The sequence below is a fragment of the Ursus americanus genome, chromosome X, assembly GCF_024610735.1.
Source record: "Ursus americanus isolate L20-20 chromosome X, mUrsAme1.1.p, whole genome shotgun sequence".
In the NCBI taxonomy this organism is placed as follows: domain Eukaryota; kingdom Metazoa; phylum Chordata; class Mammalia; order Carnivora; family Ursidae; genus Ursus; species Ursus americanus.
The window spans coordinates 77,077,250-77,221,428 of NC_142164.1; the positions used below are offsets into that span (position 1 = coordinate 77,077,250).

Here is a 144,179-nt window from a genome sequence, read left to right on the forward strand (position 1 = left end):
TGGCAGAGCACAGGATCTCTGCATATTCTTCACGAATATATGAGCTCAGAATTAAGGGCTCCCTGTTTAGGCAGATGGCTCAGGTGAGGCAAAAAGAATTTTTAAAACTTAGAGATGGCAAGAAAGTGCGAGGGAACATGAGAGTATCAGAGCTGCAGGAAGTGTGAGACCCCCATGAGTGTGAGAGACCAGTTACTGGCCAGTGGTTCACTTTCCAAAAGGACTGGTTAAGAGTGGGCTATAACTTGATGCAATTAAGAATGGATTCATTTTGGGGTGCCTGTGTGACTCAGCAGGTTAAGCATCTGCCTACAGCTCAGGTCATGATCCCAGGGTCCTGGGATGGAGCCCTGTGTTGGGCTCCCTGCTCAGTGGGGAGTCTGCTTCTCCCTCCGCCTCTCCTTCTGTTTCTCCCTCTACCCTTACCCCCCGCCCCTGCTCCTGTGCTCATTCTCTCTCTCTCTCTCTCTCTCTCTCTCTCAAATAAATATAATCTTAAAAAAAAAGGAATGTGTTCATTTGGAGTTTCATCCGATTTATACGGTTCCAGGTCTCCAACACTTAGAGGAAGCACATGTGTCTCCTATGCTGTGAAGTCTTGTGTCCCTATACATCATTCTGTCCGTGTTCACTTGTCCTCACTGATCTCTAGGGAAAAACAGATGAGCAACTTGCAGAAACCAGATTACTGGCCAGACCTGTCTGACTCCAGAGCCCATACTCTTTCCATTCCCCCGGCCCCCTCACCTGCACGTCTCCAGTGATGCCCTCCATGACTACATTGTGCTGGACTACAAAGTGGGCCATGATGCCCGAGCTGGAGAAGGCAGGCTGGTCTTGCAGCGTTGGGCAGCGTTCAGACACAGGTCTCTCCCCTCTCAGTCCTGGTGGATGGGGGCGAGTCAGCCTCACCTGTATGGGTGGGGAGAGTTGAGGTGGGTGGCATGGAGGGCTCACCAGGCAGACATCCAGGAAAGGGGATGTCAAAAGGAGCAATATCTGAGCATGGGGAAAAGCAAACCCTGCACCACTTGCTGCTCCTGCTGTTTACAGCACCCTTCCACTTGCCCCAATGCTATAATCCCCTCCAAATCCCACAACCAGCTCCTCCTGCTGTGCCTCTTCCAGCAGGCCCAGGCTGACAGACCCAGCCCTCCCCACAGCTCCCAGGCTCTGGAAGTCTGACCCTCACCCACAACCTCGCCCTGGCTCACTTGCCATCCATCCCTGGGCCCAGTCTCCGGAGGAGTGTCATGTCCCCTGGTAGACCAGGGGCCTGGGTCTCCTCCCACAGAGGCTGTGTGGTGTGTGCTGTGGAGAGAGACAAACACAGAAACAAGGCCTAGGCCCCTCCCATGCCCCTTACTGCTGTGGGAAATTGCAGTCTAGCAAGGTTCCCCTCTGGGATAGAATTTCATGTGTTTTCTTCCCCCTCTGCCTTCTAACTCTCAGAATCACGTGTGTGAATAAGGCTTTTAGCGCCTCATGAATTCACAGATGATTTTCTGGTCCCGGATGTTTGCCGAGCAGGCCACAAGATCAACTCTTCTGGAATTTCAGCCCAAGACGAATGTCCATTTAGACATGTCTCTGTGCCTCCTTTTTTCCAGAAAATGGAACCTTGGGAATTCTGCTTCCCCCCTCCTTCCGGCTACAGCTGTCAGGAAGCTTAGGGGCAAACTGAGCCCCCATACTCTCTGAGGCGCCTGCTTACATACATTCCCTTGGCTTCCTTCCTTTCAGAGGTCTTTGTTCTGTTTTTTCCCCACAGGATTGGCTCTACCCTCTGTTTTAACCTTTAAGGAGAAGGGGGAGGGAGCTGCCATTTATAGCTTAGGGCTTAAGAGTGCAGGCTGCAAGGACTCAGATGCTGCCTGTGGGCCCCTGGACAAGTTATTCACACTCTCTAAGCCTCAGTCTCCTCATCCATAGCACAGGAATGATAATAGCTCCTATCTCGTAGACAGTTTGTCTGTGGGGATTAAATGAGACCATTAATGTAAAGCATTTGGAACCATACTTGGTTCTTAGTAAGTGCTCAATAACGCCAACAATTACAGTTATCATCACATCTTCATGAGACTCTGCACCAGTGATTTGTAAGAAAGAATTTTCTCAAATTCTCACAATGGTCCTGGGCTGTAGATGGCATCTCCCCATTGTACTGGTGGGAAAAGTGAAGCGGAGCAATTGAGTGATTTGCCTGTGGTCCCACCTTAGGAAAAGGTCAAAGCTGGGATTTGAACCCAGGGTTGTGTCTGTCTCTCTCCTTTATGCATGTACACCACCCTGCCTCTCTGGGTCAGCAGGCTCAAATGAGGCAAGACCTCCAAGCTACACAGCTTGGTGTGGGTGGCCACATGGCATGAGTGATTTCTCTGTGCCTGTCCCTTCATCTCTCAGAGGAGGTGGGTAGGCCAACTCAGTGGTTCTGCAATCTGGCTGGATATCAAATTCACCTGCGAATGGGTTAAAAACCATAGATTCCCGGGCCCCTCCCCAACCTACTGAAGCAGAATCCAGAAGGCTGGGGTCCAGGAATCTGTATTTTTTTTTTTAGGATTTTATTTATTTATTTATTTATTTATTTATTTATTTATTTATTTGACAGAGGGAGAGGCAGTAAGAGAGGGAACACAAGCAGGAGAACCGGGAGAGGGAGAAGCAGGCTTCCCACTGAGCAGGGGCTCAATCCCAGGACCCTGGGACCAAGACCTAACAACTGACCCACCCAGGTGCCTGGAATCTGTATTTCTAACAGCTCACACAGTGATTCTGATGTAGCCAGTCTGGCCTTCAAACATCTATAGATGAAATTTAAAGCGAGGCTGGCAGCCAGGACAGCTCTCTGGCCTGCAGAGCCTGAGATGGTATCCTCAAGGGCAGCCTGCACTTCACTCTGTCTTCCCATTGCCCTTGCATTCTCAGTGGTCATGTGAAGAAAGCAACTGTGGCTTCCCCCATCCTTGGTGGAAAAAAATACAGAAGTTTATAGATCAACCTACTCTGTCATTCCCTCATTCACAGTTACTGATACATTCATGCATTTATTCACATTACATTAATCTACTCCATCCTTTACTCACACATTCGTACATTCCATTTTTCATTCACATTCTCTCTGTGTCAATCAGAATGATGTCAAAAACAGATGGCACACTCAATGGGTAACTGCAGATAAATTAGTGAAGACATAATTGTCAGATATGGGCAGGGATAGGGAACTCACAAGGGATGGTCAGCTACCCAAGGACTAATTAGCTGAAAGCCATTTCCACTCCAAAAATTGAAGGATCAAAGGAATAGGTTATAAGAAAGTGCTGAGATTTATAAATGGAACCAAGTACAGTTCCAAATATTTACATTAATGGTCTCATTTAATCCCCCCAATGTGTTGCCCACAGGAGTTTATGTCCATGGTTAGGGAACTCAGACAAGGCCAAAAGACAACTCAGTAGATACGACTACATGGGAATAAATACCTTAAACTCTCTGATCATGTCCATTTCATGCCAGTGTGTCTTGTTTGCAGAACAAGGGAGCCCAGAGGATGCAATCAAGAAAAGTCATTATCTTGGGGCACAGAATGGGATAGACATGACTCAAGCGGAGCAAATGGGGAATGATGAAGAGAGCCCAGCACGATCATCTCTTGAGCTACTTTTTTTCCTGCTTGGGGAGTCCCAGTCATCTGTCCTACCTCAAGATTTTCAATGTAGGCACACATCACCTGGTGAACTGGGTGCAGGACCACATCCAGTGCCACAGTCTACTATCTTAGGAACATCCAAGTTACACCGACTCCATCACTTATGCCAGCATGGTAAGAGAGAAGTCAACCTCAGAGGCTGCATCGGAGGTGACTCTGGCTTCTCAGCTCAGGGCAAGCAGGTAGGAAGGGCCCCATGCACTCCAAGGCATTGGCTGAGCTGGCCCAGGTGGGCTGTGGGTGGGTGGTACAACCACTGCCTGGGTCCTGAGGATGAGGGGACTCAGTGAAAGGGTAAAAGCAGGTTCTGGTCATACCCACTCTTCCACCCAATCAGCCACTCAGTCTTGACCCATCCTCGAATGGCTTCCATGTGTTAACAGCACCTACACGTCGGTTAGCTTAGTCTTGGCACTTCAGGCCTGCCCAGATCTGGCTGCTTCTCCAGCCCCATTATAGTGAGCACCCTTCGCCCCTGCCTGCCTGGTTCCCCTCCTCTCTCTCACAACTCTGTGCCTTTGCTTGTACAGTTTTTCCCACCTAGGCCTCTCTCCTCTGTCAGCTGGTGACCATCACATGCCCTGACAGCTGCCCTGATGTGCCCCATCCTTGAATTTATTTTCTCCCTTACTCAGGGCTGATGTCACAGCCCCTCACCTCCACCTCAGGCCATCCCGCTGTCAGCATTTGTCCCCCACCAGTTACTGCTCTTTCCTGCCCTCTCTCCCCCACCCCTTTCCAGGGCCCAGCTCCTGCTCCATGGTTTGGTCTAGGAAGCCCTCCCCTGTCCTCTCCTACCCTCCTAGGCAGGTCACCATGCCCTGGGCTCTACCTCTCCCGGTTCTGGCCCATCTCTGACTGTGGCATTATTCTCTTCTCTCTAGCCAAGCATAGTAACCTGCATATTACAGGTATAAAATAAAATAAAGATACACATTTCCCTGTGTGTTTGGCCCTGTGCCTGGGCTTGTTAACACAGGTATTGTTCTTGCTGGGAGGATGGCTTGGGTAGAACAAATGGAAAGTGGCGTGCAGGAGGGAGGAAGTGCTCTCTTTTATTAGGCACCTGTGCACAGTCACAGCACCATCTGCTTCCACATGTGTGGCCTCATTCAATCTTCACAACAGCTCTGTGGGGTGGACATTACCATTAACAGTTAATGAAACCTGAGGAAGCTGAGACTCAGGGAAAAGAAAAGAACAGCCCTAGGCCATTCAGCCAGTAAAAAGAGCCAGGATTAAGAACCAAGCTTTCCTGTCTGCCCCTCAGCATCCCCACTGTAGAGGTGGTAGTGTCCTAGGCAAGGCATTGCACTGGAAGGCCCAGTCCTCTTGGCTCCCTTTCTGTTACCTTCAGACTGGCAGGCTCCCCTTAAGGTGGACACAGACCCTTGACTTCCACCCATCTTACTCCTCAGAGCAGAGTAGAGGGTATTGGTGGCATCACTCCTGCCCCACGGCACCACCTGCAGCCAGGGGTCTCTTGGTTGGGGCCAGGTATGGCCCTCCCCACACAGTTCAATGCCCAGTTTGGACACATGGCTATCTCCACAATGCACACTGCCCTCACACACAAACATGTGTGCATGTACATGTAAATGCCCGGCACCTACCTTCATGCTTATGGGCACAGTACACCATGCAGTTTACAAAGCACTTTCCCATCGACTGTCACCTATAATCAATCACAGAGGACGTCACCTACTGTGTATCAGGGAGCACTCTGGGTGCTTCTCATCCACTATCTAATGTGATGCTCACAAAGGGCTGTGTGAGGGGCGCCTGGGTGGCACAGCGGTTAAGCGTCTGCCTTTGGCTCAGGGCGTGATCCTGGCGTTGTGGGATCGAGCCCCACATCAGGCTCCTCTGCTATGAGCCTGCTTCTTCCTCTCCCACTCCCCCTGCTTGTGTTCCCTCTCTCGCTGGCTGTCTCTATCTCTGTCAAATAAATAAATAAAATCTTTAAAAAAAAAAAAAACAAAGGGCTGTGTGAGCTAATGCTGTTCACATCTTACAGACAGGAGATACAAAGCCAGATAGAAGTGGGGTTGTGTCCCAGTTCACACAGGGACCATTTAAAGAAGGGGGAATGAACCATGAGAGACTATGGACTCTGGGAAACAAACTGAGGGCTTCAGAGGGGAAGGGGGTAGGGGATTGGGATAGGCTGGTGATGGGTATTAAGGAGGGCACGTATTGCATGGTGCACTGGGTGTTATACGCAAGTAATGAATCATGGAACTTTACATCAAAAACTTGGGATGTACTGTATGGTGACTAACATAATATAATAAAAATATTATTATAAAAAAATTAAAAAATAAAGAAGCTAGGGGAGTTTAAACCCTGTTGCCTACCTTCCAATCTAGGGCTCTTTCCACCAGAGCACACTGACTGCTGACTCATAATCCATTACTAGAATGTGTGTACACAATGCCTATATTTAGACATATATGTGTGTGCTTGTGTCTATGCATTTGTGCAGATGTCCATTACACACCATCTGCGACTAATAACATGCCTTTGCAAAAGAAGAGTGAATCACTTGTTCATTTGGGCTCTCACAGCTCTTTATGGTTCCTCTTGGTGCTGTCATTGTTTCCCTCACTGGACTGGTTGTGTCTTGAGAACAGGACTCTCTGGGACCATGAATACCATGAATACTGTAGTTTCTAATGCATGTTTGTTTAATAAACAAGTAAATGTCTGAGTGAGTTGAGTGAGTGTCTGTGACAGATTGGAATGCTGTATGGAGCCTCTGATAAGCCCCAACTGGAGAATCAAAACACAAGCCTCTGAAGTTTTGAAGCAAAAGTCATGCACTTTGTCAAATAACTACTCTCCTTTTAAGAAACACCTCCTGGCACCTGATGACTAATTTAACAAAGTTAAATTACTGGCCGTGGTAGAGTTTGAATACCTAACCATGGGATTTCAAGTGACCATGCAAACTGAGCAGCCCATCCTGGGCTTGGTGCCAACTGATCCACCAAGCCAAAAAGTTGGGCAGGCAATAACAACATTCCAACACCAAAGGACAGTGGTATAAACAAAACCGGTCTGGAGAAGGTCTTGAAAGAAAAAATGAGTTAAAGGAGGCTCACACTCCCATTAACACCTACCCCTGCCACACTGCTTGCTCTCTGTTATTTCAGACCTAGATCTCTGTAGGTAGTTCCCAATAACCAGCTTACTGAAGAAGAAAAAACCCAGGAGCATGGTTTGCAGGTGCTGCTACTTGATAAGGTGGAACTAGGTGGAAGTTGACAGCTGTGGTGTTAATAGCCCCACTCAGGTGTGACCCCGATGGGAAGTAAGGAAGCAAAATTCTCTTAGAAGGCAAAACTCAGGGCCATACATCTGGTTGATCTCTTTACCCAGAAAGTGACCTGACCAGGCACACAATCAATATCAACTAATACTCTGGCCAGATGGTCCAAGACTGGGAAGGAACAAGACTGTAGAACTGATAGCAATAACAATAATGCAACAAAATACTTAGTGCTGAACCTAGGCTAGTTTCAGTAACAAAGACTGTTACCATCCTCCTTATTTCCTTCTTTGCTCTGTGTGTGTGTGTATGTGTGTGTGTTTAGTTTATTTCCATCCTCTTCATCTTTGCCCCATTGTAGAATATAGCGTGTGCATGGTGGCTCAACATACAATTTAGTTCGTAGCTTGTAGCATATCTAGAAAGGGTTGCAAGGTAACTAGAATAGGAAAGGCTATCACCCAAAATTACTGGGCTTGGAGCTGGAAATAGTGGGTAAGATTTGCTGTAATCTTTTGGAGAAGGGGTGAGTGGTAGTTATACATGGATTAGTAGCATTATGTTGAACCAAGGCATTTTTGAAAGTGTAAGTCTGGGGAGAAGTTCGCTATCCATTTTGTTTTCACAAATGCTTGATCTCTAGTAGATATTTCTTGTTCTCTCTCTCTCTCTCTCTCTCTCTCTCTCTCTCTCCCCTCACCCCTCTTTCTTGGGTATCCAGCATTCATTCTACCTTGTTTTATTCATTCCAAAGGAAATATTATTCGAGGGCTTGCATTTTCAACGTGGGGGTGTTGGTGGATGGGGTGGTGGGTAATCACCCCCAAAGGGGTGAAAATTGGCTCTTGGGGAGGCAAAAATAATCAGCAATTATGCTAGTTTGTGGCCCTCTAAGGCTCAAGCCTACCTGATAAAAATCTTATTCCTTAGTTTTTAATTTCTCTTACTGGGTTTTCTTGGCTATCACATGAGCAGCAATGCTGAGGTCACAGAAGATACACCAAATGTATGCAAGGTCAGTGTTACAAAATCTTGGAGAATAGATGGCTGTGACTGGAGGACTTTCAATCCATTGCTCCACTGCAGTCATATAGTGAGAACTGGCCTGCATGTGCCTGTTGCTGACTGCCATTGACTGCCTTTGATCCTCAGTGCCTTCGTGTTATTTGGGCTTTGAGAATTAAATTAAAATAGTTTCTATTTAATTCTACAGAAGTTATTCATTCCATCATTACTTATGTCAAGTACTGAAAAGAAAAACTGCTAATACCTGAATGAATATCTAGCAGCTACTTATTTTATCATATTAAGAAACACTTAAAAGTGAACAAAATTAAGTTCACTAAAAATAGTTTTAAATTAATTTAAATTTCCAATTGTTTTACTTTTTCTTGAAAAATGTGAATAACTTTTTAAAAAATGTATTACACTGCTATCATATCTGTTATAAAAATGGCTGAAAAAATAAAAATGGCTAATTTCCAGGGGCATCTGGCTGGCTATGTTGGTAGAATATGTGACTCTTGATCTCAGGGTCATGAGTTCAAACCTCACATTGGGTGTGGAGACTACTTAAAATAAATGGTTAATTTTCATATGTAATTTGATACATTACAATGTAAATTACATTATAATGTGAATAAATTGCATTTAAAGTTTTCAGCAAATAGGGATGCTTGGGTGGCTCAGTTAAGCATCTGCCTTAGGCTCAGGTCATGATCCCAGGGTCCTGGGATCGAATCCCGCATTGGGCTCCTTACTCAGCAGGGAGCCTGCTTCTCCCTCTCCCTCTGTCTGCTGCTCCCCCTGCTTGTGTACACTCTCTCTCGTTCTGACAAATAAATAAATAAAAATCTTTAAAAAAATGTTTTAAAAAGTTGTTCAAATAGTTATCAAGTTAAATATTAATAGCTTTAATGATTTTTAAACTAACTTTTAACTTAAACATTTTAGTCATCACTAACCCAGTATTTAATAAAAATATATATATGTATAAAGCACAAATATACAGTTATTAAATACATATACAGTATATCTGTGGTATTGAAATTTCATGGGTTGGAGCAATAGCAATTAGGACGGAAAAGGCTTCTAAAGGAGTGATAATGAAAAATAGGTGGAGAACAATAGCTAAATTGTGGAAGGAGCCAAGATGCCCTTCAACAGATGACTGGATAAAGAATATGTGGCCCATATATACAATGGAATATTACTCAGCCATCAGAAAGAACGATTACCCAACATTTGCAGCAACACAGACGGGACTGGAGGAGAAAGGACCTAGAGAGAAAGACAATTATCATATGGTTTCACTCATTTATGGAACATAAGAAATAGCAGGGAGATCAGTAGGAGAAGGAAGGGAAGAATGAAGAGGGGGTAAACAGAAGAGGGAATGAACCATGAGAAACTATGGACTCTTGGAAACAAACTGAGGGCTTCACAGGGGAGGGGGTTGGGGGATTGGGATAGGCCGGTGATGGGTATTAAGGAGGACACGTATTGCATGGTGCACTGGTTGTTATATGCAAGTAATGAATCATGGAACTTTACATCAAAAACTTGGGATGTACTGTATGGTGACTAACATAACATTACAAAAAATTAAAAAAAAAATAGGTGGAGTAACTGCTCTAGGAGCTCTTCCATCTCCTAGTCAAGGGGAAGACATACAGTATAATCTAAAATTATTTGGAATTTAATATATACTTAAAGAAAGAATGAAAATTGTGGGGAATCACTCATTGTAGTAATGGCCTCCAAGCTGACAATTGGCAAAAACATGAACTGGAGTCTATCGCCATTTTCTCTTCCCAGTTCTGGCCATTACCCACTTGCCTGGAACCAGACTTCATTTCTTCCTCCCCTGTCCTACATGCCTTCAGTCCTTATATTTGAGGAGGAATAAGCCAACCCCTTGTCCTCTCAAATTCTAGGCCTTGCATGAAGGGAGAAGAGGTAGAGACCCCTGCAAGCCAAGTGGTCTGCAGAGGGAAGTGGAAAGGGCAGAGTTCTCCCATGACTATTATACACTCTTATCTCTATCAAGCACTTTTAACTCAATTATTAGAATTACAATCCCCAAATTCCTTGCCAGCCCCCATCACCTGCCCATTCCATTTTCAGATGGACATCGTCTGAGAATCTGAGGAGGGCCCTGGACACAGTACCCATCCACTAAAGAGCCCTTCCTAAGCCTAAGCTGTCCCTGACCTTGTCTACCTCTTCCAGGTACTACCCAGCCCCTGAGGAAACCATACTTTATGCAATCAATGGAAGAACCTCTGCTTCCAGTGAAGAGCACCTCCACAGCAAAAGCAAGTCTCAATTCATGGCCATAGGCAAGAAGCTGCCTTGCTTTAAATGGAAGTTGGTTTTTGGTTTTTTGGGGTTTTTTTTTTTTTTGAGATTGTTCTTTTATTGCTTAGTCTACAGGAGGGAAGAGGCAGCCATTACTAGGTCCTTCATAAGATTCTGTCCCAGTGATTAGGGGTCTGAGGTATTGGGTGATTAGATGGCGGGGGCTTCCTGGAGAGAAAGGTCCAGGGAAATACTCCCCCAAATTGGGTGAAGGTGGATCTCTGATTGCCTGAGGGCCCTATGCCTTGGTGGGGAGTGTAGCTGAAAGGACACCTTCAGTCACACAAGTGTACTTTGGCACCTGGTTCCAAATGTTCCTCTCTACCCCAACTCCTGGCACCATCCCTGGTGATTTCACTGTCCACATGGATAACCCAACCAATACCCTGGTACCCCAGGCTATTGACCCCTCATCTCCAGAAAATGCCATCTTCTCTCCCCTTCAAGCACCCAATCCTCGGACCTTACATCAGAGTTCTCTCTGCTCTGTCTTCTTAAATACAATCATCCCACTGTCTGACCATATGACTAGTCCCCTAGATCATCTCTCCAGTTCTCTCAATACCCTTCCCAGATACCTAGAACACTGCCATAGAGCAGGTACTTAGTATATTTACTTAACATTCTGCCCTGTTCACAGACTTCAGAGACTCCTGCCCATAAACTCCTACACTGTCTTCCGGTTCATCACACAATTTCCTCATCTGCTTCCCCAAGCCTGCCTGGGTCCCATGATCCATCTCTTCCACCATTCTGTGTATCTACCAGGTCAGACACTATTCACACAGTAATGAAGACAAAGACCCACATACTCACTGCCCTTGATCTTATGTCCTTATTCCAGAACCAAAACCTTGGGATAAATTAACTCATCTTGATTCTAAGATTGCTGAGCACCTTGCCATGGGGAAAGGTCTCCCAAAAATCATGAGCTCCATCCTCTATTGGAGCCTCCCCTCTGCCTGACATCTTCCACAATCCCCTTTCCAAGTCCTTTCTGGACAGTCCCTTCTCTCAGGCCTTACCCTCCCACCTCCTCAGGGCTATATGGGTCAGTCTTTAACATCTTCCTCTTTATTGGCTTCTGCCTGCTCAAGCCTCTCTCTCCTTTCCCAAGAAAATCCTCACTTATTCCCGTATCTCCCTTTACCTACCTCTTTCTCCTCCCTTTCTCATCCAAATTTCTCAAAAAGAGAGCCTATATTTGATGTCATGTCCTCTACCTCTGCTTTCTGCTTGACTTGCCTACCTCAGGGCTCTTCTTCAAAGTGTAGTCCTCTGTGCTTAGAATCTTCATGACTCCCCACCCCACCGCAATCCTGCCTACACTGCAGACTAGAGATGCAGCTCAAGCTATCCCAGAGAGATGCTAACCTTGCTCCCCTGAATCCAGTAAACACAGATTGAGGTGGAAACTCTCCCAATTTATTTTTAAATGTGATACCAAAATATGACAGCCCACCAAAAAAAAGAGCAATAAACTCAGAAATGGCAAATAGATTTAATGTAGAATATCAACTTCAATTGATTGATAGTGGCTGCCTAGAGTGCTGTGTTGAGTACGTTTCTGAAGATGCACCCCGGCTTGAAGAGAAAGACTGCTGAGATTAGGAATATCTGAAAACACAAAACAAAAGAAATGCAAAAAGTCAACTGATAGCCACCAAAAGGGAAGGAATAAAATGCCAATAGCAGGGTTTTCCCACATGCTCCACATGGTCCTGCAACCTTGGCCTTCCTATAACCAGCCAGCTCCTCATCCCAACCCCACACGCCCTGGCTGTCCCAGCCCAGTCTAAGTAGATACCTGAATTCTCACTTATAGGAGAAACCACAGGCACCAGAGCTGCCACTGGTGCTGGCACCAGCTCCACTGAGGCCCGCGAAGAGCCCAAACGTGAGAGTGGCAGTCAGGCTGGCACTGGCACCGAAGCCACCACTGGCACTGGCACTAGCACCGGAGCTAGCACCACCACTCTCTTGGGCTTTGGCTTTAGCTTCAGCTCCCGCCTGGATCCGAGCTTTGGCCCAGGGTCCAATATCAGCTTCGTCCCAGTTGCAGGGCCCAGCAGCATTTTCAGAGCCAAGCCCAATGCCCATTCGAGCTCTGATCTCAGCTCTCGCCTTGGCTTCAGCTGCAGCCTCAGCAGCAGCCTTCATATCTGCTTCCATTGCTTCTCGGTACTGAGCTGCCCATTCCTTGGGATCCTTCTTTTGTACCTGAAACAGAAATTACCACCATCAGAAGGATCAGAATCCAAGCCCTGAGCCCCTAACTGTATGATTCTTGTTGAGTATGCTAGGCACCATGCTGCATGCTCTACACAATAATAACCATATAATAAATACTACTAGTAGTTATGTACTTAACGTTCCATCCCTGCTTTGACACCTACTAGCTCTGGGACCTTGGACATGTCACCTAACAACCTCTCTCAGCCTGATTTTTCTAATCTGGTATAGGGTAATGACGTGTCAGTTGTACAAATTAAACGATTCAGATAAACATCTGGCACAGTAACAGGGGCTTCAAAATCTTCACATATGAACTGCAGGCTGCTGCTCTACACACAGCCTACCCTAGCCAGCAGCACCCTATGCTTTTGATATGCCAAGCTTGGACAGCTATCCAATTACCTTGCAGGCAAACTTGAGGACTTTCATCTTGCTGGTCTCATAGTAGGAGCGCAGGCCCCAGAAGAACTCATACTCAGGGGGATTGCTATTAGGCACTCTGGCATAGTCCAAGTACCTTGAAAAGAGAAGATAAAAGCCTTTATGTCTAAGACAACCACAGCCCACCCATGTATGGACTGGACAGGTTGTAAGTGGCAACCTCCCCTACTAAGCAAGATAGCTTTTCTTCCAGTATTGAGTTCTGTCCCAGCATGTGTCTGTGTGTGTGTGTGGGTGGGTGTGTTCGTGCATGCACATGTGCTCTCTAAGGATAAAGGGTATGGTGGGCCCTGTCCAGAAAGTCAGGGAGGCTCCATGACCAAATCGGCCCCTTACCAGCCGGGGCTACAGTCAGACTTCCACTCTGAGACCCAGGTCCCTCAACTGAAAATGGGGGTGGGATGGCAGCACCTATTCTTCAGGGTAGTTACAAAAATGAAATGAGATGCACAAGTCAAGTCCCCAGCACAGTACCTGCTACCTAAAGCTATCATTCTATAGCATTTCTTTATGGAGATTAATTTTTATAAAGCCCTGGTTAGCACAGTAAAAAGAACCTAGGCATTGGGGTCAGGATCTAAATAGGACTCTCCCATTTGCTACCTGTGTAGCAATTTACTTGAGAAATTACTTCACTTCTCTGAACCTCAGTTTACTCACATGTACAATGCTGGTGATGACAATCCCTACCTTGAAGAACTGTCCTGAAAGGATACGTGAAAGTACATGTAGGTCAGGAAATGTGTCATCCTGTTCCCTCTCACTACCTCAGGAATAAGCTACCTACCACACACACACACACACACACACACACACACACACACACTATAGGTTAATTACTCAGCTCTGAAACAAGCAAAACACATAGAACACACCATCATCAGACACACACTTACTTCTGCTTCACAAACTCATCAGTAATAAGCTTCTTCACGTCCCCAAAAAGTGAGTGATGGATCCTGATGGCAAAGAAAAAAAAAATCCATCAATAAATCAATTAATCAATCGACCAGATATGGCACTTCCCAGACGTATGCAGAGACATTTTCAACATGGAAAAGAGGTTACTAGCACAAGAGAAAAACTCCATAGAAGCCCAAGAAATAGTGAGACAGGGGGCAGAGTTTGGGATCACTTCCCCATCCATCCAGGGCAGAACCCTGGACCCTTTACCAGCACCCCCGCCCACTCCACCAGACACCACCAAACTGATGCAATCCTGGGACTATCCTCTCTTTCCAAATGACAACATGGACAGCAAGCACTGAGAGAGCCCAATCATACCCAGGGCGCAGCCCCAGCTTGCGCAGCACCTCCCAGATGACAGCTGTAAGGGGAAGCAAGAAGAGATAGGGACAGAAAATGAGCACGTGGAATTCCAACTGTGGCCACCCATTCAGCTGCATGCCCAGCCACTCACCCTCACTAGACCGATTTCCATTCATAAAGATGATGCTAAGAAGCACCATGAGGAGACCTAGCTTGGGTGAATCCTTAGTCCTAGGGGAATAAAAGGGTAGAGAGAAGGTTTATATCCAGTGGCCATCTGCAAAAAACACACCAGCCAGCTCACTAGGCTATCCTCTACCAGATTCCTCAGACACGACAAATTCTTCCCAGTCTATGCTTCAAGCTCTATGCAACCCTGAGCAAGGCACTTGAGTCTCAGTCTCCTATTGAGTAGAATGGAAAATCCAATCCTCCCCTGCCCCAGGTTGCCAAGAGGAGAGAAGAATTCCTGTCAACCTGGGACAACCCAGGCACCCAACCAATGTGAGTCCCTTCTTTCTCTCTCAGGTCTCTCTGCCCCAAAAGAATTCTAGGCACAGCCCCAGTGATGCTCCTGTCCTTCAAGCATCATGATTCACCCACACCAGGAAGCCCTCCCTTGAGAACCAGTCTACCAAAGCCATCAGGAAGAGACAAGCAATGACAGGTCTGCTTTCCTGGGATGCTTCCTGAGAAACAGAAAACCTGACAGGAGGAATGCACAGCTCCAGGCTTCTACAACCTTCAGTCCCCTTCAGTCAATCATAATCAGCACCACTACCATGTGCAGGGCTCCAGCTATGTGGAGGAACTGGAACAGGGGCTTTTTAGGTCCTGTCTTCCTGCTTCTCCAAGGAATTGTGGGGAGAGACGACAGGGATGGGGTAGTGCCATAGACAAAGTAGAGCCTCCCTCCCACCCCAGCCCTTTCCCTGCTTACGTTCCCAGTATGCCTGCATCAGTGGGTTCTAAGGTGCTGAGAAGAATGTACAAGTGGTCATTCTTATCAATTTCCTTCAACTGAATCCCAAATACCTATGGATGGGGAAAACAGCTTGTAAGATCACAATTCAGCTTCCTGAGCATCCCACAGCTCCCATGTACCTAGGTGTGTGGGGGTCCATGGATGTGGGTGTGTATGTGCATGTGTGTGGTGTGGGGGGAGGGAAGAGTGAGATAATGTATGTAAACCTAAGTGGTTGGTACACAGCAAACAGGTAAGAAATCTACTATTGTTCTCAGCATTATCTCTGTGATTAGTGGAAATCTAGGGAGACAGAGAATGGGGAATGGAAGGAAGACGTGAGCATGTGAAATACATTACAGGACATCTCCAGCAGCAGACAGAAGCCAGGACTAAGTTGGGAGGCTTGTGTCCTAGCTGTGCTTTTATGAGACTTGCTGTGTGACCCTGGGCTAGTCTATGCTCCTCATTAGGCACTCTGGATATGGGAAGGCCCCTTCCTATCTATCCATTCACACAGTGATAGGGCTGAATTAGTGAGTCTCTGTGTTCCCACCCCAGAACAGACATGTACACTTGTTCAATTAAATGCTTCCCACTGCAATCCATCCCCCATGGCTGCCCCTTCACCTTCTCCAAGGAATAGCCTGCTCGTTCAATGATTTCAGGGTACACATCAGTGTATTCTTTGATGATGTCCTTCAGCATGTCTGCAAGGGGAGAGTGTTGCGAGCACCTGAGCTGAAGTGAAGCCAGGTGGCCCCAAATCCAAGCTTAAGACCCTTTGCCAACCCTGCTGTGGGTGGCACAAACAGGTTCTGAAGTAATGAATAGAGATGCTAGCACTGCCAAATTAGAACTCTGGGAGTACAAAGGTAGGAGCATAAGGGCAAGAAATGTCCTCAGCACATGGAAAAGAGGGCAATGGAGGGCATAGCTTAAGGGATAGAGGATTAGCAGGACTCTACCTGAGCGTTTGATGGGAATCTTTGTCTGGTCTTTAACCAAGAGGTACTTCACCAAATCATTTGCCTGGGAAAGGGAAAAAAAAGTAGAAAGATCAAAATATGTTTGCAGAAGATTTGAGAGGAAGGCAGAAAAGACAGGCAAGGCAGAAGATAAGGCAGAGTGGAGAGGACAGAGTTCTTACCCTCCCCTGCAAAAGGGCCACATCTCGAGGTGGTGGTGCTTCAGGCTCTTGGGATGACTGGAGCTTGGCAGCTCGACGGCGAGCCTTGCCCCTACGGGCTTTAGGTGACCTCAGGGAGAGCAAAGCTCTCCGGGCCCAAGCAGCCAACCGAGTCCTTGATGCCCTGCGGGCCCAAAAGGCTATGGGGCCTCTTGAAGCCCTGCGGGCCATTGAGGCCATTAGGGCCTTTGAGACCCTTCGGCCAGCTGTGGTTCCAGAAGCCTGACTCTGATCACTGTTGCCATCTTCTTCACCGTTCAGATGCTTTACCTGCATTAACAGAGAGGAAGCACAATATTGTCAGATGAAGTAGGTGGTCCTTTTCCCTCATTCTATCTCTTCTGGAAGGCCCCTCTAATCACAACCCTAGAGTAACAGCCTGACTAGTCACTGGCCATGTTGACTCTTGGGTTTGTTCTTCACTGACTCCCATTCAGGAGTTTCATCTCTCCACCAGGCCAGGAGCAACCTAAGGGTGGGGCCTGAGGCTTCTCCTCTTCCTATGTCCAACACTGGCTCTGCTTGTACCACCCTGCACAAGTCACCCCACCTCTCCGGGACTCAGCTTCCTTCTCTATAAAACTGGATTACTTTCAGGATTTAATGAAATAACCTGTATGAATATGCCTAGCTCAAGGTCTAACACGTGGTAGCTACTGTGTAAATACAAACTGCTTTATATTCGCATTGCAGCTACGTGTACTATCTCAGTTCTCCATGAGTCTGTGAAAACTCTGCAGAGAGAAATTATATCACATTCCTCTTATTGTCCCCCACAGCCTTGATGAGCACAGGGAACTTTCTAAATATTTGCAGAACAAATGAACCAACTGAGAGAAGTGGAAAGGGAAGACTGGTGATCACAGAGCTCTTACCTTTCTGGCTTTCTTGGCCTTGACCTTGGGCCGAGTATCTTGATTCTCCTGAGCCTGAGCAGCTGCACCCTCAGGCTTAGCTTCATCTGCCAAAGCCTGAGAGGCAGAAGCCTCAGTCTCCAGGGCCTTTGTATTGACCTTCGAATCAGCCACACAGCTGATCTTTTTGGTTTCAGTGGCAGGCATTGTCACAGGCTGAGGGTCAGCACTCTGCATCTTGGTGTCAGCTGCTGGATTCTTCTTTTCAACTGCCAGAACCTGGGTATCAGTCAGCTTAGTGGTAGGTGAGGCCTGAGTAGCAGCTGCCTCCTGAGCTTCTGGGGCCTTTGAGACCCCTGTGGCCTTTGAGACTCCTGCAGCATTTGACACCTTCATGGCTTCTGAGACCTCTGGTGCCTTTGAGGTCTTTGGTGTCTCTGAGACCTCCAAGTTCTGGGTCACTGTCAATAGGGTCTGTATCTTCAAGCCACTGTCCTTCACTGAAGTTTCAGCCTGCAAGAGGAAGCAGGGAAGCTCACAGATCTCCCCACCCCCAACTAGACAAATGACTCCAAAATTCCAGGGCCTCACTCCTCTGACCTATACTAACTCCTCCTCGCCGTGTGCTCTGCCCACCTAACCCCAACAAGGCCTCTCCTTCCTCTGAGCGGGAAGTGATGGCAGAAGAAGGGCAGGCCTACCCTCCCTCCCTCCTACCTTCCTCCATCCTTCATTCCTTCATTCTTTTCTCCCTCACTCTACTGGTGGGGGGTGCACCCAGGCAGGAAGGTGGGTAAAGAAGGACAAGGATGGGAGGAGTGGTGCCAAGGGAACTGAGGGAGCAACAGGGGCTGGAGAAGAAAAGTAGCAAGGGAGAGGACAGAAAGAGGCCTTACCTGGAAGCGGGTTGGACCCGTACCTCTCTTGCTTGTGTCAGACATGTCTCAAGTTGGCCTGGCAAGAGCTGAGCCTGAGGAGAGAAGGCCTGTGTCAAAGGGGGAGCCTCCTGAACGTCCTCTCTCCTGTTCTGCCTGGAAGCTGATCCTCACTTTCCCTAGGGCCCCAATCCCAAACCCCTCCCCCACCCCAATGACTCCGTTCTCAGATTCAGTAATCCAAAGCTTCTAGATCTCAATTCTCTGCAGCCGCGCCCTCCCCTTCTCCAGGAAGATGTGCCAGCGCGGCAGCTGAGGACCCCGCCCCTTTTCCCAGTGCACCCCCCCACCCAGCCGCAGGCCAAAAATGCGCATGCGCGTTCTCTGAAGGGCCCACCTCAGCCCCGCCCGCTTTCCCAGCACAAGCTCTTTCTTTGATGTCCACCGTGCACATGCGCATTCGGCAACTGCCCTGTCTCCGTGCTGGCTTTTCTCTACACGCCCCTTCCACAGTGCGCATGCGCAATGGTCCGGACTTAGTCCACCACCCCTTCCCAAAACACGCCCTCCTCCAGGTCCACCGTACCATTCGGTCCCGCCCCCTCCCGTACAAGCCTCCCTCTAAAATTGTCGCAGTGTCTGGTGGTCCTGGCCCCTCCGCTACTCACACCCACCCAAAGTCCACATTACAGCCCGGTCCCGCCCTTTTTCGCAGCATGCCTCCTCCAACCTGGGGCAAAACGCATCTTGGTTCCACCCCTTCCTTAATACACCCCCTCCTCAAATCAGAATGGAGCCAGTGATTCCATCTTGGGCCCCGCCAAACCGGGTCCAGTCCCCTCCCTTCCCATCCGGATGGATCCGGTACGATCCGGTCCCTACAACAGGTTTTCTCCAGATCCCAGAGGGTGGGGCCGATCCCTACTGGGCTGTGATCCAGAGCCGAGCCCCGCAGCTCACCTCCTTCTCCTTAAATTCCAGAGTGCGTCCACTCGCTAAGCCCCTCCAAAACTCCTAGACTGCCCTCCCCTCTCCAGGCCGGAAGTGGTCCCGCCCCTTTCCGCCTCCCTAGGGGGCCTCCGTCGGAGCCAGTCTGCCCTTCCCCCCCCAGGCTCCTCATTCCTTATCACCCCCCTGTATTCCCTCTGCCTAGCTCCCTGTTCCCTATTACCCATCGCATTTCCTATTTTACCCCACAGAATTACTTATTCCCATTCCTTACATCCTCCTCCCGTGTTACCTATGCAACCCTTCCTTAGTACTCCTTAACCCTTCTCTGCATTCTCTATTTTCTCTTCTGGATTTTCACTTTCTCTCAGTGTTCCCCTCCCCCTCCCAGTCCGCCACCCAACAAACCCGGTTCCCCTCCTCCCCCACTAGTTTCTGATCCCCAGTCCTTCTGCCTACTACCCTCAATAGTCCTTGTTGCCTACATCCCGCTCCAGGTCATCTCTCCCTCAGCTGCAGTGGTGCAGTTAAGGATTGCCCACTTGCCTGGCTATAGGTTCGAGGGGACTGAAATCACTGTCTGGCTGCAAGGAAACCCAAATCTCAACGCCCCTCACCTTGTCCTCGAGCAAGTCCGGGACGAGTCTGCCCTCTCTCAGTCCCTCTCGAAGTCTCAGCCTCCTGAACTAGAGCTGCAGCCAGCGCAGCCCAGCCCCTTTCCGCAGCCCCCTGCCACCCCCCCCCTCCTTCCTTGGGGGTGGGGCAATGGGGCCCCGCTCAGGGATGTCTGACGCCAAAGCCCGTGTTTATGCCATTGTACCAGGCTCATTCTGCAGACCTTTCAACTAAAATCACCCCCTCAAAGCGATTCATTTATTGAATGTATTTATTTTTATATCTTTATTTTTTTTATTACAAAGGTAATGTGTTGTGAAAATTCAAATAATGCAGAAATATGTAAATACCAAAGAAAGGCCACCCTTATCTCATTTCCCAGAAACAACCATCAAAATAACATTTTGATATACATCCCTCCCGATTTTTTTCTATTCATATACTAATTATTTGGGTTTTCTCTCCACAAATGGTATCCTACACCTATTGTTCTGTGACCTGTTTTTTTCCCGTTATATATGCTAAACAGCTTTCCATAGTGCGCATTTTTCTTAACAGCTGCATAGTCTTTTCTTGTATAGATGGCCCATAATTTATTTAACCAGTCCAGGATACATGGGTATGGACTTTTAGATTGTTTCTCTCTGCTTCATGCTTAAAGATGCTTTCCACATTCCTATATTATAACAGCCCCTGTTTTTTTTCCAAACACTTTTATGGCTTCAGTGTTTACATTTAAATATGAGATTATTCCAAAATCTGTTTTGTAAAAGGATTCAGCTTAATAACTTTCCAAAAGCACAGTCTCTTATCCCTACACCATGTGCGAATTAATCCATCTTTTTTTCCCACTGATTTGAAATGACACCTTTATCACATAATAAATTCACATAAGAAATTGGGTCTATTCAAGAGAACAAAATATGATGTATAAATACTGGAAAGTAGACAAAATTATCATTAATTACTGAGTTTATGAATGCAGACCTGGACAACCCAAGAACATCAACTAAAAAGTTATTAGAAACCATAATAAGGGGCGCCTGGGTGGCTCAGTTGTTAAGCGTCTGCCTTCGGCTCAGGGCATGATCCCAGAGTCCTGGGATGGAGCCCCACATCAGGCTCCTCCACTGGGAGCCTGCTTCTTCCTCTCCCACTCCCCCTGCTTGTGTTCCCTCTCTCGCTGGCTGTCTCTCTCTGTCAAATAAATAAATAAATAATCTTTTTAAAAAAAAGAAGCCATAATAAAATTCAGCATAGTGGTCAGTTACAGAAATAATATTCAATACCTTTCTTACACTCAAAAGTAATTCAAATGGCCATATGTCTTCTGATTTATGAGGTCACCCTTTCCTTTACTAAACTAATAGAACATCAATCCTTACATTCTATGGATAATTCACACACACACACACACACACACACACACACGCACGCACACACACACCCCACACATTCAAAATGGACCTCTGTTCTCCTGACTCCTCTTTTTCTCTGAATTGTTGCTTCCTCCAAGTTTATAACAGTTTACTCCTTTTTTGCCTCCTAGGTTCTCTACCCCATCCACAGGGCTTTATTTCACACTAGACACAGCTCCTCCTTGTCTTCCAGTTCTAGTACCCAAATTCCCATTGCTTTCAAATCATAGCAAGCCTTGAATGACAAGATAAGGACTTTGGTCTTGATCTTGAGAGCACTGAGAGGTTTTTGAAGGGTTTTAGGTTTTGATACAATACAAATTTGTGTTTTAGAGAGAACACCCTAGCTGCCTGATCCATAAGGAGTATAGATTAGATGTACACCTGTGAAGAGGGTGAGTAGTCATCTAGGTAAACAATGACTGTGGTTTGGCCTAGAATGGTAGCAATAGAGGTAGTGAGAAACGGTTGAATTCAGAATATATTAAAGAAGTAAAAATCAACAAGACAATGAATAACTGGGTGTGAGGAAAGGGGTGAGGAGGAGGGAAGTAGCAAAGGGAACTCTTGGGGATCTGATTTGAGAGATCAAATGTGTCAATGGTAACTCGTTTCACTGAGATATGGAATACTAACAGAGGGGAACTGAGCATGGGTATTGAGATACCTGTGGGACATCCAAGAAGAAATAGTCCAGAGGCAGTTGAATATACACATCTGAAGCTAAGAAAGATGTCTGGACTGAAGTTACAGGTCTAGAAGTCATCAGTATATAAATGGTTCTTTAATCTATGGAAAGGGCAAAAGCACCTGAGAAGAATGTGCAACCTTAGAAGAGGTGGGGCCTAGGGAAGAACCCTGGAGACCAACAGTGACTATGGTATAGGTGGAGAAAAAGGAAAACATGAGAGAGATGGATAGGTAGTGACCAAAGAGATAAGGAGAAAAGCAGGAGACAGTAGTGTCACAAAGCCAAGGGAAGAGATTGTTTCAAAAAGAGGAAGGAGTCAATAGTGTTGAAGCTATCAAGAGGTCAAGAAAAGTCCTGAAAAAATGTCTAGGGATTATAACAATCAGGTTGTGGTCTGGTCTCTGGTGACCTTGGAGAGGATAATTTCAGTACACACATTTGTGGCATAGATTGCTAATTGCTTACTCCAATATGCATTCTTTTTCCTTAGTAATAAAACATCTTGAGTTTTAGCTGGACACAGCCTCCTGGAATAAAGGCTATGAAGACAAGGTTTAAATCCTAAGGATAGTGGAGCAGTAAACTAAAAAGAACCTGGATTTTTTAACAACAATTTCACAGTGCCACCATATCATCTTTGGACTGCCTAATCTCTAGATTTCTTTTGGGTGAGATAAATACATGTATGTCTTATTTAAGCCCTTGTTACTTGGGAGTCCATGCCATGCAGTAGCTTCATGGTTGCAGTGAGTTGAGATGTGAATGGTAGATGAGGTATACATGACAATGAATATAGACTACTCTTTCAAGAAACACCTGAGCCTGATTTGAAGGTTCTCCCAAAATCTAGCCCTAACTAGTTTTTCAGCCCTTTTCTTGCTGTTTTTCTGAACACTGCCTATATTCCAACCAAAACAAAACACTTACTATTACCAGATAAGCCCTGCCTTCTTTTGCTTAGGAGTCTTTGTTTGTACAATTTCTTCCCCATGAAACATCCTCTTGTTACATATCCTCTGTTACAACCTCCACCATTTTAAATTCCACAACATTTTAAGTCCCAACTGTGGCCTTTGGGATCCTGGAGCAACTTTAAAGGAATACAGAGTCAGAAGCTTAGGAGATACTGGATTCAAGGGACTCAAGCAAAATCTCAGTCCAAGTCCATCAGCAAGGCATTCCCAAAGATTTCTGAAGCCAAACTTCCCCAGTGTCCTCTCAATACCACCATCTTCCTTAACATAATACCATAGCCACCCTTATCTTATGACCTGGGCAATCAGAAGACAGGAAGAAACCTTATCAGATGAAAAAAGACAAATTCATTCACAATCTTCACCCTTGGACTAGAGAGATTTCTTTCCACCTTCTCCTTGTGAACGCTTGGAATCTTTTGATCTTTAGCACCTACTCATAAAACCTGAAGAACCTAGGTCACTGAGTCCCAGACAAGTTTCCAGCATCCATCCATCAGTAGGCAAATACCTGAGATCATATAGGTTCTACATATCAACTAAGGACAAAGATGAAAAGCTGAGCTATCACCAGGTAGCTCTGTTCAGGAGATAAGGAAAGGCAGGCTAAAGATTGCTTAGTGCAGAATGTCGGGGTATGAAACTGCCTAATCCCAGAACATCTGTGATTTCAGATCCCTGGGGCTTAAATCAGAAACCCAGAATATCCTTAACCACCAACCCTCTCCTAACATGTTTCCCTTTCCCCAAACTATACAAAATAAGTATCTCTGAATTTTCCAAAATTTTGGAAAATTTAGAGATAAGTCTGGAAGTGCGTGGCAAAGGTTTCTTTCCAAGGATACCTATCACACGTTTTTAGTCATCTAAGTCTGCATATCATGGCTATCAGCTTAAAATTGGACATCAGACTTTTCTGTTCTTCACATTTTTTCAGCTATTCCCATCACTAGGAAAGACCTACTAACTATCTCTTCTCCTGGGTTCCACTCCTCATTGCTGTTGGGCCTTTTCTGTCCTTCAACATCTGGAGGGGGGAACTCCTCTATTTCCAATTTTCAGATTTCTTTGTCCTCTGTCATGAACTTCTGGTGGAATCTTTCTTTCTTTCTTTCTTTCTTTCTTTCTTTCTTTCTTTCTTTCTTTCTTTCTTTCCTTCTTTCTTTCTCTCTTCCTTTCTTTCTTTCTTTCTTTCTTTCTTTCTTTCTTTCTTTCTTTCTTTCTTTCTTTCTTTCTTTCTTTCTTTTTTCCTTTTAGGTGCAGCGCAATTTAATTATTCTGTAATACTCTAAGCCCAGAAAGGTATCTTTCCACAATCAAAATGACTTCATTTGGTTAAACCAAAGGCAAATTTCCCATAGATGAGGAAACTGGCTACCACTTTTGGACTAACACTCTTTCTCCCCTGCTTTTTGCATGTTGAGTCCTTTCTCAGTACAAGTCTGTGAAGCAGATTCAGGCCATTCAACAGTCACTGAGCACCGACTATGTATTAAGCACCTCTATAGAGGTAGTCCTTGCTCTTGAGGGGCTTTCATTTCTACTGTATGAGCATTAGGCCCATTTTACAGTGGAAAAAATTGGTGGTAAGGGAAGTACCTTGCCCATGGCAAAGCAACTAACAACTAGTGAATGGCAAAGAGAGGACTTGAACCCAAGTCGGTACAATGCCAAATACCAGAGCCTTCACCACTGTGCTATACTACTTCCAATGTTTTAAGTCTGAGAATATCCTTTCCAACCCTCTTCATAAACATATGTGTGTCCCAATGTTCATAGCAGCATTGTCCACAATAGCTAAATTGTGGAAAGAGCCGAGATGCCCTTCAACAGACGAATGGATAAAGAAGATGTGGTCCATATATACAATGGAATATTACTCAGCCATCAGAAACAACAATTACCCAACATTTGCAGCAACATGGATGGGACTGGAGGAGATTATGCTAAGTGAAATAAGTCAAGCAGAGAAAGACAATTATCATATGGTTTCACTCATTTATGGAACATAAGAAATAGGAAGATCAGTAGGAGAAGGAAGGGAAGAATGAGGGGGGGTAAACAGAAGGGGGAATGAACCATGAGAGACTATGGACTCTGGGAAACAAACTGAGGGCTTCACAGGGGAGGGGGTTGGGGGATTGGATAGGCCGGTGTTGGGTATTAAGGAGGGCACGTATTGTATGGTGCACTGGGTGTTATATGCAAATAATGAATCATGGAACATTACATCAAAAACTAAGGATATACTGTATGGTGACTAACATAACATAATAAAAATTATTATTAAAAAAAAAGAAAGGGGAACCCTCTTACACTGTTGGTAGGAATGCAAGTTGGTACAGCCACTTTGGAAAACAGTGTGGAGGTCCCTCAAAAAGTTAAAAATAGAGCTACCAGCAATTGCACTACTGGGTGTTTACCCCAAAGATACAGACATAATGAAGAGAAGGGCCACATGCACCCCAATGTTCATAGCAGCATTGTCCACAATAGCTAAATTGTGGAAGGAGCCGAGATGCCCTTCAACAGATGACTGGATTAAGAAGATGTGGTCCATATATACAATAGAATATTACTCAGCCATCAGAAAGAATGATTATCCAACATTTGCTTCAACATGGGCGGGACTGGAGGAGATTATGCTAAGTGAAATAAGTCAAGCAGAGAAAGACAATTATCATATGGTTTCACTCATTTATGGAACATAAGATATAGCAGGGAGATCAGTAGGAGAAGGAAGGGAAGAATTAAGTGGGGTTGAACAGAAGGGGGAAGGAACCATGAGAGACTATGGACTCTGGGAAACAAACTGAGGGCTTCAGAGGGGAAGGGGGTGAGGGATTGGAAGAGGCTGGTGATGGGTGTTAAATGGAGCACTGGGTGTTTATACACAAACAATGAATCATGGAACACTACATCAAAAACTAAGGTGACTAACATAACATAATAAAAATTAAAAAGACCAAAAAAATAATAATAAAAAAGAAAGTACACCAACTTCGGTAATAGAATATATTGGATAGCTTATATACATTTGTATTGCTATGCTTTCAATGTGCATAGCTGCTATTAAGATTACTCAGATAAAATTCATCTGAAGGTAAAAAAAAAATCAAAAACATATGTGTGGTGCGTTACAGTATGATTATCTTCCATGGAGGTGAATCTAACAGGATCTTCACATACCCACTTTGATACTATCATAAAGTCTCATAGGATATATAATTATTTTGTTGGTATGAGATCATCATAAAGTTTTTAGAATTTTATTTTTATTAAAGTAATACATGAACCAGGCAATAAATCAAACAGTACAGAAGAGCCTATGATCAAAACCAATAGTCCCTTGCCTCAATCTTCCCCATCTCACTCCCTCCAAGCAACCTTTTATTAAAAGGTTTTTTTGGTTGTTGTTGTTCTGCTGGTAGCTTCCTTTATACCTCTGAATAACATGTATATATCTGTTTCTTGGTTTATAAAATTTAGACAATATCTTATTGTCTTCCCTGTATGGCAATGAAAATTTTGTTTATGTACATACAGTGCCTCACATTTCCCTCTGCTCCCCTGAATTTTTAAACACTGATATTCCTTTTTTATTGTTGTTGTTGTTCTTGGTTAATTTTATAACTTTAAAAGATAAAACCTCCGTTCCTTATTCCATCCATTTTTGACAGATAATTTCAACTGCCCACTTTTTAGGACAAGGATATTAGGGTCACTACCCTCCCCCTACCCATTCAATAACTCACATTGTCAGTTTCATCTTTCCTTTGCATTGTTCAGGTTATTAACATTTACATTCTGTTCTGTAGCCACAACCAGGTCTTTCATGTTTTGTCCCCCAGTTGGCTCTAAAACCTGAAAACCAATAAATAGCATTTACATTATCATGATTATGTAAAAATTTTTCTAAACCCAGCTGGGTACTGAGCCAGGAATGCACTTCCTTCTCTACAAGTCCAAAGACACAATCTTTGGGCCTCTCAAAGAAGAATGTTTCTACCATCGAGGTCAAAGAGAGTCTTTCTTATATTCTGTCAGCTACTTATAATCATGTTATGTTTTATTTTGCTTTACATTTGGATCATGATTTTCTCAAACAGTTACACATCACAAACACACACACACACACACACACACACACACACACACACACAGAGTTTCTAATAGCCTTTCTTTTTTCCTTGAGTCATTTACCTTTATCATATTCATTCATTCAACAAATATTTATTGAATGTCTACTATGTGCCACACACTGTTCTAGAAGCTGAGGATACAGCAGCGGAGAAGACAGACATCCCTGCTCCTATGGAGCAGATATTCTAGTGAGAGAAAAAGAGAAAATAGCCAGATAAATAAGTAAAATATACAACCAGTTAAAATGTGGTAAGTGCTATGGGGAAAAATAAATCAGGGTAAAAGAAATGGGGGAATGCCAGTAAGGGTGGGAGATTATTGTAGTTTTAAATAGGTTGGTCAGAGAAAGATTCACTGAAAAGGTAGAATATGAGCAAAGACTTGCATGACATGAGAGAGCTAACCCAGTGGACACCTGGGGAAAGAACATTTCAAATGAAAGAACAATCAGTGTAAAGGCCCTGGAGCAGGACTGTGCCTACCATTTTTTTTTCTCCTGCCTGACATTTTTAGAGAGCATAAAGTTCAGTGTTGCTAGAGTGGTGGAGGAAGGCAGAGAGGGAAGTAATAGGATGAGGTCAGATAGGTAACAGGGCTTAATCTTACCAGGCCCTGTAAGCCACAGTGGGATCCACAGGAGTGTTTTTTGTTTTGTTTTGTTTTTGTTTTTGTTTTTGTTTTGGGGGGGGGCTGATGTCTTATATTTTATTTTATTTTTTTTAATGATTTTTTATTATATTATGTTAGTCACCATACAGTACATCCCCGGTTTCCGATGTAAGGCTCAATGATTCATTAGTTGCGTATAACACCCAGTGCACCATGCAATACGTGCCCTCCTTACTACCCATCACCGGTCTATCCCATTCCCCCACCCCCTCCCCTCTGAAGCCCTCAGTTTGTTTCTCATAGTCCATAGTCTCTCATGTTTCATTCCCCCTTCTGATTACCCCCCCTTCTTTATCCCTTTCTTCCCCTACTGATCATCCTAGTTCTTATGTTCCATAGATGAGAGAAATCATATGATAGCTGTCTTTCTCTGCTTGACTTATTTCACTAAGCATTATCTCCTCCAGTGCCGTCCATGTTGCAGCAAATGTTGAGAACTCGTTCTTTCTGATAGCTGAGTAATATTCCATTGTATATATGGACCACAACTTCTTAATCCAGTCATCTGTTGAAGGGCATCTCGGCTCCTTCCACGATTTAGCTATTGTGGACATTGCTGCTATGAACATTGGGGTGCATATGGCCCTTCTCTTCACTACGTCTGTATCTTTGGGGTAAACACCCAGTAGTGCAATGGCTGGATCATAGGGTAGCTCAATTTTTAACTTTTTAAGGGACCTCCACACGGTTTTCCAGAGCGGCTGTACCAACTTGCATTCCCAGCAACAATGTAGGAGGGATCCCCTTTCTCCACATCCTCTCCAACAATTGTTGTTTCTTGCCTTGTCTATTTTTGCCATTCTAACTGGCATAAGGTGGTATGTTAGTGTGGTTTTGATTTGAATTTCCCTGATGGCTAATGATTTTGAACATTTTTTCATGTGTCTGTTAGCCATTTGTATGTCTTCATTGGAAAAGTGTCGTTCATATCTTCTGCCCATTTTTTGATTTGTTTATTTGTTTCTCGTGTATTGAGTTTGAGAAGTTCTTTGTAGATCTTGGATATCAGTCCTTTATCTGTAGTATCAATTGCAAATATATTCTCCCATTCCGTGGGCTGCCTCTTAGTTTTTTTGACTGTTTCCTTGGCTGTGCAGAAGCTTTTAATCTTGATGAAGTCCCATAAGTTCATTTTATCTTTTGTTTCTCTTGCCTTTGGGGATGTGTCATGAAAAAGGTTGCTTTGGCCGATGTCGTAGAGGTTGCTGCCTATGTTCTCCTCTAGAATTTTGATGGATTCCTGCCTCACATCGAGGTCTTTCATCCATTTGGAGTTTATTTTTGTGTATGGTGTGAGATAGTGGTCAAGTTTCATTCTTTTGCATGTAGCTGTCCAATTTTCCCACAGGAGAGTTTTGAGCAGAGATGGGAAAGGATCTGACTTTGGTTTTATAAGGATCCCTCAGGCTATTGGGAATATATACTGGTGGAGGAGAGGGGGATGAAAGGGAAGATGACAAAGGGGACCAGTGAGGAGGCTGCAGTGATCCCTTGGGTTGGATTAACCATTTCCTGGGTTTATTGTTCTGTGCATCTACTCTGGAAATCCTTCTCCAGCTTTGGAAATTTAACTTCTAATATATTTTAACAATTTTTCTTTCATTTTTTCTGTTATCTGTATCTAGAACTCTTATTATTCAGATGCCGAAACTGCTGATCTCTATCTCTCAAAATTTCTCTCATACCTTGTGTTTCTTTTTTTTCCCCATACATTCTGGAAAATTTCCTCAACTTTATTTCATAGTCCTTCTGTTGCTTTGTTTTTTATTTCAACAACTTATTTTCCATTTCTAAGAAGTCTTTCTTTTCTCTAATTGTTCCTATTTTGTGGCATCTAGCTCTTGTTTTACTCATGCTATATCTTCTTGAATTTTACTGAGAATATTATCATTTTTTTCTGCAATTCTCTTCTGTTTCCAAAATTTCCAAATTGCTCTGGGATCAGTAGTTTTATTTGTTTACTTTAGTCTTTTTCTTTCATGCTGCAGTTTCTTTTAATTTGCCCAAGGATCCTTGGTTATCCATTCCTAGTTAAGGGATAGGACTGGTAGCTGGTTTCTCTGTTGTTGTACAAGCAGGGCTGTTTTCTAAAGAGGGCTCTCCTCCATGAGGAAATTCTGACAGGAAACTTTGTGGGGACTTGGGGGAGGTGACAACTGACAGGCTATGAGTGGTCCAAATACCAGAATGAGGAGGTTTTGTTCTGTGGTACCAAATGCAGTAGGACAGGTCTGAGTGTTCCCTACAAAGTTTGTAAAATGACGTTAGAGATCTTGCCTGAAGGTAAGTATTGGAGCTGTGTGTTCCCTATGTGGGTGAAAAGGACAGGGAGATAGGGGTTCTGACTGATGCTGATATCCCATGTGCAGACCTTCAGGTAATCTTTTTCTCAGATCCTCTCTTCACTCTTGTCCTCCACTGTACTTGTAGACACAGTCCAGCGAATCTCCAGGTTCCCACATACTGACTGATGCCCATCAACTCAGCCTATCCCCAACCTTCCTCCACCCAGGTCTCCAGAGTGACAGGGAGCTTCCCATACTTTTCATCTCAGTCCGGCCTCATCCCAGTCTAGTCTTAGCAGCTAATATTTACTGAATGCTAACCTTGTTCCAAGCATTCCAAAAGTACAGTGTCACTTAATCTTTATTACAACTTTACCACAACCTTATGAGATAGGTGCTATTATTATCCTCATTTTATAGGAAGAAACAGAGGCTATAGAGTGGTTAATTAACTTAACATTATTAAATATTAATTATTAATATTATTAGATCAATGTTGCACTGTCAGTAAGTAGCAGAACTGAGATTCAAACCCAAATAATCTGAATCTAGTAGTTCTATTTTGAACCACTATGTTATATTCTCACTCTTGCCCTAGCTTGTCTTGGCCTCTGATTATTCTGGAGATTGTAAGTCTCATGTCTGTGGAACCTCTAAATAGTTATGGGACCTTAAGTAAGTCTCTCCTGTCTCAAAGTTAAAGTCAGTGCCAGAAGGGACCAGGATTGGGGTTGCCCCACCAACCCCTCTCTCATATCTGCAATCTTTTTAAGATGATCAATGCTAAGTGACCTTTCTCTGGCCTCAGTTTCTGGGCTCCTCTGGATGTTTATAGGAAAGAAAAATTCCACCTTGAGCTAACATAGCAAATAGACAGACCCAGCACTCTATTATGTTTAGCTTTTATTCATCTACAGCTGGATGAGGGGAAAAAGGGAAACATGGAACTGGCCCCTCTCCAGGCAAGATGCCAACCCCAGCTCTTGGATAATCCTGGATTGTATGGGCCTCAATGCCACATTCAGAGCCTTCCCCACCCTTCAGGATAGTTCCTCTCTCTCAAGAGAAGGAGGTGTAAAAGAGCAAGAATCTGGGGATCGTCTCAGACCCTATGGACGTGAACAATGGACTCAGGCCAGAGGTGAGATGTCTGGATGGAGTTGCCTCATCTGTGTCATCTTTTTGCTGACCATTCTCCTTGAACTGATATACCAAGGACCTCCTGACCCCACCTCGTTAAGCACAAAGGTCAGTTCTGGGATGAGGGAACAAAGCTCCGGGATTTTTGAGAAAATTAGCTCTTTGGAGGGGAATAGGGGAAAGTTATTGGGTCTGTTTTCTAAGTCCTACAACTCAGAAGCTAGGGCCAGAGAAGAGAGTTGCTATTTGCTGAGCACATGTCAGGTGCTGCACCAGAGATTTTAGAGTTACTATTTCATTTAGTTCTCACAGTGTCTCCGTGAGCTAAGCTCTATTATTATCCACATCACATAGAGGAGGAAACAGAGGCTCGGAGGTTAAGACATAGTTAGGAAGTGGCAGAACCAAAATTTGAACCTAGGTCCATCTGGTCCCAAATGCCTTCATTTCCCACTGCCCAACACTGAGATTGAACTAGATGTATATTATATGTGGATAAATGGAGGGATCATGGCTTCAGGAAAGGCGAAGATCAATATCTTACCTATATGTGACCTCTGTCTCTGGGCCCAGTTAACACATTGGTAAAATGTGGACAAGAGTAGTATCTAGTTCAGAGAGTCAATTTGAGAATTAAATAAGATCATGGGTGCCAGATGCTTATCATGCTTTTAGTGCATGATGACAATTACCAGATGTAATTTTTTACACCTGGGGTCCTAAAGAGGAGGAAAATATATATGTTTATTACAGTGCCTTGCATAGAGGAGGGCTCAATGAATGACAGCCACTCTGTTATACTCTAAAACCTTGCTACTCAAAGTAAAATCCATGGACTAGAAGCATCAGCATCACCTGGGAGCTTTGCAGAAAAGGCAGAATCACAGGCACCACCCCAGACTTGCTAAATCAGAATCTGCGTTTTTAACAATATCTCCAGAGGATTCATGTGCATGTTAGAGTTGTTGAAACACTTGTCCGGTGTTTCTGAAAATCTGGTTCTGAGACTTGATAAAGCTCACAGAATATTAAGCAGATTTATGAAATGGATGACAGAGGCTGTTTTCCCTCTCTGGTCCTCAGTTTCTCCACCTGTACCCCGTGGTCTCTTCAGGAGTTCTGAGTTCCCAAGTACATGTTCCCAAGCACATATAGGCCAAGGGTACAATCAATTTAACCCACCTCCCTGTCTTCTCTCTCAGCTGTTGATGACAAGCTATTGCATACGTTCTACTGTGGTTTCCCACTGTGCTCACACCTTGGTCACCTCTGTCCTGTTCAATCCACATGCTGAGGCCCATAAGGGTATCCTTGACCTGCATCTGCCTCAACTTGCCTTTATCTCCAATTTTACTATGTATGTCTGCTTCCAAACTTATTGTTTTATTCATTTGTGCAGACCTTTGTTCATTCTTTTGTCCATTTTTCAGCAGAGCATAGTGATAAAGAGCATGCACTCTGAGATCAGACTTCCTGAGTTTGAATCCTGGCTCTGCCAGTTTTGGGACTCAGGACAAGTCACTTCACTTCTCAGGGTCTCATTTTACACATATGTAAAATGGGGATAAAATTAGGATCCACCTGCAAGGATTAAATGAGTTTATATATGTGAAAGCGTCTGCTTAAATCAGTGCCAGAGACATAAGTCCCTGATAATATTAACTTGATTATTTTTTTAGCAAACATTTCCTGATGCCAACTGTGTGACTTGCACTGTGCTGGGTACTACAGAAAGAGGAAGATAAATTACACACAGTCCCAGCTCCCAAAGAGTTCACAGTTTAATGGGGGGCAGGAAAAAGGAAGCAGATAGCTTTAATAATATGATGGTAGTGGGGCGCCTGGGTGGCTCAGTTGTTAAGCATCTGCCTTTGGCTCAGGGCATGATCCCAGAGTCCTGGGATGGAACCCCACATCAGGCTCCTCCGCTGGGAGTCTGCTTCTTCCTCTCCCACTCCCCCTGCTTATGTTCCCTCTCTCGCTGGCTGTCTCTCTCTCTGTCAAGTAAATAAATAAATAAAATAAAATCTTTAATAATAATAATAATAATAATAATATGCTGGGAGAAAAGAGAAATGTGAATGCAGGATGATGGGAATGATGAGGCCTACCAGGAGACAGTGGTTAGTTCCCCCACCTCCAGGCAGAAAAAGTCAGAAAAAGCCTTACAGAGATGGCATATAAATTGAGGCTTGAAATATGAGATGTTCACCAGGTGAGCAAGGAGAGGGCAGAGCTGGGGAATTTCAATGTCACTGGATTGTAGGACACAAGCAGGAGTAGAGAATGGTCAGAAACGAGATTGGAGATGTAAGGAAAGACTAGGTAGTAGAAGTCTGCCAATGCCAGGCCAACTTCCTGGCCCTTACTTGGTGATGTCCAAAACCATCTTACGTGTTTGCGCACTCATTAGAAAAAACTTGATCAGGTAACCCCCAAATATGTATATTTATTAACTTATAAATTATATAAATATACTACTGAACAACTATATTAGGTATTTTATGAAGCATATGTAAAAATATAAACCAAGGATGAGGAAAAAAACCCCTGTAAGTAGATTGTTAATATTCTTTCCCATTCCCTCATGATTTATCTCCAGCACCCCCTGGAACATGTGCACCTCACTTTAGAAATAACCATGGCCCAGGACACCTAGGTGGCACAGTTGGTTGAGTCCTTCTCTTGATTTCGGCTCATGATCTCAGTCCCCTGAGATCAAGCTCCCCCCCTCAGCAGGAGTCTGCTTGAGATTCTTTCTCTTTCTCTCCCTCTGCCCCTCCAACTCATGCTCTCTCACTCTCTCTCTCAAATGAATAAATAAATCTTTTAAAAAACAAAGAAATAACTGTGGCCCATAATGAGGAGACACGGCAAGGTTTTAAGCAAGGAGTGACAATAATGAAATGGAGGTGGACTGGAGGGGCCAGCTGGGAAACAAGAAGCTCAGTAAGGAACCTGAGGGATGCTGAGGGCTGGAGCAGTGCAGTGGTGGTGGGATTGGAGACCATAAAGAGGGAAAAACAACCTGATGTATGTGAAAAGTAACACAGAGGTGCCAAACTGATTTCAGCTTGTCTGACCTGGTAGATGAAGGTGCCTTCTTTGAAATAATAAAAATGGGAGAAGGAGCAGGTCAAGGGGAGCTTAGTGGGGCCTCATCAGCCCATATAACACCTTAGTGTGAACTAGAAAAAGGCCCCCTGGCTTTGGGGAGTGGATTCAGATTTAGGAGTTGAGTAAGGCCAGCACAGGCAGAATTTCAGCCTTTGCTCTGACTTCCTTCACCAGAGGGGGTCCTTGTACTATAAACAACCTGTAAACCTCAACAACAGCTCTGGGATTTGTCATCTGGACCCTCCTGGCTTTGATGGACAGATGGCACTCCCCTAAGGAGAGGAAAGTTTGGAGGTGAGACGTGTGCCCCTGGCCAAGGAGTTCACAGGAGAGGTGCTGAGGTGATTAAAGAGAGCTTCCTAGAACCATGCTTTTCCATATGGGTAAGATTTGAAGGGACCAGAATCATTGCATGTGAGAACCAGGGAAAGGAGGGGGGACCAAAGACAAAAAAGCTGGTATGGATTTGTAGTATGAGGGCTAACCAGAGAGGTTGCTGGTCAAATGATCCAAGGGCCAAGTAGTGGGGCAGGATTTGGATTTTTGCTTCAATAGGAAAAAAAAAATACCAAAAGAATTTTTTTTTAATTAAGCAAAGTAGGCTGGAGGAAATGTTCTTGGGCAGACTCTGTGGAAAGTATGCTTGCTGGAGGCAGCGCATACACAGAGGCCCCAGTGTGCTGCTGCCAGACCAGCTCCACCCTACACCCCACACCTCCCAGGAGACCTTGGGGCAGTGCCAGCCCAGTCCACCCCCACACTAGTGCAGCAATAGTCTGTTTGAGCTGCCTAGAAACACTTCCTGCCTGAGTGGTCTCTTCTGCAAGCTGCATATCCTCCTTAAGTGTTCCTGGCAGACACTGCTTTGGTCAAATAACTTAACCCCCACCTCCACCCCACCCCCATATCTATGCCTCAGTTTCTCCATATGTAAATGGAGACTGTTGTTTCTGCCTCTTACAGAGTTGCACCAATATTCTGTAGGACACTGAACTATCTATCACTCCTTAAAGGACAGCTCTGACGCATCCCTTCCCTTTTCAAGATTTATCCCTGAATCCTTATTCTCCACAGCAAAAATCTTCACTGCCATATGAGCTCCTTGATTCTGGTATTCAAATCCCTTTATTCTCTAGGCCTACCCAACCACTCCAAACTTCCCTCCATACTTTCTTTACCTGCACCTCTGCTCTAACTCAATACTTACTGTTCCTTGAAATACATTCTGTGTTTTCCTGCTGTCTATCCAGAATGGCGATTCTACAAATAATTGTTGAGTGCCTGCTCTGTGCCAGGCCATATTCCATGCACTGAGTATACAGCAGCAAATGAGACAGACAAAATCTCTGCCCTAAAGGAGCTCACAGTACACTGGAGAAGACAGACAAGGAAAAATTAAACATGGAAATATATGTCAGTTTGTGTTACAAAGAAATAGAAAGTTGAGCAAGGGAGATACAGAGTGAACAAGAAGGTGTTATTTTAGAGTAATCAAGGATGTCTCTCTGAGGAAATGACGTTTGAACAAAGACCTGAAAGAAGATAGGGTATAAGACTTGCAGAGATTTGGAGGAAGAGTGTTCCAGACTAAGGGAATAGTCATTGCAGAGTCTCTGAGACAGGAGTGTGCTGAACAAATTCAAGAAACAGCAATCAGGGCAATGTGGAGGAAGCAGAATAAATGAGGGAAAGAGTAGGAGGACATGGGGTTAAAGAGGTGACAGTGAGCCAGACTGTGAAGGGCCATGGGGCCCTTGGTGAGAACTTTGGCTTTTACTCTGAGTTCAGACAATCACAGAGAGTTTTGAGTAAAGAAGGGACATGGCCTCACTTAGGATTAAATGATCTCTCTTACTACTGTGAAAAGAACAGATAATAAAGAGGCAAGGCATTAAAGAGGGAAACCAGTTAATAGGTCATTTGTCCAAGCAAGAGATGCTGATAGTTTGGACTTGGGTAGTAATTGTGGAAGTGTTAAGAAGTAGTCATATTGTGGATGTACCTTAAGATAGAGCCAAAATTCCCTGATGGATAAGATGTGAAGTGTGAGAGGAAGAGGGGAGTCAGGCACGACTCTCAAATTTTTCAACCAAACAACTATTTCCTGAGAAAAGGAAGCCTGGAGAGGAGCAGATGGTGGAGGTGATGGAGATACCAGGAACTAAGTTTGGGTTATGTTACGCTTTAGATATTGATTGGACATTCTAGTGGAAATATCAAGCAAGCAATTAGATATGTATGTCTGGAGTTCATGGGACAGGTCCACAAAAGAGATACAGATTTGGGGGTCATCTGTATGTGAATGATATTTAGAGCCATAGGGATAGATGACTTCACCTAGAGAGTGACTGTAGAAAGAACAGAGGAGGGGAAGGAGAGGTTGAGAACAGAGTGTTGGAGTTTCCCAAAGTTTTAGAGGCCAGGAAAGAAGGAGCCAACAAAGGTGACTAAAAAGGCATGACCAGTGAAGAACATCTATCCAAAGCCTCCCTGTTTTTCAGGCCTAGCACGAAGGCCACATCCTCTAGGACCCTTTCCTAAAGGCTTGGGACAAAAGTGCCCCCTCCCTTCTTTGAAATTTATACTCTATTAGCTTCCTCAGAGCAATGGGAAAAATGGGGGGGGGCGGTAAGCAGTCTGACTTAGTATTCCATTAGTCTCTGAGTTCTCTGAGGTCAAGGCCCCCTCCCTAGTCAAGCCAGATGACTTTGCAGGGATTTGCATTTTGCTTTCACAATTTTTACCATATGTACCATCCACCATATTATTTACTTTATATAGTTTTTTAAAATAGATACATGTTTTAAGATTACCTGAATTAGTCTTATCCTAAGAAAAAATATCTGTGAGTTCTTGGGTTCAATGTGCTAGTTATATTTTAATACATATTACAGTAGACACATAACAATTACAATAAAAATGTTCAGTTGTGTCCCATAACCTTATGTGCCAAAACATGGAATTCATTCAACACTTTGAGAAATGTAAAAGTCTTAACACCAGGTCCACCATATGCCAACTGTGTGGTCTCCATTTCCCCACCTAACAAATGGAGATAATAACTGCTTCACCTGATTTTATCTACCTGGCCTCCCCTCTCTTGTTCTTTCTCTCACTCTGGTTCTATGGTACTATTTTGCTCTTTCTCTCTCCCCATTCCCCATCCTTCTCTTCCTCCATCTTTTTTGTTTGTATCTTTCTCTCTATGTTTCTAACCACGTCTTTTTTTTCCTTTCTCTGTTTCTATCTCTCTCATTCCTCCTCTGTCAGGACCATCAACAATAAAGTCTTTGTTGCAGAAGTCAAAGAGAAGCACCAGGCAAAGAAAATCTATGGGACAGCCCAACAGCAGGGAAAGACATGCTCATGTAGGCATCAGGTAAGGCTTCATCCAGTCTGAAATGTGACAATTTCATCTTAGCTGTGCGATAGGAGCTTATACGTGTTTTTCCAGGGCCTCAAGTTCCTACATTTGTAAAATGGAGATAATGATCTCTATTCATACAATTACATGAAGATGATATAAGTTAATTAGTATCTAAACTTATAAGAAAGTAAGTGTTCAATAAACAGGAGTTTACACCCCCATTTTCACTTTCCTCCTCCCAGCAGGATGTGGCTTATTTAAGAACTGGCACCTTCCAGTAAGGTTATATTCAAGTAAGATTTTTTTAAATTGAATCCTCTTTCCTAACTGAGTTCCATTCAACTGGCAGAAATGTAAAGTCTTCCTTCAGTGTTTCCTTCCAGCTTCCAAAAGAGTTTCATCAAGCACATAAACTTTAGGTTTGGCTACTGCACACTGAGGAATTACTGGCATATAAACAAGTTTACTCTAAAGCATGGGGAGAGGATGGGTGTGAGGGGCTATTTGATGGGAAAGAGGCATTGTGTGTAAATGGAAAACAATTTTCATAAAACAAAATATTAGCCATTTATTGCTCTAGTCTACATTCAGATTTTCACCCACAGAGTTTCCTTATGTGTAAGCTGCCTGTGAATCAATTTCTCAGGCACAATACTTAAGAGTGTGAATGAGGGAGAGAGATTAATAAGCAGATGACAAACTATCGCTGAGGGACTTAGTTGAACTGGAAGCCTGGTCAGTTCTGCTGGGACTATGGTGGGCATGGGCAGAACCAGGTCATCTATCCATTTTCTTCCCCCTTATGAGATGCCATCCCCTCTCTACCCTCCTCCCTTTCATATCCAGGGACTAGAAATCAGAGAAGTTCAGAATCTCTACTAGCCCAGCAGCAGGTAAAGAGGTGACATTTTCCTTGGTCTATGAGGGGCTGCTGCAGTAGCTTCAGGGCCAGTACCTGGTGGTGGTTAGCCTGAGGCCTGGCCAATTAGTCACAAGGCTGAGTGTAGAGGTGACAGTATCAGAAAGAGTGGGCATTGGCTATGTTCACATACCACCTCTGAGGGCCACCCACCTGTGTACCAACACCCACAGAAGAATGTTGGCAGCACTATGCATCAACCGTCATATTGGCCTTCCCTAAATGGGAACCTGCACTTGGGATTCCCTTTAGCACCACTTCTGCCCTGACCTCACTGCCAAGATCCCTCTGCATTCAAATGACAAGGGGGAGGTTTGGATTTCAAGATACTTGTATTATAAACTTGTTCTGACCTTTGAAAGCTGTGTGAAATAAGCAAGTCCAATAACTTTCCAAGTTGTGTTTCTCTTATGAAAAAATAAAATTTGCAGTAGGGGGTGCTTGGTTGGCACCATAAAATCATGTGGTGATAATACTGAAGTTGCAGAAGCCAACCTGGCCAAAACTTGCAGCTCTCAAATGACCACTGAGAATGCAAGGGCAATGGGAAGACAGAGTGAAGTGCAGGCTGCCCTTGAGGATACCATCTCAGGCTCTGCAGGCCAGAGAGCTGTCCTGGCTGCCAGCCTCGCTTTAAATTTCATCTATAGATGTTTGAAGGCCAGACTGGCTACATCAGAATCACTGTGTGAGCTGTTAGAAATACAGATTCCAGGCACCTGGGTGGGTCAGTTGTTAGGTCTTGGTCCCAGGGTCCTGGGATTGAGCCCCTGCTCAGTGGGAAGCCTGCTTCTCCCTCTCCCGGTTCTCCTGCTTGTGTTCCCTCTCTTACTGCCTCTCCCTCTGTCAAATAAATAAATAAATAAATAAATAAATAAATAAATAAATAAAATCCTAAAAAAAAAATACAGATTCCTGGACCCCAGCCTTCTGGATTCTGCTTCAGTAGGTTGGGGAGGGGCCCGGGAATCTATGGTTTTTAACCCATTCGCAGGTGAATTTGATATCCAGCCAGATTGCAGAACCACTGAGTTGGCCTACCCACCTCCTCTGAGAGATGAAGGGACAGGCACAGAGAAATCACTCATGCCATGTGGCCACCCACACCAAGCTGTGTAGCTTGGAGGTCTTGCCTCATTTGAGCCTGCTGACCCAGAGAGGCAGGGTGGTGTACATGCATAAAGGAGAGAGACAGACACAACCCTGGGTTCAAATCCCAGCTTTGACCTTTTCCTAAGGTGGGACCACAGGCAAATCACTCAATTGCTCCGCTTCACTTTTCCCACCAGTACAATGGGGAGATGCCATCTACAGCCCAGGACCATTGTGAGAATTTGAGAAAATTCTTTCTTACAAATCACTGGTGCAGAGTCTCATGAAGATGTGATGATAACTGTAATTGTTGGCGTTATTGAGCACTTACTAAGAACCAAGTATGGTTCCAAATGCTTTACATTAATGGTCTCATTTAATCCCCACAGACAAACTGTCTACGAGATAGGAGCTATTATCATTCCTGTGCTATGGATGAGGAGACTGAGGCTTAGAGAGTGTGAATAACTTGTCCAGGGGCCCACAGGCAGCATCTGAGTCCTTGCAGCCTGCACTCTTAAGCCCTAAGCTATAAATGGCAGCTCCCTCCCCCTTCTCCTTAAAGGTTAAAACAGAGGGTAGAGCCAATCCTGTGGGGAAAAAACAGAACAAAGACCTCTGAAAGGAAGGAAGCCAAGGGAATGTATGTAAGCAGGCGCCTCAGAGAGTATGGGGGCTCAGTTTGCCCCTAAGCTTCCTGACAGCTGTAGCCGGAAGGAGGGGGGAAGCAGAATTCCCAAGGTTCCATTTTCTGGAAAAAAGGAGGCACAGAGACATGTCTAAATGGACATTCGTCTTGGGCTGAAATTCCAGAAGAGTTGATCTTGTGGCCTGCTCGGCAAACATCCGGGACCAGAAAATCATCTGTGAATTCATGAGGCGCTAAAAGCCTTATTCACACACGTGATTCTGAGAGTTAGAAGGCAGAGGGGGAAGAAAACACATGAAATTCTATCCCAGAGGGGAACCTTGCTAGACTGCAATTTCCCACAGCAGTAAGGGGCATGGGAGGGGCCTAGGCCTTGTTTCTGTGTTTGTCTCTCTCCACAGCACACACCACACAGCCTCTGTGGGAGGAGACCCAGGCCCCTGGTCTACCAGGGGACATGACACTCCTCCGGAGACTGGGCCCAGGGATGGATGGCAAGTGAGCCAGGGCGAGGTTGTGGGTGAGGGTCAGACTTCCAGAGCCTGGGAGCTGTGGGGAGGGCTGGGTCTGTCAGCCTGGGCCTGCTGGAAGAGGCACAGCAGGAGGAGCTGGTTGTGGGATTTGGAGGGGATTATAGCATTGGGGCAAGTGGAAGGGTGCTGTAAACAGCAGGAGCAGCAAGTGGTGCAGGGTTTGCTTTTCCCCATGCTCAGATATTGCTCCTTTTGACATCCCCTTTCCTGGATGTCTGCCTGGTGAGCCCTCCATGCCACCCACCTCAACTCTCCCCACCCATACAGGTGAGGCTGACTCGCCCCCATCCACCAGGACTGAGAGGGGAGAGACCTGTGTCTGAACGCTGCCCAACGCTGCAAGACCAGCCTGCCTTCTCCAGCTCGGGCATCATGGCCCACTTTGTAGTCCAGCACAATGTAGTCATGGAGGGCATCACTGGAGACGTGCAGGTGAGGGGGCCGGGGGAATGGAAAGAGTATGGGCTCTGGAGTCAGACAGGTCTGGCCAGTAATCTGGTTTCTGCAAGTTGCTCATCTGTTTTTCCCTAGAGATCAGTGAGGACAAGTGAACACGGACAGAATGATGTATAGGGACACAAGACTTCACAGCATAGGAGACACATGTGCTTCCTCTAAGTGTTGGAGACCTGGAACCGTATAAATCGGATGAAACTCCAAATGAACACATTCCTTTTTTTTTAAGATTATATTTATTTGAGAGAGAGAGAGAGAGAGAGAGAGAGAGAATGAGCACAGGAGCAGGGGCGGGGGGTAAGGGTAGAGGGAGAAACAGAAGGAGAGGCGGAGGGAGAAGCAGACTCCCCACTGAGCAGGGAGCCCAACACAGGGCTCCATCCCAGGACCCTGGGATCATGACCTGAGCTGTAGGCAGATGCTTAACCTGCTGAGTCACACAGGCACCCCAAAATGAATCCATTCTTAATTGCATCAAGTTATAGCCCACTCTTAACCAGTCCTTTTGGAAAGTGAACCACTGGCCAGTAACTGGTCTCTCACACTCATGGGGGTCTCACACTTCCTGCAGCTCTGATACTCTCATGTTCCCTCGCACTTTCTTGCCATCTCTAAGTTTTAAAAATTCTTTTTGCCTCACCTGAGCCATCTGCCTAAACAGGGAGCCCTTAATTCTGAGCTCATATATTCGTGAAGAATATGCAGAGATCCTGTGCTCTGCCAGAGGGTTAGACCCTTGGCTTGACAACAACGATTGGCTAGCAGCCTGTGATGTCTGGTCCCAGCCTTCCTTTCCTGCCATACCTCTCACCACCTGCAGCACACAAACCACCCTCCAGCTGCCCCACAGCACACCACACCACACCACACCACACCACACCACACCACACCACACCTCACCACACCACACCACATGCCTTTCTTCAAAAACACCTGGATTTGCCGCTCATTTGTGTTTGAGCATTTGCTCATACTATCTGCTTGCCCTGGGAATGTCTTCTCCCTCCTTTCTCCACTGGTCCTCGTCCTTGAAGACCTTGCTCGAACGCCACGTCTCTGTTGACCCCAGCCCACTGACAATTCCTCCGTCTGCTCTGGGCTAATATAGTGCTTTGGCATCACCTCTCCCCATGCACATATTTACTCATTCATTCATACGTTGGATACATCACCACCAAACTAGAGCTACTCTAGCCCAGTCCTGTCCTCATTGACTCTGGGAACTCAGAAATGAGGTGGACACAACCTCTAGTCTTCCTCTGGAACATCCCAGTCCCTAAGCAGCTGGATGCATAGAGCTGTGGCAGTCATAAGAGGTTCAAATTGCTGCGCATAAATCTGTAATGGGTTATGCGCAGATACCACTGAGGAGGGTTCCAGGAAAGCCTTCCTAAAGGAGTTGGCCTTTAAATCAGCCTGGGAAAATATGAATAGACTCTACCTCTGCCTGGGTCGATAGTGTGAAGGGAATAGCACGCAGAGAGAGTGGGGGACGGTATGTGCAGAGGCACAGAGGTATGGTACAGCCTGTAGTGTAGGGGGAATAAAATAATTCTCCCTCTCAAAACAGGAGCTGAGGGTACCCTGCCAGTAGGTGGCAGGAGGGGCCTTAACCTGGTGTTCTATCATGTGGGTTGTGTTAATCGAGGTATTTGTCTGCTTCCTCGTTCTTTACCTTTTTGACCATTGCCTGGAACAGAAATATAATTAGAGCAGATGGAATTAGGCACTAAATAGCAAGGCAGATACTCCCATTTACTGTGTGCCCTGACTGCTGCATCCCCTACCAAGAACCCCATAATTGACCTCCCATTCCTGCTTGAGTATGCCCATCTTTCAGAGTCCAGCACATCCACCCCTTCATTCATTCAGTTGGGACTCTCTGGGTACCTAATCTGCTTCATGCCCACAGCTGGCTGATGCTGGGAACCCTGAAGTGAATCACACACAGATCCTATTCACTGTCTCTGGGTGAAACACACACAGAGAGAGACACAAGATGAGAAGTGCTCTTTCAATGACAACACAAGCTGGGATGGATGCCATCATGAGGGGAGAAGGTGGTCAGGGAGGGCTTCCTGGAAGAAGTGAAGACTGACCTGGGTTAAAGAATACCAAAAAAAGTGTACCAAGTTGGGAAAGAGGCTATGAAAAGGGAAAGACATTTTAGCCATCTGGGAGTTGCATGATACAGAGAACGAAGGCCAGAAATATCCAGGGGTGTTTAGGGAGCCTCAAGTAGGTTGGAGTTCCTGGAGCATTGATTTGAGGCACAAGAAATGGTAAGAGGTGAGACCGAGGGCTACGAGTGCTGCAGGGGCATGATAAGGAACATGGAATATGTCTTGAAGCTGACAAGGGAGCCATGAGAAGGAATGACATTATGGGGTGTGAGTTTAGAAAGACCCGACAGAGCAGCTGCTGCAAAAAGGCATGGATCAGAGGGGCCACGATAGAAGCAGCAGAACCAAAGAGAAAGAAGTCTTGAATTTGGGTTTTGTTGGTTTGGGATGGAGAAGAGGGGTGGGCCTGAGATATATCCAGCAGGAACTGGTGGCTGGCTGGATGTGGGGATTGAGGGGCACAGGAAGATTCAGGGGTGACACCCAGGTTTGTATCTGGAGTGACCATGTGGATGATAGCGTCTGTAAATGACAAAGGCACACAAGGGCAGGATGGGGGAAATGTACGAATTTATTGTTTGGGCAAAATACATTGGAGGCATCTTCAGACATCCAAGGGAATGTATCCAACAGTGATTAGGTATGCAGTTGTGGAGGGGGAAGAGTGGAGAGCATTGGACTGGAGAAAGAAGTATTGGGTCATCATGGAGATTCAGGGACTGAAAGTACCAGAGCTAGGGAAGTGACCCAGGGAGAATGCGTTGAGCCAGAAGAGCAGATTCAGGATGGCAATCACTAGGGCATGGCTTCCCAGTCCAGCAGCCATTGATCTCCTCAACCCTCAGGGTGTCCAGTCCCTCCAGCTGCCAGCAGTCTGCTCAGAGCTCTATATCCCCACCACTTCCCTCCATTGTGCTACACAAGCATAATCATCTTCTTTGCATGCCATGACTGAAAAAATATCAGGAAGCACTGTTTAAGGGACAGGGGGAGAAAATGGAGCTCAAGAAAGGGCTGAATCAAATGGGCCAGACAGCTGGTAGGAGAATAAGGAGAGTTTGCCATATCAGATTCCCAAGACAGAGGTTCTTCTTGGGACCAAAAGTGATCGCCAATTGTGAAATACACCAGGGAGATGCAATCCAATAAGAATCAAAATATACCCACTGAGTTGGGAAACCAACGAGTTATTGTTGCCTTTAGTGAGAGAAGAGTCAGTGTGTGGTGGGGGCTGAAGCCAGTCTGTGGTGTGGAGAGGAATAAACTGGAGGTGAGAAGACCACTGTAGGTGATGACTTCATTACCTTGGCATGCTGCAAGGAGGAGAGAAGATGGTCTGAGTTTTGTTGGGATTGGGATCAATGGGGATTGTCTTAGCGGATGGAATAAACACAGCACTTTCCACATCCCAAAGAAGACCCAGTAACATGTGTGGGGCAGGTTGGAGAGAAGGAGTCTGACTAGTGGAGGAGGTGCTGGAGGCTGGGAGTGCATGGGGTCCAGGACAGAGCTAAATTTTTTCCTTAACAGAGGAAGAGGTGTACGGGTGTGTGAACCCTGTGCAAGGGTGGGGTGGGCAGTCCAAGGGACATGGCCTGGTGCCCTTAATTTTCTTCATTAGGAAGGGAAGGAAACATTTCCTGAAAGTGAGGTGGCATGGCAGCTGAGGAGAGCGTGAGAGGTTGGTGACCTGAGTCATGCCTCTGGCTTATAGGATGTGAGGTGCGAAGCCACCAGGGAGCCTGGGACGATGAAGAGATAGGAATGTGATTTTTCCGGAAACTCTCACCTGCCCGGGTTATGGGAGGAATAGGAGGGCAGCTGGGCTCTGCCTTGGGCTTGGGCAGTTGCAGGATGGACGACCGAGGCCTTTGAGAACTGCTGTAGAGTGCCAAGAGAGAGTGGAGACAGAGCCCTCACATGCACTTGTGAATTAATTCAAAGGCTGGAGTGGAGGGAAAGAGTAAGATGTCCTCCCTTACCCTCCCTCCCCCCTGAGAGAGGAGGAGATAGTGTGTCCAGCCTTGTGAACAGAGAGCACCTTAATGACAGAGAGGAGAATAAAGCTGGCTGTCCCAAGGCAGAGCTTACTTCAGGCTACTGAGCAGCACAGACCCTCAGCAAGCCCATACTTCCCTAGGCTGAGCTGACACTGGTCCTGGGGGGCCCTCCCACCTCCCCCCTCCACTTCCCTCAGCTGTTCCAGCCCCCAGGCTCTGCAGAGGGGAGATGGAGTGGGGGAAGGGGGTCAGCAGCCAATCACATCCCTGGCAGCCCAAGGCATCTGCACCTGGTCTAACCAATCCCTTCTGAACAAACAGCTCACTCAGCCCCTGCTCCCTCCTTCCCTGACTACTCTGCCCAGCAACAGCAGAAAGGAGGCTTGAGGAGGAGAGGGAGGCCCTGCAAACTCCCAGCCCCTGGCTGCAATGGAGCTGGGCTCCTGGCTCACTCTATAGAGGGAGGTTAAAACAATACTTACAGTTCCTGGAGCCCAGGCAATTGTCCCCAGGGGCCCTCAAGACTGTGCAAGTCAGCTCTCATGGACAGGAACTCACATATTACAGAGATCCTGATCCTTGGAGCCTTGGGCCACAAGCCAGTCTCATTTACTCCACGGCTCTGGGGCAGGCCCTGGGCTGACAGCCTGAACAGCAGAGACGCAGTTCTGGTGGAGGAGATGGACATTGAAACAAACAATCGCGCAGATGCCTATTTAACTAGAAACAGAGATAAGGCCTGGGAAGGAAAAAAGCAGGGTGTTATGTCAGAGAGTAAGACGGGACCTGGTCTAGACTGCCTTTCACCGTTCTTGTTGGTTTCACTTCTTTTTGTCCAGACTTATGAGCGCTATTTTATTCATTACTTTGTCCCCGGAGGCCTCTCACCTGTCAAGAGAAACGTGGTATTCGTTATTGATGTGAGCAGCTCTATGTTTGGCACCACCATGAAGCAGATAACGAGGACCCTGCAGACCTTTCATAGCTCTTGTTTTAGAAGGCTCAGAAAGCAGAGTGTGCGGGAACGGTGGTCCCTGGGACTAGAGACTCTACCTCCCATCACTCTTGGATCTTATAGGCCGAGGCTTACCTTAGTGTCCTGGTACCTTGCACCTCAGGATCCGTGTAGACCTGAAACCACAGAACGCTGAGAACATTGAAACATTGGACAATGGGGCTGTGATCATCAAGAGCCTTAACCACAACACTTCAGATCGCCAAGGGGCCCAGAGTCATAGAACCTTCAAGCTGGAGAATTCTGGTGTCATAAAACCTGAGTCAACAAATAAAAAGAAAACCATAGTCAATTTAGACTCTGAACCTTCCAGAGGCCACTGGTTTGTTTTGTCTTGTTTTGTTTATTTCACTTCAAAGCCAGAAAAATACAGTGCAGTGGCGTTGTAGTGCTTAGAAACCAGAGTCCTGGTCCATCTAGATTTAAACATGGTAGCCCTTCTACCAGAGCACCCTTAAGAAGGAATACTGGAGCCATAAGCCAAAGAGATTTTGAGTTTAGAGCCTGAATCCATAAAGTTCCGGAAGCAGTATTTTGAACTACAATACTCTGGGACTCTAGAATTATAAAGTTCAAGTGACCTGGAGCAGTACAGTCTACGTGCCTTGAAGTTCTGAACCACAGAGCCCACGGGACCTAGGGCTACTGACTTGTATTTTACCAGAGTGTAACCAAACTGGGGGAAGGGAAATATTGAGAGCCGTCTTTTGTAGTCTTAAATGCAAGGGAAAGGATGTACCCAACTCCAAACTTTTCTAACCTTCCCATCTCAACTAAGGTCAGGAAAAAGCTGGGGAGCACTTGTGGAGGTCATATTCCAGGGGCATAGGTGCCCTAAAAGACTGAGACCTGAGCATAGAACTATGAAACGCTTCTCCTTCCCCCACACAGTATCACCACATGCACTGCATTCCTGTATAACAACAGGAGATTACAGCTGATGGAACTGGAAGCCTAGACTCTTTAAGAAAGAATATCCCGAGAAACCCAAGACAACAGTGGAGTCAAAAACAAGGACCCTAAAAGAAATCTTTGCCTCTGACATATGCAACTGCAGCAACTAGCAAGCACAACCGAATTCCTGGCCAGATAAACATAAAATCTCCCACTAAAGGCCTATTTACTTCAGGTCTTTTTATGTGATATATCATGTCTGCTTTTGTCAAAAACTTACAAGCCATGCTAAAATGAAAAACAAACAAACAAATAAACAAACCACAGTCAGAAAAGATGAACCAACCATCAGAACAGACTGATACGGCAGAGAAATTATTAGACCTGGAATTTAAAATGGCCATGACTAATATGCTAAGGGCTCTAATGGGAAAAGTGGGTAACATGCAAGAACAGACAAGTAACACAAGCAGAGATGGATACCCTAAGAAAAGCAAAAGTAAATGCTAGAAAGATAAAACACTATAACAGGATTGACAAATGCCTTTGGTGTGGGCTCATTAGGAGACTGAACATGGACAAAGAACAAGTCAATAAGCTTGAGGACATGTTAATACAAACTTCCCAAACTGAAAAGCAACGAGAAAAAAGAACGTAAAACAAAATAAGACAAAAGAGAATATCCAAAAACTGTGTACAATTACAGAAGTCTAACATATGTGTAATGGGAACACCAGAAGGAGAAGAAAGAACGTAACAGAAGAAATATTTGAGGGGCGCCTGGGTGGTTCAGTCGTTAAGCGTCTGCCTTCGGCTCAGGGCGTGATCCCAGGTCCCTGGGATCGAGCCCTGCATCGGGCTCCATGCTCCGCTGGAAGCCTGCTTCTTCCTCTCCCACTTCCCCTGCTTGTGTTCCCTCTCTCGCTGGCTGTCTCTCTCTCTGTCAAATAAATAAATAAAATCTTTAAAAAATATTAAAAAAAGAGAAATATTTGAAGGAATACTGGGTACAGAATTTCCCAAATAAATGACAGCCACTAAACCACAGGTCTAGGAAACTCAGAGAACACCGTGCAGGATAATTACCAAAAAATCTACACATAGGCATATCTTATTCAAATTGAAGACAATAAAAGAGAACGTTCTAAAAAAAAGCCCATGGAAAATATCACTTTACTTATACAGGAACAAGAATAAGAATTACACTGGACTTCTCTTGAGAAACCATGCAACAAAACACGAGTGAACTGAAATATTTAACGTGTTGAAGAAAACAAAACAAAAAACTACCAGCCTAGAATTCTGTATACAGCAAAATTGTCTTTCCAACGTGAAAGAGATAGAGAGACTTTATTAGCCAAACAAAAATTGAGGGAATTGTTGCCAGTAGGCCTGCCTTGCACAGGTAAATGTTAAAAGAAGTTCTTCAGAGAGAAGGGAAATGGTGTAGTTCAGATACTTGGGTCTACATAAAGAAAGGAAGAGTGTTAGAGAAGGAATAGATTAAGGTAAAAATAAACTCTTTTCTTTTGTAATTAATTGATCTAACAAAAACAGTTTGTTCAAAATAATAACAGAAATAATATGTTCAGTGACTACAGCTTATTGATAAGTGAAATTAATGACAGCAATGTTATATAAGAGACAGGCGGGATGAATTGGGAATATTCTGTCATGAGGTACTTCTACTACACATGAAGCTGTACAGTGTTTTTTGAGAGTGGACTTGGATTAGTTGTAAAAGCATATTGCGCACTTTAGGGTAACTGCTAAGAAAAGAAAATTAAAACTATAATGGTTATGCTAAAAGACAAGAGAAAATGGGATCATATGAAACACTCAATTAAAACCACAGAAGACAGAAAAAGAGTAGAAGACCGAAAAAAAAAAGAAGAAGGAAGGAAGGAAGGAAGGAAGGAAGGAAGGAAGGAAGGAAGGAAAAAAAAAAAAGAGCAGGAAATAGAAAATGGTTAAAAACATGGCAAATACTTTTTTAAAGATTTTACTTATTTATTTGACAGAGAGAGACACAGCCAGCGAGAGAGGGAACACAAGCAGAGGGAGTGGGAGAGGAAGAAGCAGGCTCTCGGCAGGGCAGGGAGCCCGATGCAGGGCTTGATCCCAGAACTCCGGGATCATGCCCTGAGCCGAAGGCTTAAAGACTGAGCCACCCAGGCACTCCAAAAGATGGCAAATATTAATCTATCTGTAACAGTAATCGCTTTAACCATGAATGGTCTAAATACACCTGTTAAAAGACAAAGACTATCAGTGTTGATGAAAACAAAACAGACCCTAAACAAACAAACAAACAAACAAACAAACAAACAAGACAGACCCAACTATGTGCTGTCTACAAGAAACCCATTTTAAATGTAAAGACACAGATAGATTAAAAGTAATGATATGGAAAAAAAAAGATACACCATGCTGAACACTAATCATAAAAAAGCTGGAGCAACTATATTAATTTCAGACAAAGTAGACTTTAGAGCAAGTAAATTACACAGGGGTAAAGAGATGCATTGTATAAAGGAACAAAAAGTAAATTTCCCTGACAGATAACACACTGCTCTATCTCTTGGTAAATATGGCATCATCTGCATGGAGGATCTGATTCACAAGATCTATACTACTGTAAAGTGTTTCAAAGAAGCAAAAAACTTCCAGTGGCCCTTCAAATTACCTTCTCCATGAGGTGGAATGAAGAAAAAGATCACTCATTTTGTGGAAGGTGCAGATGCTGGCAATAAGGAAGACCAGATCAACAGCTTATTAGAAGGATATACTAAGGTATCTACCCACCATCATTATTTCAGCAAATTGGCCAGTTAATAAACAATGACTGCTTTCAGACTGAAAAATGAATCTTATATAACTATAATTATAGAATGACTCTCCAAGAAGACATGACAATCCTTAATGTGTAATGCACCTAACAATAGAACGTCAAAAGACATGAGGCAAAAACTGATAGAACTGCAAGGAGAAATAGATGAAACCACTGTTAATAATTAGAGATTTTAGCTCCCTTCTATCACAAATGGACAGATCCAGGAGGCACAAAACCAGTAAGGACATAGTTTAACTGAACAGCACCGTCAATCAATTGGATCTAATTGACATCTACACAACACTTCATCCAACAACATCACAATACACATCCATCTCAAGCTCACATGGAACTTTAGACCAAGTGGAATTAAACTGGAAATCAATAACAGAAAGATAGCTGGAAAATCTCAATAGATTAAACAATATACTTCTAAAAACATAATCTGTCTCTGGTTAATGGGAGATTCTCATGAAGGGCCATCATGCTCTACTTTGCAATCCTCTGAATGAAAACAAGAATGAATGGTTAAATCCTTAAAACCATACAACACTTCGGCCTTAGTACCTTGTACAGAAATAACCTTTCAGTCTTGAGCAAAACTTCAGCTCCCTATTCCAGTATGTGTGACCTTTACCCTGAGCTCATCCTATGGCAGGAAAAATTTTCTCTGATCCACTTAAAAGCATTCAAGGCATCTTCTATCAGTTTAAGGTGTAGAGAAAGGTGGGCCACAAGTGGTATTTCCCGTGGTTTCTGAAATCTATGACAATATAAAAATGCGAAGGCGTAATGTTTAACACCTCCAAAATATGGATCTGAGTCCCTGGTTCATCAGTGACTAGCTGTGTGACCTTGAGCAAGTCACTCCACCTCTCTGAGCCTCAGTGTTGTCACTGATAAAATGGGTATAATATTAGTACCTTTTTCATTGTGTTGCTATGACAATTAAATGAACTGGTGCATCGAAGTATTTAGCACAGTGCCTGGAACATAACAAGTGCCCTAGAAGTGGTACCTAATACTAGAACCTACATTCCCTATTCCCTGAACCTCCTATGTGCCTAGCCCTATGCTAGGTATTGTCATGGAGAGGGGAGCCAATGGGAAGAAGCATTCCAAAACCTGTTCTCTGAGGGCTCAATATCTGTGTGGAAAATGAAAATATTCTAGTATGACAGTCAGCAAACCATCTGGGACAGGGAATATCTGGGTACAAGGGTCATGGGTCAGAGTAAGCAATCTAGCAAGGGCTGCCCAGTGAAGGAGCAGTGAAGATATGAATAAGTAAAAGGGAGGTCTGTTATCTAAAGGGCACGACAAGAGGAAAGCTGTGGAGAAAAACAAAACAAAACAGAACAAAAAAAATGGAATCTGGGTTGTCTGGGGGGCTGATGAGAAGATCAGTCTGGAAGAAATGGAACGTGAGGTAAAAGAACAGATTACATAGGACAGAACCAAGGCATGCAAAGTCACTGAAAGGAAGTTACAAAGACCTAAAACCATAAAGCTCTTAAGCTTTAGGGTCCTGGAATCTCTGAATCCTGGGTCATGGGGTCCAGGAACCACAGGACACACAGGATCCTAGCACCCTGAAAGTACAGAGCTTGAACCTTCTAGACTACCACTGTCTAATAGAACTATCTTGATGATGGAAATGTTCTAAAGTTCTGGGGTGTCCCATACAGTAGCCACTGCTCTGCAATAACTCTCATGTGGTTACTGGACACTTGAAATGTGGCTCCTGCAAGTAAAGAAAGAGAATTTAACATTTTTTTTCCTTTAATTTTAACTGACTTACATTTAAATAGCTACATGTGGCTAGCAGTTACTGTTGGACAGTGTAATTCTAGGCTTAGATCCAAGGGCCTATAGCATTTTGACCTGAGAATTCTAGACTTACAGAGTGCTGGAGTCAGAAAGTCTTAAAACCACACAACGCTTAGGCCTTAGTACCTTGTAGAGAAATAACCTTTCGGTCTTGAGCAAGATCTCCAGCCTTGGTCCATCTCCTTCACTTCATCCATATCCCACAGACTACAATGGCCACGAATGTGATCCTTGGTGACCTGCGGGTCAAGGACCACTTCAACATCATCACCTTTTCTTCTCGGTTAGTGTCTAGGAAGCTGGAGGCTCCATCCAGGCTACCACCCAGAATACCTATAGCACCAAGGATTACCTGGGTCACATGGAAGCTGATGGTTGTTAAGTGTTAGACCTACCCACTCAAATGGATGGGCTGTGGTAATGTGGGGAATTCCTTCTATTTTTTATTTATTTTTTCTATTTCAGGTAGGCTCCAGGCCCAATATGGGGCTCAAACGCACGACCCTGAGATTAAGAGTCATGTGCTCAACCACCTGAGCCAGCCAGGTGCCCCAGATGTGGGGAACTCTTGAAATGCTCCCTTCATTCCTCCACCCACCTCACCTCTCACAATACCTGAAATGTCACTATTATATTTTATGCAAATATGTCCCTTCATCCTTCTGTGTCCCTCTTCCCAGTAGAAAGAACATAGCACTACGTATGTTAGGGCACATTCTTCTTTGGCCCTGAGTTTCTTCCTCTTTAAAGCACATACTCAGAAGAATTTGCCACAACTTTTTAAAATCTGTAATCCACATATTTATTTCCAAGCATTTGGTCAAGCCGCTGCCCTGATTCTGGCTTTTGATCAATCGTCTCTCAGGAGAGTACCAAAGTCGCCCCCACCCACCACCTCCTGTCAACTCAGCCCTTTCTTCCCCTGTAGCATGGAGGTGGGGTTGCTATCGTTGGGGAGCTGCCTGTCTGACTAGAGAATTAGATATCCCTCCAGGAAACAGGCAAATCATAGTCTGAGACAGGGAGTGGTAAAAGCCAAGGACGTGTGGGCCCCACTGTCAGATCTCAGGGAGCCTGTGTGGGGGTGGGGGAGTTGGGGAAGATAAGCAGCAGAAACAATCTGAGCAAAGATGAGGAGAAATGACTGAGCCTGAGAGGTTGGTGAGCTGCCCAGTGTGTCCGCAATGGGGATAGAAATAACTAGAAAAGATGGTCTCACAGTCTGCTTCCCAATTAGGGACTGGCATCAATGGGGATCCGCTAAACCATAGCAGTGCTGAACTATAGCAATCAGGAGACTGGGCGGGGCCTCAGTGTGGGGAGGAGCCCTCTCATCATCTTCCTGGCAGATGGGGAGCCCACAGCCAGTGTGATGACCTCCAGGGTGATCCTCTCTAACATCTGTCAGGCGCTGGGCAACAGGGTGTCCCTTTTCAGTTTGGCCTTTGGGGATGACACTGACTTCCCATTGCTGTGTCACCTGCCCCTGGAGAACCGGGGAGCAGCCCGGTGCATGTACGAGGGCACTGATGCAGCCCTACCGCTGGAGGGCTTCTATGAGGAGATCTCCATGCCTCTGCTGGCAGATATGCATCTGGACTACCTGGGTGGCTTGATCGGGGCCTCCCCTTGGGCCTTTTCCCCCAGTTATTTTGACAGCTCAGAGCTGGTGGTGGCAGGACAGATGCAGGCAGGCAGGCAGGCAGGCAAGCAGGAACTGGGCATCCACCTGGCAGCCCATGGCCCCAAGGGTCAGCTTCTTGTGGCCTGCCACAGTGAGGTGGCCACCAACAGCAGCCAGAAGAACTTTGGTGTCTCAGGGGAACCAGCCTACAATGTAGCCCACTTCACCTGCTACCTCTGGGCCTACATCACCATTGGAGAGTTGCTGAGGGATGCTTCCAGGCCCGTGACACCACCACTCGCCACCTGCTGGCCGCCAAAGTCCTCAACCTGTCCCTTGAGTACAACTTTGTCCCCACCTCTGACTTCACTGGTCATGGTGCAGCCCAAGGAGGCGAGTGGGAAGGCCAGGGTACAGACTTCCACTGCAGCTGGACCAGGCACCATTATATACCCTCATCCACCAGCAGGCAAGGCCTAGGGACAGGCACGGCCTAGGGACAGGCACAGACCAGTCAGCCTTGGTACCCCAGGTCTCTCCCAAATCAAGGCTTGTGAAACCAAGGTCTTACTTATCCTCAAAGACTCCTGCCTCTACAGGAATTATGCCCAGTTCCAAGGAGTTGGAGCCACTGGGTCAGAGCACTAAGCATCCTATTCACCCCAGCACACCAAAAGCCCCCAAATCCAGCACAGCAAGATTCTGGCACTTTGGTTCAGCCAACTCTCAGAATAAAAACTGCTGCCTTTGTGCCCTCCAACTCTGGTGCCCTATTGCTTCTGAAGCCCAGCGCACCATCACACCAGAATCCTGGTACCCTATTACCCATGAATTCCAAGACACAAGTCCCACCTCTGAATCCTGGCACCCTATCCCAGCCCAAAGCTGGCATTATGAAACATGTCATTCCACTGCCCTCCAAACCTGGTGCTCCATCACAACCCAAACCGGACACCCTATCACACTCCCAACCTGGGGTACTCACATCACAGTCACCCAAAAGCCAGCCAGAGCCCAAGCCTGGTGTCTCCACGCTTCAGATCCTCAAATACCTACCACACACTAGACCAAAGGTTCCTGCTCCCAAGACCCCAAACAATCGGTCACACCCTAAACCCAGCATCCTCTTACCTAAGACCCCTAATATCCCATCACCTCTTAAATCTAGTATCCCACCTCCCCCAAATTACCCAAGCTTATAATTTTCCAAACCTAGGACCCCAATCCCCGATAAACCCAAAACCTCGTTATTCCCCAGACCTGCCTGACCTGTGCCCCCACTTCCTCAGGATCCAAGCACATTCACAAGCACAACCTCAGGTCCCGCAAGTCCCAGCAGTATCATGATCACCTCTGTCCTTGGAGAACCCCTCCCTATTCCCTTTGACCCCGCCCTGCCCTCTCTGCTGCCCCGAGAAAGCTCTGGCATCAGCATGACCTGCTGCTGGAGCCCCAAAGCACCAGGCAAATTCTGGGAACATCTGTGTCAGAAGTCCCAACAATGAGCCTACCGAGCAGCTCCAGGCCTGTGCCAGAGGGCAGCCACCCAGACCCACCAGTCTTGCTGCCTTCTAGCACCCTCCCTGAGGCAGTCAGTCTGCTCCGTCTCCCTGAGGAGCTAGAGTCGCTGTCCGAATCAATGATGGCATCCATGATTGTGGAGTCCTTGAACTCACCGGCTTTCTATACCTTCCTCACTCCTGATGAAGATGGTGAGTGCCAGGGGCAATAGGTCAAACTATGAGGAGTAGGTGTGAATAGAGAGCGCCAGGAACTGGGAGCGTACAAGGCTTCTGCAGATTCTAGTGATGACAGTTGCCTGCTTGCTTGCTTTGAGACTTTGAATCAGCTATTTAACCCCTCTGGGCCTCAGTACATAAGCACAGAATTAGAGGCCCTGAGAGAGGAGGGATGTTAAGACTGGGAAGACCAAACAAAACAAACTGGTCAAGCTGTGGTTTTGACTTTTGCTTTGTTGGACGAGAGAATTGCTCACGTTTCCCAAGCAGGGTAGGGATACAGGGTTCTAAATGGAAGCATCACCAGGTAAGACACGTCTGATCTGTTCTTTTGTGCTCTGTAAATAGCCCTGCTTAAGAAGAGGGATATACAAATTGGAAAAGATAATAATTATTATCTTTAAATTTCCCAAAGACTGTGAAGTAATAACAGTTAACATTTTTCAGTCCTTCCTATGTGCAGGTACTCGTCTACATATTGTACCCTCAGTCCCTCATTTAATACACACACACACACACACACACACACACACACACACACACACACACCCTGTTAATATCTGCATTTTACTCGTGGGGAAACTGAAGTACAGAGAAGTGAAGTAACTTATTCCATGTCACACAACTAGTAAGAGATTTGGACGTACATAATTTGGTCCCAGACTGAATGGGCTCCACCACTCCATTGTTCTGTCTTCCTAAGAAGAGTGACGTTTCCTGGGAGACCTTATAGGGCAAGATTAGAACCAGCTGGTGGTGGCAGTAAGTCACAGGGATACAAATTTGGGCATGAGATGCTTGACATGCCCCTCTCCTTCACCACCGGCCAATATCCCATTCATGTTCAATTCTTGGCAATGTTAGCTCTGACATATTTGCCAAATGCACCCACTTCTTACCACCCCAACTGTCACTATCTTAGGGCAGACTACCATCGTGTCTACCCTAGAAAACTGTTCCAGCCTCCTCACTGGTCTCCCTGCTTCCTCTCTTGGGAGATTTTCTTTGCCATTCTTCCCCAGCAGCAAAAGGATCATTTAAAAACAAAGATTACTTCATGTCCTTTTCTTACTTAACCCCGCTCAAGGGTTTCCCATCACACCTCGAATGAAGCCCTAAGTTCTCTTTATAGCCTACAAGGCCCTGTGTGATCCGCCCTCTATCCCATACCTCTCTGACCTCACTTTCTCCCACTCACTCTCTAAACTCTAGCCCCCCGCCCCAGCCTCCTCTCCATTCACTAATGGGCCCAGCCTCACTCGACGCCATCTCCACTCAGGGACTTCTCTCAAGCGGTTCGCTCTATTTGATAATCGCTCTGACCTGCCCTGACCTGCCCCCTGTCTACCATCCCCATCTCTTGCATTGCCACTCAAATTCCAGATCACACCTTAGATCTCAGCTCAGATGTCCTTCCCACCCTCCCCCCAACCGCCCCAGACTTCATCAAATATCTATAATTCCCTTGGTCACCTTATTATTTTTTCTGGGGCTCCTGGCTGGTTCAGTCAGTAGAGCATGTGACACTTGATCTCGGGGTTGTGAGTTTGAGCCCCACATTGGGATGTAGAGATTACTTTAAAAAATACTGGATGTTGTACGTAAGTGATGAATCACTGAATTCTATTCCTGAGTCCAATATTGTACTGCATGTTAACTAACTAGAATTTAAATAAAAATTCTAAAAGAAAAAGAAATTGTTTGAACTACTGAAAAAAATCTTAAAAAGAGAGACAGAGAAAGAGAGAGAGAGAGAGAGATGCACAAAGACCCAGACACAGAAGCAGAGGAGTCAAGACACACAGTGACACATAGAGACACAGGGACACAGAGGTAACCGGGGAGACATAGGTCAACACCACAGTCCAAGACACCAACAACTAAGAAGTAAAGACACAGAGACATGCTGACATGATGACTTACAGACACGGGATAGGGGATGAGAGGAGAAAACAGAGACACAGGACCACAGATCTACAAAAGCATAGAAACAGAGATGTTACACACACCAAGACTTGGTGACAGAGACCCAAGGACATGGACACATTCAGAGGAGCACACTAAGAGTGAAACCACAGAAACTAAGGATATACTGTAAGGTGACTAACATAACATAATAAAAAATTATTATAAAAAAAATGAAAGAAACCCGAGCACAAACTTATATATTCAGAGATCCAGCGGCAAAAATGTGGGGATGCAGACACCCAACTGTGACAAACACCAGCTAAGACATAGGGGTTAGGCTAGGTGACAGAGAGACATAAAGACAGGCAAGCTGGAGGCCCAGGTATAACGGAGACACTGTGACATAGGGACACAGGAATTTAGAAAGAGAGAGAGAGAGAGATCCTAGAATAAGTAGACATGGGGATGTGAACCCACAAACACAGCCACATGGATACAAGCTAGAAATGGGAACAGATACACAGGAACATGTCTGGGAGGATCAAGATAGGAACAAAGAAACCTAGACACATAGAAACAGACACACAGAACATAAACAAATGGGCAGAGACACAGTAACAAGGAAATCTATCCAGAGAGGCAGGGAGGCAAAGACACAGAATAAAGATAAACCTGGGGATACCCAGAAATAGCAACACACAAATAGGCAACCAAGGCCACAAATGAAGAGATGGGGACAGTGAATCAGGCACAGGGTCACAGAGAGTGGCTCAAAAATAAGAAGACATGGGTAGGAGAAAACAAAGATGGTAGCAGAGTAGGAGAATGCTATGCTCACATTGTCACACAACCACAACTGGATAATTATCAAATCATCCTGAACACCCCAGAAATAGACCTAAAGACTAACAGAACAAACTCCACAACTAAAGGCAGAAAAGAGGCCACATCGAGAAAGGTAGGAAGTGGGGAGACATGGACTAGGGGAGAAAAGGATCTTGGGTGCTGCAGGGAAGAGGGAGCTGTGGTCACGGAGGAAGGCAAGAGAGAGAGGAGCACGCGGAGGAATGCTCAAAGAGAATGTATCCCCCAAAGCCATTGGCTTGGAAAACAAGAGTGGCTGAATTTCATGAGTTCTTGCACCCAAGGGGGCTTAAAGGCTGGAGTTTTAAAGATCAGTGGGCTTGGCTGGAATAGACTTGGAGGGCACTGCGCTGCTCCTGGAGAGAAGGCAGGCAAAGGACCTGAAGGCAGACAGTGTGGAAACAGCAATCTGACAAACACCTGGGACACACAGTGGGAGCGTTTATTTGTTTTTCTCGTAGTGTGTCCCTGAGAGCCAGTATTCATGGAGATGCTGCTCCGGGGACAAAGAAGCTAGCTGGTGCTATTTCCCTCCCCTGACCCACAGCATAAACACAGAGCCACCTACAGAAGCAACACCACGCCCACACTGGCTGCCTAACCAAGCCCCACACCCCTGCGCTCTGGAGGGACTGCCCTTCTCAGTCAAGCTTGCTCCAGTCCCAGCGCAGACGGCCCCTTCCCAGAAGACCAAGAGAAACCCTTGCGCACACCACATCTCCCAACCAGAGAGTTCTGCAGGGCTTCAGTTCCAGCAGAGGTAGTATCGGGTCTCATCTAACAAGCTGACTAGAGCACACTTACTTAAAACTCACCACATTCTGGCAAAGGACCAAACACTGCCCACTGCAGGCAAAGAGAGCCCCTGCAGACAACTACCCTGAAGGATAGAGCAGCCAAAACACTCCAGCAGAGTGCACACAACACACACCAGAGACACTCCCTGAAGCGGCAGGCCCTGGACACTACATGACCTCTTCTTTTTAAAGCCATCACTCTCATGAGCAGGAAACATAACTGGATATTCTCACACACAGACAAAGGCAGAGACCTAGACAACATGTCAAATGGAGGAATTCATCCCAAGTGAAAGAACAAAATAAGGTCATGGCCAGAGATCTAAGCAAAACAGATATAAGTAATATACCTGATCCAAAATTTAAAGCAACAATCATAAGGATACTAGCCGGGCTTGAGAAAAGCTTGGAAGACATCAGGGAGACACACCAATCAGACCAAAATGAAAAATGCAATAACTAAGATTCAAAACTGACCAGATGTAATGACCACAATGATGGAAGAAGCAGAAGAATGAATAAGTGATAGAGAAGCTAGAACTATGGAAAATAATAAAGCTGAACAAAAGAGAGAAAGAAAAATTTTGTTTCACAGCAGTAGACTGAGGGAAGGCCGTGACTCCATCAAACGTAATAACATTCCTATCATAGAAGTCCCAGAGGAAGAAGAATAAGAGAGAAAAGGGGACAGAAGGTTTATTTGAGGAAATAATAGCTGAAAACTTCCCAAACCTGGGGAAGGAAACAGACAGAAAAAACAGACAGAAGAATCCCCTCCAGTTCTGGGACGCACAGAGAACTCCCAACAAAATCAACAAAAACAAGCCAACACCAAGACAATATTGTAGTGAAACTTGCAAAATAGAGTGATAAAGAAAAAAAATCCGAAAAGCAGCGATACAAAGGAAATCCCTAACCTACAAGGGAAGACCCATACAGCTAGCAGTAGCGCTCTCCACAGAAACTTGACAAGCCAGGAGGGAGTGGCATGATATATTCAACATGCTGAAAGGGAAAAATCTTCAGCCAAGAATTCTCTATCTAGCAAGGCTATCATTCAGAATAGAAGGAGGGATAAGAGTTTCCCAGACAAACAAAAACTAAAGGAGATGGTGACCATTAAAGCAGAAACATTAAAGGGGACACTTTGAGTGGGAAGGGAAGACCAAAAGTGACAAAGACAAGAAAGAAACCGAGAAAATGTCCAGAAACAATGACAAAACAAGCAATAAAAAGGCACCAAGGCATTCATATATATGAATAATTAGTCTGAATGTAAATGGACAAAACGCTCCAATCAAAGGACATAGGGTGTCAGAATGGGTAAAACTCCAAGACCCATCTATGTGCTGCCTACATGAGACTCACTGTAGACCTAAAGACACCTTCAGATTCAAAGTGAGGGGATGGAGCAAGATTTATCATGCAAGTGGACATCCAAAGAAAGCCAGAGTAGCAATACTTACATCAGACAAACTACATTTTAAACCAAAGACTGTAAGAAGAGATGAAGAAGGGCGCTATGTCATAGTAAAGGGGACTATCCACCAAGACGATCTAACAATTGTAAATATTTATGCCCCCAACTTGGGAGTGCCCAAATATATAAAACAACTAATAACAAAGATAAAGGAACTCATTGATAATAGCACAATAATGGTAGGGGACTTTAACACCCCTGCACTTACAACAATGGACAGATCATCTAAGCAGAAGATCAACAAGGAAAGAATGGCTTTGAATGACACCTTGGACCAGATGGACTTAACAGCTATATTCAGGACATTTCATCCCAAACAGCAGAATACACGGTCTTTTGGAGTGCACATGGAATATTCTCCAAAATAGTTCACATCTTGGATCACAAATCCGGCCTCAACAAGTACAAAAAGATCAAGATCATACCATGCATCTTTTCTGACCATGACAGTATGAAACTTGAAGTCAACCAGAAAAAAACATTTGGAAAGACCACAAATAGGTGGAGGTTAAACAGCATGCTCCTAGCCAGTGAATGGGCCAACCAGGAAATTAAAGATGAAATTTTAAAACTACATGGAAACAAATGAAAATGAAAACATGACAGTTCAAAACCTTTGGGATGCAGCAAAAGCAGTCATAAGAGGGAAGCATATACCAATACAGGCCTACCTTAAAAAGCAAGAAAAATCTCAAATAAACAACCTAACCTTACACCAAAAGGAGCTGGAACAAGAACAACAAACAAGCCTAAAGCCAGCAGAAGAAAGGAGATAATGAAGATTAGAGCAGAAGTAAGTGACATAGAAACTAAAACTACAACAACAGCAACAACAACAACAACAACAACACCATCACAACGACAACAAAAACACAATAAAATGGATCAATGAAACCAGGAGATGGTTCTTTGAAAAAAATTAATAAAATTGGTAAATCCCTATCTAGACTTATAAAAAAGAAATGAGAAAGGACCCAAATAAATATAATCACAAATGAGAGAGGAGAAATGACAACCAACACCACAGAAATACAAGCAAGTATAAGAGGATATTATGAAAAATAATATGACAATGACCTGGAGAACCTGGAAGAAATGGATAAATTCCTAGAAACATATACACTACCAAAACTGTAACTGAAAGAAATAGAAAACTCAAACAGGCCAATAACCAGCAAAGAAACTGAATCAGTAATAAAAAATCTCCCAAAAAACAAATGTCCAGGACCAGAGAGCTTCATAGAGGAGTTCTACCAAACATGAAAAGAAGACTTAATACCTATTCTTCTTCAACTATTCCAAAAAACAGAAATGGAAGAAAACCCTCCAAATCCATTCTATGAGGTCAGCATTACCCTGATTCCAAAACCAGACAACGACTGTAGCAGGGGAAAAAGAGAGAGAGAGAGAGAGAGAGAGAGAACTACAGGCCAATATCCCTGATGAACACGGATGTAAAAATTCTCAAGAAAATATTAGCAAATTCAATCCCACAGTACATTAAAAGAATCATTCCCTGGGATCAAGTGGGATTTATTCCTGGGATGCAAGGGTCATTCAATATTTGCAAATCAATCAATGTGATACACCACATTAATAAAGGAAAGGATAAGAACCATATGGTCCTCTCAATAGATGCAGAAAAAGCATCTGATAAAGTAGAACATTCATTCATGATAAAAGCCATCAACTGAGTAGAGGGAACATACCTGAACTTAGCAAAGATCATATATGAAAAACCCACAGCTAATATCATCCTCGATGGGCAAAAACTGAGAGCTTTTCTTCTTCAGTCAGGAACAAGACAGGGATGTCCACTCTCATCACTGTGATTTAACACAGTATTGGATGTCCTAGCCACAGAAATCAGACAACAAAAGGAAATAAAAGACATCCAAATCCTTAAGGAAGAAATAAAACTTTTGATATTTGCAAAAGACATGATACTCTATATCGAAAACCCAAAAGACTCCCCCCAACCATTGCTCAAACTGATGTACGAATTCAGTAAAGTCACAGGACACAAAAATCAATATACGGAAATCTGTTGCATTTCTATACGCCAATAATGAAGCAGCAGAGAGAGAAGTCAAGGAATCGTCCCCATTTACAACTGCACCCAAAAGCATAAGATACCTAGGAATAAGCCTAACGGAACAGGTGAAAGACCTGCCCTCTGAAAACTATAAAGCACTGATGACAGCAATTGAAGAGGATACAAAGGAATGGAAAGACTTTCCATGCTCATGGATTGGAAGAACACATATCGTTAAAATGCCTATACTACCCAAAGCAACCTACACATTCAAGGCAATCCCTCTCAAAATACCAACAGCATTTTTCACAGGGCTAGAACAAACAGTCCTAAACCTTGTGTGGAACCACAAAAGACCCCAAAGAGCCAAAGCAATCTTGAAAAAGAAAAGCAAAACTGGAGGCATCACAATTGTGGACTTCAAGTTATATTACAGAACTGTAGTGATCAAGAAACTATGGTACCAGCACAAAAACAGACACATAGATCAATGGAACTGAATAAAAACCCAGAAATGGACCCACAACTATATGGTCAACCAATCTTCAGCAATGCAGGAAAGAATATCCAGTGGGAAAAAGACAGTCTCTTCAACAAATGGTGTTGGGACAACTGGACAGCAACAGGCAAAAGAATGAAACTGGAGCACTTTCTTACACTATACACAAAATGGACGAAAGACCTAAATGTGAGACAGGAATCCATCAAAATCCTACAGGAGAACACAGGCAGTAACCTCCTTGACATTGGCCATAGCACCATCTTACTAGATATGTCTCCGGAGGCAAGGGAAACAAAAACACAAATAAACTATTGGGACTTCATCAAGATAAAACACTTCTGCACAGCGAAGGAAACAACAAAACTTCAGAATGGGAGAAGATATTTGCAAATGGCATATCTGATAAAGGGTTAGTATCTAAAATCTATGAAGAACTTATAAATCTCCACACCCAAAAAGCAAATGATCCGCTTAAAAAAAAATAGGCAGAAGACCTGAATAGACATTTTTCCAAAGAAGACATCCAGATGGCTAACAGACACATGAAAAGATGCTCAACATCACTCATCATCAGGGAAATGCAAATGAAAACCACAATGAGCTACTACCTCACACCTGTCAGAATGGCTAAAATCAAGAATACAGGAAACAGCAGGTGTTGGCGAGGATGTGGAGAAAGGGCAACCCTCTTACACTGTCAGTGGGAATGCTGACCGGTGCAGCCACTCCGGAAAACAGTATGGATTTTCCTCAAAAAGTTAAAAGGGCAACTGCCCTACAATCTGTCAAGTGCACTACTAGGTATTTACCCAAGGTATCCAAAAATACTAATTTGAATGGATATAGGCACCCCGATGTTTATAGCAGCATTATTTACAATAGCCAACTTATGGAAACAGCCCAAGTGCCCATCGACTGATGAGTAGATAAAGAAGATGTGGTATATATAGGCTGGTGATGGGTATTAAGGAGGGCACGTATTGGATGGTGCACTGGGTGTTATACGCAAGTAATGAATCATGGAACTTTACATCAAAAACTAGGGATGTACTGTACAGTGACTAACATAATATAATAAAAAATTATTATAATAAAAAAAAGATGTGGTATATATACATATTGGAATATTACTCAGCCATAAAAGTGAAATCTTGCCATTTGCAATGACATGGATGGAGCAACCGAGCATTATGCTAAGCGAAATGAGTCAGTCAGAGAAAGACAAATACCATATGATTTCATTCATGTGGAACTTAAGAAACAAAACAAAGGAACAAAAGGGAGAAAAAACAGAGAGAGAGGGAAACCAAGAAACAGACTCTTCACTATAGAGTACAAACTGATGATTACCAGAAGGGGGAGGAGGATTATATAGGTGATGGGGATTAAGGAGTGCACTTGTTGTGATAAGCACCGGTGATGTATGGAAGTGTTGAATCACTATATCGTACACCTGAAAGTAACACACAGTATGTTAACAAACTGGAATTTAAATAAAAACTTTTTAAAAAAAGACATTGATCAGACACCAGGCACAAGCAGTGAGACAGGAACAAAGAGATGGTGAGTCAGATCAAAACAAAGCAGGGTCAGAGCAAGAAGGTAAGAGAATCAGATGCAGAGAAGCACCCTGGAAAATAGATGCATAAGAAGAAGAACACAGCTGTGGGGACCTAGAGAAAATGAGGCAGGGACTGAGAAACAGAGGTATTGAGTCACAGAACAACTTAAGACACTGTCACAGCAACATCAAGAAACAAATACAGAGACACTGGCCAAAACTGGGGAAAGTAAATGGGGAATTACAGTAAATACCAAATCACGGACGTGAAGAACAAAGTCCCAGAGATGCACAGACTCAGATACTCACCAACAAAAGGTACATGGAAGGAGGCATACGCAGATTCACGAGCACAGACACTGCAACACAGAGGCTCAGAGACACCCAGATATGGGAATGTAGAGACCCTGAGACACACTTCCAGTGGATCACAGTGGTTCAAGGATATGCAAGGACTTGAGGATGCACAGAGATAGAAACACAGAGACACTGGCACTAGAACAGAGAGGCTCATGGGCATCCAGATACAGAGATGCACAGACGCTAGTTCACAAGCTAAGGCTCAGGGACATGTAACAATTTAGGGACATACGGACTCAGGGAGGCACAATGACTCGAGGACACACAAAGACTCGGGAACGAGCAAAGATTCAAGGACATGTAAAGAATCAGGAATACCCAAAACTCAGTGATGCACAGAAGAAGGGATCCACGAACACTCAAACACACAAAATTGTTGGATTTCCAGACACTGAGACACAGAGATCTATGGGCACACAGAGACAGGAAGACACAGACACTAGATTGAAGAGGCTCTGGATATGCAGAAAATCAAGTACCTTCAAGGACAAGCATGCACAGACACTGAAACACAGTGATGAGGGACACACAGAGACAAGAACACAGAAGCCACAGAATACAGGCAGAGACTCAGGGACACTCAGAGATGGTGATATACAGACACTGATGCAGAGACTAATAGGATGTACAACACAGGGATGCATAAAGAATGGGACACAGAGACTCACAGACTTACAGGGGGTCAAGGACATCAGATACTAGACCACAATATACAATGGAAATCACAGACACCAGAGCACAGAGACCCTGGGATGCAGAAACCTTGGGAAACTGAAATATGCAGACATGGAAACACAGCAGGACACTTGCTCATATAAATAGTAAGATGCACACAGCCATTAAGAAACATGGGCAACCACTAACACACAGAGAGACACAGGTATACACACAAGCACACAGACACTAGAACACATATACAAACACACAGACACTAGATGTCAGAACACCCAGGGATGCTGACACTGCCACACAGGTGCTGGTACATACAGACACTGGGATACACAGAGGGACACATAGAACCTGAGATGGACACACACACACTGGGGTACACACACCTTTGAGACACAAGGAAACTGGGGTATGAAGACCAAAGCACACAAAAGCTGAAACTCAGAGACACACAGTAGCATGCCAATACTGGGACACACAGACAATAGGATACAGGCATTGAGGCACACAGACACAAGGACGGACAAAAAACACTGAGACACACAGACACTTTGACTCACAAATAGTGGAACAAGCAAACACTGGAATATACATACACTGAGGTACAGTGGCATTGGGACACACAGAAACTGGGACACACCCTGGGATATACAGTTATAGAGGCTTACGCAGGCAGTGGCACATACAGCCATGGGACTACACAGAACTGGGCCATGAAGACACTGGGTCAAACAGACACTGTGATACACAGACACTGGGCTACAGATACTGAGGTACACGGAAGCACTGAAAGTAATAGACACATGTAACATGCAAATGGTCAAGCTACACAAACTGGGACATATAGAAACTGAGGAGCACAGATACCGGAACATGCGCAGATACCAAGACACACAGACACTAGAACATACAGTCATTAGGACATGAACAGATACTGGGGACACCCAGACATTAGAGTACAGAGAAACTATGATCTGCAGACACTGGAAAAAACACACACACTGTGACACACAGTCATTTTGATACAGACACAGATGCACAGTCAGGGGTAGAAGCAGAAATTGGGATTTGTAGACATGGAGGTTCACAGACACTGGGATACATAAACACTGAGATACACAGAGATGTGGGGGGGGTATAACACTGGGACACAGCCCCTGAGACACATAGACATTTGAATGTAGAGACACTGAGGAATACCGTCACTGGGACATCCAAGCACAGGGAAACAGGATGCACAGACAGAGACAAATGACTGCTGAGACATACAGACACTGACACACATGACGTTGCAATGCGTAGGTAATGGAACACACAAACACTGGGGTTCTCAGAAACTGGGAGGTACAGACACCAAAAAACATATAGACCATGAGATATACAAACACTGGTTGCCAACACTTAAACCTACAAATTCTGGGACACAGAAACACTAGGACATACAGACACAGGGATATAGTCCCTGAGGCACACAGAAACACTGAAACTCAGACATACTACACCATGCTGACACAGGGACATAGTCATTGAAACATACAGACACTAAGATACGCTGACCCAAACACAGAGAAACAGGAGTACAGACACTAAAGCACACACAACACTGAAACACATAAGCACACTGCAACATGCTTACTTTGGAACACACAAACCCTGGAACATACAGGCCCTGACACAGACACTGGAACATACAGTCATTGGGACATGCACAGACAGGAAAACACATAGACACTGGAACTTACAGATGCGGGGATACAGACACTGGGACATACAGACACTCTTTTCACAGATATCGAGACACACAGATGCCCGTACAAAAACACTAGGGCACACAGAAACATTGAACTGAGGTACACAACCAACATTCTGGCATTGTGACACACAGACACTGGGGCACACAGACGCTGACGCACTCACTTACAGGCATAAAGAGAAATTGAAATACAAAAAACATTGTGGTACATAGACCCTAAGACGCATAGACCTTAAGACGCATAAACACTTGGATATACAGAAACTGGGTGAATGATGGAGCCGTTTCCTAAGATGGGGGAAGCTAGGAGAAGAAGTAATCATAGAGGAGAACATGGGCTGCAACCTCTTTGACATCGGCCACAGCAACTTTTTTCATGACACATCTCCAAAGGCAAGAGAAACAAAAGCAAAAATGAACTTGTGGGACTTCATCAAGATCAAAAGCTTCTGCACAGCCAAGGAAACAGTCAAAAAACTGAGAGGCAGCCCACGGAATGGGAGAAGATATTTGCGAATGACACTACAGATAAAAGACTGGTATCCAAGATCTACAAAGAACTTCTGAAACTCAATACACGAGAAACAAACAAATCATAAAATGGGCAAAAGATATGAACAGACACTTTTCCAATGAAGACATACAAATGACTAACAGACACATGAAAAAATGTTCAACATCATTAGCCATCAGGGAGATTCAAGTCAAAACCACATTGAGATACCACTTTACGTCAGTTAGAATGGCAAAAATTGACAAGGCAGGAAACAACGAATGTTGGAGAGGGTGTGGAGAAAGGGGATCCCTCTTACACTGTTGGTGGGAATGCAAGTTGGTACAGCCACTTTGGAAAACAGTGTGGAGGTCCCTTAAAGAGTTAAGAATGGAGCTCCCCTATGATCCAGCAATTGCACTTCTGGGTATTTACCCCAACGATACAGACGTAGTGAAGAGAAGTGCCATATGTACCTCAATGTTCATAGCAGCATTGTCCACAATAGCCAAATTGTGGAAGGAGTCGAAATGCCCTTCAACAGATGACTGAATTAAGAAGATGTGGTCCATATATACAATGGAATATTACTCAGCCTTCAAAAAGGAACGATTACCCAACATTTGCAGCAACATGGATGGGACTGGAGGAGATAATGTTAAGCGAAATAAATCAAGCAGAGAAAGGCAATTATCATATGGTTTCACTCATTTATGGAACATAAGAAGTTGGAATTCAGTAGGAGAAGAAAGGGAAGATGGAAGGGGGGTAAAAAGAAGGGGGAATGAACCATGAGAGACTATGGACTCTGGGAAACAAACTGAGGGCTTCAGGGGGGTGGGGATTGGGGTAGGCTGGTGATGGGTATTAAGGAGGGCATGTATTGCATGATGCACTGGTTGTTATATGCAAGAAATGAATCATGGAACATTACATCAAAAACTTGGGATGTACTGTATGGTGACTAACATAACATAATAAAAAATTATTTAAAAAAAGATTTTAAGTAACAAAACAAATTCAACCAATGAATCATTGAACATTATATCAAAAACTAATGATGTACTATACCTTGGCTAATTGAATTCAAACAAAAAAGAAAGAAAGAAAACAAATGAATGAAGTATAAAAGAAAAAAAAAAGAGGGGAGAAACACAAGCCAAAACTGTAGAGAAGAAACTCGTGCTTGTGAGAGGGGAGGTGGGTGGGCGAAGTGGGAAAAAATGGAAAGCAGGGATTAAAGAGTACATTTATCACAATGAGCACTGGATGATGTATGGAGGAGTTGAATCACTGTATTGTACACCTGAAGCTATTACAACACTTTATGTTAAGTATACTGGAATTAATTTTTTTTAAAAAAACGGTTTTCCTCTCTTAACAACTTCCCTATATATCACACAGCAGTGTTAGCTATAGTCATCATGTTGTACATTATATCGTAGTACTTATTTATCATAACTGGAAGTTTGCACCTTTTGACCACTTTCCTCCAACTCCCTTTCACTGCACCCTCTGCCTCTGGTAACCACAAGTCTGATCTCCTTTTCTAGGAGGGTTTTGTTTTTTTAGATCCCACATCTAAGTGCGATCATACACTATCTGTATTTCTGTGACTGAATTAATTCACTTTTTAAAAAAAGATTTTTATTTATTTATTTGAGGGAGAAAGCACAAACAGGGGGAGGGGCAGAGGGAAAGAGAGAAGCAGACTCCCTGCTGAGCAGGGAGCACAATGTGGGGCTCGATCCAGGACCCTGAGATCAAGGACCGAGCCAAAGGCATACACTCAACCAATTGAGCAACCCAGGAGCCCCTGAATTATTTCACTTTGCATAATCCTTTCAAGGTCCATCCATGTTGTCACAAATGGTGAGTTTTTTTCCTTTTTATGTCTGAATAATATTCGTATATTAATATATAATGTGGTATGTCTATGTTATATATAATGTGGTATATACATATATAAATATAATGTGGTATATACATATGTATAATGTGGTATATGTGTGTGTGTATATATGTATATGTGTGTATACGTGTGTGTGTGTGTGTGTATCACAACTCCTTTCCTATTCATCCATGATGGACTCTTTCTATGTCTTACCTATTGTCAATAATGCTGATATAAACATGGAGGTGCAGATATATTCTCAAGTTAATGTTTTTATTACCTTTGTGTTTTTTAAGATTTTATTTATTTATTTGACAGAGAGAGACAGCCAGTGAGAGAGGGAACACAAGCTGGGGGAATGGGAGCGGAAGGAGCAGGCTCCCAGCGGAGGTGCCTGATGTGGGGCTCGATCCCAGAATGCCAGGATCACGCCCTGAGCTGAAGGCAGATGCTCAATGACTGAGCACCCAGGTGCCCCTTACCTTTGAATTTATTCTCAGAAATAAATATCCACAAAATTGCTGGATCATATGGTAGCTCTATTTTTAATTTTTTGAAAATCCTCCGTAATGTTCTCCATAGTGGCTGCACTAATTTACAAACCCACCAATAAACTGAGGGCTTCAGGGGGGTGGGGGCTGGGGGATTGGGATAGGCCAGTGATGGGTATTAAGGAGGGCACATATTGCATGGTGCACTGGGTGTTACATGCAAATAATGAATCATGGAACATTACATCAAAAACTGGGGATGTACTGTATGGTGACTAACATAACATAATAAAAATTATTATTAAAAAATAAAAAAACAATGAGCAAGAAAAAAAAACCACCAACAGTGAACAAGGGTTCCTTTTTCTCCACATCCATGCCAGTCTGCGCTATCTCTTGTCTTCTTGATAATGGCCCTTCTAATGGGTGTGAGGTGATATCTCATTGTGGTTTCAATTTGCACTTCTCTCATGACTGGTGATGTTAAGCATCTTTTCATGTACCTGTTGGCTTTTCATATCTCTTCTTTGGAGAAATGTCTATTCGGATACTTTGCTCTTTTTTTTTGAGTTATTTGATATTTTGCTATTGAGTTGTATGAGTTCTTCATCTGTTTTTTAAATGGGATATTAACCCATTATTAGATATATGGTTTGCAAATGTTTTCCCCATTCTGTAGGTTGTCTTTTCACCTTGTTGAAGGCTTCTTTCACTTGTGCAGAAGATCTTTAGTTTGATGTAGTTTGACTTGTTTATTTTTTGTTTTTTGCTTCTGCTTTAGGTGTCCTATCCAAAAAAGTCATTACCATGACCCATGTCAAGGAGATTTGTTCCTGTTTCCTTATAGGAGTTTCATGGCTTCAGGTCCAACATTTGAGGCTTTAATATATTTTGAGTTGATTTTTGTAAGTGGTGTAAGATATGGGTCCAGTTTCATTCTTTTACATGTGACTATTCAATTATCCCAGCCCCATTTAGAGACTGTCTTTTCTCCACTGAGTATGTTTGACTCCCTTGTCAAATATTAGTTAACCACATGTGCTTGGGTTTATTTCTGGGTGCTTGATTCTGCTCCATTGGTCTATTTCTCTGTTGCCATGCCAGTACCATACCATTTTGGTGACGATAGCTTTAGAGTATAAGTTGAAATCAGAAAGTGTGATATCTGCTGCTTTGTTCTTCTTTCTCAAGATTTTTTGGGGGGGCAGTGGTGCTATTTGGGGTCTTTTGTGTTCTATATAAATTTTAGAGGGTCTTTTTCTGCTTCTGTAAAAAATACATTGAAATCTTGATAGAGAGTGCATCAAATCTACAGATGATTTATGGTAGTATTGACATTTTTAACAATATTAACTCTTCCAATCCATGACCACAAGATACCTGTCCCTTTATTTCGGTCTTCTCCAATTACTTTCATCAGTTTCTTCTAGTTTTCAGTATGGAGAATATTTCCCCTCCCTGGTTTAATTTATTTTTAAATCTTTTATTGCTTTTGATGTAATTGTCAATGGGAGCTATTCCTCTTCCCTCTGTTTAGATGCATATTTCATTTAAAACAGGTTTGGAATTGACAGAATCATCAAAATCAAAATCATTAACATAAGTAATATTTATTGGCAATGTTATGCTAAGTATATGTGTGTATAAATGTATATATGCATATGCATATATACATGCCTACATATGTATACCCAAATACATATTGTTTTTACTGTCATTATCTCATTTTGCTTTATGTCATTCAAAGGAGTTGGTCATTTGATGCCCATTTTTACAGGATACTTGGCAATGTAATGTAAACTGATCTAAGTATATGAAATTAATAGCTGATAGAGACATAAATTTAACCCAGGCACTCCTGTCTCCAACAACTATGCTTTATACTTTATTTCATTTATTTCTATTTTATTATTGAGGTATAAGTTGACATACAATGTTATGTTTCAGGTGAACAACATAATGATTTAACAATTCTCTACATTACTCAGTGCTCACCAAGATCAGTATAGTCACTATCAGTTATTATACATTATTACCATATTATTGACTGTATTTTCTGTGCTGCAACATTCATCTTCATGACTTATTTATTTTAGACCTGAAAGTTTATACCTCTTAATCCCCTTCACCTATTTCATCCATACACCCACTCACTCACCCTGTGCTAACCCAAAGTTTGTTCTCTGTAGTTAAGAGTCAGTGTTTTCTGTTTTGTTTTGTCTCTTCCCCCCCCTTTGTTTGTTTTGTTTTGATTCTTAAATTACACATATGAGCAAAAGCATATGGTGTTTGTCTTTCTCGGACTGACTTATTTCATTTAGCATAATACTCTCTAGCTCCAACCATGTTGCTGCAAGTGGCAAGATTTCATTCCTTTTTATGGCTGAATTACAGTCCATTGTGTAGGTATACTACCACTTCATCTTTAGCCATTCATCTATCAATGGACACTTAGGCTGCCTCCATAATTTGGCTATTGTAAATAATGCTGCAACAAACATAAGGGTGCATGTATCCCTTTGAATTCGTGTTTTTGTATTTTGGGGGTAAATAGTAGCGGAATTACTGGATCATAGGGTAGTTCTATTTTTAATTTTTGTGTATTTTTAATTTTGTGAGGAGCATCCATACCATCTTTCACAGTAGCTGCACCAGTTTGCATTCCCAACAGGAGTGCATGAGGGTTCCTATTTCTCCACATCCTTGCCAACAATTGCTGTTTCTTGAGTTTTTGATCTTAGCCATTCTGACAGGTGTGAGGTGATGCCTCATTGTGATTTTACTTTGCATTTCCCTGATGATGAGTGATGTTGAGCATCTTTTCATGTGTCTGTTGGCCATCCATATGTCTTCTTTTGAGAAATGTCTGCTCATGTAGTCTGCCCATTTTTAAACTTGATTATTATTATTATTATTTTGGTATTGAGTTCTGTAAGTTCTTAGATATTTGGATACTAACTCTATTGGGTATATCATTTGCAAATATCTTCTCTCATTCAGTAGGATGTCTTTTAGTTCTGTTGGTTGTTTCCTTTGCTGTGCAGAAACTTTTTATCGTGCTGTAGTCCCAATAGTTTATTTTTGGGTGTTTGTGGAAACAGGCTGTGTAGCAATCAGAGTGTTCTCTATAGTAAAGAGTCTGTTTGTTGGTTTGCGTTGCTCTCCTTTTTCTTCCGTTTGTTCGTTTGTTTTGTTTCTTAAACTCATGTAAGAGTGAAATCATATGGTATTTGTCTTTCTGTAACTGATTTATTTCATGTAACACAATACTCTTTAGCTCTATCCATGTCATTGCAAATGCAAGATCTCATTCTTTTTGAGGGCTGAGTTATATCCCATTATATACACACCCCTTCTTTATCCATTCATCAGCCAATAATCCATTCATCTGCATAATTTGGCTATTGTAGATATTACAGCTATAAACATTGGGGTGCATGTATACCTTTGAATTAGTATTTTTGTATTCTTCAGGTAAATACCTAGTAGTGAAATTGCTGGATCATAGGGTAGTCCTATTTTTAGGTTTTTGAGGAACCTTCATAGTGCTTTCCAGAGTGGCTGCACCAGTTTGCATTCCCACCAAGAGTGCAAGAGTGTTTCCCTTTCTCTGCATCCTCACCAACACCTGCTTTTTCTTGTGTTGCTAATTTTAGCCATTCTGACAGGTGTGAGGTGATATGTCATTGTAGTTTTGATTCACATTTCCCTGATAATCACTGATATTGAAGATCTTTTCATGTCTCTGTTAGCATCTGGATGTCTTCCTTGGAAAAATGTCTATTCATGTCTTCTGCCTATTTCTTAGTGAATTATTTGGTGTTCTGGGTGTTGAGTTTTACAGCTTCTTCATATATTGTGGATACTAACCCTTTATTGGGTATGTCATTTGCAAATACGTCATATGCATCTTTTCTCATTCCATAGGTTGCCTTTAGTTTTGTTGAGCAGAAGATTTTATTTTGATGAAGTCTCAATAGTTTATATATTACTTTTGTTTCCCTTGCCCCAGAGACAAATCTAGAGAGAAGTTATGGCTGATGTCAAAGAGGTTACTGCTTGTGTTCTCCTCGAGACTTTTGAGGGTTTCCTGTCTCACATTTAGGTCTTTCATCCATTTTGAATTTATTTTTGTGTATGGTGGAAGGAAGTGTTCCAGTTTCATTCTTTTGCATGTTGCTGTCCAGTTTCCCCAATACCATTTGCTGAAGAGACTGGCTTTTTCCCACTGGATGTTCTTTCCTACTTTGTCAAAGATTGGTTGTCCATACAGTTGTGGGTTCATTTCTGGGTTGTTCCTTCTTCCCACTGATCTATGTGTCTATCTTTGTGCCAGTACCACACCGTCTTGATCACTACAGCTTTGTAATATAACCTCTACTTGGGAATTGTGATGCCTCCAGCTCTGCTTTTCTTTTTCAAGGTTGTTGTGGCTATTTGGACTCTTTTGTGATTCCATACAAACTTTAAGATTCTTTGTTCTAACTCTATGAAAAATGCTTTTGGTATTTTGATAGGAGTTGCATCAAATGTGTAGTTTGCCTGGGTAGTATAGATATTTTAACAATATTTGATCTTCCAATCCATTAGCATGGAATGTCTTCATTTCATTATATCATTTTCAATTTGTTCATCAATGTATTTTTTAGTTTTGAGAGCTAAGGTCTCTCACCTCTTTGGCTAGGTTTATTGATTGGTATCTTATTGATTTTGGTGCATTTGTAAATGGTATTCCTTGATTTCTCTTTCTGCTCTTTTGTTATTAGTGTATAGAAATGCAATAGATTTCTGCACATTGACTTTATGTCCCACGCCTTTACTGAATTCGTTTCTCAGTTCCAGCAATTTGTTGGTGGAATCTTGAGTTTTCGATATAGAGTATCATGTCATCTGCAAATAGTGAACGTTTGCCTTCCTCCTCACTGATTTGGATGCTTTATTTGTTTTTGTGGTCTGATTGCTGTGTCTAGGACTTCCAGTACTGTGTTAAATAGAAGTGGTAAGAGTTGACATCCTTGTCTTGTTCCTGGCCATAGAGGAAGAGCTCTCAGTTTTTGCCCTTAAGGATGATATTAGCTGTGTGTTTTTTTCTTTTCCATGAGTGGCTTTTATTGTGTTGAGTCATTCCCTCTACTCCACTTTGGTTAGGGTTTCTTTTTTCTAAGTTAGACTTTTTATTAAGCATTGGAAGCAAAGATTAGCAGAAGGAAATGGCCACTGCACTCTTAGTGCTAAGAAAGGTGTATAAGGAAATAATTCAGAAGTGGGAACGTTGAGCCCTAAATTTTAGCCATAGGTAATGATCTTTGTTTTTCTACTTAATTCATTTGTGTTCATCTGATCTTTGAAAGTCTACTAATGATTCCTAAAGTATGTATTGTATACAAATTCTATAGCGTTCAAAAGAAAGATCATAATATTGTAATTGGCAACATTATTTTTTAATAATATTTTTATTATATTATGTTAGTCACCATACAGTACATCCCTAGTTTTTGATGTAAAGTTCCATGATTCATTACTTGCATATAACACTCAGTGCACCCTGCAATATGTGCCCTTCTTAATACCCATCACCGGCCTATCCCAGTACCGCAACCGCTTCACTCTGAAGCCCTCAGTTTGTTTCCCAGAGTCCTAGGTCTCTCGTGGTTCATTCCCCCTTATTTTTACGCCCCCCCTTCCTTCTTCCCTTTCTTCTCCTACCGATCTTCCTACTTCTTATGTTCCATAAATGAGTGAAACCATATAATTGTCCTTCTCTGCTTGACTTATTTTGCTTAGCATTATCTCCTCCAGTCCCATCCAGGAGGGAGAAATGTTGTAAATCGTTCTTTTTGATGGCTGAGTAATATTCCATTGTATATATGGACCACATCTTATTTTTTTATAATAATATTTTTTATTACATTATGTTAGACACCATACAGTACATCCCTATTTTTTGATGTAAAGTTCCGTGATTCATTACTTGCTTATAACACCCAGTGCACCATGCAATACGTGCCCTCCTTAATACCCATCACCAGCCTATCCCAACCCCCACCCCCCTCCCCTCTGAATCCCTCAGATTCTTTCCCAGAGTCCATAGTCTCTCATGGTTCATTCCCCCTTCTGTTTACCGCCCCTTTCTTCTTCCCATTCTTCCCCTACCAATCTTCCTACTTCTTATGTTCCATAAATGAGTGAAACCATATGATAATTGTCTTTCTCTGCTTGACTTATTTCGCTTAGCATTATCTCCTCCAGTCCCGTACATGTTGCAGCAAATGTTGAGAAATCATTCTTTCTGATGGCTGAGTAATATTCCATTGTATATATGGACCCCATCTTCTTAATCCAGTCATCTGTTGAAGGGCATCTTGGCTCCTTCCACAATTTAGCTATTGTGGAAAATGCTGCTATGGACAGTGGGGTGCATGTGGCCCTTCTCTTCACTACATCTGTATCTTTGGGATAAATAACCAGAAGTGCAATTCCTGGATCATAGAGGAGCTCAATTTTTAACTTTCTAAGGGACCTCCACACTATTTTCCAGAGTGGCTGTACCAACTTGCATTACCACCAACAATTGAGGAGAGATCCCCTTTCTCCACATCCTCTCCAACATTTGTTGATTCCTGCCTTGTCAATTTTTGCCATTCTAACTGGCATAAGGTGGTATCTCAGTGTGGTTTTGATTTGAATTTCCCTGATGGCTAATGATTTTGAACATTTATTCATGTGTCTGTTAGCCATTTGTATGTCTTCATTAGAAAAGTATCTGTTCTGGGGCGCCTGGGTGGCTCAGTCGTTAAGCGTCTGCCTTCGGCTCAGGGCATGATCCCGACGTTCTGGGATCGAGCCCCACATCAGGCTCCTCTGCTGGGAGCCTGCTTCTTCCTCTCCCACTCCCCCAGCTTGTGTTCCTTCTCTTGCTGGCTATCTCTGTCTCTGTCAAATAAATAAATAAAATCTTAAGAAAAGAAAAGGATGAATACCCAGAAGTGCAATTGCTGGATCATAGAGGAGCTCAATTTTTAACTTTCTAAGGGACCTCCACACTATTTTCCAGAGTGGCTGTACCAACTTGCATTCCCACCAACAATGTAGGAGGAATCTCCTTTCTCCACATCCTCTCCAGCAATTGTTGTTTCTTGCCTTGTCAATTTTTGCCATTCTAACTGGCATAAGGTGGTATCTTAGTGTGCTTTTGATTTAAATCTCCCTGATGGCTAATGATTTTGAACATTTTTTCATGTGTCTGTTAGCCATTTGTATGTCATTGTTGTTAAAGTGTTCATATCTTCTGCCCATTTTTTGATTTGTTTATTTGTTTCTCACGTATTGAGTTTGAGAAGTTCTTTGTAGATCTTGGATACCAGTCTTTTATCTGTTGCATCATTTTCAAGCATCTTCTCCCATTCCATGGGCTGCCTCCCATTCCATGGACTGTTTCTTGGCTGTGCAGAAGCTTTTTATCTTGATGAAGTCCCACAAGTTCAATTTTTCTTTTGTTTGTCTTGCCTTTAGAGATGTGTCATGAAAAAGGTTGCTTTGGCCTTGTCGTAGAGGTTGGTGCCTTTGTTCTCCTCGACGATTTTGATGGATTCCTGTCTCACATAGAGGTCTTTCATCCATTTGGAGTTTATCTTTGTGTATGGTGTGAGAGAGTGGTCACGTTTCATCCTTTTGCACATAGCTGTCCAATTTTCCCAGCATCATTTGTTGAAGAGACTGTCTTTTTTCCACCAGATGTTTTTTCTTGCTTTGTCAAAGATTAGCTACCCAAAGCACTGACGGTCCATTTCTGGGTTCTCTATTCTGTTCCATTGGTCTATGTGTGTTCTTTTTTTGCCAGTACCATGCTGTCTTTGTGATCACAGCTTTGTAGTACAGCTCGAAATCTGGCATTGTTATGCCTCTAGCTTCATTTTTCCTTTTCAACAGTTCCTTGGCGATTCGGGGCCTTTTCTGGTTCCATAGAAATTTAAGGACTATTTGTTCCAGTTCTTTGAAAAATGTCCTCGGTATTTTGATCGGGATAGCATTGAAAGTGTAGATTGCTCTGGGTAGCATGGACATTTGAACTATGTTAATTCTTCCTATCTATGAGCATGGAATATTTTCCCATCTTTTTGTGTCTTCCTCTATGTCTTTCAAGAATGATTTATAGTTTCTAGAATATAGATCCTTTACATTTTTGGTTAAGTTAATTCCAAGGTAACGTATGATTTTTGGTGCTATTGTAAATGGGATAGATTCCCTAATTTCTCTTTCTTCAGTCTCCTTGCTCGTGTATACAAAGGCAACTGATTTCTGAGCATTGATTTTGTATTCCACCACATTACTGAATTGCTCTATAACTTCTAGTAGTTTGGGGGTGGATTCTTTTGGGTTTTCCATATAGAGTATCATGTCATCTGCGAAGAGAGACAGCTTGACTTCTTCCTTGCTGAGTTGGATACATTTTATCCTTTTTTGTTGTCTGATTGCTGTTGCAAGGACTTCTAGTAATGTGTTGAATGATTATGGCGAGATCGGGCATCCGTGTCATGCTCGTGATCTTAACGGAAAGGCTTCCAGCTTTTCCCCATTGAGAATAATATTTGCTGTAGGCTTTTCATAGATGGTTTTTATGAGATTGAGGAATGTACCCTCTATCCCTACACTCTGATGCATTAATCAGGAAAGGATGCTGTATTTTATCAAATGCTTTTCTTGCATCTATTGAGAGAATCATATGATTTTTGGCTCTTTTCTTGTTGATATAATGTATCACACTGATAAATTTGCGAATGTTAAACCACACTTGCATCTCAGGGATGAATCCCACTTGGTCATGATGGATAACCCTTTTAATGTACTGTTGGATCCTATTAGCTAGGATCTTGTTCAGAATTTTGGTGTCCATATTCATCAGTGATATTGGTCCGTAATACTCCTTTTTGATGTTGTCTTTGCCTGGTTTGGGGATTGCTGGTAATATTGGCCTCATAGAATGAGTTTGGTAGCTTTCCTTCTGTTTCTATTTTTTGAAACAGCTTTAGGAGAATAGGTATTATTTCTTCTTTAAATTTTTGGTAGAATTCCCCGGGGAATCCATCAAGCCCTGGAGTCTTGTTTTTCGGGAGGTTTTTGATCACCTCTTCAATCTCTTCATAATTAATTGGTCTGTTTAAAAAAATCAATTTCTTCCTGTTTCAGTCTTGGTAGTTTATAGGTTTCCAGGAAGGCATCCATTTCTTCCAGATTATTTAATCTATTGTCATGAAGTTGTTGAAAAAAGTTTCTAATGATCCTATCTATTTCATTGGTGTTGGTTGTGACCTCTCCCTTTTCATTCATAATTTTATTAATTTGGGTTCTTTCTCTATTCTTTTGAATAACTCTTGCCAGTGGCTCATCGATCTTATTTAATCTTTCAACGAATCAGCTTCTAGTTCTGATGTTCTGCTCTACTGTGCTCCTAGTTTCTAATTCATTGTTCTCTGCTCTAATCTTGATCAACTACTTTCTCATGCATGGATTAGGCCTTTTCTTCTGTTCCTGTTCCAGCTTCTTGAGGTGAGAATATAAAAACTGTATTTTAGATTTTTCTCTTCTTCTGAGTGAGGCTTGGATGGCTATGTATTTTCCCCTTAGGACTGACTTTGCAGTGTCCCATAGGTTTTGGGTGTTTTGTTTTCTTTGTCGTTAGTCTCTATAAATTATTTAAGTTAATTTTTGATTTCCTGGTTTATCGAGTCATTGTTGAGCAAGATGGTTCTTAGTTTCCAAGTGTTCGAGTACATCCAAATTTTTTCTTGTGATTGAGTTCCAGTTTCAAAGCATTGTGTTGAGAATATCCAGGGAATAATATCAATCTTTTGGTATCGGTTGAGACCTGTTTTGTGACCCACCATATGATCTATTCTGGAGAACATTCCATATGCATTCGAATAGAATAAGTATTCTTTTGTTCTGGGGTGTAATGTTCTTTATATATCTATGCGGTCCATCTGGTCTAGTATGGCATTCAAAGCTCTTGTTTCTTTGTTGATTTCTTGCCTAGGTGATCTGTCTATTGCTGATAGTGGAGTGTTGAGGTCCCCTACTATTATCGTATTTTTATCTATATGTCTCTTTATTCTGGTTAAGAGTTGGCCTGTGTATCTTGCTGCTACCCTGTTGAGGGCAGAGATATTTATAATTGTCATATCCAATTGTTGGATACATCCTTTAAGAATAATTTAGTGCCCTTCTGTATCTCTAACTACAGTCTTTAGTTTACAATCCTATTTGTCTGATATGAGAATTGCTACCCCAGCTTTCTTTTGAGGTCCATTGGCATGAAAGATGGTTTTCCATCCCTTCACTTTCAGTCTGAATGTATCTTTGACTTCAAAATGAGTCTCTTGTAGACAGCAAATGGATGGGTCATGTCTTTTTATCCAATTTGCAACTCTGTTTCATTTTATGGGATCATTTAGGCCATTCGCATTGAGACTGATTATTGAGAGATATGATTTTAATGATGTCTTGTTGCCTGAAAAGTCTTTGTTTCTATAGATTGTGACTTTCTGTTATGTATCACTCTTGGGGCCTTTTTACTTCTATAGAGCCCCCCCTTAATATCTCCTGTAGGGTTGGTTTCATGGTTACAAAATTGGTCAGTGACTGGCGATTCTGGAAGGTCCTTATCTCTCCAGCAATTCTGAATGACAGCCTTGCTGGATAAAGGATCCTTGGCTGCATGTTTTTCTCTGAATGAGCTTTAAAAATGGCCCCCCATCCTTTTTCTCATTCCAGGTCTTTTTAGACAGGTCTGACATAATCCTAATATTTTTACCTTTGTACATGAGAAATTTCCTTGCCTTGGCCACTTTCAATACTGTATCCTTGGATTTAATATTTGCGAATTGCACGTGGAGTAGGTTTGTCATTGTTGAGCTTGGGAGGGGTCCTCTCTGTTTCTTGGACATGAATGCTTGTTTCCTTTGCTAGATTGGGGAAGTTTTCAGCCACAATTGGTTCAAATATCTCTCTAAACCTCTCTCTTTCTCCACCCCCTTTGGGATGCCAATAATGCTGACATTGGAATGTTTCATTGAGTCAGTAATCTCCCGTAACCTACATTCTTGGTTTTGGATTTTTTTTTTTTGAGCCAAGTTTCTGTTTTCACTTTCTCTTCTACCATCCCATCCTCCAATTCACTAATTCATTCTTCTGCCTCATTTACCCTGGCCATCAGAGCATCTAGTTTTGACTGCATTTGATTCATAGAATTTTTAATTTCTGCCAGATTCGCTCTCATTTCCACCCTTAGAGATTCTATATTCTCATTAATATTTTCATTAATATTTTCTTCAAGTCTACACATCATCTTGACCATTGTTACTCTGAACTCCATTTCTGATAATTTGGTTATATCCATATCCATCAGTTCTGTGGCAGAGGCCACAGACTAGTTATCTTTTCCTTGCTGGGGGGGGATTTCTCCTTCTTGTCATTCTGATGAAAAGAGGTTGCGGGGTTGTCCAGAACCCAAATTATTGACCAGGACCCAGGCAGTGTGCTCTTGTTTTATACGGACCATAGGGATGTGGGCTTCTTGATTTTTCAGCCTGCCTTCTGGGGGAGGGGCCTGCCGTGCTGATATTCACGCAGCCCTGTTTCCGTAGGATCCCTGTCCCAAGCAAAGGCGGATGGGGATTGGCAAAATGTGAGCTGGTATTTCCGGGCTTTTGTTCTCTGGTGGCTTTCCCTTGTGGTTTTCTGTGACTCTTCTGAGAGTCAGAGCAGCAGTGACTGTATCCTAGCCTCTGTCTCAGAACAGAGAGATCGCAGTCCGCTCTCCGCTGAACTCTTCTGGCCTCTTTAACTTTATTTCTGTTGGTACTGCTAAAAATCCTGCAGCCAGCATCCCAGCCTTCACTTCCAGGACAAGTATATCTCTGTCTTTTGTTTTGCTAACGCCGCGAGCTGCCAGCCACCCCTGCGGGCGCTCCCGAGCTTCCTGTTTCAGTGAGGTTCACACGCACTCCAGAGCACCGGTTTTCAGTCTGGTCGCTCGAGCGCGCTCCTGATCTCCTAGTCTCAGTCCGGTTCCAGTGAGCGCACAGGAGCGCTGGTTTTCAGTCATGTCTCACGCGCGTTCCCTGGCTCACGGTCTCAGTTTGCTCTCTTGCGGGTGCCAGTCCGTGAGTCCGCCCGCTCCCCAGTGCAGGTGGCTACCGCTTCCTGGCACCTGAGGGCGAAGGCTCACTCCCCTTTCCGTTTCTCTTCCGATTTCTGTGTGCAAGTTCACGGCTCCCTGCTGCCTACCTCAATACTCAGTGCTGGAGATGTTCATTTGTAGAGATCCAGATGTATCTTCTTGCATCTCAGGCTGATTCCGTAGGTTTTACGGATGGTCTGGTACCTATCCCGAATAATCATTCTTTCTGATGGCTGAACAATATTCCATTGTATAGGGACCACATCTTTATCCATTCATCTGTTGAAGGGCATCTCGACTCTTTCACAGTTTGGCTATGGTGGACATTGTTACTATAAACATTGGGGTGTATGTGCCCTTCTTTTCACTACATATGTATCATTGGCATAAATACCCAGTAGTGAAATTGCTGGGTCATAGGGTAGCTCTAATTTTAATTTTATAAGGAACCTCCACATTGTTTTCCGAAGTGGCTGTACCAACTTGCATTCCCAACAACAATGTAGGAGGAATCCCCTTTCTCCACATCCTCTCCAGCAATTGTTGTTTCTTGCCTTGTCAATTTTTGACGTTTTAACTGGCATAAGGTGGTATCTCAATGTGGTTTTGATTTGAAATTCCCTAATGGCTAACCATTCTGAACATTTTTCCATGTGTCTGTTAGCCATTTGTATGTATTCATTGGAAAAGTGTCTGTTCATATCTTCTGCCCATTATATGATTTGTTTGTTTCTCATGTATTGAGTTTGAGAAGTTCTTTGTAGATCTTGGATACCAGTCTTTTATCTGTAGTGTCATTTGCAAATATATCCTCCCATTCCATGGGCTGCCTCTTATTTTTTTTGACTGTTTCCTTGGCTGTGCAGAAGTTTTTATCTTGATGAAGTCTGACAAGTTCATTGTTTCTTTTGTTTCTCTTGCCTTTGGAGATGTGTCATGAAAAAGGTTGCTGCGGCCTTGTCATAGAGGTTGGTGCCTTTGTTCTCCTCGAGGATTTTGATGGATTCCTGTCTCACATCGAGGTCTTTCATCCATTTGCAGTTTATCTTTGTGTATGGTGTGAGAGAGTGGTCAAGTTTCATTCTTTTGCACATAGCTGTCCAATTTTCCCAGCACCATTTATTGAAGAGACTGTCCTTTTTCCACTGGATGTTTTTTCCTGCTTTATCAAAGATTAGTTGCCCAAAGAGCCGAGGGTCCATTTCTGGGTTCTCTATTCTGTTCCATTGGTCTATGTGTCTGTTTTTGTGCCAGTACCATGCTGTCTTGGTGATCACAGCTTTGCAGTACAGCTTGAAACCCAACATTGTGATGCCCTCAGCTTTGTTTTTCCTTTTCAACAGTTCCTTGGCGATTCGGAGCCTTTTCTGGTTCCACACAAATTTAAGGGCTGTTTGTTCCAGATCTTTGAAAAATGTCATTGGTATTTTGATCGGGAGAGCATTGAAAGTGTAGATTGCTCTGGGTAGCATGGACGTTTTAACTATGTTATTTCTTCCGATCCATGAGCATGGAATATTTTTGCATCATTTTGTGTCTTCCTCAATGTCTTTCAAGAGTGATTTGTAGTTCCTAGAATATAGATCGTTTACGACTCTAGTAAAATTAATTCCAAGATAAAGTATGATTTTTGGTGCTATTGTAAATGGAATGGATTCTGTAATTTCTCTTTCTTCAGTCTCATTGTTCGTGTACAGAAATACAACTGATTTCTGAGCCTTGATTTGGAATCCCACCACATTACTGAATTGCTCTAAAACTTCCAATAGTTTGGTGGTGGATTCTTTTGGGTTTTCCATATAGAGTGTCATGTCATCTGCGAAGAGAGACAGTTTGACTTCTTTGCCGATTTGGATACCTTTTATCCCTTTTTGTTGTCTGATTGTTGTTGCAAGGACTTCTAGTACTATGTTGAATAACAGTGGCGTGATTGGGCATCCTTGTCGTGTTCCTGATCTTAAGCGAAAGGCTTCCAGCTTTCCCCATTGAGAATGATATTTGCTGTAGGCTTTTCATAGATGGTTTTTATGAGATTGAGGAATGTACCCCCTATCCCTACACTTTGAAGGGTTTTAATCAGGAAAGGATGCTGTATTTTGTCAAATGCTTTTTCTGCAACTATTTAGAGGATCATATCATTCCTGACTCTTTTCTTGTTGATATGATATATTACACTGATAGATTTGAGAATGTTGAACCACACTTGCATCCCAGGGATGAATTCCACTTGGTCATGATGGATAATCCTTTTAATGTCCCATTAGATCCTATTAGCTAGGATCTTGTTGAGCATTTTGGTGTCCATTTTCATCAGGGATATCAGTCTGTAATTCTCTTTTTTGATGGGGTCTTTGCCTGGGTTGGGGATTGTTGGTAATATTGGCCTCATAGAATGAGTTTGGTAGTTTTCTTTCTGTTTCTATTTTTTTAAAAAGATTTTATTTATTTATTCAATAGAGATAGAGACAGCCAGTGAGAGAGGGAACACAAGCAGGGGGAGTGGGAGAGGAAGAAGCAGTCTCATAGCAGAGGAGCCTGATGTGGGGCTCGATCCCATAACGCCAGGATCACGCCCTGAGCAGAAGGCAGACGCTTAACCACTGTGCCACCCAGGTGCCCCTCTGTTTCTATATTTTGAAACAGCTTCGGGAGAATAAGTACTATTTCTTCTTTGAATGTTCAGTAGAATTCCCCGGGGAATCCATCAGGCCCTGTAGTTTTGTTTTTCAGAAGGTTTTTAATCACTGCTTCAATCTCTTCATAAATATTTGGTCTGTTTAAAAAATCAATTTCTTCCTGTTTCAGTCTTGGTAGTTTATAGGTTTCCAGGAAGTCCTCCATCTCTTCCAGATTGCTTAATTTATTGCCATAAAGCTGTTCAAAAAAAGTTTCTAATGACCCTTCGTATTTCATTGGTGTCGGTGGTGACCTCTTCCTTTTCATTCATAATTTTATTAATTTGGGTCCTTTCTCCATTCTTTTGGATAAGTCTTGCCAGTGGCTTACCGATTTTATTTATTCTTTGAAAGAACCAGCTTCTAGTTCTGTTGATCTACTCTACTGTGCCCCTGGATTCTAATTCATTGATCTCTGCTCTCATCTTGTCAACTGCTTTCTCGTGCGTGCATTAGGCCTGTTCTTCTAATGCTGTTCCAGCTTTTTGAGATGAGAATATAAAAACTGCATTTTAGATTTTTCTATTCTTTTGAGTGAGGCTTGGATGGCTATGTATTTTCCCCTTAGGACTGGCTTTGCAGTGTCCGATGGGTTTTGGACCATTGTGTTTTCATTGTTGTTGGTCTCCATAAATTGTTTAAATTGATTTTTGATTTCCTGGTTTATCGAATCATTCTTGAGCAGGTTGGTTCTTAGTTTCCAATTGTTTGAGTTTTTTCCAAATTTTTCCTTCTGATTGAGTTCCAATTTCAAAGCATTATGGTCTGAGAATATGCAGGGAATAATTTCAGTCCTTTGATATCGGTTGAGACCTGTTTTGTGGCCCACCACGTGATCTATTCTGATGAGCGTTCCATGTGCATTTGAATAGAATGAGTATTCTTTTGTTCTGGCGTTTAGTGTTTTATATATATATATTATATATATATATAGTATTTATATATATAGTATTTATATATATATAATATATAATATATATATATATTATATATATATATATATATATATATAATATATATATATATGGTCCAACTCGTCGAGTATGGCATTCAAAGCCCTTGCTTCTTTGTTGATTTTCTGCTTAGGTGATCTATCTATTGCTGATAGTGGAGTGTTGAGGTCCCCTACTATTAATGTATTTTTAGCTATATGTCTCCTTATTCTGGTTAAGAGTTGGCTTGTGTATCTTGCTGCTCCCCTGGTGGGGGCATAGATATTTGTAATTGTCATATCCACTTGTTGGATACATCCTTTAAGAATAATATAGTGCCCTTCTGTATCTCTAACTATAGTCTTTAGTTTAAAATCCAATCTGTCTGGTATGAGAATTGCTACCCCAGCTTTCCTTTGAGGTCCATTGTCATGAAAGATGGTATTCCATCCCTTTACTTTCAGTCTGGATGTAGCTTTAGGTTCAAAATGAGTCTCTTGTAGACAGCAAATGGATGGGTCATGTCTTTTTATCCAATTTGCAACTCTGTTTCATTTTATGGGATCATTTAGGCCATTCGCATTGAGACTGATTATTGAGAGATATGATTTTAATGATGTCTTGTTGCCTGAAAAGTCTTTGTTTCTATAGATTGTGACTTTCTGTTATGTATCACTCTTGGGGCCTTTTTACTTCTATAGAGCCCCCCCTTAATATCTCCTGTAGGGTTGGTTTCATGGTTACAAAATTGGTCAGTGACTGGCGATTCTGGAAGGTCCTTATCTCTCCAGCAATTCTGAATGACAGCCTTGCTGGATACAGGATCCTTGGCTGCATGTTTTTCTCTGAACGAGCTTTAAAAATGCCCCCCCCAACCTTTTCTCTCATTCCAGGTCTGTGTAGACAGATCTGACATAATCCTGATAATTTTGCCTTGGTACGTGAGAAATTTCTTCACCCTGACCACATTCAATACTGTATCCTTGGATCTAATATTTACGAATTGCACCATGACATGACGTGGCATAGGTTTGTCGTGGTTCAGCTTGGGAGGGGTCCTCTCTGCCTCTTGGACACGAATGCTTTTTTCCTTTGCTAGATTAGGGAAGTTTTCAGCTACAATTTGTTCAAATATCTCCCCTAGACCTCTTTTTTTCTCCACCCCCTCGGGAATGCTGATGATTCGGCATTGGAACGTTTCATTGAGTCTGTAATCTGCCGTAACCTACATTCTTGAGATTGGATTTTTTTTGAGCCAAGTTCCTGGTTTAGCTTTCTCTTCTACCATCGCATCCTCCAATTCGCTGCTTCGACTTCTGCCTCATTTATCCTAGTCGTCAGAGCATCTAGTTTTGACTGCATTTGATTCATAGCATTTTTAATTTCTGCCAGATTCGCTCTCATTTCCACCCTTTGAGATTCTGTATTCTCATTAGTATTTTCGTTAATATTTTTTTCAAGTCTACACATCATCTTGACCATTGTTACTCTGAACTCCATTTCTGATAATTTGGTTATATCCATATCCATCAGTTCTGTGGCAGAGGCCACAGACTCATTGTCTTTTCTTTGCTTGGGTGGGGGTGATTTCTCCTTCTCGTCATTCTGATGGGGAGAGGTTGCAGGGTTGTCCAGAGCCCAAATTATTGACCAGGACCCAGGGAGTGTGCACTTGTTTTATAGGGACCTTAGGGATGTGGGCTTCTTGATTTTTCAGCCTGCCTTCTGGGGCAGGGGCCTGCCACGGTGATACTCAGTCAACCCTGTTTGGGTAGGGTCTCCCTGTCCCGTGTGGGGGGATGGGGATGGGCACAATGTGAGCTGATATTTCTAGGGTTTTGTTCTCTGACAGCTTTCCCTGGCAGTTTTCTGTGGCTCTTCTGAGAGTTTGAGCAGCAGTGGACGAATCCTAGCATCTGTCTCAGAACAGAGAGATCGCAGTCTGCTCTCCACTTAGCTCTCTTGGCCTCTTTAACTCTGTTTCTGTTGGTGCTGCTTAAAACCCTGCAGCGTCCCAGGTTGTGCACACCACAGCGGGTGTCCCAGACCTCACTTCTTGGGCTCGCATGTCTCTGTCCTTTGTGTTCCTAACACCACCAGCCACCCCCGGTCCTTTGCATTCTCCTGAGCTCTCTGTTTCAGTGTGGTTCGCAGGCACTCTAGAGCACCGGTTTTCAGTCTGGTCGTGCGTGCGCTTCTGAGCTCCTGGTATCAGTCCAGTTCCAATGAGCGCCCTGGAGCTCTGGTTGTCAGTTTGGATGCGCGGGCACTCCTGAGCTCCTGGTTTCAGTCGACTTCCAGTGAGCACTCTGGAGCTCCGGTTTTCAGTCTGGTTACATGCGTGTTCCCAGGCTCATGGTATCAGTCTGCTCTCTCACGGGTGCCGGTCTGCGAGTCTGGCCCACTCTCCAATGCAGGTGGCTACCGCTTCCTGGCACCCGAGCATGGTGGCTCCCTCCCCCTTCCATTTATCTTCCAATATCTCACAGCTCCCCGCTTCCTACTTCAATACTCAGTGCTGGAGATGTTCATTTGTAGAGATCCAGATGTATCTCCCTGTGTCTCAGGCTGATTCCGTGGGTTTTCAGGATGGTCTGGTACACATCCAACTTGATTCAGGGGACCAGCTGAAAAAGGGGACCCCTACTCCTCTGCCATCTTAACTCCTCCCTGCCCTTTGTGTTTCTAATACCATGAGTTGCCCCCAGTTCCTGTGCACGCACCTGCAGCTCCTGGATCCTGTTAGGGGGCTGGCCTGTAGTCCTTTACCCACCACTACCAGTCTGCAAGCCTGTCCTGGTCCCCAGCACAGTAGGCTTCTGTGCTCTGGTGTTATATCACCTTCCTGCACCAGGTTATGGTGGCTCCCTCTCCCTTTTGTGTATCTTCTGATATCTGGCTGTAGAATCAGGTTTCCAAGCTTCATACCTCAAGGCTGAAGATATTCTGTTTGTAGAGAGCCAGATGTATATTCTTACATCTCAGGCTGATTTCATGGATGATCAGAATGGTTTAATAGATATCCAGCTAAATTCAGGGGACCATTTGAAATAGGGTCCCCTACTCCTCTGCCAATTTTTTTCTCATATATTGAAAATAATTATTGATAAATACGTATTTAGTACCTTTTATTACTTGTTCTTTCATTGTTTCTGATGATTTTCTCTGTTCCTTTCTTGTCTTTGTCACTTTTGGTCTCCCCTTCCCACTCAAGGATTCCCCTTTAATATTTCTTCCAAGGCTTGTTTAGTGGTCATGAACTCCTTTAGATTTTCTTTGTCTGGGAAACTCTTTATCTCTCCTATTCTGATTGATAGCCTTGTTGGATAATGTATTCTTGGCTGCAGATTTTTGCCATTCAGTGTGTTGAATATATCATGCCACTTTTTTCTGCACACTTTCTGTTGAGTAATCTCCAGCCTGCCTTATTGAGCTGCCCTGAAGTTAAGAGCTTCTTTTTTCTTGCTGCTTTTAAGATATTTTTCTGGGAAACAAACTGAGGGCTTCAGAGGAGAGGGGGGTGGGGGAATGGGATAGGCTGGTGATGGGTATTAAGGAGGCACGTATTGCATGGTGCACTGGGTGTTATACGCAAGTAATGAATCATGGAACTTTACATCAAAAACTAGGGATGTACTGTATAGTGACTAACATAATATAATAAAAAACATTATAAAAATAAATAAATAAATAAAAAGAAAAAAAGATTTTTTTTCTTTACCAACATATTTTGCAAATTGAATGACAGTATGTCTTGGTGTTGGCCTGCTACTGTTGATTTTGATGGGAGTTCTCTGTGCCCTCTGGATCTGGATGTCTGTTTCCTTTCCCAGATTAGGGAAATTTTCAGCTACTATTTCTTCAAATAAATATTCTGCCCCCGTTTCTGTCTTTTCTTCTGGGACTCGTATAATATGAATGTTATTACATTTGATGGAATTACTGAGTGCCCTAAGTGAATACTCATGTTGCAAAATTCTTTCTTTTGTCTGTTCAGATTCATTATTTTCCATTATTTTGTTATCTATGTCACTGATTCATTCCTCTGCTTCTTCCAGCTTGTTGTTTATTGCATCAAGCCTGTTTCCAATCTTCTTTATTGTATCCTTCAACTCTGATTGATTCTTTTTTAACTCTTTCACCTCTGTGGAAAGGGTCTCACTGATGTCTTCTAATTTTTCTCAATCTCAGCGAGGATCCCTATGGTTGTTGCTTTACATTCTCCACCAGGCATGTTACTTATATCTGTTTTGTTTCAACTTCTGACCATGGCCTCATCTTGTTCTTTCATTTGGGATCAATTTCTCCATCTTGGCCTTTTGTCTAAGTCTCTGTCTTCTTCTCTGTGCTAGAAAAGCCAGTTTTGTCTCCTGTTCCTGAAAGTAATAGCCTTATGAAGAACATAACATAATAAAAAAATTTTTTTAAAAGAAGAAGAAGAGTTCATTTAGTGCCCAGAGACTGGTGCTTCAGGGAGTGTCTCTAACATGTGCTGTGTCTCTAATGTCTGCTGTTGTATTTTGGCTGCATTGTCCTTCAGGACAACCATCTGCAGAGGCTCTCCTTGCCTGCTCTGGGCAATGTTTGGTGTCTGGCCTGAGTGTGGTGAGTTTTAACTAGTTGTGCTCTGGTCTGCTTGTGAAATGAGACCTGGAACCACATTCACAAAAGCTGGGGCCCTGCAGAACTCTGGTTGGGAGACGTGGTGTGGGCAGAGCTTTGTGCTGTTCTTCTGGAGGACTCACTGACCTATGACTGAGGCAAGTATGACTGAGAAGGGCATTCCCACCAGAGTTCCAGGGGGTGGGGCTTGGTGAATGCAAGTTAGGCAGCCACTGTTGGCACTGAGCTGCTTCTTCCAGGTGGCTTAGTGTTTATGCTGAGTTGTCAGGTGAGAGAAATGATATCAGATGACTCTTTTGTTCCCTGAGAGGTGGTCTGTGAATGCTGCCGATCAGAGAGGTGCTTCCAGAAGAGTAAATAATCCATTGTGTGCCCCAGGCGCTCTTCAGATTGCTGTTTCCATAGCATCTGCCCCCAGGATTTTTGCCTGCCTTCTCTCCAGGAGCTGCATAGTGCCCTCTAGGCTCTAGTACAGCTAGGCCCACTGACCTTTAAAACTCTAGACCTAAGCTGTGTTGGTTGTAAGAACTCATTAAATTCAGTCCCAAGCCAATGGCTTTGGGAAAATGTTCTCTTCATTCATTCCCCTGTTTGCACCTCTCTGTCTTTCCCTTTGCAGTGACCATGGCTTCATCCCCTTCATAGCACCTGTGATCCATTTCTTCCCTAAACCAGGTCTCCCCAATTCTTACCTTCCTCAATGTGGCCTCTTCTCTCCCTTTAGTTTTGGAGATTGTTCTCTCAGTCTTCAGGTCTATTTGTAGAGTATCTAGGATGATTTGATAGTGATCTAGTTCTGTTCCTGGGATGAGGTGAGCCTAGGGTTCTCCTACTCTGCCACCATCTTCCTAGCCAACATCCCTAACATTTCAAAATATTACATTTTTATTTTCATTTGTCTCCATGTATTTCTTTTTATTTTGTCTTTGTTTTCTTCCTCTTATTAGTTTTGGAGGTAGAATTTAGTGATTCATCATTTGGAAATAACACACAGTGTTCATTCCATCCTGTGCCCTCCTTAATGCCTATCATCCAATTATCCCTTCCCCCCACCCACCATCCATCCAAAAATGCTCAATTTGATTCCTATAGTTTAGTGTCACTTATGATTTGCTTCCATCTCAATTTTCATCTTATTTTATTTTTCTTTCCCTTCCCATATGATCATCTGTTTTGTTTCTTAAATTCCACATAAGAGTGAAATCATAGAGTATTTGTCTTTCTCTGACTTATTTTGCTTAGCATAATACCCTCTAGTTCTGTCCACATCCTTGCAAATGGCAACAATCCATTTTTTTATTGCTGAGCAATATTCCATTGTATAAATATATACCACATCTTCCTTACCCATTCAACTGTGCATGGACATTTGGGCTCTTTCCATCTTTTTGCTATTGTGGACATTGCTGCTATAAACATTGGGGTGCATGTTCCTCTTCAAATCACTAACTTTGTATCGTTTGGTTAAATACCAAACAGTGAAATTGTTGGGTTGCATGGTAAATCTATTTCTTAACTTTTTGAAGAAACTCCATAATGTTTTCCAGAGTGGCTGCAGCAGTTTGCATTCCCACCAACAGTGTAAATGGGCTCCCCCATCTCCCTGCCCTCAACACCATCTGTTGTTTCCTGTGTTGTTAATTTTAGCCATCCTGGCAGGTGTGAAGAAGTATGGGTTTTTTTTTAATTTAAACTCAATTAGCCAACATATAGTACATCATTAGTTTTTGATGTAGTGTTCATTGATTCATTAGTTGTGTATAACACCCAGTCCTTATCACATAACGTGCTCTCTTTAATGCCCATCACCCAGTTACCCCATCCCCCAACACACATCCTCTTTGGCAACTCTCAGTTTGTTTCCTAGAGTCAAAAGTCTCTTATGGCTTGTCTCCCTCTCTGTTTTCTTCTCATTCAGTTTCCCTTCCTTCCCCTATAATCCCCTGAACTATGTCTTATATTCCACATATGAATGAAGCCATATGATAATTGTGTTTTCAGCTTGACTTATTTCACTTAACATAATTCCCTCGATTTCCATCCACTTCGATATAAATCGTAGGTATTAATTTTTTTTGATGCTGAGTAATATTCCGTTGTATATATGAACCACATCTTCTATATCCATTCATCTGTTGAAGGACATCTCGGCTTCTTCCACAGTTTGGCTACTTTGGACATTGCTGTTATGAACATTGGGGTGCAGATGCCCCTTCGGATCACTACATCTGTATCTTTGGGGTAAATACCCACCAGTGTAATTACTGGGTCATAGGGGAGCTTTATTTTTAACTTTTTGAAGGAGCTCCACACTGTTTTCCAAAGTGGCTGTACCAGTTTGCATTCCCACCAACAGTGTAAGAGGGTTTCCCTTTCTCCACATCCTCGTCAACAATTGTTGTTTCCTGTCTTGTTAATTTTAGCCATTCTAACTGGTGTACGGTGGTATCTCATTGTGGTTATAATTTGTATTTCCCTGATGACAAGTGATGTGCAGCGTTTTTCCATGTATCTGTTGGCCATTTGTATGTCTTCTTTGGAGAAGTGTTTGTTCATGTCCTCTGCCCATTTCTTGACTGGATTTTGTGTGTGTGTGTTTCAGGTGTTGTGTTTGATAAATTCTTTATATATCTTGATTACCAACCCTTTATATGATATGTCATTTGCAAATACCTTCTCCTATTCAGTAGGTGACCTTTTACTTTTGTTGACTGTTTCCTTTGCTGTGCAGAAGCTTTTTATCTTTATGAAGTCCTAATAGTTCATTTTTGCTTTAGTTTCCCTTGCCTTTGGAGACCTGTCTTGCAAGAGGTTGCTGCCTGTGTTCTCTACTAGATTTGATGGATTCCTTTCTCACATTTAGGTCTTTCATCCATTTAGAGTTCATCTTTGTGTATGGTGTAAGAGAATGGTCCAGTCTCATTCCTCTGCATGTGGCTGTCCAATTTGCCCAGCACTGTTTATTGAAGAGTCTTTTTTTCCCCACTGGATATTCTTTACTGCTTTGTTGAAGATTAGTTGACCATTGTGTTGAGGGTCCATTTCTGGGCTATCTATTCTATTGCATTGGTCTCTGTCTTTGTATTTTTGCCAGTACCATGTTCTCTTGATGATCACAGCTTTGTAATATAGCTTGAAGTCTGGCATTATGATGCCCCCACCTTTGGTTTTCTTCTTCAACTTTCCCCTGACTACTCGTGGTCTTTTCCAGTTCCATACAAATTTTAGGGTTATTTGTTCCAACTCTGTGAAAAATGTTGATGGTGTTTTGATAGAGATTGCATTGAAAGTGTAGATTTCTCTGGCAGCATAGACATTTTAAAAAGGTTTATTCTTCCAATCCATAAGCATGAAATGCTTTTCCATCTCTTTTTGTCTTCCTCGATTTTTTCATAAGTGTTCTGTACCTTTTAGAGTATAGATACTTTACGTGTTTGGTTAGGCTTATTCATAGGTATCTTATGATTTGTGTGCAATTGTAAATGGGATCAATTCCTTAATTTCTCTTTCCTCAGTCACATTGTTAGTGTATAGAAATGCAAATAATTTCTGTGCATTGATTTTGCATCCTGCCACGTTGTTAAATTGCTGTATGAGTTCTAGAAATTTTGGGGTGGAGTCTCTTGGGTTTTCCACATAAAGTATATGTCATCTGTGAAGAGAGAGAGTTTGACTTCTTCTTTGCCAATTTGAATGTCTTTTATTTCTTTTTGAAGTCTGATTGCTGATGCTAGGACTTCTAGTACTATGTTTAACAACTGTAGTGTGAGTGGGAATCCCTATAGTGTTCCCATCCTTAAGGGAAAAGCTTTCAGTTTTTCCCCATTGAGAATGATATTTATTGCGGGCTTTTTGTAGATGGCTTTTATGATATTGTGGTATGTTTCCTCTCTCTACCCTGTGGAGAGTTTTAATTAAGCAAGGATTCTGTATTTTGTCACATGATTTTTTCTGCATCTATTGGGGAGATCATATGGCTCTTGTCTTTTCTTTTATTAATGTGATGTGTCATATGATTGATTTGCAAATGTTGAACCATGCTTGTATCCCAGGAATAAATCCCCCTTGGCCATGGTGAATAATCTTTTTAATGTACTATTGGTTCCTATTGACTAGTATCTTGGTGAGTATTTTGGCATGCATGTTCATCAGGGATATTGATCTCTAATTCTCCTTTTTGATGAGGTCTTTTCCTGGTTTTGGGATCAAGGTAATGCTGGCCTCATGGAATTAGTTTGTAAGTTTTCCATTTCTACTTTTTGAAACATCTTCATTCTAAATGTTTGGTAGAATTCCCCTGGGAAGCCATCCATCCCTGGACTCTTCTTTCTTGGGAAATTTTTGATTACTGTTTCAATTTCCTTGCAGGTTATGGGTTTGTTCAGGTTTTCTATTTCTTCCTATTTCAGTTTTGGTAGTTTATAAATTTCCTGAAAAGCATCCTTTTCTTCCAGATTACCTAATTTATTGGCATATAGTTGCTCATAATATGTTCTTATAATTATCTATATTTCCTTAGTGTTGGTTGTGATCTCTCCTCTTTCATTCATGATTTTATTAATTTGGGTCCTTTCTCCTTTCTTTTGGATTAATATGGATAAAGGTTTATCAATCTTATTAATTCTTTGAAAGAACCATCTTCTAGTTTCATTAATCTGTTCTACTGTTCTTGTGATTTCTATTGTATTGATTTCTGCTCCAATCATTATTATTTCTCTTCTTCTGCTTGGTTTAGTCTTTTTTTCCCTTTCTTTCTCCAGGCCCATAGGTGTAAGGTTAGCTTGTGTGTTTGGGATTTTTCTACTTTTTTGAGAGAGGCTTGTTTTACAATGTACTGCCTTCTTAGGATCGCCTTTGCTGTATCCCAAAGTTTTGAACCAGTGTGTTTTCATTCTCACTAGTTTCCATTAATTTTTAAAATTCTTCTTTAATTTTCTGGGTGACCCATTCATTCCTTAGCACAATGCTCTTTAACCTCAAAGTTTTTTTTTTTTTTTTTTTTTAATTTGCAAAGCACTTCTTTTTTTTTTTTTTTTTTTTTTAATTAATAATGATTTTTTATTATATTATGTTAGTCACCATACAGTACATCCCCGGTTTTCGATGTAAGGCTCGATGATTCATTAGTTGTGTATAACACCCAGTGCACCATGCAATATGTGCCCTCCTTACTACCCATCACCGGTCTATCCCATTCCCCCACCACTCTCCCCTCTGTAGCCCTCAGTTTGTTTCTCATAGTCCATAGTCTTTCATGTTTCATTCCCCCTTCTGATTACCCCCCCTTCCTTTATCCCTTTCTTCCCCTACTGATCATTCTAGTTCTTATGTTCCATAGATGAGAGAAATCATATGATAGTTGTCTTTCTCTGCTTGACTTATTTCACTAAGCATTATCTCCTCCAGTGCCGTCCATGTTGTAGCAAATGTTGAGAACTCATTCTTTCTGATTGCTGAGTAATATTCCATTGTATATATTAACCTCAAAGTTTTTTATTTCATTCCTAATTTCTTCTTGTGATTGAGTTCAAGCTTCAATACATTCTGGTCTGAAAATATGCAGGGAATAAAGTAAATCTTTTAATGTCGGTTGAGACCTGATTTGTGGCCCAGTATTCAGGAGAAAGTTCATGTGCGTTTGAGAAGAATGAGTATTCCAGTGTTTTAGGATGGAATGTTCTCTATGTATTTGTGAAGTCCATCTGGTCCAGTGTGTCATTCAAAGACCTTGTCTTTGTTGATCCACTGCATAGATGTTCTGTCCGTTGCTGGGAGTGAGATGTTGAAGTCCCCTACTATTAATGTATTATTATCAATGTATCTCCTTACATTGCTTATTAATTGGTTTATATAATTGGCTGCTCCCATACTGGAGACATAAATATTTATAATTGTTAGATTTTCTTGTTGGATAGACTCTTTAAGTTTGACATAGTGTCCCTTTTCATCTCTTACTGTAGTCTTTGTTTTATAATCTAATTTGTCTGATAATGAGGATTACTACCCCAGCTTTCTTTTGAGGTCCATTTGCATGATAAATGGTTCTCCATGCCCTCAGTTTCAGTCTGGAGGTGTATTTAAGTCTAAAATGAGTCTCTTGTAGACAGTGTATGGATGGGTCTTGCTTTTTTATCCAATCTGATACCCTGTGTCTTTTGATTGGAGCATTTAGCCCATTCACATTCCAAGTAACTATTGAAATAGATGAATTTAGTGCCATTGTATTGCCTATAAATTCCCAGTTTATGTAAATTGTCTCTGTTTCTTTCTGTTCTATGTTACACTGGGGCTCTCTCTTCGCTCACAGGATCCCCCTTAATATTTCTTGCAGGGCTGGCTTGGTGGTCACATATTCCATCAGTTTCTGTCTGTCCTAGAAGCTCTTTATCTCTCCTTCCATTCTGAATGACAACCTTGCTGGATAAGGAATTATTGGGTGCATGTGCTTCCAATTTAGTACCCAGAATATATCACTCCAGCCCTCTGGCTTTCCAGGTTTCTGTGGATAGGTCTGATGTTATTCTGATGTTCCTCCCTCTGTATGTCAGGAATCTCCTCTAGAGCCGCTCTACAGATAGCCTCTTCTCTAAAATTGCAAGCTCACTAGTATATGTTGGATTGATGATCTATTTTTATTGGTTTTTGGAGGGGTCATCTTGGACATGAATGCTTGTTTCCTTCCCCAGATTAGGGAAGTTCTCAGCTATGATTTGCTCAAATATACCTTCTGGCCTTCTCTCTCTCTCTTCCCCTTCAGGTACACCAATAATTCTGATATTAGATCCTTTCAAAGCATCATTAATTTCTCAATGCATTTCTTCATGGGCTCTGAGTTGTCTTTCTCTCTTTTCCTCAACTTCCTTCCTTTCCATCAGCCTGTTTTCTGGATCACTTACTCTCACTTCTGCCTCACCCACCCTAGCTGTTAGACTGCATCTCAGTTTTAGCATTTTTACGTTGGGCCTGATTAGACCTCATTTCTGCTCTTAGAGATTCCCTACTACACATTATGCTTTCTTCAAGCCTAGCTATTTACTTCATAATTGCTGTCCTGAATTCCATCTCTGACATCTTACTTTTATCCATGTTGACTAGCTCTGTGGCACAGAAGATTACCTCTGGTTCCTTCTTTTGTGGTGAATTCCTCCTTCTAGTCATTTTTCCCAGAGTAGATTGGGTGAGCGAGTGAGCAGAGTCCAAAATGTCAACTCTGACCCAAGAAAAGTACACCCTAGACAAATTCAAAGCAGTCGGAAACCAAAACAGAAAAGCAAACAAGAAGCAAAACAGAACAAACAGAGAGAGAGAGAGAGAGAAAGGGAGCATGGGGAAATAGAGTATAATCTGGCAGGTTGGAGAAAGCAGGGTGATCCACTTGTTCCTGACTGAATTTTGGTCTGTGTGTTAGAAGACACTACCTCCCAAAATTGCAAAGAAACAAAACTTATCTATATACAAAAATAAAATTTAATAGAGTGAGAAAAGAGCTAAAATGAAGCATATACCTATTAAATGTAGATGTAAAAAATAAAAGTTAAAAAGTGACTTAAAAACAGAATTTGGTAACATAAGAAACTAGTTGAAAAGGGAAAAACATTTAAAAAGTGGAAAATTTTAGACTTAAGGATAAACGAATGGTGAGAAAAAATCTCAAGCTTAATATACTATTTTCCCCGGCACTGGAGTTTTCCGGTCTTTGGGATCCATAACCTAGTTTGCATCTTTTCTTCCAGATTGTCTTCTGGGGGAGGGGCCTGCTATGCTGCTTCTCAGGTGTCTTTGCCTGGGTGGAGATGCACTGCTCCTTGCCAGGGGGCTGGGCTCAGTGTAAGTTGGTCCTCTATGTGGCTTTTGTTCCCTGGAGGCTTTCTGTTCTTCTTTAGAGGATCAGAATAAAAATGGCTGTGTCCAGATCTCCAGCCCCAGAGCTGAAAGATTGCAATCCCACCTCTTCGATAAACCCTCTGGGACAAACAGTCTTCACTCTTGTGTGTGCCAAACTCTGCAGACTTTTGCAATGCGTAAACCCACTGTAATCCTCAAAGGGCGAGTCTGAGGGACCCACACAACTTCCTTTTGTGTGTCCTGGGACTGAGTGCGGTTTGGGGCTCATGCTCATACCCTGTTCTGCTGCTCCCAGGGGACTGCTGGGTGTCACCCTACTGTTCTTTATGGGGCCACTACCCTGCTAGCTGTTGCCTGCTCCTGGGAGCAACCGTTTTGCCCCTCACGGGGTATGGCAAATGACCTTCACATTCCAGTCCTTTTCAGGGTGCTCAGGCAGGGAGTGGTCACTCCATTGGTCCAGCTGGTTGTTTATGGCAAGCCAAGCTGAGAGTCCCCACTTGGGCTCACTGACTGTTACTAGTTTCCCCACCCTACTGCTTGGACACTCTACCAATTCAGGCCCCTCTGTTCAACTCCTGGGATTCTAAGACCACAATGACCCACCTAGAATTCTGCCCTTTTCATCCTCTGAGCCCCTTTCAGACAGGATGTCTCTCACTGGGTCATATTTCTATGTGTTCAGATTTTGTCCTCTGGGGCTATATCACTTTCCAGTAGCCAGCTTAAGGAGGCTCCGTCCCCACCCTCTGTTCATCTTCTGATACCTCCCTGCAGATTCATGTCTCCACTCCTCCTACCTTGCAAAAAGCAGTTGCTTTTCTCCTTGTAGAGTTCCTGATATATATATATATATATATATATATCATCCAAGACTAAATTCATGGGTGTTCAGAATGGTTTGATAGATATCCAGCTAAATTCAAGGAACCAGACAAAATGAGGTACCCGTCTCTTCTGTCATTTGCCTTTCCCCATAAAAGTGGTATCTCCTTGTGGTTTCTATTTGTATTTCCCTGATGCATAGTATAATTAAGCATTTTTTTCATGTGTTTGTTGGCCATTTGTATGTATTCTTTGGAGAAGTATCTGTTCATGTCTTCTGCCCATTTCTTGACTGGATTTTTTGTGTTTAGGGTGTTGAGTTGCATGAGTTTTTTATAGGTTTTGGATACTACCCTTTATCCGATAACACATTTACAAATATCTTCTCCCATTCCATAGGTTGCCTTTTAGATTTGATGACTGTTTCCTTTGCTGTGCAAAAGATTTTTACCTTGAGTAATATAACACCCAGTGTATAACACCCAGCGCACCATGTAGTATGTGCCTTCCTTAATACCCATCACTGGCCTATCCCAATCCCTCACCCCCCTCCCCTCTGAAGCAAATGAATATCTCATTTCTGCTTTTATTTCCCTCGTCATTGAAGATGTGTTTACCAAGAAGTTGCTGCTGTGGAAGTCAAAGAGGTTGCTGCCTGTGTTCTCTTCTAGGATTTTGATGGATTCCTGTCTCACAGAGAAGTCTTTCATTCATCTTGAGCTTATCCTTGTGTTTGATGTGAGGAAATGGTCCCATTTCATTCTTCTACATGTGGCACTCCAATTTTCCCTGCACCACTTGTTGAAAAGACTGTCTTTTTTCCATTGGATATTTGTTCTTGCTTAGTCAAAGATTAGTTTACCATGGAGTTGAGGGTCCATTTCTGGGGTATCTATCCTGTTCCATTCACTTATGTGTCTCCTTTTATGCCAGTACCATGATGTCTTGATGATCACAGCTTTGTAATAAACTTGAAGTCCAGCATTGTGATGCCTCCAGCTTTAGTTTTCTTTTCAACATTCCTTTGGCTATTTGGGATCTCTTCTGATTCCATACAAATTTTAGGATTTTTTTTGTTCCAGCTCTGTGAAAAATGTCGATGGTATTTGGACAGCGATTGCTTTGAATGTGTAGATTGCTCTAGGTACCATAGACATTTTCAAAGTATTTATTATTCCAATACATGAGCATGGAATGTCTTTCCATTTTTTTGTGTCTTCCCTAATTTCTTTCATAAGGTGTTCTGTAGTTTTTAGAGTACAGATCCTTTACCTCTTGGTTTAGGTTTATTCCTAGGTATCTTATGGTTTTTTGTGCAATTGTAAATGGGATCAGTTTCTTAAATTCTCTTTCTATAGTCACACTGTTAGTGTATAGAAATGCTACTGATCTGGGGCGCCTGGGTGGCTCATTCGTTAAGCATCTGCTTTCAGCTCAGGGTGTGATCCGGGCATTCTGGGATCAAGCCCCGCATCAGGCTCCTCTGCTGGGAGCCTGCTTCTTCCTCTCCCACCCCCACCTGCTTGTGTTCCCTCTCTCACTGCCTGTCTCTCTCTCTGTCAAATAAATTAATTAAATTAAAAAAAAGAAATGCTACTGATCTGTGCATTGATTTTATATCCTGCCACGCTGCTGAATTCCAATATGAGTTCTAGCAATTTGGGGGTGGAGTCCTTTGGCTTTTTCCACTTAAAGTGTCATATCATCTGTTAAGAATGAGTGTTAGACTTCTACTTTGCCAATTTGAATGCATTTTATTTCCCTTGTGCTCTGATTCCTGAGACTGGGACTTCTAGTACTATGTTGAACAACAGTGGTGAGAGTGGGCATCCCTGTCATTTTCCTGATCTTAGGGGGAAAGCTCTCAGTTCTCTCCTATTGTGAATGGTATTCCCTGTGTGCTTTTCATAGATGGACTTTATTATATTGAGGTATGTTCCCTCTATCCCTACACTGTGGAGAATTTTAATCAAGAAAAGATATTGTATTTTCTCAAATGCCATTTCTACCTCAACTGGAGCATCATATGGTTCTTATCCCTTCTTTTATAATGTGATGTATCATGTTGATTGATTTGTGAATGTTGAACCACCCGTGCATCCTAGGAATTAATCCCCCATGATCCTGGTGAATAACCCTGTTAATGTACTCTTGGACCCTATTGGCTAGTATCTTGGTGAGTATTTTGGCATGATTATCAGAGATATTGGTCTGTGAGTCTCCTTTGTGATGGGGTCTGGTTTCCAGATCAAGATAATGTTGGACTTATAGAACGAGTTTGGAAGTTTTCCTTCCGTTTCTATTTTTTGAAACAGCTTCAGAAGAATAGGTATTAGTTCTTCTTTAAATGTTTGGTAGATGGGCACCTGGGTGGCTCAGTTTGTTAAGCATCTGTATTCAGCTCAAGTGGGTCCTGGAATCAAGCATTGTGTCAAGCTCCTTGTTCACTGGAGAGCCTGCCTCTCCCTCTCCTTCTGCCTGTAACTCCCCCTTCTTGTTCTCTCTCTCTCTCTTTCTCTCTTTCACCTCTCTGTTTCTCTTACTATCTTTTTCTCTCTATGTGTCAAATAAATAAAATCTAAAAAATGTTTAAATAAATAAATAAACAAACAACTGCAGACGTCTCTTCTTTCTGACAGATTTTTAATTACTGCTTCAATTTCTTAGTGGTTACGGGTGTGTTCATATTTTCTATGTCTTCTTGTTTCAGTTTTGGTAGTTTATAAGTTTCCAGGGATACATCCATTTCTTTCAGGTTGTTTAATTTATTGGCATATAGTTGCTCATAATATGTTCTTAAACTTGTTTGTTTTTCCTTGGTGTTGGTCACAATCTCTCCTCTTTCATTCATGATTTTATTAATTTGGGTTATTTCTCTTTTCTTTTTGTACGTCTGGCTAGTGGTTTATCAATATTATTAATTCTTTCAATAAACCAGCTTCTAGTTTCATTGATCTGTTCTACTGTTCCTATGGTTTCTATTTCATTGATTTCTGCTCTATTCTTTATTATTTTTCTTCTCCTGATTGATTTAGTTTCATTTGCTGTTCTTTCTCCAGGCCCTTTAGGTTAAAGGTTAGCTTGTGTATTTGGGATTTTTCTAATTATTTGAGAGAACCTTGTACTGCTATGTCCTTCCCTCTTAAGACAACTTTTGCTGCATTCCAAAGATTTAGAAGATTTGTCTGTTCAGTTTTATTTGCTTCCATTTTAAAAAAATTCTTCTTTAATTTCCTGGTTAACCTTTCCACTCTTTATTAGAATGCTCTATAACATCCAATTTTTAATTTCCTTCCAAATTTCCTCTTGTGAGTGAGATCAATTTCAAAGCAATGTGGTCTGGAAATATGCAGAGAATAATCCCAATTTTCTATTAACCGTTGAGACCTGACTTGTGACCCATTATGTAATCTATTCTGGAGAATGTTCTATGTGCACTGAAAGAGAATATGTATTCTGTTGTCTTAGGGTGGAATGCTCTTTATATACTTCTGAAGTCCATTTGGTCCAGTGTGTCATTCAAATCCCGTTTCCTTGTTGATCTTCTGATTAGATTATCTCTCCAATGTTTTTTTTAATCTTATTTATGTTTTATTTTTTTAAAATAATATTTTTTATTATATTATGTTAGTCACCATACAGTACATCCCTAGTTTCTGACGTAAAGTTCCATGATTCACTGCTTGCATATAAGACCTGGTGCACCAAGCAATACGTGCCCTCCTTACTACCCATCACCATACTATCCCATCCCCCACCCACTCCCCTCTGAAGCCCTCAGTTTGTTTCTCAGAGTCCATAGTCTCTCATACTTCATTCTTATTACCCCCCTTTCTTTATCCCTTTCTTCTCCTACCGATCTCCCTAGTTCTTATGTTCCATAGATGAGAGAAACCATGTGATAATTGTCTTTCTCTGCTTTACTTATTTCACCTCGCCTAATCTCCTCCAGTGCCGTCCATGTTGCAGCAAATGTTGAGAAATCATTCTTTTTGATAACTGAGTAATATTCCACTGCATATATGGAACACATCTTCTGAATCCAGTCATCTGCTGAAGGGCATCTCGGCTCCTTCCACGATTTAGCTAATGTGGACAATGCTGCTATAAACATTGGGGTTCATATGGCCGGTCTCTTCAATAGGTCTGTAACGTTGGGGTAAATACCCAGTAGTGCAATGGCTGGGTCACAGGGTAAGTCAATTTTTAACTTTTTAAGGGACCTCCACACTGTTTTTCAGAGTGGCTGTACCAACTTGCATTCCCACCAACAATGTAGGAGGGATCCCCCTTCTCCACATCCTCTCCAACAATTGTTGTTTCCTGCCTTGTCAATTTTTGCCATTCTAACTGGCATAAGGTGGTATCTTAGTGTGGTTTTGATTTGAATTACCCTGACAGCTAGTGATTTTGAACATTTTTTCATGTGTCTGTTAGCCATTTGTATGTCTTCATTAGAAAAGTGTCTGTTCATATCTTCTGCCCATTTTTTGATTTGTTTATTTGTTTCTCATGTATTGAGTTTGAGAAGTTCTTTGTAGATCTTGGATACCAGTCTTTTATCTGTAGTGTCAATTGCAAGTATATTCTCCCATTCCGTGGGCTGCCTCTTAGTTTTTTTGACTGTTTCCATGGCTGTGCAGAAGCTTTTGATCTTGATGAAGTCCCACAAGTTCATTTTTCTTTTGTTTCTCTTGCCTTTGGGGATGTATCATGAAAAGAGTTGCTGTGGCCGATGTCAAAGAGGTTGCTGCCTAAGTTCTCCTCCAGGATTTTGATGGATTCCTGTCTCACATCGAGGTCTTTCACCCCTTCAGAGTTCATTTTTGAGTATGGTGTGAGAGACTGGCCAAGTTTCATTCTTTTGCATGTAGCTGTCCAATTTTCCCAGCATCATTTATTGAAGAGACTCTCTTTTTTCCACTGGATGTTTTTTCCTGCTTTATCAAAGACTAGTTGCCCAAAGAGCCAAAGGTCCATTTCTGGGTTCTCTATTCTGTTCCATTGGTCGATGTGTCTGTTCTTGTGCCAGTACCATGCTGTCTTTGTGATCACAACTTTGCAGTACAGCTTGAAATCCGGCATTGTGATGCCTCCACCTTTGTTTTTCCTTTTCAACAGTTCCTTGGCTATTCGGGGCCTTTTCTGGTTCCACACAAATTTAAGGACTATTTGTTCCAGTTCTTTGAAAAATGTCATTGGTATTTTGATTAGGATAGCATTGAAAGTGTAGATTGCTCTGGGTAGCACAGACATTTTAACTATGTTAATTCTTCCGATCTATGAGCATGGAATATTTTTGCATCATTTTGTGTCTTCTTCAATGTCTTTCAAGAGTGATTTGTGGTTTCTAGAACATAAATTGTTTACAACTCTAGTAAAATTAATTCCAAGATAACATATGATTTTTGGTGCTATTGTAAATGGAATGGATTCCCTAATTTCTCTTTCTTCAGTCTCATTGTTCATGTATAGAAATGCAACTGATTTCTGAGCATTGATTTTGTATCCCACCACATTACTGAATTGCTCTACAACTTCTAGTAGTTTGGGGGTGGAGTCTTTGGGTTTTCCATATAGAGTATCATGTAATCTGTGAAGAAGGAGAGTTTGACTTCTTCTTTGCTGATTTGGATACCTTTTATCCCATTTTGTTGTCTCATTGCCATTGCAAGGACTTCTAGTACTATGTTGAATAATAATGGCGAGAGTGGGCAATCCTTTAGATCACGTTGCCGATCCTAGGGGAAAGGCTTCCAGTTTTTCCCCGTTGAGAATGACATTTGCTGTAGGCTTTTCATAGATGGCTTTTATGAGATTGAGAAATGTCCCCTCTATCCCTACACTCTGTAGGGTTTTAATCAGGAAAGGATGCTTTATTTTGTCAAATGCTTTTTCTGCATCTATTGGGAGAATCATATGATTTTTGGCTTTTTTTTTTTTTTTGGCTGATAATCTCTATGACACTGATAGATTTGTGAATGTTGAACCACCCTTGCATCCCAGGGATGAATCCCACTTGGTCATGATGGATAATCCTTTTAATGTACTGTTGGATCCTATTAGCTAGATCTTGTTGAGAATTTTGGCATCCATATTCATCAGGAATGTTGGTTGGTAATTCTCCTTTTTGATGGGGTCTTTGCCTGGTTTGCTGATCAAGGTAATATTTGCCTCATAGAACAAGTTTGGTAGTTTTCCTTCTGTTTCTATTTTTTTAAACAGCTTTAGAAGAATAGGTATTATTTCTTCTTTAAATGTTCGGGAGAATTCCCCAGGAAATCCGTCAGGCCCTGGTGTTCTGTTTTTCGGAAGGTTTTTAATCTCTGCTTCAATCTCTTCATAATTAATTGGTCTTTTTAAGAAATCAATTTCTTCCTGTTTCAGTCTTGGTAGTTTATAGGTTTCCAGGAAGTCCTCCATCTCTTCCAGGTTGCATAATTTATTGGCATAAAGCTATTGAAAAAAGTTTCTAATGATCCTTCCTATTTCATTGGTGTTGGTTGTGAACTCTACCTTTTCATTCATAATTTTATTAATTGGGGTCCTTTCTCTATTCTTTTGGATAAGTCTTGCCAGTGACTTATCTATTTTATTTGTTCTTTCAAAGAACCAGCTTCTAGTTCTGTTGATCTACTGTACTGTGCTCCTGTTTTCTAATTCATTGATCTCTGCTATCATCTTGATCAACTGCTTTCTCGTGCGTCGATTAGGCCTGTTATTCTAATGCTGTTCCAGCTTCTTGAGGTGAGAATATATAAACTGCATTTTAGATTTTTCTCTTCTTTTGAGTGAGGCATGGAAGCCTATGTATTTTCCCCTTAGGGCTGCATTTGCAGGGTCTCATAATTTTTGGACCGTTGTGTTTTCATTCTCATTGGTCTCCATTAATTGTTTAAATTGATTTTTGATTTCCTGGTTTATTGAATCATTCTGGAGCAGGATGGGTCTTAGTCTCCAAGTGTTTGAGTTTCTTCCAAATTTTTCCTTGTGGTTGAGTTCCAATTTCAAAGCATTGTGGTCTGAGAATTTACAGGGAAAATTTCAGTCTTTTGTATTGGTTGAGACCTGTTTTGTGGCCACCACATGATCTATTCTGGAGAACGTTCCATGTGCATTCAAATAGAATGATTATTCTTTTGTTCCGGGGTGTAGTGTTTTATATATATATATATATATGGTCCAACTCGTCTAGTATGGCATTCAAAGCTCTTGTTTCTTTGACGATTTTCTGCTTAGGTGCTCTGTCTATTGCTGATAGTGGAGTGTTGAGGTCCCCTACTATTCATGTATTTTTATCTATACGTCTCTTTATTCTGGTTAAGAGTTGACTTGTGTATCTTGCTGCTCCCTTTTGGGGGGCATAGATATTTATAATTGTCATATCCAGTTGCTGGATACATCCTTTTAGAATAATATAGTGCCCTTCTGTATCTCTAACTACAGTCTTTAGTTTACAATCCTCTTTGTCTGATATGAGAATTGCTACCCCAGCTTTCTTTTGAGGTCCATTGGCATGAAAGATGGTATTCCATCCCTTTACTTTCAGTCTGGATGTTTCCTTAGGTTCAAAATGAGTCTGTTGTAGTCAGCAGATGGATGGGTCATGGCTTTTTATCCAATCTGCAACCCTGTGGCATGTTATGGGAGCATTTAGGCCATTCACACTGAAAGTGATTATTGAGAGATATGATTTTAATGATGTCATGTTGCCTATAAAGACTTTGCTTCTATACATTGTAAATTTCTGTTCTGTATCACTCCTGGGGCCCTTTTACTTTTATACAACCCCCCTTAATATCTCCTGTAGGGCTGGTTTCATGGTTACAAAATTGGTCAGTGACTGGTGGTTCTGGAAGGTCCTTATCTCTCCAGCAATTCTGAATGAGAGCCTTGGTGGATAAAGGATCCTTGGCTGCATGTTTTCTCAGATAGAGCTTTAAAAAAGCCCCCCCCCCCAACCCATTCTCTCATTCCAGGTCTGTGTAAACAGGTCTGACGTAATTCTGATACCTTTGCCTTGGTACATGAGAAATTTCTTTGCCCTGGCCGCTTTCAATACCGTATCCTTGGAGCTAATATTTGCATAATGCACTATGACATGACGTGGCGTAGGTTTGTTGTGGTTGAGCTTGGGAGGGGTCCTCTCTGCCTCTTGGACACGAATGTTTGTTTCCTTTGCTAGATTGGGTAAGTTTTCAGCTACACTTTGTTCAAGTATATCTTCTAGACCTCTGTTTTTCTCCACCCCCTCAGGGATGCTGATGATTCTGAAATTGGAACGTTTCACTGAGTCAGTAATCTCCCGTAACTTACATTCTTGAGTTTTTTTTTTTGAGCCAAATTTCTGTTTTAACTTTCTCTTCTACCATCCCATCCTCCAATTCACTAATTCGTCCTTCTGCCTCATTCACCCTGACCGTCAGAGCCTCTACTTTTGACTGCATTTGATTAATAAAATTTTTAATTTCTGCCAGATTTGCTCTCATTTCTGCCCTTAGAGATTCTATATTCTCTTTAATATTTTTGATAATATTTTTTTCAAGTCTACACATCATCTTAACGATTGTTATTTTGAACTCCATTTCTGCTAATTTGGTTATCTCCATATCCATCAGTTCTGGGCCAGAGGCCTCAGACTCATTTTCTTTTCTTTGCTGGGGGGGATTTCTCCTTCTCGTCATTCTGATGAGGAGAGGTTGCGGTGTTGCTCAGAGCCCAAATTATTGACCAGGACCCAGGCAGTGTGCTCTTTTTTTATAGGGACCTTAAGGATGTGGGCTTATTGATTTTTCAGACTGCCTTCTGGGAAAGGGGCCTGCTGTGCTGATACTCAGGCCACCCTGTTTGGGTAGAGTGTCCCTGTCCCATGTGAGGGGGGATGGGGATGGGCACAACGTGAGATGCTATTTCCAGGCTTTTGTTCTTTGGCGGCTTTCCCTGGTGGTTGCTGTGCCTCTTCTGAGAGTCAGAGCAACAGTGGTCGAATCCCAGTCTCTGTCGCAGAACAGAGAGATCGCAGTCTCCTCTCCACTGAGCTCCTCTGGCCTCTTTAACTCTGTTTCTGTTCATGTTGCTAAACCCTGCAGCATCCCAGGTTGTGTGCCCCACAGCCGGCTCCCAGCCCTCACTTCCAGGGCTCGCACATCTCTCTCCTTCGTGTTTCTAACACTGCCATCTGCTAGCTGCCCCTGCGTGCTCTCTGGAGCCCTGTTTCAGTGTGGTTCGCCTGCACTCCGGAGCTCCGGAACACCGGCTTTCAGACTGGTCGTGTGCGTCCCAGGCTCACGGTCTCAGTCTGCTCTCCTGCGGGTGCCAGGCTGCAAGTTCGCCGACTCCCCGGTATAGGTGACTACCGATTCCCTGCGCCTGAACACAGAGGCTCCCTCCCCCTTCTGTTTATGTTCTGATATCTGTGTGCGGGGTCACAACTCCCCACTTCATATCTCAATACTCAGTGCTGGAGATGTTCATTTGTATAGGTCCAGGTGTATCTTCCTACATCTCAGGCTGGTTCTGTGGGTGTTCAGGATGGTCTGGTACCTATCCAGCTTGACTCAGGGGACTAGCTGAAAAAGGGGACCCCTACTCCTCTGCCATCTTAAATCCTCCCTCTGTTCTGTCCAATGTTTTGAGTGGGGTGTCAAAGTCCTCTACTTTTATTTTATTATTGTGAAAATAATTCTTTAATTTGTTCATTAATTCTTTTGTATAATTAGCTGCTCCCAACCGAGGAGCTTAAATATATATAACTGTTAGATCTTATGGTTGCATAGACCCTTTAAGTATGATATAGTGTTCCTCTTCATCCCTTACTATATTCCATGGATTAAAATCTAACTTGTCGAGGAGTTAAGATGGCAAAGGAGTAAGGGACCCCTTTTTCAGCTGGATAGGTACCAGACCATCCTGAACATCCACGGAATCAGCCTGAGACGCAGGAAGATTCATCTGGATCTGTACAAATGAACATCTACAAAGATGATTATAGAGGTACAAAGTGGGGAGCCAGGAAAGTGCACAGATATTGGAAGATAAATGGAAGGGGGAGGGAGCCACCATGCTCAGGCACCAGGAAGCAGTAGCCACCAGCACAGGGGAGCGGGCAGACTCATGGACGGGCACCCACGACAAAGCAGACTGAGACCATGAGCCAGGGAATGCACGCGACCAGTATGAGGGCCAGAGCTTTTGAGCTCACGGGGGCGGCTGGCAGCTGGCGGCTGGCAGTGTTAGAAACAAAAAGGACAGAGATGCGCTAGCCCTAGATGTGACAGCTGGGACACCGGTTGTGGGGCGCACATCCAGGGACGCTGCAGGGTTGAGCAGCACCAACAGAAACGGAGTTAAGGAGGTCAGAACATCAGTGGAGAACCGTCTGTGATCCCTCTGTTCTGAGACAGGCTGGGATTCGGCCACTGCTGCTCTGACTCTCAGAAGAGGCACAACAAACTGCCAGGGAAGGCCGCCAGAGAAAAAAAGCCTGGAAATACCAGCTCACAGTGTGCCCATCCCTATCCCCTCCCAGGGGACACAGAGAATCTACCCAAACAGGGTTGTCTGAGTATCGGCGTGGCAGGCCCCTCCCCCAGAAGGCAGGCTGAAAAATCAAGAAGCCCACATCCATAAGGTCCCTATAAAACAAGTGCACACTCCCTGGGTCCTGGTCAATAATTTGGGCTCTGGACAAATCCGCAACCTCTCCTCATCAGAATGACAAGAATGAGAAATCCCCCCCAGCAAAGAAAAGACAATGAGTCTGTGGCCTCTGCCACAGAACTAATGGATATGGCTATAATCAAATTATCTGAAATGGAGTTCAGAGTAACAATCGTCAAGATGATGTGTGGACTCGAAAAAAGTATTAACGAAAATGTTAAAGAGAATATAGAATCTCTAAGGGCAGAAATGAGAGCGAATCTGGCAGAAATTAAAAATTCTATGAATCAAATGCAGTCAAAACTAGATGCTCTGACGGCCAGGGTGAATGAGGCAGAAGATGTATCGGCGAATTGGAGGATGGGTTAGAAGAGAAAGTTAGAGTAGAAACTTGGATCAAAAAAATCCAATTTCAAGAATGTAGGTTACAGGAGATTACTGACTCACTGAAACATTCCAATGTCAGAATCATCAGCATCCCCGAGGGGGTGGAGAAAAACAGAGGTCTAGAAGATATACTTGAACAAATTGTAGCTGAAAACTTCCCCAAACTAGCAAAGGAAACAAACATTCATGTCCAAGAGGCAGAGAGGACCCCTCCCAAGCTCAACCATGACAAACCTATGCCACATCACGTCATAGAGCAATTCGCAAATATTAGATCCAAGGATACAATATTGAAAGCAGCCAGGGCAAATAAATTTCTCACGTACCAAGGCAAAGGTATCAGAATTACGTCAGACCTGTCTACACAGACCTGGAATAAAAGAAAGGGTTGGGGGGAGCATTTTTAAAGCTCCTTCAGAGAAAAACATGCAGCCAAGGATCCTTTATCCAGCAAGGCTGTCATTCAGAATGGATAGAGAGATAAGGACCTTCCAGAATCGCCAGTCATTGACCAATTTCATAACCACAAAACCAGCCCTACAGGAGATATTAAGGGGTTTTTTATAAAAGTAAAAAGCCCCCAAGAGTGATACATGACAGAAAGTCACAATCTATAGAAACAAAGTCTTTACAGGCAACATGATATCATTAAAATCATATCTCTCAATAATCAGTCTCAATGTAAATGGCCTAAATGCTCCCATAATATGACACAGGGTTGCAGATTGGATAAAAAGACATGACCCATCCATTTGCTGACTACAAGAGACTCATTTTGAACCTAAGGATACATCCAGACTGAAAGTAAAGGGATGGAATACCATCTTTCATGCCAATGGACCTCAAAAGAAAGCTGGGGTAGCAATTCTCATATCAGACAGATTGGATTTTAAACTAAAGGCTATAGTTAGAGATACAGAAGGGCACTATATTATTCTTAAAGGATGTATCCAACAAGTGGAAATGACAATTATAAACATATATGCCCCAACAGGGGAGCAGCAAGATAAACAAGCCAACTCTTAACCAGAATAAAGAGACATATAGATAAAAATACGTGAATAGTAGGGGACCTCAACACTCCACTATCAGCAATAGACAGAGTACCTAAGCAGAAAATCGGCAAAAAACAAGAGCTTTGAATGCCATACTCGATGAGTTGGTCCTCATAGGCATATATAGAACACTACATCCCAGACACAAAGAATACTCATTCTATTCTAATGCCCATGGAACATTCTCAAGAATAGACCATGTTCTAGCTCACAAAACAGGTTAACAAACTGAAATTATTCCCTTCATATTCTCAGACCACACACATTGATATTGGAACTCAACCACAAGGAAAAATTTGGAGGAAACTCAAACACCTGGAGACTAAGAACCATCCTGCTCAAGAATGATTCGATAAACCTGGAAATCAAAAATCAATTTAAACAATTTATGGAGACCAACGAGAATGAAAACAAAACGGTTCAAAATCTATGGGATACTGCAAAGGCAGTCCTAAGAGGAAAATACATAGCCATCCAAGTCTCACTCAAAAGAACAGAAAAGTCTAAAATGCAGTTTTTATATTCTCACCTCAAGGACCTGAAACAGCAACAGAGGGACAGGCCTAATCCACACACGAGAAAGCAGTTGATCAACATTAGAGCAGAAAACAATGAATTAGAAAACAGGAATACAGTAGAGCAGATCAACAGAACTCGAAGTTGGTTCTTTGAAAGAAGAAATAAAATTGACAGACCACTGACGAGACTTATCCAAAACAATAAAGGACATAAATTATTATAATTATGAATTCAAAGGTAGAGATCACAACCAACACCAATGAAATTGGAAGGATTATTAGAAACATTTATCAGCAGCTTTATGCCAATAAATTAAGCAATGTGGAAGAGATGGAGGACCTCCTGGAAACCAATAAACTACCAAGACTGAAACAGGAAGAAATTGATTTTTTAAACTGGCCAATTAATTATGAAGAGATTGAAACAGTGATTAAAAAACCTTCCAAAAAACAAAACTCCAGGACCGGACAGTTTTCCTGGGGAATTCTAACAAAGATTCAAATAAGAAATAATACCAATGCTAAGTGAAATAAGTCAAGCAGAGAAAGACAACTATCATATGATTTCTCTCATCTATGGAACATAAAAACTAGGAAGATCGATAGGAGAAGAAAGGGATAAAGAAAGGGGGGTAATCAGAAGGGGAAATGAAACATGAGAGACTATGGACTATGAGAAACAAACTGAGGGCCTCAGAGGGGAGGGTGTGGGGGAATGGGATAGGCCGGTGATGGGTAGTGAGGAGGGCACATATTGCATGGTGCACTAGGTGTTATACACAACTAATGAATCACCGAGCCTTACATCGGAAACCGGGGATGTACTGTATGGTGACTAACATAATATAATAAAAATCATTATAAAGAAATAATACCTATTTTCCTAAAACTATTTCAAAAAATAGAAACAGAAGGAAAGCTACCAAACTCATTCTATGAGGTCAATATTACCATGATCCCCAAACCAGGCAAAGACCCCATCAAAAAGGAGAATACAGACAGATTTCCCTCATGAATATGTATGCCAAAATTCTCAACAATATCCTTGCTAAAAGGACCCAACAGTATATTAAAATGATTATCCATCATGACCATGTGGGATTAATCCCTGGGATGCAAGGGTGGTTCAACAATCACAAATCTAACAGTGTGATAGATCATATCAACAAGAAAAAAGCCAAAAATCATATGATCCTCTCAATAGATGTAGGAAAAGCATTTGACAAAATATAGCATCCTTTCCTGATTTAAACCCTTCAGAGTGCAGGGATAGAGGGTACATTCCTCAATCTCATAAAAACCATCTATGAAAACCTACAGCAAATATCTTTCTCAATGGGGAAAAGCTGGAAGCCTTTCCCTTAAGATCAGAAACACGACAAGGATGCCCACTCTCACCACTATTATTCAACATAGTACTAGAAGTCCTTGCAACAGCAATCAGACAACAAAAAGGGATCAAAGGTATCCAAATTGGCAAAGAAGAACTCAAACTGTCTCTCTTCACAGATGACATGATACTCTATATGGAAAACCCAAAAGACTCCACTCCCAAACTATTAGAAGTTAGAGAGCAATTCAGTAATGTGGCGGGATACAAAATCAGTGCTCAGAAATCAGTTGCATTTCTATACACGAAAAATGAGACTGAAGAAGGAGAAATTAGGGAATCCATCCCATTTACAATAGCACCAAAAACCATACGTTACCTTGGAATTAACTTAACTGGAGACATAAAGGAGCTATATTCTAGAAACTACTAATCACTCTTGAAAGACTGGTATCCAATATCTCAAAGAACTTCTCAAACTCAATACGTGAGAAACAAATAAACAAATCATAAAATGGGCAGAAGTTATGAACAGACACTTTCCCAATGATGACATACAAATGGCTAACAGAAACATGAAAAAATACTCAAAATCATTAGCCATCGGGGAACTTCAAATCAAAACCACACTAAGATACCACCCTACACCAGTTAGAATGGAAAAAATTGACAAGGCAAGAAACAATTGCTGGAGAGGATGTGGAGAAAGGGGATCCCCCCTACATTGGTGGGAAATGCAAGTTGGTACAGCCACTATGGAAAACAGTGTGGAGGTCCCTTAAAAAGTTAAAAATTGACCTACCCTATGATCCAGCCATTGCACTACTGGGTATTTACCTCAAAGATACAGACGTTGTGAAGAGAAGGGCCATATGCACCCCAATGTTCATAGCACCATTGTCCACAATAGCCAAATTGTGGAAGAAACTGAGATGCCCTTCAACAGATGACTGGATTAAGAAGTTGTGGTCCATATATACAATAGAATATTACTCAGCCATCAGAAAGAATGATTATCCAACATTTGCTTCAACATGGGCGGGACTGGAGGAGATTATGCTAAGTGAAATAAGTCAAGCAGAGAAAGACAATTATCAAATGATTTCTCTCATCTATGGAACATAAGAACTAGGAAGATCGGTAGGGGAAGGAAAGGATAAAGAAAGGGGGGGGTAATCAGAAGGGGGAATGAAGTATGAGAGACTATGGACTCTGAGAAACAAACTGAGGGCTTCAGAAGGGAGGGGGTGGGGGAATGGGATGGAGTGGTCATGGGTAGTAAGGAGGGCACGTATTGCATGGTGCACTGGGTGTTATATGCAACTAATGGATCATCGAACTTTACATCAGAAACCAGGGTTGTACTGTACAGTGACTAACTTAATATAATTTAAAAAATTAAAAAAAATAAAAATAAAATGTGTATATTTTTAAAAATAAAAAAAGAAAGACATTGAAGAAGACACAAAAAGATGGAAAAATATTCCATGCTCATGGATCGGAAGAATTACCATAGTTAAAATGTCAATGGTACCCAGAGCAATCTACACTTTCAATGCCATCTCGATCAAAATACCAATGACGTTTTTCAAAGAACTGGAACAAATAGCCCTTAAATTTGTATGGAACCAGAAAAGGCTGCAAATCGACAAGGAATTGTTGAAAAGGAAAAACAAAGCTGGGGGCATCACAATGCTGGATTTCAAACTGTACTAGAAAGCTGTGATCACAAAGACAGCATGGTACTGGCACAAAAACAGACACATAGACCAATGGAACAGAATAGAGAACCCAAAAATGGACCCTCGGCTCTTTGGGCAACTAATTTTTGGCACAGCAGGAAAAAAACATCCATTGCAAAAAAGACAGTCTCTTCAATAAATGGTGCTGAGAAAACTGTACAGCTACTTGCAAAAGAATGAAACTTGACCACTCTCTCACACCATACACAAAGATAAACTCCAAATGGATGAAAGACCTCGATGTGAGACAGGAATCCATCAAAATCCTAGAGGAGAACATAGGCTGCAACCTCTTTGACATTGGCCAGAGCAACTTTTTCATGACACATCTCCAAGGGCAAGAGAAACAAAAGAAAAATGAATTTGTGGGGCTTCATCAAGATCAAAAGCTTCTGCAGAACCAAGGAAACTGTCAAAAAAAACTAAGGGGCAGCCCACGGAATGGGAGAAGATATTTGCAAATGACACAACAGATAAAAGATTAGCATCCAAGATCTACAAAGAACTTCTCAAACTCAATACACGTGAAAGAAATAATCAAATCAAAAAATGGGCAGAAGATATGAACAGACACTTTTCCAATGAAGATATACAAATGGCTAACAGACAAATGAAAAAATGCTCAAAATCTTTAGCTATCAGGGAAATTCAAATCAAAACCACACTGAGATACCACCTTATGCCATTAGAATGGCAAAATTTGACAAGGCAGGAAACAACAAATGTTGGAGAGGATGTGGAGAAAGGGGTTCCCTCTTACACTGTTGGTGTGAATGCAAGTTGGTACAGCCACTTTGGGAAACAGTGTGGAGGTTCCTTAAAAAGTTAAAAATTGGGCTACCCTATGATCTAGCAATTGCACTACTGGGTATTTACCCCAAAGATACAGACGTAGTGAAGAGAAGGGCCATATGCACCCCAATGTTCATAGCAGCATTTCCACAATAGCCAAATTGTGGAAGGAACTGAGATGCCCTTCAACAGATGACTGTAAGAAGATGTTGTCCATATATACAATGGAATATTACTCAGCCATCAAAAAGATGGAATTCACAGCACTTGCAGCAACATAGATGGGACTGAAGGAGATAATGCTAAGTGAAATAAGTCAATCAGAGAAAGACAAGTATCATATGGTTTCACTCATTTATGGAATATATGATGTAGGAAGATATGTAGGAGAAGAAAGGTTAGAAGGAAGGGGACGGTAAAAAGAAGGGGGAATGAACCATGAGAGACTATTGACTCTGGGAAACAAACTGACAGCTTTAGAGGGGAGGGTGGTGGGGGATCGGGATAGGCTGGTGAATGGTATTAAGGAGGGCACGTATTGCATGGTGCACTGGGTGTTATACGCAAGTAATGAATCGTGGAACTTTACAACAAAAACTGGCGATGTAGTGTATGGTGACTAACATAACACAATAAAATTTTTATTAAAAAAATTAAAATATAAAGTAAATAAAATCTAATTTGTCTGATATGAGAATTGCCGATTAGTATGACAAATTGTTCTGCACCCCCTCACTTTGAACCTGGAGCTGTCTTTAAGTCTAAAATGAGACTCTTGTAGACAGCGTTTGGGTGAGTCTTGCTTTTTTATCCAATCTTATATGCTGCATCCTTTGATTGGGGTATTTAGTCCATTTACATGCAGAGTAAGTATTGAAAGATCTGAATTTAGTGCCAGTATTACCTGTGCGGTCACCTTTTCTGTATATTGTTTCTGTTCCTTTCTGGTCTAAGTTACTCTTGGGTTCTCTCTCTGCTCAAAGGATCTGCTTTAATATTTCTTGCAGGTGTTCATGAATAGTTTTTGTTTGTCCTGGAAACTCTTTTTGTTAGACAGCCTTTCTGGATCAACCACACTTGGCTGCATATTTTCCCATTTAACACTTTGAATATATTATGCTAGTCCTCTCTATTCTTCCAGGTCTCTGTAGACAGGTGTGCTGTGGCCTTATGTGTCTACCCTTGTAGCTTCAGGACCTCTTGTCCCAAGCTGTTTTCATGATTTTCTCTTTATCTTTGTAATTTTTAAGCTTCAGTATAATACATTGAGTTATTTTCCTATTTTTTTTTTATTTTGTTGGGGTTTTCCTGTGCCTCTTGAACTTGAATACCAGTTTCCTTCCCCAGATTAGGGATGTTCTCAGCTATAATTTCTTTAAATAAACCTTCTGACCGTTTTTCCTGCTCCTCATCCTCTGGGCCTCCTATAATACAGATATTATTTTGCTTTATAAAATCACTGAGTTTTCAAAGTCTAACTTCATGATCTAATATTTTTCTTTCCCTCTTTTTGTTAGCTTCTGTTTTTCCATCATTTCATCTTCTATATCACTGATTCACTCTTTTGCTTTGTGCACCCTCATTTTTATGACCTTTTCTTGTGATTGCATCTTGTTAATAGCAGTTTTAATTTCAGCCTGACTAGATTTTAGTTCTTTTATCTCTACATTAAGGGATTCTCTAGTGTCTTCTATGCTTTTTTCAAGCCCAGCTAGTATCTTTATAATCTGTGTTTTATTTTTTTTCTTCTTTAAAATGTTTTATTTAAATTCAATTAACCAGTATAGTTTTTGGTGTCATGTTCAATGATTCATTAGTTGCATATAACACCCAGTGCTCATAATCTCTGTTTTAAATTCTAGCTCAGACATTTTGCTTATATCCAGATTGATATAAACATCTGGCATTGCCAGAGAAATTAAGAAAATAACTGAAAAAATAATACTAAAAGACTGAAGAATTAAAATGCAAAGAATGCTATATACTGTTTTCCCCCAAGAGCTGAAGTTTTGCAGCCCTCTATGATCAGTAAACTTGGTGAAAGTGAGTTGTTTGTGCTGGTCTTCTGGGGGAGGGGCCTGTTGCACTGAATCTGAATCTCGGGTGGACTTGCCCTAATGGAAATGCATCTCCAGTGCTCTGGGAGGCAGGAGTCAGTGTGCGTGGCTCTGGAGTCCACTAGGTGGTTCTGTGTTGCTCCTTGATGTCTGAACACTGATGCATGGGATTAATATGGCTGCATCCTGTATGGTGACTAACATAATATGATAAATATATTATTAAAAAATATGGCTGTATCCTGCTCTCTGGCCCAGGAGGTGAAAATTCAGGGCCCCCCACTCTTCAGTGAGCTCTCACAGAAAAGCAATCAATCACTCTTGTCTCCCCAGTTTCAGTCAGCACTCTCTGTTCACCCTGATTTTGTCTGAGCCATGCTTCTGCCTTTTCTGGACCCCTCTCAGGAAAGCAGTCACACAACCATGCAGTGTTTCACAGTTTATGGCAACACAGAGCAGAAAGCCCACACCTAGACTTGCTCTTCTCAGCTGGGTTCCCTATTCCTATGCCTGGGAACTCTGCTGCACTCAAGCACCACCCATTCTTCTTTTAACATCAGGGATCCTGAGACCATGCTATCACACCTGGGATTCTGCCCCATCTCACCACCTGAGCATCTTTAAGGCATATATCTCTCTCACTGTACCAGACTTCTAAAAGTTCTGATTTTGCACTCCACTGTTTATAATACTTTGCAGTACCCTTATTAAGCCGGCTCCTTCCCCTCCACTGTATCGTCAGGTATATCACTCCGGATTCAAGTCTCCACGCCTCCTACCTTCCAAATGGCAGTCACTTTTCTATCTGTAGACTTGCATCATTTGTTTCCTCAGATCTCTGATTGATTTCTTGGGTGTTCAGAATGACTTGATAACTGTCTAGTTAGGTTTGAGGGATGAGACAAACTTAGGGTCCCCATGTCCTCCACCATCTTAATTGCTCTCAATACATATGTATTTATGGTCACTTTATTACTTCTTTTGTCATTGTTTCTGGAGATTTTCTCTGATCCGTTCTTTGTCACTTTTGGTCTCTCCTTTCCATTCAGAGTCCCCTTTAATATTTCTTGCAGGGATGGTTTTGTTGTCTTGAACTCCTTTAGTGTTTGTTTGTCTGGGAAACTCTTTATCTCTCCTTCTATTCTGATAACCTTGTTGGATAGAGTGTTCTTGGCTGCAGATTTTTCCCATTCAACACCTTGAATATATCACACCTCTCCCTTCTGCCTTGACAAGTTTCTGTTGAGAAATGTCCAGCTAGTGTTATTGGTTTCCCTTATAAGTTAAGGGATCCTTTTTTTTTTTTTTGCTGCTTTTAAGATTTTTTTCTTTATCACTGTATTTTGCAAATTTAATTAGACTGTGTCTTGGTGTTGGCTTGCTTTTGTTGATTTTGATGAGAGTTCTCTGAGCTTCCTAGATCTGGTTGTCTATTTTCTTCCCCAGATTAAGGACATTTTCAGCTAGTATTTCCTCAAATAAATTTTCTGCCCCCTTTTCTCTCTCTATTTCTTCAGGGACTAATGTAATATGAATGTTATTACATTTGATGGAGTCACTGATTTCCCCATGTCTATTCTTATGTTCTATAATTTTTCTTTCTCTCTTTTGTTCATCTTCATTATTTTCCACTACTGTCTTCTGGGTCACTAATTCATTCCTTACCTTCTTCCATACTGTTGTTCATTGCATGAAGCATGTTTCCAATCTCATTTATTGTATTCTTCATCTCTGATTCACTCGTTTTTACCTTCTTTATCTCTGTAGTAAGGGTCTCACAGAAATCTTCCATTCTTTTCTTAAACCCAGTTTAATCCTTATGATTATTGTTTTAAATTCTCCACCAGGAGTTTTTCTAAGATTTTATTTACTTATTCGACATGCTCAGATAGAAAGAGAGAGAGAGAAGCAGAGGGAGAGGAAGAAGCAGACTCTATGCTGAGCAGGGAGCATAAGGCAGGACTCGATCCCAGGATCCTGTGATCATGACCTGACCAAAGTCAGATGCTTAACCGACTGAGCCACCCAAGGGCCCAATATTGTTACTGTTTAGATATCCGGCTGTGGACTTATCTTGTTCTTTCATTTGGGATCTATTCCTTTGTCTTCACTTTTTGTGTAAGTCTTTTCCTTTATCTCTATGGTAGAAAAGCTATTTGTGCCTCCTGCTCCTTCTTCAATTTGACCTCTTCTTTCCCTTTAGTTGTGGAGTTTTTCTGTCAGACTTCAGACCAATTTCTGGGATATTCAGGATGATATGATAGTTGTCCAGTTGTGTTCATTTGATGAGACGAACTTAGGGTTCTCCTACTCTGCCTCCATCATCGTCCTATCTCTTCACAACTATCTTTGAATTATGAAAGTGTATTAGTTACAAAATGGACCTAGTGTAGTAACATAGATCTCAACATTGAAGCACTAGGAAGAATCTTCCAGATTGAAGCAGAAATATGTGGATAGCAGAAAGTAACATAAATCTCAACATTGAAGCACTAGGAAGAATCTTCCAGATTGAAGCAGAAATATATGGATAGCAGAAATGTGGGGAGTGAAGTCACAAGAAATTTCTAGTGTTGGCAGGACCAACGAGTAGACAAAAAAATGGGGAAGGTTGTTGAGGATATTGGCTCTATGCACCAGCAAGGAATCATAAGGAATTGAGGCAAAGAGAATCAGCATTTGAATGACTAGTTGTTTTACTCCTAGTGGATTAAAAATACATGTGAAAAAACAGACACATAGATCAATGGAACAGAATATAGATTCCAGAAATGGACCCTCAACTCTACAGTGAATGAATCTTAGACCAAGTAGGAAAAAAAAATACAATGGAAAAAAGGGTCTCTTCAGTATATGGTGCTGGGAAAATTGGAAACCTATATACAGAAGAATGAAACTCAACCATTCCCTTACACCATACACAAATATAAACTCCAAATAGATGAAAAACCTCAATGTGAGACAGGAATCCATCAAAATCATAGAGGAGAACATAGGCAATAAGCTCTTCAACATCAGCGACAGAAATTTCTTTCATGTCACGTCTCCAAAGGCAAGAGAAAAAAAAGCAAAAAATGAACTTTTGGGACTTCATCAAGATACACAGTTTCTGCACAGCCAAGGAAACAGTCAATAATACAAGGAGGCAACCCATAGAATGGGAGAATATATTTGGAAATGACACTATGGATAAAGGGCTGGTATCCAAGATCTATAAAGAACATCTCAAATTCAACACCCAATAAACAAATAATCCAATGAAAAAATGGGCAGAAGACATGAACAGACACTTCTCCAAAGAAGACATACAAATGGCTAACAGGCACATGAAAAAATGTTCAACATCATTAACCATCAGAGAAATTCAAATCAAAACCACATTGAGATACCACCTTACGCCAGTTAGAATGGCAAAAATTAACAAGGCAAGAAACAGCAAAAGTTGGAGAGGATGTGGAGAAAGGGGATCCCTCTTAAACTGTTGGTGGGAATGCAAATTGGAACAGCTACTCTGGAAAACAGTGTGGAGGTCCCTATGATCCAGTAATTGCACTACTCGGTATTTCCTGCAAAGATACAGACGTACTGAAGAGAAGGGCCATATGCACCTTACTGTTCATAGCAGCATTACCCACAATAGATAAATTGTGGAAAGAGCTGAGAGGCCCTTCAACAGACGACTGGATTCAGAAGATGTGGTCCATATATACAATGGAATATTACCCAGCCATCAGAAAGAATGATTACCTTACATTTCCAGCAAGGTGGACGGGACTGGAGGAGATTATGCTAAGTGAGATAACTCAAGCAGAGAAAGACAATTTTCATATGGTTTCACTCATTTATGGAACATAAGAAATAGCAGGGATATCAGTAGGAGAAGGAAAGGAAGAATTAAGGGGGGGGGTAAAAAGAAGGGAGAATGAACCACGAGAGACTATAGACTCTGGGAAACAAACTGAGGGCTTCAGAAGGGAGGGGGTGGGGAATTGGGATAGGCCAGTAATGGGTATTAAGGATGGCATGTATTCCATGGAGCACTGGATGTTATACACAAACAATGAATTATGGAACACTACATCAAAAACTAATGATGTACTATATGGTGACTAGCACACCATCATAAAAAATTTTTAAAAAAGAAAAAAAAAGTTCAACATCACCAGCCATCAGGGAAATTCAAATCAAAACCACAATGAGATATCACCTTACACCAGTTAGAATGGCAAAAATTGACAAGACAAGAAACAACAAATGTTGGAGAGGATGTGGAGAAAGGGGATCCCTCCTACGTTGTTGGTGGGAATGCAAATTGGTACAGCCACTTTGGGAAACAGTGTGGAAGTCCCTTAAAAATTTAAAAATTGAGCTACGCTATGACCCAGCCATTGCACTACTGGGTATTTATCCCAAAGATACAGACATGGTAAAGAGAAGCGCCATATGCACCCCAATGCTCATAGCAGTATTGTCCACAATAGCTAAATCATGGAAGGAGCAGAGATGCCCTTCAACAGATGACTGGATTGGGAAGATGTGGTCCTTGTATACAATGGAATATTACACAGCTATCAAAAAGAATGATTTCTCAACATTTGCTGCAACGTGGATGGCACTGAAAGAGATAATGCTAAGTGAAATAAGTCAAGGACAGAAAGACAATTATCGAATTATTTCTCTCATCTATGGAACATAAGAACTAGGAAGATCGATAGGGGAAGAAAGGGATAAAGAAAGGGGGGTAATCAGAAGGGGGAATGAAGCATGAGAGACTATGGACTATGAGAAACAAACTGAGGGCTTCAGAGGGAAGGGGGTGGGGGAATGGGATAGGCTGGTGATGGGTAGTAGGGAGGGCATGTATTGCATGGTGCACTGGGTGTTATACACAACTAATGAATCATGGAGATTTACATCAAAAACCAGGGATGTATTGTATGGTGACTAACATAATATAATAAAAAAATATTATTATTTTTAAAAAGGAAGTAGGAAGATTTGTAGGAGAAGAAAGGGAAGAAGAAAGGAGGGGTAAACAGAAGGGGAAATGTCTCTCATGGAGACTATGGACTCTGAGAAACAAACTGATGGCATCAGGGGCATGGGGAATGGGATAGGCTGGTGTTGGGTATTAAGGATGTCACCTATTGCATGATGCACTGGGTGTTATACGCAACTAATAAATCATCGAACTTTACATCAGAAACCAAGGATGTACTGTATGGTGACTAACATAATATAATAAAAAAATTTTTTTTAAAAACCTAGCGGTGTACTGTATAGTGACTAGCATAATATAATAAAAAAATATTGTTATAAAATATTTAAAAAGTTTTAAAAAGTAAAGGATCTATATTCTGGAAACTAGAAATCAATCTTGAAAGACTTTGAAGAAGACACAAAGAGATGGAAAAACATTCAATGCTCATGGATCGGAAGAATTAACATAGTTAAAATGTCTGTGCTACCCAGAGCAATCTACACGTTCAATACTATCCCAATCAAAATACCAATGACATTTTTTAAAGAACTGGAAAAAACAGCCCTTAAATTTGTGTGGAACCAGAAAAGGCCCTGAATCGCCAAGGAATTGTTGAAAAGGAAAAACAAAGTTGGGGCATCACATTGCTGGGTTTCGAGCTGTACTACAAAGCTGTGATCACAAAGACAGCATGGTACTGGCACAAAAACAGACACATAAACCAATGGAACAGAATAGAGAACCCAGAAATGGACCCTCGGCTCTGGGCAACTAATCTTTGATAAAGCAGGAAAAAACATCCAGTGGAAAAAAGAGAGTCTCTTCAATAAATGATGCTGGGAAAATTGGACAGCTACATGCAAAAGAATGAAATTTGACCACTCTCTCACACCATACACAAAAATAAACTCCAAATAAATGAAAGACCTCGATGAGAGACAGGAGTTGATCAAAATCCTAGAGGAGAACATTGGCAGCAACCTCTACGACATCAGCCACAGCAACTCTTCTCATGACACATCTCCAAAAGCAAGAGAAACAAAAGAAAAAATGAACTTGTGGGACTTCATCAAGATGAAAACCTTCTGCACAGCCAAGGAAACTGTTCAAAAAACTAAGAGGCAGCCCACGGAATGGGAGAATATATTTGCAAATGATGCTACAGATAAAAGACTGGTATCCAAGATCTACAAAGAACTTCTCAAACTCAATAGACGTGAAACAAATAATCAAATCAAAAAATGGGCAGAAGATATGAACAGATACTTTTCCAATGAAGACATACAAATGGCTAACAGACACATGAAAAGATGTTCAAAATCATTAGCCATCAGGGAAATTCAAATCAAAACCACATTGAGATGCCACCTTATGCAGTTAGAATGGCAAAATTTGACAAGGCAGTAAACAACAATTGTTGGACAGGATGTGGAGAAAGGGGATCTCTCTTCCATTTTTGGTTGGAATGCAAGTTGGTACAGCCACTTTGGAAACCAGTGTGGAGGTCCCTTAAAATATTAAAAATTGAGCTACCTTATGATCCAGCAATTGCACTACTGGGTATTTACCCCAAAGACACAGACGTAGTGAAGAGAAGGGCCATATGCACCCCAATGTTCATAGTAGCATTGTCCACAATAGCTAAATCTTGGAAGGAGCTGAGATGGCCTTCAACAGATGACTGAATTGAGAAGATGTCATCCATATATACAATGGAATATTACTCAACCATCAAAAAGAACGATTTCTCAACATTTGCTACAGCATGGACAGGACTACAGGAGATAATGCTAAGGGAAATAAGTCAAGCAGAGAAAGACAATTATCATATGGTTTCACTCATTTATGGAACATAAGAAGTTGGAAGATAGGTAGGAAAAGAAAGGGAAGAAGAAAGGGGGGTAATCAGAAGGGGGAATGAACCATGAGAGACTATGGACTCTGGGAAACAAACTGAGGGCTTCAGAGGGGAGGGGGGTGGGGGAATGGGATAGGCTAGTGATGGGTAGTAAGGAGGGCACGTATTGCATGGTGCACTGGGTGTTATATGCAAGTAATGAATCATGGAACTTTACATCAAAAACTGGGGATGTACTGTATGGTGACTAACATAATGTAATAAAAATTAGTATTAAAAAATAATAATAAAGAAAGAAAAAAGATGTGGTCATATATACAATGGAATATTACTTAGCTATCAGAAAGGAAGAATACCCACCATTTGCATTGACATGGATGAAACTGGATAGTATTATGCTACATAAAATAAGTCAAGCAGAGAAAGACAATCATCATATGATTTCACTCATATGTGGAACATAAGGAATATCATGGAGGACATTAGTAGAAGGAAGGGAAAAGTGAAGGGGGAGTAAATCATAGGGGGAGATGAACCATGAAAGACTATGGACTCTGGGGAACAAACTGAGGGGTTTGGGGGAGTATGGGTTAGCATCGTGATGGGTATTAAGGAGGACATGTATTGCAATGAGCACTGGGTGTTAGATGCAAACAATGAAGTATGGAATACTACATCAGAACTCATGAAGTACTGTTTTGTAACTAACTTAACATATTGAAAAAATACAAGAAATACTGAGTTGTCATTAAGAACATAGATTGACAGTCAGATTTACTGGGATTGAATTCTTGTCCCACAATTAACTTCCCTAACTGCATAATTATAACCGTCTCTGTACCTTAGTTTCCTTACTTTAAAATACAGATAATACTACTTCATCTGCTTTCTTTGATGATTAATTAACTTAATATATGTAAAGTGCTTAGAATTGTGTTGGGGCAGAGAATATTTGCAATAACTGGCATCTATGATGTTAAATCTGAGGTATCTTTGCAATCTTATTGAAGTTATCAAGTAGACAAAAATATAGGTTTAGATGTATCATGTAGTTAGCTATAAGGGTCTGGAGTTCAGAGGATCCACCAGGACTGGAGATAAAAATTTTAAGTGTGCAGAAAAGATTTAACAGAACAGGCTGGACAGCTATCTTTTGAGGGCCTGATTGCAAGGTTTGTCCTTGGCTGGCATCTGAGAACTTAGATTTTAGATGAGTTTTCACTATTTCTGAAAGCTGGAAAGAGTGGCTTACTGTGCCTAAACAGTTTGTATAAACAATGTGGCTTATGCTGAACACTTGCTTTTGTTCTGGGAGTCTGGAATTTTGGTATGTGCTGGGTAGAAGATATCTAGGCAGAAGATGTCTACAAGACCAGTTCCAATAAAAATCGTGGGTGTGGAGTCTCTAATGGGTTTCCCTGGCAGACAAGATTTCACATGTATTATTACACCTCACTGCTGGAGGAGTTAAGCATGTCCATAAAGAGGAATCTTGGAAGCTTGTGCCTGGTTTCCTCAGGTTTCATTCCATTCCTGTTTCCTTTTGCTAATTTTGTTTGTATGCTTTTGCTGCAACAAATTTTAGGCAGCTGATATGACTACAATGCTGAGTCCTTGAGTTCTCCTAGTGAGTTACTGAACTTGGAGATGGTCTTCAGAACCCTCAACACAGTGACACAGGTAGAACAGGTGCTGATTGAAGTCATCAGTAGTAATGAGAATCCTAAGAAAAGAGGGAGGCTAGGGGGGAGATGTGGTCCATATATACAATGGAATATTATTCAGCCATCAGAAAGAATGATTACACAACATTTGAAGCAACATGGACGGGACTGGAGGAGATTATGCTAAGTGAAATAAGTCAAGCAGAGAAAGACAATTACCCTATGGTTTCCATCATTTATGGAACATAAGAAATAGTAGGAAGATCAGTAGGAGAAGGATGGGAAGAATGAAGAGGGGGTTAACAGAAGGGGGAATGAACCATGAGAGACTGTGAACTCCAGGAAACAAACTGAGGGCTTCCGAGGGGAGGGGGTGAGGGATTGGGATAGGCCAGTGATGGGTATTAAGGAGGGCACATATTGCATGGTGCACTGGGTGTTATACACAAATGATGAATCATGGAACATTACATCAAAAAGTAAGGATATACTGTATGGTGACTATCATAACATAATAAAAAATATTATTTTTAAAAAAAGGAGGGAGGACTGAGCCTTCAGAAATCACAGCATTTATTGGCCAAATTGAGGAAGATGATCCCATTAAGGTAAGAAAGAAGAGGTAGCAAAGGCAGAAAAATCTTGTGATTCTTGTGTCACAGAAACAAAGGAAGAGAAGGTGGCAAGCATTATTGGCATGGGCCTGATGCTGAAGTGTCAAGTAAGATGAAGACTGAGAAGTGTGTTGGATTCTGCAACATACAAGTCATTAATGACTTACCAAGGCATGTTTTGGCAGAGTGAGATATGGAGGCTGGTTTGAATTTGGTAGCAGTATAATGAGTGGAAAATTAATTGTTCACTAAATATTCTGGTGTCTGCAGGTTGGATTTTGGGCTCAGAAAATCTTATTAAGAAAATTACTTTTGGTATGTGGAGTAAAGATGGTGGAAGAGTAGGGGTCCCCTTTTTTAGCTGGTCCCCTGAGTCGAGCTGGATAGGTATCAGCCCATCCTGAACACCCACGGAATCAGCCTGAGATGCACGAAGATACATCTGGATTTCAACAAATGAACAGCTCCAGCACTGAGTATTGAGATATGAAGCGGGGAGCTACGAAGCCACGCACAGATATCGGAAGATAAATAGAAGGGGGAGGGGGCTGCTGCGTTAGGGCACCGGGAAGCAGTAGCCACCTGCACTGGGGAGCTGGCAGACTCGCGGAGCAGCACTCACAAGAGAACAGACTGAGACCATGAGCCAGGGAATGCGCACAACCAACCTGAAAACTGGAGTTCCAGAGTGCATGCACCACACTGAAACGGAGCTCCAGAGTGCGCGGGGGCGGCTGGTGGCTGGCAGTGTTAGAAACACAAAAGACAAAGATATGCTAGCCCTGGAAATGAAGGCAGGGATGGCAGCTATGGGGCGCACATCCCGGGACGCTGTAGTGTTTAGCAGCACCAACAGAAACAGAGTTAAAGTGGCCAGAGGGGCCCAGTAGAGAATGGTCTACGATCCCTCTGTTCTGAGACAGAGGCTGAGATTCGGCTATTTCTGCTCTGACGCTCAGAAAAGGCACAACAAACTGCCAGGGAAAGCCTCCAGAGAACAAAAGCCTGGAAATACCAGCTCACAGTGTGCCCATCCCTATCCCCCCTCCCAAGGGACACGGAGACTCTACCCAAACAGGGTTCCCTGAGTATCAGAGCGGCAGGCCCCTCCCCCAGGAGGCAGGCTGAAAAATCAAGAAGCCCACATCCATAAGGTCCCTATAAAACAAGTGCACACTCCCTGGGTCCTGGACAATAATTTGGGCTCTGGACAACCCTGCAACCTCTCCTCATCAGAATGACGAGAAGGAGAAATCCCCCCCAGCAAAGAAAAGACAATGAGTCTGTGGCCTCTGCCACAGAACTAATGGATATGGATATAATCAAATTATCGGAAATGGAGTTCAGAGTAACAATCCTCAAGATGATGTGTAGACTTGAAAAAAATACTAAGAAAAATATTGAAGAGAATATAGAATCTCTAAGACCAGAAATGAGAGCGAATCTGGCAGAAATTACAAATTCTATGAATCAAATGCAGTCAAAGCTACCCCAATGTTCATAGCAGCAATGTCCACAATAGCTAAATCGTGGAAGGAGCCGAGATGCCCTTCAACAGATGACTGGATTAAGAAGTTGTGGTCCATATATACAATGGAATATTATTCAGCTATCAGAAAGAACGAGGTCTCAACATTTGCTACAACATGGACGGCACTGGAGGAGATAATGCTAAGTGAAATAAGTCAAGCAGAGAAAGACAACTATCATATGATTTCTCTCATCTATGGAACATAAGAACTAGAATGATCGGTAGTGGAAGAAAGGGATAAAGAAAGGGGGGGTAATCAGAAGGGGGAATGAAACATGAGAGACTATGGACTATGAGAAACAAACTGAGGGCTACAGAGGGGAGGGGGGTGGGGGAATGGGATAGGCCGGTGATGGGCAGTAAGGAGGGCACGTATTGCATGGTGCACTGGGTGTTATACACAACTAATGAATCATCGAGCCTTGCATCGAAAACCGGGGATGTACTGTATGGTGACTAACATAATATAATAAAAAATCATTATAAAAAAAATGCAGTCAAAGCTAGATGCTCTGACAGCCAGGGTGAATGAGGCAGAAGAACGTATCGGTGAAATGGAGGATGGGTTAGTAAAAGAGAAAGCTAAAATAGAAACTTAGTTCAAAAAAATCCAATCTCAAAAATGTAGGTTATGGGAGATCACTGACTCAATGAAAGGGTCCAATGTCAGAATCATCGGCATCCCCAAGGGGGTGGAGAAAAAAAGAGGTCTAGGGGAGATATTTGAATAAACTGTAGCCGAAAACTTCCCTAATCCAGCAAAGGAAACAAGCTTTCATGTCCAAGGGGTAGAGAGGACCCCTCCCAAGCTCAACCACGACAAACCTACGCCACGTCACACCATAGTGCAATTCACAAATATTAGATCCAAGGATACAGTATTGAAAGTGGCCAGGGCAAAGAAATTTCTCATGTACCAAGGCAAAGGTATCAGAATTACAGCAGACCTGTATACACAGACCTGGAATGAGAGAAAGGGTTGGGGGGCATTTTTATTTATTTATTTATTTTAATGATTTTTTATTATATTATGTTAGTCACCATACAGTACATCCCTGGTTTCCGATGTAAGGCTCGATGATTCATTACTTCCGTATAACACCCAGTGCACCATGCAATACGTGCCCTCCTTACTACCCATCACCGGTCTATCCCATTCCCCCACCCCCTCCCCTCTGAGGCCCTCAGTTTGTTTCTCATAGTCCATAGTCTCTCATGTTTCATTCCCCCTTCTGATTAACCCCCCTTTCTTTATCCCTTTCTTCCCCTACTGATCATCCTAGTTCTTATGTTCCATAGATGAGAGAAATCATATGATAGTTGTCTTTCCTGCTTGACTTATTTCACTTAGATTTATCTCCTCCAGTGCCATCCATGTTGCAGCAAATGTTGAGAATCCATTCTTTCTGATAGCTGAGTAATATTCCATTGTATATATGGACCACAACTTCTTAATCCAGTCATCTGTTGAAGGGCATCTCGGCTCCTTCCACGATTTAGCTATGGAGGACATTGCTGCTATGAACATTGGGGTGCATATGGCCCTTCTCTTCACTACATCTGTATCGTTGGGGTAAACACCCAGTAGTGCAATGGCTGGATCATAGGGTAGGTCAATTTTTAACTTTTTAAGGGACCTCCACACTGTATTCCAGAGTGGCTGTACCAACTTGCATTCCCACCAACAATGTAGGAGGGATCCCCTTTCTCCACATCCTCTCCAACAATTGTTGTTTCTTGCCTTGTCTATTTTTGCCATTCTAACTGGCGTAAGGTGGTATCTTAGTGTGGTTTTGATTTGAATTTCCTTGATGACTAATGATTTTGAACATTTTTTCATGTGTCTGTTAGCCATTTGTACGTCAACATTGGAAAAGTATCTGTTCATATCTTCTCCCCATTTTTGATTTGTTCATTTGTTTCTCACGTATTGAGTTTGAGAAGTTCTTTGTAGATCTTGGATACCAGTCTTTTATCTTTAGCATCATTTGCAAATATATTCTCCCATTCCGTGGGCTGCCTCTTCGTTTTTTCGACTGGTTGCTTGGCTGTGCAGAAGATTTTTATCTTGATGAAGTCCCACAAGTTCATTTTTTCCTTTGTTTCTCTTGCCTTTGGAGATGTGTCATGAAAAAGGTGGTTGTGGCCGATGTCGTAGAGGTTGCTTCTTATGCTCTCCTCTAGGATTTTGATGGATTCCTGTCTCACATCGAGGTCTTTCATCCATTTGGAGTTTATTTTTGTGTATGGTGTGAGAGAGTGGTCAAGTTTCATTCTTTTGCGTGTAGCTGTCCAATTTTCCCAGCACCATTTATTGAAGAGACTGTCTTTCTTCCACTGGATGTTTTCTCCTGCTTTATCAAATATTAGTTGCCCAAAGAGCCGAGGGTCCATTTCTGGGCTCTCTATTCTGTTCCATTGGTCTATGTGTCTGTTTTTGTGCCAGTACCATGCTGTCTTTGTGATCACAGCTTTGTAGTACAGCTCGAAATCCAGCATTGTGATGCCCCCAGCTTTGTTTTTCCTTTTCAACAGTTCCTTGGAGATTCTGGGCCTTTTCTGTTTCCATACAAATTTAAGGACAATTTGTTCCAGTTCTTTGAAAAATGTCCTCGGTATTTTGATCGGGATAGCATTGAAAGTGTAGATTGCTCTGGGTAGCATGGACATTTTAACTATGTTAATTCTTCCGATCCATGAGCATGGAATATCTTTCCATCTTTTTATGTCTTCCTCAATGTCTTTCAAGCGTGATTTATAGTTTCTAGAATATAGGCCCTTTACGTCTCTGGTTAAGTTAATTCCAAGGTAACGTATGGTTTTTGGTGCTATTGTAAATGGGATGGATTCCCTAATTTCTCTTTCTTCGGTCTCGTTATTCATGTATAGAAATGCAACTGATTTCTGAGCATTGATTTTGTATCCCACCACGTTACTGAATTGCTCTATAACTTCTAATAGTTTGGGAGTGGCTTCTTTTGGGTTTTCCATATACAGTATCATGTCATCTGCGAAGAGAGACATTTTGACTTCTTCTTTGCCGATTTGAATACCTTTGATCCCTTTTTGTCGTCTGATTGCTGTTGCAAGGACTTCTAGTACTATATTGAATAATAGTGGCGAGAGTGGGCATCCTTGTTGAGTTCCTGATCTTAAGGGAAAGGCTTCCAGCTTTTCCCCATTGAGAATAATATTTGCAGTAGGCTTTTCATAGATGGCTTTTATGAGATTGAGAAATGTACCTTCTATTCCTACACTCTGAAGGGTTTTAATCAGGAAAGATGTTGTATTTTGTCAAATGCTTTTTCGGCATCGATTGAGAGGATCATATGGTTCCTGAGTCTTTTCTTGTTGATATGATGTATCACGCTGATTGATTTGCGAATACTGAACCACGCTTGCATCCCAGGTATGAATCCCACTTGATCATGATGGATAATCCTTTTAATGTACTGTTGGATTCTATTAGCAAGGATATTGTTGAGGATTTTGGCATCCATATTCATTAGGGAAATCAGTCTGTAATTCCCCTTTTTGAGGGGGTCTTTGCCTGGTTTGGGGATCAAGGTAATTTTGGCCTCATAGAATGAGTTTGGTAGCTTTCCTTCTGTTTCTATTTTTTAAATAGCTTTAGGAGAATAGGTATTATTTCTTCTTTGAATGTTTGGTAGAATTCCCCAGGAAAACCGTCTGGGCCTGGAGTTTTATTTTTAGGAAGGCTGTTTATCACTGACTCAATCTCTTCATAATTAATTGGCTGGTTTAAGAAATCAATTTCTTCCTGTTCCAATCTTGGTAGTTTATAGTTTTCCAGGAAGGATCCATCTCTTCCAGATTGCTTAGTTTACTGGCACATAGCTATTGCTAAAAATTTCTAATACTCCTTCCAATTTCATTGGTATTGGTCATGACCTCTCCTTTTTCATTCATAATTTTAATAATTTGTGTCCTTTCTCTTTTCTTTTGGATAAGTCTTGCCAGTGGTTTGTCAATTTTATTGATTCTCTCAAAGAACCAGGTTATAGTCCTGTTGATCTGCTCTACTGTACTTCTGGTTTCTGATTGATTGATTTCTGCTCTAATTTGGTCAACTGCTTCCTCGTACGTGGATTAGGCCTATCCCTCTGTTGCTGTTCCAGCTTCTTGAGGTGAGAATATAAAAACTGCATTTTAGATTTTTCTATTCTTTTGAGTGAGGCTTGGATAGCTATGTATGTCCCCCTTAGGACTGCCTTTGCAGTATCCCATAGGTTTTGGACTGTTGTATTTTCATTCTCATTGGTCTCCATAAATTGTTTAAGTTGATTTTTGATTTCCTGGTTTATCGAGTCATTCCTGAGCAGGATGGTTCTTAGTCTCCAAGTGTTTGAGTTTCTTCCAAATTTTTCCTTGTGGTTGAGTTCCAATTTCAGAGCCTTGGGGTCTGAGAATATGCAGGGGATAATTTCAATCTTTTGGTATCGGTTGAGACCTGTTCTGTGTCCCAGAACATGGTCTAATCTTGAGAATGTTCCATGGGCATTAGAATAGAATGAGTACTCTTTGGTTCTGGGGTGTGGTGTTCTATATATATCTATGAGGTCCAACTCATCGAGTATGGCATTCAAAGCCTTTGATTCTTTGCTTAGTTTTTGCCAGGGTGTTCTGTCTATTTCTGAGAGTGGAGTGTTGAGGTCCCCTACTATTAATGTATTTTTATCTATATGTCTCTTTATTCTGGTTAAGAATTGGCTTGTGTATCTTGCTGCTCCCCTGTTGGGGGCATATATATTTATAATTGTCATATCCACTTGTTGAATACTTCCTTTAAGAATAATATAGTGCCCTTCTGCGTCTCTAACTATAGTCTGTAGTTTAAAATCCAATTTATCTGATATGAGAATTGCTACCCCAGCTTTCTTTTGAGGTCATTTGCGTGAAAGATGGTACTCCATCCCCTTACTCTCAGTCTGAATGCATCTTTGGGTTCGAAATGAGTCTCTTGTAGACAGCAAATGGATGGGTCATTTCTTTTTATCCAATCTGCAACCCTGTGGCATCTTATGGGAGCATTTAAGCCATTAACATTAAGACTGAATACTGAGAGATATGATTTTAATGATGCCATGTTGTCAGTAAAGTCTTTGTTTGTATTGGCTGTGACTTTCTGTTCTGTATCACTCTTGGGGCCTTTTTACTTTTATAGAACCCCCCTTAATATCTCCTATAGGGCTGGTTTCGTGGTTACAAAATTGGTTAATGAGTGGGGATTCTGAAATGTCTTTATTTCTCCATCAATTCTGAATGACAGCCTTGCTGGATAAAGGATCCTTGGCTGCATGTTTTTCTCTGAAAGAGCTTTAAAAATGCCCCCCCAACCCTTTCTCTCATTCCAGGTCTGTGTAGACAGGTCTGACGTAATTCTGATGCTTTTGCTTTGGTACGTGAGAATTTCTTTGCCCTGGCCGCTTTCAATACTGTATCCTTGGATCTAATATTTGCGAAATGCACTATGACGTGACGTGGCGTAGGTTTGTTGTGGTTGAGCTTGGGAGGGGTCCTCTCTGCCTCTTGGACACGAATGTTTGTTTCCCTCACTAGATTAGGGAAGTTTTCAGCTACAATTTGTTCAAATATCTCTTCTAGACCTCTGTTTTTCTCCACCCCCTCGGGGATGCCGATAATTCTGACATTGGATTGTTTCATTGAGTCAGTAATCTCCCATAACCTACATTCGTGGGTGTGGATTTTTTTAAGACCAGCTTCCTTTTTCGTTTTTTCCTCTATTAACCCATCCTCCAATTCACTAATATGTTCCTCTGTTTTGGTGACCCTGGCCGACAGAGCCTCTAGTTTTGCCTGCATTTGGCTCATAGAGTTTTTAATTTCTGTCAGATTCGCTCTCATTTCTGTCCTTAAGGATTCTATATTCTCAGTAACCTTTTCGTTAATACTTTTTTCAATTCTACTCATCATTTTGACCATCATTACTCTGAATTCCATTTCTGATAATTTGGTTACATCCATATCCATTATTTCTGTGGCAGAGGCCACAGACTCACTGCCTTTTCTTCGTTGGGGGGGGGGCTTCTCCTTCTTGTCATTCTGATGAGGAGTCGTTGTGGGGTTGTCCAGAGCCCAAATTATTGACTGGGTCCCAGGCCGTGCCCCTTGTTTTTTAGGGATCTTGGGGATGTGGACTTCTTCTTTAAAGATTTTATTTATTTATGTGTGGCAGAGAGCCAACCAGTGAAATAGGGAACACAAGCAGGGGAGTGAGAGAGGAAGAAGCAGGCTCCCAGCAGAGGAGCCCGATGAAGGACTCCTTTCCTGAACGCTGAAATCATGCCCTAAGCCGAAGACTGGCGCTCAATGACTGCGCCACCCAGGCGCCCCAGATTGTGGGCTTCTTGATTTTTCTGCCTGCCTTCTGTGTTCTGGGGGAGGGGCCTGCCGCACTGATACTCAGGCGACCCTGTTTGGGTAGTCTCTGTGTCCCCTGCGAGGGGGGATGGGGACGGGCACGCTGTGAGCCGGTATTTCCAGGCTTTTGTTCTCTGGCGGCTTTCACTGGCAGTCTGCTGTGCCTCTTCTGAGAGTCAGAGCAGCAGCGGCCGAATTTCAGCCTCTGTCACAGAACAGAGGGATTGCGGCCCGTTCTCCACGCATGATATGGCCACTTTAACTGCGTTACTATTGGTGCTGCTCAACCCTGCAGTGTCCCGGGATGTGCGCCCCACACCCGGCGTCCCAGCCCTCACTTCCAGGGCTGGCACGTCTCTGTCCTTTGTGTTTCTAATGCCGCCAGCCGCCAGCCCCTCCCGTGCACTCCTGGATCTCCGGGTCTCAGTCTATTTCAGGTGAGCACACCGGGATTCCAGAGTTCCGTGAGAAGACTGGTGGCGCGCACTCCTGGCTCAGGGTCTCAGTCCACTGCTTCGCGGGTGCCTTCCGGGAGTCCCCCCGCTCCCCCGTGCATGTGGCCCGCCAGCCGCCAGCCACCCGCGCGCGCTCTGGGAGCTCCCGGTCTCAGTCTGGATCCAGTGAGTGCACCAGGATTCTGGAGTTCCGCGAGATGCCTGGTGGCGTGCGCTCCTGGCTCACCGGTCCCAGTCTGTTGTCTCGCATGTGCTGTCCGCAAGTCCGCCTGCTCCCCCCTGCAGGTGGCTACCGCTTCCCGGTGTCCGAATGCGGCAGCTTCCTCCCCCTTCCGTTTATCTTCTGATATCTGTGCACAGTTTCACGGCTCCCCGCTTCATACCTCAATACTCAGTGCTGGAGATGTTCATTTGTAGAGATCCAGATGTATCTTCCTGTGTCTCAGGCTGCTTCCATGGTTTTTTAAGCTGGTCTGGTACCTATCCAGCTCGACTCAGGGGACCGGCTGAAAAAGGGGTCCCCTACTCCTCCACCATCTTAACTCCCCCACCCTTTATATTCTTTTTTGCTTTTGGTCTCTCTTTATGACTATAGTGTCCTCTTTAATATTTCTTGCAGAGCTGGCTTAGTGTTTGCCAACTCCTTTAGTTTTTGTTTGTCTTAGAACTCTTTATCTCTCCTTCTATTCCAAATGGCAGCCTTTCTGGATAAAATATTCTTGGCTGCATATTTTTCCCATTTAGCACATTGAATATTCCTGCCACTGTCTTCTGGCCTGTCAAATTTAAGTGGAGAGATCCGTTGTTACTCTAATGTATCTACCTTTGTAGCTTAAGGACCTTTTGTCTGAAGCTGCTTTCAGAATTCTTTATCTTTGTATTTTGCAGGTTTCACTATGATATGTCATGATGTTGACCTGTTTTTGTTGATTTTGAGAGGAGTTCTCTGTGCCTCTTGTGCTTGAATGCCTGTTTCCTTCCCCAGATTAGGGAAGTTCTCAGCTATAATTTGTTGAAATAAACTTATACCCCCTTTTCCGACTCTTCTGCTTGGAGTCTTATGATATAGATATTATTGTGCTTTATGGAATCACTGAGTGCCCTAAGTCTACCTTTCTGATCTAATAAGTTTCTTTCCCTCTTTTTCCGGCTTAATTGTTTTCCATAATTTTATCCTTTATATCAGCTATTCTCTCCTATTTTCTCCAGTTTTGCTTCTTTAGTCCTCATTGTGACTATATCCAGTCAGTTTTCCATCACAGTTATGGTATTTTCTATTTCAACCTGAGTCGTTTATAGGTCTTTTATCTTTGCAGCAAGGGTTTCTCTGGTGTTTTTTATGCTCTTTTCAAGCCCAGCTAGTAGTCTTATGACTTTTGTTTTAAATTCTTGTTTGGATATATTGCTTATATCTGTTTTTAGCAATTCCCTGGCTTTGATGTTTTCTTGGCCATTCTTTTTGGGAAATTCCTCTGTCTTGTCATTTTGGCTAAGTTTGTTTTCTGTATTTTATGAAAGCTTGTTGTTTTCTGCACCTGAGTGTAATGCTATATTAAAAAGGGGCATACACTGTCCATGGCCTAGGAAGTGTTTCTGGTGTATCCTGTGTCCATTCTGCTCTTGTGTTCTTTCTGCCTTTTAGTCAGTCCACTGCAGAGTTCCTCCTTGATTGCAGTGGGGAGTGTTTGGACCTTTAACTGGGTGTGCTTTTAATTAGTTTGTTAAAATAAACCTGGAAAGGAAGATCAGTAGGAGAAGGAAAGGAAGAATGAAGGGGGAGTAAACAGAGGGGGGAATGAACCATGAGAGATTGTGGACTCTGGGAAACAAACTTAGGGCTTCAGAGGGGAGGGGGTGGGGGATTGGGATAGGCCGGTGATGGGTATTAAGGAGGGCACGTATTGCATGGTGCACTGGGTGTTATACGCAAACAATGAATCTTGGAACACTACATCAAAAACTAAGGATATACTGTATGGTGACTAACATAACATAATAAAAAATTATCATAAAAAATGAACTTGGAAAAAAAGGAAAAAGGAAAAAACCTTATCAAAAAAAAAGAAAAAGAAAAGGAACAAAAACCCTCAAACAGTCAAAAAACTATAAGCCTGATTCCAGAGAAAAAGAAAGGGGGGAAAAAGGAAAGACAAGGAAAGAAAAAGAAAAAAAAGAAACCTGATCCCAGTAAAAAGAGAGAAAAAAATGAAAACAAACAAACAAACAAACAACTATAAGGTTGATTCTAAAGAAAAGAGAAAAAAAAATTAAAAAAAAGAAAACCTTGTGCTACTTCCACCAGAACTGCAGGTGATGTTTTTAAGCACTCTATAATCAGTAATCTTGGTCCATGTGGTGTGCTGCCTGTGCTGGTCTTCTGGGGGAGAGACCCATTGTGCTGAATCAGAGTCATACCTGCCCTACTAAATATGCACTTTGAAAAAAAGGGGGTGGGGGTGGGGGCAGGGTTTGGTGTAAGTGTCTCCTGTTTCCACTGGGGGCCACCGTGTTGCTCTCTGAAATCTGACACGATTGGTTGTGAGGAGGAAAATGCTGTCCTCCACTCTCTCGACCAGGAACAGGGAATCTCACACCCCTGCTGTTCAGAAAGCCCTTACATTATAGCAAGGGCCATCAGTGCATCAGGTGCCACACCTCTCCTTCATTTTATCTTTGGTCTGCAGCTAGGTTTCAAAATTCTAAATGTTAATGGACCTGGCACAGAATGGACCTGCTTCTCTCCTCCAGAGTAGAGCCTCACCACACTATCTGGTGCCCTTTGTCCCAGAAAACAGTCCTATTCCTACTCGGTGCATGGAATCAATTGTGTAGCACAGCGAAAAGCAGTGACCAGATTATCCACCCTCTGTGTATACCTCTGTCCCCTGCTAATGAAAGCTTGTTTGCTGGTGCCTGCAGGGTGTTTTATCATTGGAAAGACAATATGCCCTGTTCCACGTGTACTCCAGGAAGGGGAACGTTCACTCTGTGTGACCCAGGAGATCCCTACACCATGTTGTACACTCCTGGGCCAGCACCTCCTTCTTCCTAGAAATGCATGCCATAGCTCCACCCTGCTGAAAGTCACACACTTCCAAAACCTCTGTATTTGAACTCCAACATATTGTTTGCAAAACAAACAGAAAGAAAGAAGGAAAAGAAAGAAAGAAAGAAAGAAAGAAAGAAAGAGAAAAGAAAAGAAAAGAAAAGAAAAGAAAAGAAAAGAAAAGAAAAGAAAAAAACCTGTGCTACTCAGTATCCCTCACTCTTCAGTCTCTGGTCCTGAGAGATTCTCTTCTTGTGTGAACTGGACACCGCACTCTCTCAACCCTCTCTGTCCCTTTTCTCTCCCCATGTAATGGGCTCTCTTCCCTTCATGGCACTGCAGTTTTTCTTTCCCCCTATTCACTTCCACACATCTCACATCTACCATGCTGTATCTCTCCTACTGTGGAAATCCTTCTCCCAGTCCTCAGATTGATTTTCTGGGTGTTCCAAGTGATCCAACCTCAATAGATCTGTGTTCAAGGGGTGATGAAACCCTAGGGTCCCTCTATTTCTCTGCTATCTTAACTCCTCCCCAATTTCTCCCTATTTTAATATGAAGTTTTCCTTCCAGAGCATGAGTTTTCCTTTCCTAGCCATGAAATCCTTTTGTTACCATACTTACTCAAATGGCTTGATTCTTTCCAAATAAGTATCAGAAGGGGAAGCCTGTGGGGCCGTCAGGTACGGACAGCTCTGTGCCCTGAAAGGAGTGCTCAATCTTTACCATCACAGTGGGTAGGAAGAGTACATTGATACCTAGAAGAATCTGGGACAGAGCTAAAAGGAGCCTGCTATAAGTGATAAATTAAGTTTCTTTGAGATCCTGTGTTTTATCTTAAAAATTTATTTGAATTTTGTATTCTCCATAATATATCAGTGTTATTTCAAGTAAAATAATATTTCTAATGCCACCCAATGCACAGTCCTGAGGCCCATTCTGAGCATGTGTACCACAGAGAACAGGCACTTTATTTTTTTAAGTTTTTATTTAATTTCCAGTAAATGAACCAATAGGATCCAACAGTACAAAAAAAAATTATGCACCACGATGAGGTGGGATTTATTCCTGGGTTGCAAGGGTGGTTCAACATTTGTAAATCAATCAATGTGAACCATACAGTGTAATATTAGTTTCAGGTGTACTATATGGTGATTCACACTTCCATACAACACTTGGTGCTCATCACAACAAATACACTCCTTAATTCCAATCTTCTATGTAACCCATCCCCCCACCTCCCTTCTGGTAACCATCAGTTGGAACAAGCACTTTATACCAATTAGGATATAGTTGCATTTCACAAAGACTCAAAATAGTGGCAGTTTAAATATGATAGAAATTGACTTCTCTGTTATGTAAAAGTTCCAAGCTGTTATGTCAGGTTGACTCTGTGAAGTCTCTCCACAGCCCAGATTTTTTCTATCTGGTCACTACACAATCCCTGGGCAGTTGCCTATATCTATATGGTCCATAGGACTAGAGATCAATGGGGAGGTTATTTATCCACCTGAAGGTAAAGATAGAGAAACCTGGATAGATTCAAGAGATGTGCAAGAGAAATCCACCTAGACATAACTTAGTGATAAATCGGATGTGGGGGTGGCAAGGTGAGAGATGGAGTGTTACCAAGAATGTGTCCTATATGGAGAGATAAATGATGATAACTGTGAAAGATACAGGGAAACCTGAAAGAGGACTAGAGTTCAGGGGTGGGGGGAGATCATAGAGTTTGGTTTGGGATATGTTGAGAAAATACTGAGTAGTCAGAGTAAGAGGAAAGATGGCAGATGGGTAGGGGTCCCTATTTCAACCAGTCCCCCGAATTTAGCTGGACATCTACCAAACCATTCTGAACACCCAAGAAATCAGCCTGAGATATAAGAATATATATCTGCATCTCTACAGGAAGAAAAACACCACCTGTCTGGAGGTATGAAGGGCAGAGGCCTGATTCTGTGAGCAGATATTAGAAGATAAACAGAAGGGGAGAGAGCCTTCATAAACTGATGCTGAGAATGTGAAATAACACTGGAGGATAAAAGCGTCCTGTGCTGGGGTCTGGGAAGATTCCCAGACTGGTAGTGGCTGAGAAAGGACTTTAGTCCAGCCCCTGACAGGATCCCAGAGCTATAGGTAGTGTGTCCAAACAGGGGGAGTCTCCTGGTTTTTGAAGCACAAGGGGCAGAGACTTGCCCAGCCTCGGGATCAACCTCTGGGTGTGTTGGTGAGGGGTGCACAATGTGGAAGGCTATGGTTTTTAGCAGAGCAAAGAAACAGAGACTGTGTAGTCCTGGAGAACTCAGTGAAGATCAGACTGTGATTTCTTTGCTCTGAGACAGAGGTTTGGATGTGGTTACTTCAGCTTTGACTCTCAGATGACACACAGAAAGCTGCCAAGGAAAGTCACCAGAGAACAAAAGCCCCCCAAAAATGGTTTTCACTGAGCCCACCACCAACCCCTGACAGAGGACAGGGCAACTCTGCTCAAGCAGGGTTGCTGGAGTAACATCGTGGCAAGCCCCTTCGCAAGAACCCAGGCTGGAAGAACAAGATGACAACCCAAAGTTCCCTTTAAAACAGCTGCATCTTGCTTGGGTCATCGTTAATACTTTGGACTCTATACATTCCCTCAACCACCCCCCAACAGAATGACTAAGTGGGGAACCCCCAACAAAGAAAAGAATCAGAGACTGTGGCCTCTGCCACAGACCTAATGGATATGGATATAAGATGTCAGAAATAGACTTCCGAATTACAATTGTGAAGTCAATATCTATGCTTGAGAAAAATATTAATGACAATAAAGAATCTCTAAGGGCAGAAATGAGATCTAATCAGGCCAAACTTAAAAATGCTATGAATGAAATGCAGTCTAAATTGGATACTCTGAATGCCAGGGTAAACGAGGCAGAAGAATGAATTAGTGAGCTAGAAAATAAAATGATAGAAAAGAAGGAAACTGAAGAGGGATGGGAAAAACAGCTTAAAGCCCAAGAGATCAGACTGAGAGAGATTAATGATGCCATGAAATGTTCCAATGTCAGAATTATTGGGATCCCAGAGGAGGTGTAGAGAGAAAGGTCTAGGAGATATATTTGAGCAAATTGTAGCTAAGAATTTCCCTAATTGGGGGAAGAAAACAAGGATTTGTGTCCAAGAGGCAGAGAGGACCACTCCCCAGATCAATGAGAACAGACTGAAGCTCCAACACATAATACTACAATTCGCAACTCTTAGATCCAAGGAAACAATCTTGAGAGTTGCTGGGGGAAGAGTTTTCTTACATACAGAGTTAGGAACATCAGAATAATGTCAGACCTGTCCACTGAGACCTGGCAAGCCAGAAAGGGTTGACAAGACATATTCAGGGTACTAAAAGAGAAGAACATACCGCCAAGGATACTTTAACCAGCAAGGCTGTCATTCAGAATGGATGGAGAGACAAGGAGCTTCCAAGACCAGCAGAAACTGAAAGAATCTGTGACCACCAAGCTGGCCCTGCAAGAAATATTAAGGGGGGTTCTATAAAAGAAGAAAGACCCCAAAGGTAATATAGACCAGAAATTTACAGAGACCATCTATAGAAAAAAGAACTCCATAGGCAACATGGCAATAAAATCATATCTTTCAATAATCACTCTCAATCTGAATGGCCTAAATGCTCCCATGAAATGACACAAGGTTGCAGATTGGACAAAACGATATGACCCATTTATATGCTGTCTACAGGAGACTCACTTTGAACCTAAAGATACATCCAGAGTGAAAATGAGGGGATGGAGAACAATTTTTCATGCCAACGGACCTCAAAAGAAGTCTGGAGTACCAATTCTCATATCAGACAAATTAGATTTTAAGCTGAAGACTGTAGTACAATACAGAAGGACACTCTATCATTCTTAACAGGTTTATCCAACAAGAAGATCTAATAATTGTAAATATCTATGTCTCCAAAATGGGAGCAGCCAACTACATAAGCCTACTGTTAACCAAAATAAAGAGACATATTGATAATAATATGCTAATAGTAGGGAACCTCAACAGTCCACTCTCAGCAATAGACAGATCATCTAAGCAGAAGATCAACAAAGAAACAAGAGTTTTGAATGACACACTGACCAGATAGACCTCATAGATATATACAGAACATTCCACCCTAAGACAACAGAATACTCATTCTTCTTGGACGCACACGGAACTTTCTCCAGAGTAGACCACATACTGAATCACAGATCAGGTCTTAACCAATATCAAAAGATTGAGATTATTCCCTGCATATTTTTGTACCACAATCCTTTGAGACTGGAACTCAATCACAGGAAAAAAATTGGAAAGAATTCAAACACTTGGAAGCTAAAGACCATCCTGCTTAAGAATGTTTGGGTCAGGGGCGCCTGGGTGGCTCAGTCGTTAAGAGTCTGCCTTTGGCTCAGGGCGTGATCCCAGCATTCTGGAATCGAGCCCCACATCAGGCTCCTCCACTGGGAACCTGCTTCTTCCTCTCCCACTCCCCCTGCTTGTGTTCCTTCTCTCGCTGGCTGTCTCTCTCTCTCTGTCAAATAAATAAATAAATAAATAAATAAATAAATAAATAAATAAAATCTTTAAAAGAAAAAGAATGTTTGGGTCAACCAGGAAATTATAAAGAAGAACTCAAATAAATCATGGAAACCAATGAAAATGAAAACACATCAATCCAAAACCTACGGGATACTGCAAAGGCAGTTCTAAGGTGGAAATACATAACCATCAAGCCTCACTCAAAAAAGCAGAAAAATCCTGAAACACAAGGTAAACTTACACCTTAAGGAAATGGAGAAAGAACAACAAAAAAATCCTAAACCAAGCAGCAAAAGAGAAATAATATAGATTAGAGCAGATATCAATGAATTAGAAACCAGAAATACAAGAGAGCAGATCAGCAAAACTAGAAGCTGGTTCTTTGAAAGAATTAATAAGACCAATGAACCCCTGTTCAGACTTATCCAAAAGAAAGGAGAAAGGTCCCAAATTAATAAAATTATGAATGAAAGGGAAGAGATCATGACTAACAGCAAAGAAATAGAAGCAATTATTAGAAATTATTACCAGCAACTTTATGCCAATAAATTAAGCAACCTGGAAGAAATGGATGCCTTCCTGGAAACTTATAAACTACCAAGACTGAAACAGGAAGAGATTGACATCCTAAATAGACCAATAACCAGTAACGAGATTGAAGCAGTGATCAAAAACCTCCCAAAAAAATCAGGAGCCCAGGGCCTGATGGATTCCCTGGGGAATTCTACCAAACATTCAAAAGAGAAATAATACTTATTCTCCTGAAGCTGTTTCAAAAAATACAAACAGAAGGTGACCTTCCAAATTCATTCTATGAGGCAATACATTGACCGCAAAACCAGGCAAAGACCCCATTAAAAAGGAGAATTACAGAACAATATTCCTAATGAATATGGATGCCAAAATTCTCTACAAGATCCTAACCAATAGGATCCAACAGTACATTAAAAAGATTAACCACCACGACTGGGTGGGATTTATTCCTGGGGATGCAAGTGTGGTTCAACATTTACAAATCAATCAATGTGATAGAACACATTAATAAAAGCAGAGAAAAGAACCATATGATCCTATCAATTGACGCAGAAAAAGCATTTGACAAAATGCAGCATCCTTTCGTGATTAAAACTCTTCAGAGTGTAGGGATAGAGGGTACATTCCTCAATTTCATAAAAGCCATGTATGAAAAGCCCACAGCAAATATCATTCTCAATGGGAAAAAGCTGAGAACTTTTCCCTTAAAGTGAGGAACATGACAAGGATGCCCACTATCATCGCTTTTGTTCAACATAGTCCTAGAAGTTCTAGACTCAGCAATGAGACAACAAAAAGAAATAAAAGGCATTCAAATTGGCAAAGAAGAAGTGAAACTCTCTCTCTCTCTCTTTGCAGATGACAT

General features: G+C 42.3%; 2 protein-coding genes and 1 pseudogene across 5 annotated transcripts; 1 reads left to right on the plus strand and 2 right to left on the minus strand.

Annotated features, from left to right (window-relative positions):
- The window catches only part of LOC148106949 (inter-alpha-trypsin inhibitor heavy chain H6-like), a 14,274-nt pseudogene extending 13,328 nt beyond the window's left edge, over nucleotides 1-946 (minus strand).
- Nucleotides 947-11,822: 10,876 nt separating this feature from the next.
- Nucleotides 11,823-19,854, minus strand: MAGED2 (MAGE family member D2). Of its 4 annotated transcripts, none has more exons than XM_087859384.1 (13): nucleotides 19,733-19,854; nucleotides 18,189-18,262; nucleotides 17,314-17,805; nucleotides 16,400-16,708; nucleotides 16,218-16,281; nucleotides 15,880-15,959; nucleotides 15,226-15,320; nucleotides 14,437-14,516; nucleotides 14,301-14,343; nucleotides 13,913-13,975; nucleotides 12,978-13,092; nucleotides 12,148-12,560; nucleotides 11,823-11,957 (listed from the first exon to the last, which is right to left on the minus strand). In XM_087859384.1, exons 2-12 carry the CDS (start codon nucleotides 18,231-18,233, stop codon nucleotides 12,156-12,158), a joined length of 1,791 nt encoding a protein of 596 aa, XP_087715510.1. In that variant the 5' UTR covers nucleotides 18,234-18,262; nucleotides 19,733-19,854; the 3' UTR covers nucleotides 11,823-11,957; nucleotides 12,148-12,155. The 4 variants fall into 4 exon arrangements, with proteins under 4 accessions (XP_087715510.1, XP_045652198.2, XP_087715511.1 ...); XM_045796242.2 differs by lacking the exon at nucleotides 19,733-19,854 and adding an exon at nucleotides 19,128-19,212; XM_087859385.1 differs by lacking the exon at nucleotides 19,733-19,854 and adding an exon at nucleotides 18,565-18,583.
- Nucleotides 19,855-31,056: 11,202 nt separating this feature from the next.
- On the plus strand, nucleotides 31,057-55,234 carry ITIH6 (inter-alpha-trypsin inhibitor heavy chain family member 6). The gene is given in 17 exon segments (XM_045796249.2): nucleotides 31,057-31,158; nucleotides 32,253-32,407; nucleotides 37,438-37,527; nucleotides 37,529-37,546; nucleotides 38,381-38,628; nucleotides 40,995-41,046; nucleotides 41,048-41,159; nucleotides 46,146-46,258; nucleotides 52,081-52,154; nucleotides 52,157-52,255; nucleotides 53,116-53,140; nucleotides 53,142-53,767; nucleotides 53,770-53,855; nucleotides 53,857-53,979; nucleotides 53,981-54,181; nucleotides 54,183-54,902; nucleotides 54,905-55,234. Coding segments are annotated over 17 exon segments (3,174 nt in total).
- Nucleotides 55,235-144,179: the final 88,945 nt, after the last annotated feature.

Bases quoted from the DNA above. Each gene is read 5' to 3' on its own strand.
- MAGED2 (XM_087859384.1), bottom strand. From the start codon at position 18,233: ATGTCTGACACAAGCAAGAGAGGTACGGGTCCAACCCGCTTCCAG. The intron at 17,806-18,188 runs GTAAGGCCTCTT...TTCCTCTTGCAG, and splicing joins CGGGTCCAACCCGCTTCCAG to GCTGAAACTTCAGTGAAGGA. The intron at 14,517-15,225 runs GTAAGCAGGGAA...TTATTCCCCTAG, and splicing joins GATGCAGGCATACTGGGAAC to GACTAAGGATTCACCCAAGC.